Here is a 142012-nt window from a genome sequence, read left to right as displayed (position 1 = left end):
TGTGCTGTCTTCAGCTGCATGAGTTTCCTGGTCCTGAAGTACAGTGGCCTCAGTGATAGCTGCCAGCAAGACTTAGGGAGGAAAAAGGCTAATGGTTCATTATGCAATCTCTCTGGGAGTCTTTGTGACCTGGGAAACGGGTAAAGAAGAGATAAGGGAGTGAGCTGGCAGGCCCTGCCCCTCATCCAGTGTTTGGCACTCATGAGTTAAATGATGAGTGCTTTGTCCATGTAATAAAGATATTTTCAGAAGTTGCTGAAATGTATTGAACATCAACAAATTTTTCGTGGAAATGCTTCACAACTTCATTACTGTAGATTCACTTTAGTGATAGAGGATTGTTGGGGTTTCATCATTAAACTCTGGATCCTCTATGCAAATTCTGCCTCTGTTCATGAGACATGAGACTCTGGGTGAAGTTGTGGAGCTCCCTTAGCCTCACGTCACTGACTATGATATGGAGGTGCTTAGTGATAGAGTTTACCTCAGAGGCTGTGGGAGGATTGATAAAAAATTCCAAAGCGTATCAAGCACCGAATATTTTCTCTTTAAATCTCACAAGTGTTATTGGTGACGTAGGAATTACTGGATGGATCTGGAAATTCAGACTCAGATGAAATGAGGTCCCTAAGGTCATACAACTGGCAAGTTTCAGTTTCAGGAATTTGTATTCAAATCTAGAAGTTTGACTTCAGAGCTAGAGACTTGTCACTTTAACAGGCTGTGAAGCTCTGCATGGCATGGCTGAGGGCCTGCTCCTGTTACCATTGTTGCTATTATTATTGTTCTGATTGTTTCCTCATTCCCTGACATCCCAGAGCCCTTACTGTCATCCCATGTGGCCAGGTCTTTGGCATTGTCTTCTTTTGTTCTATGATGGCTTCTGCATAAGAGCTTTCTCTCCCTTGCATCATTGCATCATGTCCAGGCAAAGTTTGTCATGCTTCTTCAGCCTGTTCAATTAGACCTTCAGGAGCTTTTAAGTGATTCGGGCCTTGATCTCTTTGCACAAAGCACATATGACAGCCCTGGGGCTAACTCTGCTTTGTGATTTTCCAGGTGTCTGTGACCTTTGATGATGTAGCTGTGACTTTCACCCAGGAGGAGTGGGGGCAGCTGGACCCCGCTCAGCGAACTCTGTACCAGGAGGTGATGCTGGAAAACTGTGGACTCTTGATGTCTCTGGGTAAGGCCTTCACCCTCCACCATGCAGGGGACCTGCCAGCTCCTTATTTCTACTCTCTGCCTCCAGGCCTGGATGGTCAGGAATCTGCTTTGCCTCCTAACCACAAAATCTCGTTTTTTAGACTCATTGCTTCCTATCTGGTCTCCATGTGTCTCTTTGGGGAAGAAATAGTATTCTTTGGGTTCCAGCCAAAGGAGAAGAAAGTGATAGAGGAAGTGGGTGATGTTTTTTTTTTTTTTTTTTTTTGTAGAGACAGAGTCTCACTGTACCGCCCTCGGGTAGAGTGCTGTGGCATCACAGGGCTCACAGCAACCTCTTAACTCTTGGGCTTATGCGATTCTCTTGCCTCAGCCTCCCAAGCAGCTGGGACTACAGGCGCCCGCCACAATGCCCAGCTATTTTTTTTGTTGTTGCAGTTTGGCCGGGGCTGGGTTTAGAACCCGCCACCCTCGGCATATGGGGCCGGCGCCCTACTCACTGAGCCACAGGTGCCGCCCGGAAGTGGGTGATGTTTTGCAGAAGCCAAAGTTAGGATTTCCAGCTGTACCTGTTAACAAGGGACTGATTTGGTAACTAAGAACCCCACAACTGTGTTCTGGCTTCTCTCCCTGGGTCTGTTCATGTCACTGTTCTTTGTGGCTTTTTTGCCTTAGTGAGTTTGGAGCAAGAGTGACTACCCCAGGCCTTGCTTTCTGACCCTCAAATTCCTTGTATACTTCTCTGGTCTCTGTGGGGTGTCCTGAGGGAGCAAGTGCTATCACCTGCTCCCAAGACCATACTTCCCTTGTTCTTTTACTAGGGCCAAGCAAGGCAGTCTCAATCATGAGGCTTCTTTGTTATGGGTTCCCTCATGATTTCCTCTTTCCTAAATTCAGGACCAAGGTCCTCTGCTAGTGGGAAAGAGAAAGGTTTAGAATAGAGATGATTTTACTTATTGGCTTTACTTATTGGCTCAGCCATTCACCAGTTCTGTGCTCTTCAGAGATCACTGTATCTGGCTCAGCACCTGTGGCTCAAGCAGCTAAGGTGCCAGCCACATACACCTGAGCTGGCAGGTTTAAATCCAACCTGGGCCTGCCAAACAACAATGATGGCTACAACCAAAAAATAGCCAGGTATTGTGGCAGACGCCTGTAATCCCAGCTAGTTGGGAGGCAGAGACAGGGGAATTGCTTGAGCCCAGGAGTTGGAGGTTGCTATGAGCTATGATGCCACGGCACTCTACCCAGGGTGACACCTTGAGTCTCTGTCTCAAAAAAAAAAAAAAAAAAAAAAAAAGAAATCACTGTATCTGCCTAAGCCTGGGTTTCTTCATCTATAAAATAGCGTTGATAGTGATGTAGATTTCCTGGGGATAGTGTGAGGAAGTCTTCAGGTAGAATTGTCATTTAGTCTGTGACCTAGAGGAAAAGCACTATAAAGCATTGCTTTGGAGGTAAAAAAGCACTGGGATCAGTGAAGACACCTTGTTTTTAGTGAAATGAGTTGATATTTAAAATATGTCAGTTTTTCTCTACAGCATTCCATAAATATTGTTCAATTTTGAAACTACATAAAGCATTCAAATTGTTTAGCACAGTTTCTTTCTCTTTCTTTTTTCTTTTTCTTTTTTTGTAGTTTTTTTTGGCTGGGACCAGGTTTGAACCTACCACCTCCAGTATGTGGGGCTGGCGCCCTACTCCTTTGAGCTACAGTGCCGCCCTACCACAGTTTCTTGGCCATAGTATGTCCTCTAAGTATTAGGGCTTTTGTTTTGTTTTGTTGAGTGTCTCCCTGGGTAGAGTGCCATGGCATCATAACTTAACAGTAACCTCAAACTCTTGGGTTTGAGCAATCCTCTCGACTCAGCCTCCCAATTAGCTGGGACTACAGGCGCCTGCCACAACACCTGGCTAGTTTTTCTATTTTTAGTAGAGACAGGGCTCATTCTTGCTCAGGCTGAACTCAAGTAATCCCAGAAAGTTTTAGATTTTGACTTGCTGTTAAGAGTAGTCCTTGGGGCTGCAACTGTGTGGCTCACTGGGTAGGGTGCTGGCCCCATATACCGAGGGTGGTGGTTTTGAACTCCACTCTGGCCAAACTGCCCATCTAGCCGGGCATTGTGGTGGGCGCCTGTAGACCCAGATACTCAGGAGGCTGAGGCAAGAGAATCGCCTAAGCCCAGGAGCTGGAGGTTGATGTGAGCTGTGTGATGCCATGGCACTCTACTGAGCCAATAAAATGAGACTTTGTCTCTTAAAAAAAAAAGAGTAGTCCTTCCATGGCAGCATAGCATGATATGCTGTTGGTTTCTGTGTCATGCAGCAGCTTTTTGTGGGATGGAAATAGCTTCATTCTAAGGTCTGATCCCTGTCCTGAAGTCCCAGAATGGATGGAGGGTCTTTATTTTCACCAAAATCATATGTCTACTTTCTTTCTCCATGTACAGGGTGTCCTATTCCCAGACCTGACCTGATCTACCAGCTAGAGCACGGGCAGGCACCATGGACAGTGAGGAAAGACTTCTTCCAAAGACCCTGTCCAGGTAGGAGCCTGTGTCTGGGCACCTGGGCCCAGGCTTGAGCCTGAGCAGAGACCACTAGCACTTCTCAAGGAAGCTTCTTGTTGAGGCCACTCTAAGAATTTGGGAGCCTTGGAGGCCTTTTGCCTGTGTCACCCATGTCTTTGCCACGGGGAAGGAGTGACATTGATGAACTGAGATCTGTCTTGGGGCTGCAACTGTGTGGGCCTGAAACCTGGCTTGGTGATCACCAGCGCTGGCTTAGCAGAGTTGCATGAGCTCCTGTCTTTGAAAGTAAGTTCAGCGAAGTTAATGGAGCTGCTGTTTCAGACAAACTCCAAAATCTCAGTGGTTTGGCATAGAAAAAGGACCTTTCCTACTCTCCCAGATTTTCTCTTTAACTCTATCCTACCTGCCACCCTTTCTCTCCTTCTCAGTCCTTGTCCATATCTTCCTGCATCTCCTGTGTTACAGAACCTTAAGGTGACATTTGACCTTTTCTGTCCCACACCTGGCTTCTAGGGGTACTGGGTCCATCATGTGTGTGCATTGGTGCCCCTGCAGAGTCTTGATCTCTCTTCTGTGTTGGTCTATCAGGCTGCTTAGCAGCCTATGTCTTTGTGCCATCTCTGTCTCTTCAGAATCTGTTCTAAACTTCTCCCTTCTTTTTTTTTTTTTTTTTTTGTTCTTTTTAGAGACAGAGTTTTACTTTATTGCCTTCGGTAGGGTGCCATGGTGTCACAGCTCACAGCAACCTCCAGCCCTTGGGCTTAAGGCGATTCTCTTGCCTCAGCCTCCTGAGTATCTGGGACTACAGGCGCCCGCCACGACACCCGGCTATTTTTTTTGTTGTAGTTTGGCTGAGGCCGGGTTTGAACCTGCCACCCTCAGTATAAGGGGCTGGCGCCCTACTCACTGAGCCACAGGCACTGCCCACCTTCTCCCTTCTTTAGTTCCACATCTCTACCTTACTATCTCAAAGGCACTTAAACTCTCAGGCTGAAGAAACTCATGATCTTGTTCACTGCTTCCACCTCACAAGTTAATGAATGGTCTTGCCATGCAAGTACAGTAGGACACTGGATTCCATCTGAGACAACTTACTAACACCTACATCTCAGTTTCTACATTCAGCCGTCCTAAAATCCTGTTCATTTTACATCATACATGTCTCCTGAATTCATGTCTCCTTCCACAACCTTCTTCAAGTCTGCACCCATACTTTAAAATTCCAGGATATCATCATCTCTTTCCTAGGGAATTTTTTTTTTTTTTTTGTGGTTTTTGGCCGGGGCTAGGTTTGAACCCGCCATCTCTGGCATATGGGACCGGCGCCCTACTCCTTGAGCCACAGGCGCCACCCAATTTCCTAGGGAATTTTTAATAGACTCCCAGCTGCTCTCTGGGCATCTGCTTTGTGCCTCTGGTGTGCTCTGGGTCCTGCATGGAGTCTGGCACTCAGACCTTGTTCCAGACATTTAGCACTTCCCGTCCACCAGTGTCTCAGGGTATGTATGTCAGCAAGTTTTCATGTTGGAAACAAAATCCTTCTATTATGTGATCATCAGCCCTTACATAGTCATCTCAACATTTTATATGTGTCACTTCATATGTGGGACATGTGTCACTTCTCTTGTCCCAAGAGATCTTGCCCCTGGCCATGGCAAGCCAATTTCTTCCTCAGAGTCTATATCACACCTTTTCATGGGCATTCTTTCTTCATTTATATTCTGCTTTTTATTGTTTGTTTGTTTTGTTTTATTTTTTGAGACAGTTTCACTTTGTTGCCCTAGGTAGAGTGCCATGGCGTCACAGCTCAAACTCCTGGGCCCAAACAGTTCTCTTGCCTCAGCCTCCCGTGTAGCTGGGACTACCGGGCCTGCTACAACGCCTGGCTATTTTTATTTTTTGGTTGTAGTTGTCGTTGTTTGGCAGGGCCTGGCTGGATTCAAACCCACCAGCTCCAGTGCATGTGGCTGATGCCCTAGCTGCTGAGCTACAGGCGCTGAGCCTATTTTCTGCTTGTTTTGTAAATTCTTTCCCAATATAAAAATATGCTTAAATTCTTTACACTTGGCTAGGCACCTGTAGCACAGTGGTTACGGTGCCAGCCACATACACTGAGGTTGGTGGGTTCGAACCCAGCCCAGGCCAGCTAAACAACAACAATTGCAACAAAAAATAGCCGGGCCTTGTGGCAGGTGCCTATAGTCCCAGCTACCTGGGAGGCTGAGGCAAGAGAATCACTTAAGCCCAAGAGTTTGAGGTTGCTGTGAGCTGTGATGCAAGGGCACTCTACCGAGGGCGACATAGTGAGACTCTGTCTCAAAAAAAAAAAAAAAAATTCTTTACACTTGTAGAAAATAAAATATCCATAGCTCACTGTATACTCGTATATTCATTCACATTTTGCGCACTTAATTGTTTACATGTTTTCATTTTCATATAAATAGTGATGGTATCAACATTCATGTATATTCATCTTTCACGTGTATATGGGCATTTTTTCATAGTTACTAAAAATTACTAAATTATAAGCTATGCACATGTTCAAGAATGTAGTAGTATTGCCATTGTTTTCTAAATGGGCCTATATCAATTTCTATTCTTCCAGGAATGTATGACCCATATTTCATCCAGTATTTAATATTGTAAGGCTCCTCAATGTCTGCTGATCAAATCCACACAAAATAGAATGTCTTATGTTCTTATTTGCATTTTCCTCATTGCTGAAGTGGTTTAGCATCTTACATGATTTTCAGTCAGTCTGTATTTTCTTCTGTGAAATGTCATTTCATGATAATTGCCTGGGGTTTTTGTTGTTGTTGTTGTTGCTTTTCTGTTTCAGTTTAACTTTTGTGCATTCCAGATACCTACCTTTTACCAGTATATTTGCTGTAAGTATATTCTTTTAGTTTTTAAAAATTAAAAACAGGCTCAGAGCCTGTAGCTCAGCGGCTAGGATACCAGCCACATACACCAGAGCTGGCGGTTTCGAATTCAGCCTGGGCCTGCCAAACAGTAATGGCAACTACAACCAAAAAATAGCCAGGCATTGTGGCCGGCACCTGTAGTCCCAGTTACTTGGGACGCTGAGGCAAGAGAATTGCTTAAGCCCAAGAGTTTGAGGTTGCTGTAGGCTGTGATGCCATGGAACTCTACCCAGGGTGATAGCTTGAGACTCTGTCTCAAAAAAAAAATTAAAAACAAAATGTCTTTTTATTTTCCGAAGTATCTTTTATTGAATAAAGGTTTTTAGTTTAGTACAGTTTGATTTATGATTTTTCTTGTAAGATTAATATCTTGTATAAAAATGTTGCTGTACCCCAATATTAAAAAGATATCCTTGCTTATTTTATTCTAAATGTTAAAACTTGGCATTTGAGGCTTGGCACCAGTGGCTCAAGGGCTAAGGCGCCAGCCACATACACCTGAGCTGGCGGGTTCGAATCCAGCCCAGGCCCACCAAACAACAATGATGTTTGCAACCAAAAAAAAAAAAAATAGCCGGGTGTTGTGGCAGGTGCCTGTAGTCATAGCTACTTGAGAGGCAGAGGCAGGAGAATTGCTTGAGCCCAGAAGTTGAAGGTTGCTGTGAGCTGTGATGCCACAGCACTCTACCCAGGGCGACAGCTTTAGGCTCTGTCTCAAAAAAAAAAAACCGGGCATTTGACATTTAAGACATTATCAACCCAAACTTGATTGTTGAATACAGAATGTGATTGAGTGCAGTTATTTTTCCTCCCCATGTGGGTAGTTAATTTCTCTTGCTCCTTTTCCTTAGTAGTCTCCTTTTTACCGTTAAGCTTCTATGGCTCTCCTGCCATCTGCCAAACCTTCATCTATGTGAGTGGATTTCTAAGCTTGCTGTTCATTTTTCATTGCCATTTTTCTTTTTTTTGTAGAGACAGAGTCTCACTTTATGGCCCTCGGTAGAGTGCCGTGGCCTCACGCAGCTCACAGCAACCTCCAACTCCTGGGCTTAAGCGATTCTCTTGCCTCAGCCTCCCGAGTAGCTGGGACTACAGGCGCCCGCCGCAACGCCCGGCTATTTTTTGGTTGCAGTTCAGCCGGGGCCGGGTTTGAACCCGCCACCCTCGGTATATGGGGCCGGCGCCTTACCGACTGAGCCATAGGCGCCGCCCGCCATTTTCCATTATCTCTGTGCCAGGACCACTCTGCCTTGTGAGCTCTGTCCCAGGAGTGGCACTGCTTATCCCCTGTTACCTAGTTCAGAATCTTGAGCATCAGCTCCCTTCCACCCCCGTCTTTCTCTACATTCTCATCAAGACCATCCTCAATTCCTTGGGCAGAATGTACAAGTGCTCTTCCCACTTTGTCTTTGTGGCAGCTCCTTTGTGGCTAGTAAGTCTCTCTTCATTGGGTACATCCTATTAGGAAAGTCCCCTGATCTCTTTCCACCCATGGTTGGCCAAACTGAAAGTTAAGGACACAATTTTTAAGTCTAAAAAAAAAGACTGCGAAGTCTATCCAGATCCACCAACTCTAAATACAAGTTCAGGGATTTCCAGAAAGCACTCTCAGTTTTCATAATTTGTTAAGAAGATACACAAAAATCTTATGGTCACAGTTATATTATTACAGACAAAGGACATAAATTTCTAGAGACTTGGAATATGGGCTGAAGGGATTCCAAAAACAAAGCTTCCATGTCCTTAGAGACTCGTAATCCATCCAGTATCAATATGTGAACCAACTCAAGAAGCTCCTTAGAGCGGTGGTATTCAGAGTTTTATTGAGTTCATTACATAAACAGTGTTGATTGGAATCATTGCCCATGTGACTCAGTCTTCAGCCCCCATCCCTTTTCCAAGTACTTTTTCTTTTTTTCTTTTTTTCTTTTTTTTTGCAGTTTTTGGCCAGGACTAGGTTTGAACCCCCCTCCCCTGCATATGGGGCCAGCGCCCTACTCTTTGAGCTACAGGCGCCACCCATCAAGTGCTTTTTCAGTGACTATCTTATGGCTCCAAACCCTAACATTCTACTCACTGGTTTGTCTTCTTGGTGTGGCTGGCCTTTAATTGGACTCATCTCTTTAGAACAAATTATGTAGGGGCCCATTATGAGTTACTTTTGTGTGAATAGTGCATCAGGAATTGAGGGAGTATGTCCACTCTGGACCTTGTCTCCACCCAGCCTCTCCACCTGATCTTGCTTTTAAGGAGTCAAGAGTCAAAGGACCAGAAAAGAAAGAAATTACAAGTCTGAGGTCTAGAGATAGCAAGGTATAATAGACATAAGGGCACTATTTACAACTTCATTTTTTTCTATGAAGTTGTGATTTTATTCCTTCTATTTTGACATTACTAACAGACCCTTCTGTTTGTTGGATTTCTTTCAGATAACAAAGGAAAACCCAAGACTCCAGAACCCACCTCTTGTGACCTAGTCTTGTCTGAGGAAGTCTCACTCTGGGAACAACTAACAGAAGGAGCCTCAGAGGATGTCCAGTTGGGGCAAGCCAAGGATCAGAATGGGTCATGTGAAATGCAAGAAAGACACTCAAGACCAGGGATAGACTCCCAGGAGAAGGTTTCTGGGAAAATGAACTCTGAACATGGTAGTTTAGGGAAAGCTGATGGTGTGTGTTCAGGGATGGTACAGGAACAAGTCTTTTTAGGAGATGCTGTTTTTGACTGTGATTCACATGGATCAGGTAAAGATCCTATGTTTCAGGAAGAGGAAAGTGTCTTTAAATGCAATGAATGTGGAAAAGTGTTTAACAAGAAACGCCTTCTTGCTCGACATGAGAGAATTCACTCTGGAGTGAAGCCCTATGAATGCACAGAGTGCGGAAAAACCTTTAGCAAGAGCACATACCTCCTTCAACACCACATGGTCCACACTGGGGAGAAGCCCTACAAGTGCATGGAGTGTGGAAAGGCCTTCAACCGCAAGTCACACCTTACACAGCACCAACGGATTCATAGTGGAGAGAAGCCTTATAAGTGCAATGAATGTGGAAAGGCCTTCACCCACCGATCCACTTTCGTCTTGCATAACAGAAGCCACACTGGAGAAAAACCCTTTGTGTGCAAAGAGTGTGGCAAAGCCTTTCGAGATAGACCAGGTTTCATTCGACACTACATCATCCACAGTGGTGAGAATCCCTATGAATGCTTTGAGTGTGGCAAGGTCTTCAAACATAGATCATACCTCATGTGGCACCAGCAGACTCACACTGGAGAGAAGCCCTATGAGTGCAGTGAATGTGGGAAAGCCTTTTGTGAGAGTGCAGCCCTGATTCACCACTATGTCATCCACACTGGGGAGAAGCCCTTCGAGTGCCTGGAGTGTGGGAAGGCCTTCAACCACAGGTCATACCTCAAGAGGCATCAACGTATTCATACTGGGGAGAAACCTTATGTGTGTGGTGAATGTGGAAAGGCCTTCACCCACTGCTCTACTTTTATCCTTCATAAAAGGGCCCACACTGGAGAAAAACCTTTTGAGTGCAAAGAATGTGGGAAAGCCTTTAGCAATAGAGCAGATCTCATTCGCCACTTCAGCATCCACACTGGAGAGAAGCCCTATGAGTGCATGGAGTGTGGAAAGGCCTTCAACCGCAGGTCAGGGCTCACAAGGCATCAGCGGATTCATAGTGGAGAGAAGCCTTATGAATGCATTGAGTGTGGGAAAACCTTTTGCTGGAGCACAAACCTCATTCGACACTCCATCATCCACACTGGAGAGAAGCCGTATGAATGCAGTGAATGTGGAAAGGCCTTCAGTCGCAGCTCATCCCTCACTCAGCATCAAAGGATGCATACTGGCAGAAACCCTATCAGTGTAACAGATGTGGCAAGACCTTTTACAAATGGGCAGACTTCAGTCAACATTCAAGAACTTTTATTGGGGAAAAACTTTTTGAATGTAACCACTGAGAAAAATCTTCTGCAGGAAGAAACATCTTACATAGAGTCTGATCTTGCATACCAAAGAGAAACCCCACGAGTGTCTTCACTGTGAGAAAACCTGTTGCAGAATATCACTTGTCACCTAAGGAGTCATGTTAGAAATTCACTCAGTACAGAGCCTTATTCTCCATCTGAGAGTTTGCCCAGGCACAGATCTAGAGATTATTTATGCACTTAGGAAAATCTTTACCTATATCTTTCTCCTAAATTTACAGTGCAATGTTATCTCAGGAATTTTTATAAAAAGGAGGTGGCAGAAAAGAAAAAGAAATACAAGCACTGCTTCTTTCATATTACTCTTGTCTTGTATATACATTCATTGTGATCCAGTGTCAGTAAAGTTAGGTAAGGACAAGTCTGGAATTTTTTTTTTTTTTCAGTTTTTGGCTGGGGCCAGGTTTGAACCTGCTGCCTCTGGTATAAGGGGCCAGCGCCCTACTCTGTGAGCCACAGGTGCTGCCTGCAAATCTGGTATCTTACTGAATGTCTTCTTTAATTCTACAACATTGTCTCTTTCCTTGAGGACCTTACATTTTTTTTTTAAAGTATAAAGGCTTGAGTTATGAAATACTTTTATATTTAGAGAGAGAGGGAAACACATACAACTGAGCACATTTTATTGCACCACTTAAGACTGTTTAGCCTTTGCTTAAAAACAAAACTAAAAAATGTGGTTCTTTTTTTTTTTTTTTTGTGGAGACAGAGTCTCACTGTACCGCCCTCAGGTAGAGTGCCGTGGCGTCACATGGCTCACAGCAACCTCTAACTCTTGGGCTTACGCGATTCTCTTGCCTCAGCCTCCTGAGTAGCTGGGACTTCAGGCGCCCGCCACAACGCCCGGCTGTTTTTTTTTGTTGTTGCAGTTTGGCCGGGGCTGGGTTTGAACCCGCCACCTTCGGCATATGGGGCCGGCGCCCTACTCACTGAGCCACAGGCGCCGCCCCAAAAATGTGGTTCTTAATACCTATCACTCAGAGTTTGTCTATTTTTTTTTTTTTTTTGAGACAGAGTCTCAAGCTGTTGCCCTGGATAGAGTGCTATGGCGTCACAACTCATAGCAACCTCAAACTCGTGGGCTTAAGCGATTCTCTTGCTTCAGCCTCTCAAGTAGGCGGGACTACAGGTGCCCACAACACCCAGCTATTTGGAGGTTGTAGTTGTCATTGTTTGGCAGGCCTGGGCTGGATTTGAACCCACTAGTTCCAGTGTATGTGGCTGGCGCCCTAGCTGCTGAGCTACAGGCACCAAGCCTCAGAGTTTTTTTTGATTCTTACCTTTGGTTTACTTGATTGCTGTAGCTATATAGTAAGTCTCAAAATTGGGCAATGTGATTACTTTAGTATTCCTAGTTCTTTTGACTATTCATACATCAGGATTAGTTTTTCTGTTTTTAAAAACAATTCTTTCTAAGATTTTGATGGAAATTAAGTTGAATCTATAGATCAGTGTGTTGAGAATCAGCATCTTTACTATTTTGAGTCTTCCAATTCATGAACATGGGATGTCTTTATTTAAGAATTCCTTGATATATTTCATTACTGTTTTATAATTTACACCATAAGATTTATATATTTGTATATTTTTTAGTGATTGGAAATGGCTTTAATAGTTAAACATTCAGTTTTCACATGGTGTTTGGTATTATACAGAAATATATATATATATTTTTGAGACAGGGTCTCACCCTGTTGCCCTCAGGGTGAGGCTATTTTTTGTTGCAGTTTGGTTGGGCTGGGTTCGAACCCACCACCCTGGGTATATGGGGCTAGGACCCTACTCATTGAGCCACAGGTGCCACCCGATTTCTAGTATTTCTTTTGGGAGAATTTTTAAGATTTTAAAAAGAGATGTCAGCTGCAAATACAGAAGCTTTATTTCTTGTTTGCCACTTAATGTACCTTTTCTTTCCTTTTTTTTTTTTTTTTTTTTTTTTTGTAGAGACAGAGTCTCACTTTATGGCCCTCGGTAGAGTGCCGTGGCCTCACACAGCTCACAGCAACCTCCAACTCCTGGGCTTAAGCGATTCTCTTGCCTCAGCCTCCCGAGTAGCTGGGACTACAGGCCTTTTCTTTCCTTTTTTTGTGTTATTGCAGTAGATGGGATTTCTAGTGTGATATTGAATAGGAATGGTGAAAAGTCATCCATGCCTTGTTCTTGATATTAGGGAGGGGAATATTTAGTTTCTCATTAGTATGATGATGTAAATTTTTTACGTAGAGTTTCTTTTATCAAGTTTAGAAAGTTACTCTCTATTCCTAATTTGCTGATATTTGTTATTGAGTGTGGATTTTGTCAAGTGCTTTTTCTCCATCAATTGATGTGATTATATGATGTTACTTCTATAATCCATTGATATGATATATTACACTGATTAGTTTTGAGTCTAGAACCAGCTCTACATCCTTGGAAGAATTGCACTTAGTCATAGAGTATAATTTTGTTTATATATTTTGTTATAGTATTCCATTTGTTTGTATTTTGTTGAGGAAGTTTTCGTCTAATTTCATGAGTGATCATGATCTGTAGTTTTCTTTCCTTTTCTTGAATTGTTCTTACCTGATTTTTCTGTCTGTGTGGTGTTAATCTCCTGTTGGAGTCTTTTTTTTTTTTTTTTTGTAGTTTTTGGCCTGGGCTGAGTTTGAACCCGACACCTCTAGTATATGGGGCCGGCACCCTACTCATTGAGCCACACGCACTGCCCAGCCACACGCATCACCGTAGTCTCCTATTGGAAGGAGTTCTTTTCTCTTCTTTTTTTTGGAAGACTGTAGAATTGGTGTTATTTGTTCTTTTAATGTTTGACAGCATTCTCCAGTGAACCATTTGGGCCTGGAGATTTTTCTTTTGGGTAGTTTTTAATTATGTATTTATTTTATTCAATAGGTATAGAACTATTAAGAGTATTTCATATTGGATGAATTTTTACAGTTCTTTTCAAAGAATTATTCCTTTTTATGGAAATTTTCTTTTTTTTTTTTTTTTTGTGGTTTTTTTTTTTTTTTTTTTTTTTGGCCGGGCTGGGTTTGAACCTGCCACCTCCGGCATATGGGACCGGTGCCCTACTCCTTGAGCCACAGGCGCCGCCCTTTTATGGAAATTTTCTAATTTGTTTGTAGTATTTTTTGAAATATCCCTTCTTATCTTCTTGATGGCAGCAGGATGTGTAGTTATGTCTCTGTTGTTTTGGTGGGTTTTTTTGTGTGTGTTTTTTGTTTTTTAGACAGAGTCTTAACTCTGTTGCCCAGGTTAGAGTGCTGAGGTGTCGTCATAGCTCATAGCAACCTCAACCTCCTGGGCTCAAGCAGTCCTCCTGCCTTAGCTTTCTGAGTAGCTGAGACTACAGACACCTGCCACAACACCCAACTAATTTTTCTTTCTATAGTCGGGGTTTCACTCTTGCTCAGATTAGTTTTGAACTCCTGAGCTCAAGTGATCCTCCTGTGTTAGCCTCCCAGAGTGCTAGAATTACAGGTGTAAGCCATGACACCCAGCCTTTTTTAGTTTTGATAATTGGAAATATATCTACTTTCTTTTATCTTTAGTCTTATTACACATTTCATCAAAAATTTAAATAAAATTTATATAAAGAACCAGCACCTTATATCACTGATTTTTCTCCAGTTTTTTTTTTTTTTTTTTCTGAGAAAGTCTCACTATGTTGCCCTTGGTAGAATGCTGTAGCATCACAGTTCACAGCATCCTCTAACACTTGGGCTCAAGCCATCCTCTTGCCTCAGTTTTTTGTATTTTTAGTAGAGATGAGGTCTCACTCTGGTTCAAGCTGGTCTCAAACTGGTGACCTCAAGCAATCCACCCTCCTCGGCCTCTCAGAGTGCTAGGATTACAGGAGTGAGACACACCGTGCCCGGCTGCATTTTGCATTTTTAATGTAAGCATCTACAAGTTTACCTCACAGTACTGTTAGCTTCATCCTACAAGTTTTTTTTTTTTGGCCAGGGCTGGGTTTGAACCTGCCACCTCTGGCATATGGGGCTGGCGCCCTACTCCATTGAGCCACAGGTGCCACCCCTGCAAGTTTTAATATTTTAAATTTTATTAAATTGGAAATTTGTTTCCTTTTGAGACCACCTCTCTAACCTATGAATTATTTACAAGTATATTGTTTAATTTTTTAGTGTTTGGAGTATTTCCTATTATTTGTTACTGATTTTAATTTGTTTCACATTTGATCTTATTGTTTAAGCTTGATTTTTTTTTTTAAATGACCCTGGATATGGTCTGTGTTGTATAGCTGCTTGGAAAGAATGATGTGTTATTTTGCTGTCATTGGATGGAGTTTCCATACATGTTTATACAATCGTGTTTTTTTTTTTTTGTAGAGACAGAGTCTCACTCTGTTGCCCTCAGTAGAGTGCCGTAGTATCATAGCTCACGGCAACCTCCAGCTCTTGGGCTTGGGCGATTCTCTTGCCTCAGCTTCCCAGGTAGCTGGGACTACAGGCGCCTGCCACAACGCCCAGCTATTTTTTTCTTTTTTTTACAGTTTTTGGCCGGGGCTGGGTTTGAACCCGCCACCTCTGGCATATGGGGCCGGCGCCCTTACCCCTTTGAGCCACAGGCGCTGCCGGCTGGCTATTTTTTGTTGTAGTTTGGCCGGGGAAGGGTTGGAACTCGCTACCCTTGGTATATGGGGCTGGTGCCCCACTCACTGAGCCACAGGCACCGCCCCGTACAATCGTGTTGGTGGTGTTATTTGGTTTTGCTATCTGCTGATCTGCTGTTTAGTATTTCTATCAATTGTGTTGAAGAGATGTTGAAGTCTTGAACTTTGTGGAATTATCTGTTCTTCAAGTTAGATCAGTTTTTGCTTCACATAATTCAAAGCTCTATTGTTTGGTATATACACATACAGGTTTACTAAGTCCTCTTAGTATATTGACACTTTTATTATTATCATTTTGGGGGGTGGGGAGGACAGAGTCTTACCTTGTCGCCCTCAATAGAGTGCTATAGCATCACAGCTTACAGCAACCTCCAGCTCTTGGGCTAGGGCGATTCTCTTGCCTCAGCCTCCCGAGTACCTGGGACTACAGGCACCTGCCACAATGCCCAGCTATTTTTGTTGCATTTGCCACTGCTCTTTTAGCTGGCCAGGGTCAGGTTCGAACCCGCCACCCTTGGTATATGGAGCCGGCGCCCTACCCACTGAGCCACAGGCACCGCCCAACACTTTTATTATTATACAATGTCCTTTTGTTTTCTTATTAAGTCTCCTAGCTCTGAAGCATATTTCATTTGATATTAATGTAGTCACTTTTGCATTTTTTGGCTAATGTTTGCATGGTTTATATTTTTCAACCTTTTATTTTAAACCTTATTTGTCCACATTCAAAGCAAGCTGCTTATGAACAGAATGTACTTAGGTCATGATTTCATACCTATTTTTCATATTTCTGTTTCTCATTTGGTAAGTTGATATGTATAGACTAAACTTATTAATAAGTTAATGCTATGTCTGCTGTTTCTTTTTCTTTTTTCTTTTTTTTTGAGACATAGTTTCACTTTGTTGCCCCTGGGAGAGTGCTGTGGCTTCATAGCTTACAGCAACCTCAAACTCTTGTGCTCCCAGAGTGCTAGGAATATAGGTGTGAGCCACCTCGCCTGGCCTATGTCTGCTGTTTCATGATTTGATTGTTTCTTTAATTTCCTGTTCATTTCTTGTTTTTTTTTTGTTTTTTGTTTGTTTGTTTTGAGACTGAGCCTCAAGCTGTTGCCCTGGGTAGAGTGCCATAGCATCACAGCTGACAGCAACCTCCAACTCCTGGGCGCACGAGATTCTCCTGCCTCTGCCTCCCAAGTAGCTGGGACTATAGGCGCCTGCCACAACGCCCGGCTATTTTTTGGTTGCAGCCGTAATTGTTGTTTGGCGGGCCTGGGCTGGATTCAAACGTGCCAGTTCAGGTGAATGTGGCTGGCACTTAAGCTGCTTGAGCCACAGGTGCGAAGCCAAGATTTTGGTTTTTTTTTTTTTTTTTTTTTTTGTCCTTTAAGTTCAGTATTTTTTAGAATTCCACTACACTACATGTATCTGTAGTGTTTTTTTGGTATATCTCTTTGTATTATTATTTTTTAGTGGTTGCTCATATTGTAATGTGCATATATAACTTATCACAGTTAATAGTATTAAAATTTTAGTACTTTGATGTATAGAAACTTTACTTCCATTAGGTCCCTTTACCTTACCTACTTATATAATTAATTGTCTTAAGTAATTCCTTTTCAAAAAATAAGTACCAGGTTGGAAGATGTAAATTTTGTCAAACATTTTACAAAAGCATTTTCTGTTTACTTATTTACTCTTCCATTGGGTTTTCTTCTGACTTGAATTCCCAAGCTTTCTGTTAACATTTCCTTTCTGTTTGGTGAACTTCCTGTAGCCTTTCTCCTAGGGTAGTTCTGCTGGTGGCAGATACTCTTTGTTTTTCTTACTCTTAAAAACTGTTTTCACGTTCTCTTTATTCCTGAAGGTTGTTTTTGTGGGATATAAATTTTGAAGTTAGCAGTTTTTTGTGTTTTTTTTTTTAGTACTTAAGAAACATGCCTGTTTATTCTGTCTGCCATGGTTTTAGATGAGAAATCTGTTACCAGTTTCCCCAATTTGTTGTTTCCCAGTTCAGTTCATAATGCATTATTTGATTCAAGCTGTGTTCAAAGTATTTTTTTTTTTTTTTTTTTTTTAGAGACAGAGCTCACTTTATCATCCTTGGTAGAGTGCTATGACATCACAGGTCACAGCAACCTCCAACTTCTGGGTTTAGGCGATTGTCTTGCCTCAGCCTCCCCAGTAGTTGGGACTACAAGCGTCTGCCACAACGCCCGGCTATTTTTTTTGTTACCATTTGGCCGGGGCTGGGTTTGAACCCACCACCACTGGTATATGGGGCCGGCGTCCTGCTCTCTGAGCCACAGGCGCCGCCCTCAAAGTATTTTTTGTTGTCTGTAGTGTTGAGAAATTTGATCATGATGGGTAAGGCATGGAAGTTTTTGAGTTTATCCTGTTGGGTATTTGCTCAGCTTTTTCATCTGAGGTTTTTACCTTTTGCCGTATTTGGTCAATGTTCAACCATTTCAAATGTTTTTCATCCCCACTCTTTCTTCTCTCTTTCTAGAACTCCAATAACATAAATGGTAAATCTTTTATTTTTCTGCAGGTCCTTTCTAATCTCGTTTCTTTTTCCTTCCAGTCTATTTTCTTTTTTTCATATTGATAAATTTCTTTTCGAGACAGAGTCTCACTTTATTGCCCTCAGTAGAATACCATGGCATCACAGCTCACAGCAACCTCCAACTCCTGGGCTTAGGTGATTCTCTTGCCTCAGCCTCCTGAGTAGCGGGGACTATAGGTGCCCGCCGCAATACCTGGCTATTTTTTGTTGCAGTTTGGCCGGGCCGGGTTTGAACCTGCCACCCTCAGTATATGGGGCCAGCGCCCTACCCACTGAGCCACAGGTGCCACCCCATATTGATAAATTTCTACTGGCCTTTCTTTAACCTTGTTCATTCTCTCCTTTGTCATATGGAATTGACTATTCAGTTTGTCCCGTGCATTTTCATTTTGGTTTTTGGTTTTCAATTCTTTAATTCCCTTTTGGTTCTTGTATTGTACAACTTCTATTTTCTTTGCTTAGTTTATAATCCCCCAAACAGACAAAACTGTGTATTCCAAAGTCAGGGTTTTCTGTGGTTTGTCTTGTATTAGGGTGGAAATCCTAAATTATCTGGAGGAATGGAAGGCCCTGTAAGTCTTTTCCATTGGGTTTCTCAGAAAAAAAAAAAAAAATTTTTTTTTTTGCTGTTTTTGGCCAGAGCTGAGTTTGAACCCACCACCTCCAGTATATGGGGCTGGCAGCCTACTTCTTGAGCCACAGGCACCACCCAAAGATTTCAAATTTTTTTATGAACAGATTTTAGGGCGATATGGGATTATTCAGAATTGCGTTCTCTGGGGCAAGTTTGTGCTTAAAATTCTCCAACTCTGTAAACTTCGTTGTATTCTCAGAGGAGAAAAGGCCACTCCTCTTGTAAAATCATCCCCCTCTGTTTTTGGATACACACACCTTCCTGATGTAATTTGTCTAGGCTACCTTTTGTACTTTGTTGTTTAATGTCTCCTTATTAACCAGCTTCTTTCCCATAATGTATAGCTGTGTGTATGTCTCAAGCTTCATTTCCAGCCTATTTCTCCCCTGCTTACACTTCAATCTCATTCTTTCTTTCTTTTTTTTTTTTTTTTTTTTATTTTTTTGTAGAGACAGAGTCTCACTGTACCGCCCTTGGTAGAGTGCCGTGGCGTCACACGGCTCACAGCAACCTCTAAGTCTTGGGCTTACGCGATTCTCTTGCCTCAGCTTCCCGAGCAGCTGGGACTACAGGCGCCCGCCACAACGCCCGGCTATTTTTTGGTTGCAGTTTGGCCGGGGCTGGGTTTGAACCCGCCACCCTCGGCATATGGGGCCGGCGCCCTACTCACTGAGCCACAGGTGCCGCCCCTCATTCTTTCTTTCTGTCACAGCCCTGTGTAACAGTTCTGTTAACTTCCTGTCCCCAGCCCCTCACATCCCTTTCACTGGACAGGCTGCTAAATGGCTTCCACCACTCACCACTGTCACTTCACTTAAGTAGGTCTCCCAAAGGTACCTTTTGACCCCCTTCATCTTCGTTTTGGGACCTATATATTGCCTATATTCTACCCCCCATACTGCACCCCCTACCCTCCCGTTCTCTGTCTTGAAGATCTTTTCATGGCTTCTGTGAATTCCTTTCTCCTTTATAGGGTTGGTGTCCTTACGTCTGTTAAGTAATTTTACTTCTCAGGATTCTTTATTATTTTTTTTTTATTTTAGTTTAGTTTTTTATTTTTTTTTTTGAGACAGAGCCTCAAGCTGTCACCCTGGGTAGAGTGCCATAGCATAGAGTGCTATGGCATCACAGCTTACAGCAACCTCCAACTCCTGGGCTCAAGCAATTCTCCTGCCTCCACCTCCCAAGTAGCTAGGACTACAGGCACCTGCCACATGCCTGGTTATTTTTTGGTTGCAGCCGTCATTGTTGTTTGTAGAGCCTAGGCTGGATTTGAACCCACCAGCTCAGGTGTATGTGGCTGACGCCTTAGCTGCTTGAGCCACAGGTGCTGAGCCTCATGATTCTTTATTACTGTTGCTTCTTCCTTCCTTCTTTCCTTCTTTCCTTCCTTCCTTCCTCCCTCCCTCCCTTCCTTTTGAGACAGAGTCTCACTTTGTCACCCTTGGTAGAGTGCTGCGGCATCATAGCTCACAGCAACCTCAGACTTTTGGGTTTAAGCAATTCTCTTGCCTCAGCCTCCCAAGTAGCTGGGACTACAGGCACCTGCCACACTGCCCAGCCATTTTTAGAGATGAGGTCTTCCTCTGACTTAGGCTGGTCTCGAACCTGTGAGCTCCAACAGTCCACCTGCCTCACCCTCCAAGACTGCTAGGATTACAGGTGTGAGCCCCATTACTGTTGCTTTTCTAATTTGGGTATGTCATGAGTAAGTTAATTTCTCTCTGAAAGCATTTTACTCTCAGTGATCCGGGTAGTTTCCCTAAACCCCCGTCTCCAGGTTGAACGTTTCTTATGTTTGTTATCCATTAGTTATCCTTCTACACCTTCTCTGTATTCATACACACTGAGCCTGTGTGCATGTATCATGTGTTTATGGCATTGCCATGGGGATATACCCCTAATAGTCATAAGGGCAAATATACTATGTATCAGACTTTTAATTTTTTTATAAGAGACTGGGTCTCATTCTGTCACTCAGGCTGGAGTCTAGTGGTGCAATACTAGCTCACTGCAACCTGGAATTCTGGGACTACAGATGCACACCTCTTTGTTTGGCTAATTTTAAAATATTTTTAGAGATGAGTTCTTGCCATGTTGCCCAGGCTGATCTAAAACTTTTGGCCTCAAGTGATCCTCCCATCTTGACCTGCATACACCTTTTAGCTCTTTTAACCTTTACAACCTTATGTGGTAGGTAATGTTATTTCCTCCCCTGTTAAAACTGAGACACACAAAAATTAAGGAATTTGTCAAAGATTTATGATGTTTATATTTAGGGATTGGAAGCCAGATAGGTTGGCTTTAGAATCCCATGTCCTTAGCCACTTTATTCCTTTCACAGAGTGGACCTTTATTTCTTTGTCACCTTCATTTTTACTAAAGTGGATCAAACAATGCTCATTTTCTTTTTGTTTTTTGAAATGTAGTCGCAAGCTGTTGCCCTGGTAGAGTGCTCTGGTGTCAGCTCACAGCAGCCTCCAACTCTCGGGCTCAAGTGATCCACTTGCCTCAGTTTTTCTATTTTTAGTAGAGATGGGATCTTGCTTTTGCTCAGGCTGGTCTCAAGAACTCGTGAGCTCAAGCAATCCACCTGTCTTGGCCACCTACAGTGCTAGGATTACAGACGTGAGCCACCGCGCCTGGCCGGACAATGCTCATGCTCATTCTCATTTGATTGTATATCTTGGCCGTCTCTTCAATCAAGTGAGATGAACCAGGCTTATTCTTTACTTACTCTTACTCTTTACTCAAGCTTTCACTCTGGGTAGAGTGCCCTGGCATCACAGCTCACAGCAACCTCTGCCTCCTGGGCTCAAGAGATTCTCCTGCCTCAGCCTCCCAAGTAGCTGGGACTACAGGCCCCCGGCACAATGCCTGGCTATTTTTTGGTTGCAGCTGTCATTGTTGTTTGGCCGGCCCAGGCTGGAGTTGAACCCGCCAGCTCAGGTGTATGTGCTGGAGCCTTAGCTGCTTGAACCACAGGCCCCGAGCCTGAGTTACTCTTTTTTTTTTTGAGACAGAGCCTCAAGCTGTCACCCTGGGTAGAGTGCTATGGCATCACAGCTCACAGCAACCTCCAACTCCTGGGCTTAAGCGATTCTCTTACTTCAGCCTCCCAAGTAGCTGGGGCTACAGGCGCCCGCCACAATGCCTGGCTATTTTTTGGTTGTAGTTGTCATTGTTGTTTGGCAGGACTGGGCTGGATTCGAACCTGCCAGCTTTGGTGTATGTGGCTGGTGACTTAGCTGCTTGAGCTACAGGCCGGAGCCCAGACTTACTTTTTAATGCCTGCATAATCTGTTGTAATTGTGTAGAAAATGCACATTGTCTAGGTTTGAGGAAATGAGGGTTGGAGAGCGGGGAGGAGAAATATAGGACTCAGACTTGTATATGGTTTCAGGTTTTGTGTTTGAGGTACAAGAACATCTCAGTGAATCCCTCTAACTTGTACCTTGTTACCCAAGCTAGACACATTGCAACCATCTTTCCTTTTTCTTTCATCATCACATTCAGCCTCTTTTCTGTTCATTCTACCTTTTTGTTCCTTGGTAGATCCTTAATATGTGTGTATGTGTGTGTGTATTGGTGAATGGCAGCATACAACAGGATATTTCTGTTGTAATTTTCAGTTCTCTCACAGAGTATTTATCACAAAGCTGTGCATATAAGTGGCATGATATGAAGTCTGACAATTAAGTTCGTGAATTTGTTCTAGAAAAAGTGCTACATGCCCCATTGCTGAATATCACTAAAGTCATCTTCAAAGTACTCCCCCTTGGGAAGTTATGCATCAGTGCTAGAACCTAGTCTACCTATTAAAGCAGTTTTGGAACTCTGTTTCTGGAATGGGCATCAAAGCTATTATCATATTACCCTTGATGTCCTGAATGTCATCAAAATGTCTTCCTTTCAATATTTATCTTCAGATAAAGAAAAAGTCATTGGAGAGCAGATCGGGTGAGTAGGGAGTGTTACCAATACAATTATTTGTTTACTGGCTAAAAACTCCATCACAGTGCTGTGTGAGCTGGTGTATTGTCATGATGCAAGTTGTTGGCCAAGATTTTCAGTTAAGATTTTCCTGTTTTGGCTCGGCACCTGTGAGTCAAGTGGCTTAGGCGCCAGCCACATACACCTGAGCTGGTGGGTTTGCATCCAGCCCGGGCCCGCCAAACAACAAGGGCTGCAACCAAAAAATAGCCAGGCATTGTGGTGGTGCCTATAGTCCTAGCTACTTGGGAGGCAGAGAAAGGAGAATCGCTTGAGCTCAGGAATTGGAGGTTGCTGTGAGCTGTGATGCCATGGCATTCTACCCAGGGCAACAGCTTGAGGCTGTGTCTCAAATGTTTCTCTATCAATGTTAACTTGGTCTGCTATGCTTCTCGCTGTCAGCCAACAATTTTGAAGCGCAATTGAATGAATTTTTTTTTTTTTGAGACGTCTTATTGTGCCACCCTTGGTAAGAGTGCTGTGGCATCACAGCTCACAGCAACCTCAAACTCTTAGGCTTAAGCGATCTTCTTGCCTTAGTCTTCCAAGTAGCTAGGGTGTCCTGGTCCCACCAGGACACCCAGCTATTTTTTTGTGTTGTTGTAGTTGTCACTGTTTTAGCAGGCCAGGGCTGGCTCGAACCTGCCAGCTTTGGTGCATGTGGCTGGCACCATAAGCAGTGTGCTACGGGCGCTGAGCCAATTGGATGAATTTTTGCAATGTTTTTGTCAGTGCTGCTCATTTCTGGCCACCCTGACCTCTCTTTATCGATGACACTTTCTTCTAAGAAAAAAATGTTTAATTTGTTTGTACACTGCCATTTTCTTCATAGCGTTATTCTGGTAAACTTGGGACCAACATGTCCCTGATTTTAGTTCTACTCTTGCCAAGTTTAGTAAGAAATTAATGAGTGTTTGTTCATTGCTGTAATTCAAGCTCCAACATTTTTGCAACAGAACATAGCAACCCCCAACAATAATGAAGGCCACTCAGCAAGACACTGCCACATGGCAACAGGAACACAACTGTGGGGCACTGATATACCAAGGTTATGAAACCTCACTGAATTGTTTGTGCAGTGTTGCCAACATAAGCACATGGTGGTAAGTTCTCGAACTTAATTGTCAAACCTCGTATATGATATACCTTGACCTCAAAGAGAATCTACATGGGCTTTTTGTGGACAGATGTACAAGATTTTAGAAATTGTGGTGAATGTTGGAACCCTCAAGACCTACGCCCAGGTTCAATGATTTTTCTAGGAAGACTCACAGGAGTCAGCATTTTGTCATACCCAACAGCTATCGTGTATCACAGCAAAAGGATTAAAAGCAAACTCAGTAAAGCCTTATAGGCAGAACAGAGCAAACCTGTCTCAATGAAGTCACACAGCATGTACTTAATTCAAGCTCCATCTGGGACTTATAACAAGGTATTTGAAAGTCTGCTAGGGATCTCATTGAGTACTCATTGTCCCGAGTTTATATTAGACACATTTCTAGCACATACCACAATTCTATACCTCCAGAAAAATAGTAGGTGTTCAGCAGAGGGCACATTGTTAGCATGACAGTTTAGGTACCCGGAGCTACATTTCATTTCTATGAACAACAGGAAACCTGAAATAAAGTCTGGGTGAACCTTGCAAGATCAAAGGATAGCAATCTCACGCCTCCTCAATTGTCTTGTTTTTCACAACTTAAATGGATTCAAATACTGTAACCTTAAGGAAATGCTGTTTTTTTGCAACAACAAATCTTAACTTTGAGATGAAGTCTTATATACCTGAAAACCATTGTAACCAAGAGACAAATTAATAGTGGAAAAAAAAAATTTTTTTTTGAGTCAGTTTCTCTCTGTCACCCCAGCTAGAGTACAGTGGTGCCATGGTAGCACACTGCTGGACTCAAGTAGTTCTGCCTCAGCCTCCCCAGTACATGCTGGCTACTTTTTCTATTCTTTGTAGAGATAGGAGGTCTTGCTCTCGTTCAGGCTGATCTCAAATTTCTGAGCTCAAGCAATCCTCCTGTCCCCACCTCCTTTCTTTTTTTTTTTTTTTTTGTAGAGACAGAGTCTCACTTTATGGCCCTCGGTAGAGTGCCATGGCATCACACAGCTCACAGCAACTTCCAACTCCTGGGCTTAAGCGATTCTCTTGCCTCAGCCTCTCGAGTAGCTGGGACTACAGGCGCCCGCCACAACGCCCAGCTATTTTTTGGTTGCAGTTCAGCGGGGGCCGGGTTTGAACCTGCCATCCTCGGTATATGGGGCCGGGTTTGAACCTGCCACTCTCGGTATATGGGGCCCGTGCCCTACTGACTAAGCCACGGGCGCCGGCGCCCCCCCACCTCCTTTCATAGTGGAAATTCTTAAACTATCCACGACTTAACTGAGTGATGACAAGGTACTCAAAGTAGTATAGTAAAAATGGACCTTGCCTGTGCCTAATATCTTAAAAAGATAATGGCTTCCCTTTGTAAATGTTATGTATTTCCATGGTATATATGTGAATTTCTTATCTCTTTGTTCATGCTATTGAAAGTTCTAGACTCTGGCTGCAACAAAAAAATATGGGATTCATAATTCGTACATTTTAAAATATGGATAACTTGAGAATAAAGAATATGTCGTTACAGGTTTAGTCACTTTTTTTTTTTTTTTGTAGAGACAGAGTCTCACTTTATGGCCCTTGGTAGAGTGCCGTGGCCTCACACAGCTCACAGCTCACAGCAACCTCCAACTCCTGGGGCTTAAGCGATTCTCTTGCCTCAGCCTCCCGAGTAGCTGGGACTACAGGCACCCGCCACAACGCCCAGCTATTTTTTGGTTACATTTTGGCTGGGGCCGGGCTTGAACCCGCCACCCTCGGTATATGGGGCCGGCGCCTTACCAACTGAGCCACAGGCGCCGCCCCAGGTTTAGTCACTTTCTTGGATGTTTCTGAGTCACTTGGAGAAGGGGGAGCCCCTGTCTACATAGATTTAATGCTAGAGAAATATGGGAATCTGATCTCTTGGTATATGTGCAGTTTAAAGATGTCCTTTCCTTGCTCCTCTGTGGGAAGCTGCAGTACTTCTGCAATGTTCAATATTTCTGTTTTGAGAATTGAAGATATTTAATGTTTGTAACGCTGAGATTATTTTTGCTCATAGACAGTCTGTGTTACATACCTCACCAATTGAATGGTCTTAGCTAAATAGTAAGTGAGCTAATAGTAAGTTTATTTTGCCTCTCGGAGCAGTGTCAAGAATGTGGACCCAGCAGACACACTTTCTCCTTATACTTCCCCTTGCACAGTGGAAACTCCACTTAACCTGCCTGCCCATCTTTAGCAACATTTGTGTAAAGATGTGATGACTAGAGCTTTTCCTTCCATCTTGGGACCACAGAATAAAAGCCAGTACAGTTTACCCTTAAGCACCACAGGGGTTAGGGGTGCCAAACTTCCACACAGTAGAAAATTTGTGTATAACGTTCAACTCCCAAAAAACAGAACTGCTGAATCTGGCATAGCGGTAGTAAAGGCTTTACCTAGTTCCTTTTCTTTTTCTTTCTTTTTTAACCTATTTCCTTTTCTTACAAAGGTCCTTATGCTGGATTCACATATCTTTTTTATTTATTTATTTTTGAGACAGAGTCTCAAGCTGTCGCCCTGGGTAGAGTGCTATGGTGTCGCAGCTCACAGCAACCCCAAACTCTTAAGCTTCAGTGATTCTTTTGCCTCAGCCTCCCAAGTAGCTGGGACTACGGGCATCCGCCATAACACCTATTTTTTTTATTGTTGTGGTTGCCTTTGTTTTAGCTGGCCCGGGCTGGTTTGACCCCACCAGCCTTGGTATATATGGCCAGCGCCCTACCCACTGAGCTATGGACGCCGCCTAGATTCATAGATCTTGAAAATATCAAGTAACTGCAGCTGCAGATCTCCTATTTTTGCCCATGTCCTTTTACAATTCCAAGAAAAGGATATAGGTAAAAATAGGAGATAGGAAATTCAGACTTTTAATGTCATGATTTTTCCTGTTTGGGGGGGCACTTCCAACATCAGTAGTGAGTGACATTTCATATGGCTCTCATGGTGTTATTCAGAGTTTACTGTATTGCACTATGGTGAAAAATACACAAGAATGCTAGAGATCACTTTTTTTTTTTTTTTTTGCAGTTTTTGGCCAGGGCTGGGTTTGAATCCGCCACCTCCAGCATATAGGGCCGACGCCCTATCCCTTTGAGCCACAGGTGCCACCCTAGAGATCACTTTTTTTTTTCTTTTTTTGAGACAGAGTTTCACAATGTTGCCCTCGGTAGAGTGCTTTGGCGTCACAGCTCACAGCAACCTCAAACTCTTGGGCTTAAGCAATTCTCTTGCCTCAGCCTCCCAAGTAGCTGGGACTACAGGTGCCCACAACAATGCCCAGCTGTTGTTGCAGTTGTCATTGCTGTTTTGGCAGGCCCAGGCTGGGTTCAAACCTGCTATCCTGGGTGTATGTGGCTGGCGCCTTAACCACTGTGCCACGGGCACTGAGCTGAGATCACTTTTTACTGTAATGGACCCTGGAAAGACAAATTGCTCACTCAGAGATGGTTAGCATCACATAGCTTTTTTTTTTTTTTTGCAGTTTTTTGGCCGGGGCTGAGTTTGAACCCGCCACCTTCAGCATATGGGGTGCCCTACCCCTTTGAGCCACAGGCACCGCCCCACATAGCTTTTTTTTTTTTTAAAGACATAGTCTCACTTTGTCGCCGTCGGTAGAGTGCTGTGGCGTCACAGCTCACAGCAACCTCCAGCTCCTGAGCTTAAGCGATTCTCTTGCCTCAGCCTCCCAAGAAGCTGGGACTACAGGCACCCACCACAATGCCTGGCTATTTTTTTGTTGTTGCAGTTTGGCTGAGGCTCGGTTTGAACCCGCCACCCTTGGTATATGGGGCTGGCGCCCTACTCACTGAGCCACAGGCGCTGCCCAGCATCACATACCATTTTAAGTGGATATAACACTTGTGCTCACCACAATAAGCAACAGAAAGTGGATCCAAAGATAATTACAGTAATATACTATGATGTATAATTTTATGCAGTTATGATTTGGTTACTGTTGGGGTCCCTTTGTGGATGCCACTTATCAGGGCCGAGACCAGTCCCTCTGGTTGGCTGCAGCCTATCTAGCTGTGTTCCGAAAGGAGACTGCTGTGCTTGCTCAGGAACAATTGCTCTTAGATGCCTGAGGGCTATTTACTTTAGCTGAAGGGAGAGTGAAAGAATCTTTGAGAGAGTAAAGTAGTCTTCTTAGTAAGACAGAACTTGGCTCAGCACCTGTCGCTCAAGTGGCTAAGGCACCAGCCACATACACCAGAGCTGGAGGGTTCGAATCCAGCCCCCGCCTGCCAAACAACAATGACAACTACAACCAAAAAATAGCCAGGCTTTGTGGCGGGCGCCTGTAGTCCCAGCTACTTGGGAGGCTGAGGCAAGAGAATCGCTTAAGCCCAGGAGTTGGGTTTGCTGTGAGCTGTGACATCATAGTACTCTACGGAGGGCGACAGCTTGAGGCTCTGTCTCAAAAAAAAAAAGAAAGAAAGAAAGAAAAGAAAGATAGATCTTAGTCTTTAGCAGAGCTTAGTGATCTTCAGCAAAAAAACATGCTGGCATTTTGCAGGCAGGAGAGGAGACAGAGTCAGAGTGAGCAGTCATGATAGAAAGCTCACTCTCGACTGCCTTCTCTTCCAGCCTAATATAAGGCTGATTTCATGTAGAGATCACAGGTGTAGAGACTGCCAATTCACCAATGTTCTCTCCCTTTTTTTCTTTTTGTTCTTTTTTCCCTTTTTTTCACCCATGCTCTCATCACTTGAGCTCTCTCATGCTCGTTAGGAGAGCTAAATCCCTCCCCATGCCCTTTTCACCAAGGTGTTCCATTATTGAGCAATACAGCTGTTTCTTATAACTCTCACTCCTCCTAGCCATAGGCTATACGCGGGCTGCTACAGGTTACATTTCTCTCAAGTATGAATGACAGCAGGTATGATTTGTGATTTTTTTTTTTTCTTTTTTAGACAGAGCCTCAAGCTGTCACCCTGGGTAGAGTGCTGTGGCATCACAGCTCACAGCAACCTCCAACTCCTGGGCTCAAGCCATTCTCCTGCCTCCATCTCCCAAGTAGCTGGGACTATAGGCACCCGCCACAACGCCCAGCTATTTTTTGGTTGTAGCCATCGTTGTTTGGTGGGCCCAGGCTGGATTCGAACCCACCAGCTCAGGTATATGTGGCTGGCGCCTTAGCCACTTGAGCCACAGGTGCTGAGCCACGATTTGTGATTTTTGATAAATTTTAATTTTTTATAATAGACTCGTGGACAATTTGTGGAAGTAAATTCTAAAATAGATTAGTATCTACATATATTTTCCCATATATTTATTGAAAAACATCTGGATATATGTGCATCCAGAGTTTAAACCTTTTTTTTTTTGAGACAATCTCGCTATGTCGCCCTCTGTGCACTATGGTGTCACAGCTCACAGCAACCTCAAACTCTTGGACTCGAGATTCTCTTGCCTCAGTCTCCCTTGTAGCTGGGACTACAGGTGCCCGCCACAATGCCCAGTTATTTTTTTGTTTGTTTGTTTAGCAGGCTCAGGCTGGGTTCGAACCCACTGGCCCCAGTGCATGTGGGCCAGCACCCTAACCACTGAGCTATGGTGCCAAGCCTTTAAACCTGTTTTGTTCAAAGGTCAACTGTACTCTGAAAATAATGAAAGGGAAGCTTAGGATATGCCTGGATTCTTCCTGACATTCTAACATTTTATTTATTTATTTATTTATTTATTTATTTATTTTTTGAGACATGGTCACTATGTCGCCCTCAGTAGAGTGTCATGGCGTCACACCTCACAGCAACCTCAAATTCTTGGGCTTAAGTGATTCTCTTACGGCAGCCTCCCCGGTAGCTGGGACTACAGGTGCCTGCCACAACGCCTGGCTATTTTTTTGGTTGCAGCAGTCATTGTTTAGCAGGCCTGGGTTGGGCTCAAACCCGTCAGTCTTGGTGTATGTGGCTGGTACCCTACTCACTGAGCTACAGGTGCCTAACCCCATTTTAAAATTTTAAACTTGTGAGATAATTATGCAGAAAAATCCTTAGTGTTACTTACAATGGTGACCCTCTGATATACTTTACAGTAAGGGTTTTGAAGTCATTACAGTATGTGAAGTCTGATAACTTACAATGGTGACCCTCTGACATACTTTACAATAAGGGTTTTGAAATCACTACAGTATGTGCATAGCTTCCTTTACCCTCACTGACTCCGGCTTCCATGATACAGAACATTTAAAAATCTTTATATTTGGGCGGCATGTGTGGCTCAGTGGGTAGGGTGCAGGCCCCATATACCAAGGGTTGTGGGTTCAAACCCGGCCCCTGCCAAACTGCAACAAAAAAATAGCTGGGCGTTGTGGCGAGCGTCTGTGGTCCCAGGTACTAGGGAGGCTGAGGCAAGAGAATTGCCTAAGCCCAGGAGTTGGAGGTTGCTGTAAGCTGTGACACCATGGCACTCTACTGAGGGCAAGAAAGTGAGACTCTGTCACCACAAAAAAATAAAAAAACTTTATATTTGTTCTACAATTGAACCCCAAACCATTTAATTTCATCATAAGGGTCACCCACATGTGAAAAGAAGTGTCTCCCCATGGGCGGCGCCTGTGGCTCAGTGAGTAGGGCGCCGGCCCCATATGCCGAGGGTGGCGGGTTCAAACCCAGCCCCGGCCAAACTGCAACAAAAAAAAAAAATAGCCAGGCGTTGTGGCGGGCGCCTGTAGTCCCAGCTGCTCAGGAGGCTGAGGCAAGAGAATCGCGTAAGCCCAAGAGTTAGAGGTTGCTGTGAGCCGTGTGACGCCACAGCACTCTATCCGAGGGCAGTACAGTGAGACTCTGTCTCTACAAAAAAAAAAAAAAAGAAGTGTCTCCCCAATTTCAAAAATCACTACTGCCGGGCGGTGCCTGTGGCTCAGTGAGCAGGGCGCTGACCCCATATGCCAAGGGTGGCGGGTTCAAACCCAGCCCTGGCCAAACTGCAACAAAAAAATAGCCGGGCGTTGTGGCGGGCGCCTGTAGTCCCAGCTACTCAGGAGGCTGAGGCAGGAGAATCGCCTAAGCCCAGGAGTTGGAGGTTGCTGTGAGCTGTGTGATGCCACGACACTCTACCGAGGGCAATAAAGTGAAACTCTGTCTCTACAAAAAAAAAAAAAAATCACTACTGCCAATAGTAATAGTGCTCTCTGCATGCCACTTTAGTCACATTTCTCCATATGTCGTTCATAAACAGCATCTTCTAGGACATTACCTTCATGTCCATTCCTTTAGGTCTTGTCACAAAACTCCACTTCAAAATTAAATCCCCAAGGCTGGGTGCTGTGGCTCACGCCTGTAAGCCTCGCACTCTGGGAGGCTGAATTGGGTGGATAGCTTGAGCTCACTGGTTCGAGACCAGCCTGAGCAAAACTGAGACCTCATCTCCACTAAAAAAAAATAGAAAAACTGAGGCAAAAGGATCGCTTGAGCCCAAGAGTTGGAGTTTGCTGTGAGCTATGACTCCACCGCACTCTACCCAGGGCCACAGCTTGAGACTCTCTCGCAAAAAAAAAAAAAAGAATTAAATCCCCAAAGGACAGGTTCTGTACATTGTTTCCATTTTCATAACCGTATGTATCCTCACCTCATTAAAAGCTGGACTTAATTCACTCACCTTTATAGTCATGGAAAGAAGAGGAAAAAGAAAGAAGTCACTGATAAGGACAAGGAAGACTTTGCATGATACAATTCTCCATAGGATGTTAGTTTATTTATTTATTTTTGGCAACAGAGTCTCTGTTGCCCATGCTAGAGTGCCATAGCTCACTCGCAGCAACCTCAAACTCCTGGGCTGAACCGATTTTGTTGCCTCAGCCTTCTCACTAGCTGGGTCTGCAGGCACCTGCCACAACAACAACAGCTGATTTTTCTATTTTTAGTAGAGATGGGGGTCTCACTTTTGCCTAGGCTGGTCTCAAACTCCTGACCGCAAGCAATTCACCTGCCATGACTTCCCAGAGTACTAGTAATACAGGTGTGCACCCTGCCTGGGTGGTTGGTTGGTAGAATTCTCAATATGACTTTGTTGGTTTCTTGTCTGCATCCAATTAATGTTGGATTGGTTCCTTTCATTTATCTATCTATGCTCATTCTTTTAGTGGTCTCTTCCAGTATCATGAATTGAACTATGTAAGTTAACTCCCAAATTTACACATCCAGCCTGTAATCTTCTGCCAATGTTCAATCATAGTTGAGTTGCTTGACATTTACGGTTTCTCACAGACATTTTAAAATGATCATGTTGAAAATTGTACTCCACCTTTCCTCTTAAGCCACCACTACCTGCTGTCTCCCCTCTTCTAGGCACGACAAATCCACCCAACGCGTAGTTTCTCAAAAGTCCGTAAATCCTGTGGGGAAGGCGTTAGGCAAAAGAAGGCCCAGGAGAGGCCAGTGAATCTGGCGACCTCCTTTTTGTTGGATATCTTAACTGCTCATGTATCTGTTTTCCTTATGAGAGAATCCGTCAATTAGGCAACGTGAGCGGGAAGTCACGTGCCAAGTGAATTGACCCACTAAGAGCCTTTGCACTCATTTCGCCTGACCTCGGTGAATGTTTCTGCCTCCTGGGCCTCAATCTCCCCGAGCATAGAAAGCGTCGTTCGGAGGCCTGCCGTGTGTACAAAGGCGGCCCGAAAGCTACACTCGGTCTTTAAGCTCATTAACGTGTAGGAACAAGCACCTCAAAAGATAGCCACGCCAGGCCACGTATGAAGAAAAACTGCATTACCCGGAAAGCATTGCCCGGTGCGTCTCCTGCGGGCTCTGAGCCAATGACGGCCCAGGACAGGGGCGACACTCGGGAAGGCGGAACTGCCGTTTTTCTCCGGTGACGTCATCTCTCCGCGCCGCGTCGGTCCTTTGCCTGTTTGGCATGGAGAGGAGGCCGGTTTTTACCAGGCCGCACCAGGGAGGGCATTGAGGGGGTTGTCTCACTCACCGCGTGTCCACGAGCCTGATACGCCCGTTCTTCCCTAACGGGAGTTCCTTGGGCGTCCGTCGGGGCCCAGACCTCTGCGCCGGCTCTCCGTCTTCACAACTCGGACGCGCGATCTTGGTCTTTGTGTGGATTTTTCTTGGGTAAAACTGAGGCTCGGAGTGCGGAAGTCAGCCGACGTCACCCCGTCCGAGACGGAGAAGGGCCGGGGTTCGGCCGAGCCCACAGGATCCCGGGCCCCGCTCGGTCCACAAAGTCCCAGGATGGCAGCGTCGTGGACAGAGCCGGCGCAGGTGAGTGGACGAGGGTTCTGGCCTTGGTGCTGCTCTGCTGGTTTGGGGAGGCCTCCTGGGCGGGGTGGGAGCGGAGAAGGCCACTGGGTGTCTCGTTGTTTGTTTATGGGTAGTGGTCGTGGCTTGTTACTTATTTTATCCGCAGTGTTTCAGCAGCGTCGGGCCTCTAACAGGGGCTCAGTCGGTGGTTCAAGGGTGAATGATGCTTCTAAGGGCTCTCGTCACATGTGGCATCGATCCGACCTCGTGTTGCCTGCAAATCCTACCCTATCCTCCCTGGCCAACCTCTCCTGACCTTGTCCTTCCGTTTCTCCCTGGTCTTCAGACACTATCCTCATCATGCAGAGTTCTCTTGCATTTCCCAGCCTTTGTCCTTGCACTTTCGTTTGCATGAGACACTGTCCCTGTAACTGCATCCTCCGTCTTACATCCTTCTAGCCCTTGCTCAGATGTCACCTCTTAGGAGAGGTTTTTGTTTTTGTTTTTAAGTTTTTGGCCAGGGCTGGGTTTGAACCCGCCACCTCTGGCTTATGGGGCCCGCGCCCTACTCCTTTGAGCCACAGGCGCCGCCCAGGAAAGGTCTTTTTTAGCATCAGGTGAAAGTGGTCCCTTGTACACTTGCCCACCGTCTGGCATTTTTCTGTAGGGAATCTGGCAATATTAAAAACACTTGCTGGGTTGTTGCAGGTTGTTCTAGTAGCAAAGACAAAACAAATAATTAGAAAGAAATGGAGTAGCTGACCTCCATTGAATCCTTGTAGTGGCCTGATAGACAAGCATTATGCATCACCTCATTTAATCTTCAACTCCTTTTAGTTAGGTTGTTTTGTCATTATTGTCTTACCGAAGAGAAACTTGAGGCTCCTTTCCAAGGTTCAATTACCTACCCTAGATCATTCACTGCAGCTCTTACGTATCAGAAACTAGCAACTTGTATGTTCACCAGCACAATTGATACGGAGTCCTGTGGCTGAGGACCAAAGAAACCTTTGCAAAATGAGCTGGCCTCCTCCCAGCAGGTGGGCTTGGGCAAGTGAGGACATTGTATTTCTGGCACATGGAACTGTGTGGTCAAAAAATTGGTATATTGGTTATCTAAGAATTTCCAGGGGTCTTGTGTGATCCTATTGGTTCCTCCCACCCCCTTACCTGCTGACACGTGTCTTGGGAAGACAAGATTGTGTGGTCTTTTGCTGAATGCTCCTTCCAACTCAGCCAGGATGGACATCCTGACCAGACAGGGTCCATTTTCTCATGACTGTGGCCTTATATATATCCTCTATGACTTTTTCCCCCTGTTCCTGAAGTATCTTGGCCTCATGGATACTTGCTGGGAGGACTCAGGTAGAAAAAGAAGTGATGGCTCATTGTGGACTCTCTGTAGGTATTTTCTTTTTTTAATTTTTTTGTAGAGACAGAGTCTCACTTTATGGCCCTCGGTAGAGTGCCGTGGCCTCGCACAGCTCACAGCAACCTCCAACTCCTGGGGCTTAAGCCATTCTCTTGCCTCAGCCTCCCGAGTAGCTAGGACTACAGGCACCTGCCACAACGCCCGGCTATTTTTTGATTGCAGTTTGGCCGGGGCCGGGTCTGAACCCGCCACCCTCGGTATATGGGGCCGGTGCCCTACCGACTGAGCCACAGGCGCTGCCCTCTCTGTAGGTATTTTCAAGGCCCAGAATGAGTATTGAAGGCAATGGGAACTGGTATAAGCCCTGCCACTTCTGTGGTAGATGCCTTCACCTCAAGTGACTTTTCAGTGAGGTGGGTGATGTTGATTGAGCTCCTCTGTGCATATCCCTGTTTTAGGTTGGCTGAAATGGATGTACGGATTTGAAGTGCTTCACCTCCTCATTAACTGTGAATGAACTTTACTGCTGGAAGAGTGTGAGGGTTATCTGAGTAGAACACAGACCAGAGGGACTTGAGTTCAACTCCTGCCTGTACTCATAAGACATGTAAATTGAGGTGAACTTGTAGAGCTCTTGGGGCTCAGGTCTCTAAGGGTAGCATGGAGGTGATGATACTGTTGACCTTAGGGGCTGTGGCCTTTCACCCCAGTGTTCCTTTACAAACTTTTTTTTGTAAGTCTTTTGACTATTCTTTAGTGAAGTGAATAACACTGTTGTATTGACCTGTAAATTGAAGTTGAGGTTCCCAAGGTCACACCAGCAGGCATATGTTGATTTCAGGATTTTAGTTTTATCCTGCAGATTTTAGTTTAGTCTGGTTTATAAGCTGGGAACTTTTTGTCACTTTGCTACACCCTGGAAAGCCTCAGCATGAGGTAGATACAGTGAGGATTTGGCAGGTGCTGTTTTTGTTGTTACTGGTATTGTTATTATTTTTTTCCCATTCGTCTGATTTCTGAGAGCACATATCTTTGCCTCACAGTCCACTCTTAATGGTCCTAACTTTGTTTTAGTCTCCAGTGACTTCCTGCATGGGAGGCGTCTCTCTCTTTTACACTGTGATAATCCATCTAAGGATCTACTTTCCCCTTCAGCCTGGCATAGATCTGAGCCCTCTGGGGCTACTTGGTGATTTGGCCCTTGGTTCACTATGAGTCTTTTGCATTACTAGAGTGACAGGTTATAATCCCATTCCACAGTCCCAAGGCAAACATTGCTACCTCTGTTTGACTTTGTAGGTATCTGTGACCTTTGAGGATGTGGCTGTGACATTTACCCAGGAGGAGTGGGGGCAGCTGGACTTGACCCAGAGGACCTTGTACCAGGAAGTGATGCTAGAGACTTGTGGGCATCTAGTCTCTCTGGGTAAGTCCCATCCTCTCCACTATGTGGGGTACCTTAAGCCTCCTTCATTCTACCCTCTGGCTTCAGGCCTTGCTGGTTGAAAAGGCATCAGGATATCAGGATCCCACTCTGTTTTTCTTTTTTTTTTGAGACAGCCTCAAGCTGTCACCTTGGGTAGAGTGCCGTGACATCACAGCTCACAGCAACTTTCAGCTCCTAGACTTAAGTGATTCTCCTGTCTCCACCTCCCAAGTAGATGGGACTACAGGCACCCGCTACAATGCCCGGCTGTTTTTTGGTTGCAGCTGTCGTTGTTTGGTGGGCCGGGCTGGATTTGAAACCGCCATCTCCGGTGTATGTGGCTGGCACCTTAGCTGCTTGAGCCACAGGTGCCGAGCCATGGAACCCACTCTTCTGCTAACTCATGTTCTAGACTTTTCTTTCTGTTTTTTTTTTTTTTTTTTAAGACAAGAGTCTCACCATGTCACCCTCAGTAGAGTGCTGTGCTGTCACAGCTCACAGCAACCTCAAACTCTTGGGCTCAAGCAATTCTCTTGCCTCAGCCTCCCGAGTAGCTGGGACTACAAGTGCCTACCACAGTACCCGGCTATTTTTTCGTTACAGTTGTCATTGTTGGTTAGCTGGCCCGGGCCAGGTTTGAACCCACCAACTTCGGTGTATGTGGCTGACACCATAACCACTGTGCTACAGGTGCCAAGCCTAGACCTTTCTTTCTGATCTCCTTGTATTTTAGTCAGGGAAGTATAAGGAAGAAACATAGTTTGCCTTTGATAACAGGCAAAGGTGAATAATGTGTTTGGAAGTATATGGAGGGTGTTTTGTGGAAACCAAAGCAGATTTTTCAGTGGGATCCTTTGAGGGACTGAGATAGATGTAGCTAGGAGGAAGCACAGTTGTGCCCTGACCATTCTATATGCCATTAAAAACATTTGTGATTTAGGCTGGGTGCGGTGGTTCATGCCTGTAATCCTAGCACTCTGGGAGGCTGAGGTGGGTGGATTGCCTGAGCTCATGAGTTTGAGACCAGCCTGAGCCAGAGCGAGACCTCATCTCTAAAAATAGCCAGGCATGTGGTGGGTGCCTGTAGTCCCAGCTACTTGGGAGGCTGAGGCAAGAGAATCACTTGAGTCCAAGAATTTGAGTAGATGCCTTCACCTCTTGCTGTGAGGTGCGACAAAGTGAGACTCTGTCTCAAAAAAAAATTTTTGTCATTCATAAGAGAAGGTAAAAATATAAATATTAAGAGGAGTGTGGAAGAAGTCAATTCTGATCTTCGTGGATGCCTTTGAGGAGTTCAAGGTTCAGTGGAGGAAGTAACTGTAGATGTGCTGGAAACAGCAAGAGAACTAGACTTAAAAGTAGAACATAAAGATGTGAAACTTGAATGGATAAGAAAGTGCTTCTGCTGCTTGAGCAAAGAAAGCAGTTTGGTCAGTTGGAATCTATCCCTGGTGAAGATACATGAATATTTTTGAAATGACAACAAAGAATTTAGACTGCTGCATAAACTTAGTTGATAAAGCTGCAGCAAAGTTTGAGAGGGTAACTACCATTTTGAAGTTTTACTGCAGGCCAGATGCTGTCAAACAGCACCACATGCTACAGAAAAATCTTTTGTGAAAGGGAGAGTGAATTGATTCCACAAACTTCGCTGTTTTCTTATTGTAAGAAACTGCCAGAGGCACCCCAATTTTCAACAGCATCACCCTGATCAGTCAGCAGCCATCAACATCAAAGCAGGAAAAAGACTATAACTCACTTAAGGCTCAGATGAGCATTGTAATTTCTTAGCAATAAAGTATTTTTTTCTTTATTGGAGACAGGGTCTCACTGGTGTGCAGTGGTGTAGTCCTAGCTTACTGCAGCCTAAAACTCCTGGGTTCAAGCAATTCTCCCCCCTCAGACTTTTCTAGTAGTTTGCACTACAGATGTAAGCCACTGTGCCCACAATAAATTTTTTTTTTCTTTCTTTTTTTTTTTTTATTGTTGGGGATTCATTGCGGGTACAATAAGCCAGGTTACACTGATTGCAATTGTTAGGTAAAGTCCCTCTTGCAATCATGTAATAAATTTTATTTAATTAATGTGTGTACATTGTTTTTTATAAGACACAATGCTATTGTGCACTTAATAGACTACAGTATAGCATAAATATAACTTTTACTTGGAAGACAGTAGCTTCATTTTAAGATCTTTTCCATACTGAACTCTCAGACAAGACTGAGAGTTTCTGTCTTCCAACCAACCAAACTCCATGTGTCTTCTTTTGTTCTTCGTGCACAGGTTGTCCTCTGTCCCAGCCAGAGTCAATCTGCAAGGTGGAGCACAGCGAGGACTTACCAGCAGTGGAGGAAGATCTGTCCCAAACCTTCTGTGCAGGTAGGAGCCAGCAGCTGGGAAGGTTGGAGTGATAATAGGTTGTAAACAGAGAGATGAACACTGCCTCTGAATTTTGTAGTAATCTTCCTGTTGTGGCCTGTCTAGGGGCTCATCCACAGAACCATTTAACCTGTGTTCTCTCTGCCCTCCACCCTGCTCAGCCCCATCACACTCTTCACAGCTTCTGCATAAGTTCAGGATCTTGGCCCTAACTGCTTGGGTTTTAAAAGCAGCTTTAACATAAAACATCTTGTGACCCTGGGGAAGCTGCATGATCTTGGCCTTTGTATGTAAGTTAAGCCATGTTAAATCTAACTGTTCTAACACGCATACTCCAGAATTTTGGTGTTTTGGAATATGGAAACTGTTTTGGTAGCAGTGACTTCTATGCTACATTGTTATTCACAGACCTGGGTGCCTTCTGTCATCAGCATGAGGTGCTAAGGCTTCCCTGGTATCCCTGGCTGGTAGCAGGGAAGCGAGAGAAGGGAATATAGTGCACCCACTTCCACACACATTACTTCCCTTCACATTCCAGTGATAAGACTTTTGTCACACTTGGGTGCATGGGGCTGGAAATGTGGATGCCCAAGGAGAAGAGGAAATGGTTTGATGAACATCTGCTCAGTCCACTGTGCTCAGTCTGTTTCTAAAGAATTGTAGTAATAATATTTTATTTGTCATCTTGTTTGAAGATGCATAGATTATACATGAATCTGTTCTGATCCAGTTTGAGTAGCCAGTAAAAGTAAGCTATAACATGGCTAAGCCGTGATATTAGCCATAATGATGATATAGCTCATGTTTCCTCTGCACTCTGAGGAACAAGGCCTTTCTAAGGACAGCTGACCTTTGATCAGTGTGGGTTTGTATTGTACAGGTTCACTATAAGTGGGTTTTCAATAAATATATTGGAAAATGTTTTGGAGATTTGCAATAATTTGAAAAACTTGCAGATGACCTATATAGTCTAGAAATATTGAAAAAATTAAGGGAAAGGTATGTCATGAATGCACAGGTTGTATGTAGACACTAGTCTATATGTTATCATTTACTACCACAAAATATATAAAAATTTATTATAAAAAGGTAAAATGTATCAAAACTTTAGATACACTTTAGATAAAGTGTATGATGCACTTTAGAGAGAAATTTACGTAATCATAGATGTAGTGTTAAGTCGTAGCTGTGTAAATTAACTGTAGTACATATTGTTCTACTGTAATAATTAGCATTGAACTGAAGGTGCAGCACAAACTTTTCAGATTTTCTTTTTTTTTGGAGACAGTCTCACTTTGTTGCCCTCTGTAGAGTGCTGTGGCATCATAGCTCATAGCAACCTCAAACTATTGGGCTCAAGCCATTCTCTTGCCTCCCAAGTAGCTGGACTACAGGTGCCTGTCACAGTGCCCCGCTATTTTTAGAGACGCTCTTGCTCAGGCTGGTCTGGAACCTGTGAGCTCAAGCAGTCCACCTGCCTCGGCCTCCCAGAGTGCTGGGATTACAGATGTTAGCCACCATGCCTGGCCTTTTTCAGATTTTCTTGAGCTTGAGTAACTGGCCTTTTTGGATTCTCTTTCCTATTTCTAGATTTACCATTCCTTTCTTACCTTGACATTTACTTGAATGTTGACTTGATTAGGTATCTCTCAGCCCATTCTTACTTATTACTCTTAAATACTCTCTAAGGTTAATCCACACCTTCTTACATGCACTTTCAAGTAGGTTCCCAGGTGTCTATTCTTTGAGTAGCCAATAATAAAAAACGGTAGCTAATATGCGTTGGCTTCTTACTCAGTGCCTGGCTCTGTGCTGAGCACAGATATACAGTGTTTCACTTCATCTTCACTATAGTTTTATCAGGCAGGCACTATGTTTAGCTTTGTTTTCTTAGAAGATTGCATGGGGTTTTATAATATCTTTTTTTTTTTTGCAGTTTTTGGCTGGGGCTGGTCTGAACCCGCCACCTCTGGTATATGGGGCCAGTGCCCTTACTACTTGAGCCACAGGTGCTGCCCAGAGTTTTATGACATCTGAGTGGCTTACTAAGTGCTACAAAAACAGCTAATATTGAATTCTGCTGGAACTATGATTTTTGTTGTCTTAAACCATTGTACTCATGCAGCCTCTAACTTTTAAGTATAAATCTTAGCTCATGATACATTCTCATCATGAATTAATACATTTATTAAATTATTTGCTCATGTCTTAATGCCCTCACCTAACTCAAGAATGAGAACTTTACTCAAACTCTACTGTCTTAGTCAGTTTTGGTCATTGTAGCAACTGTACTATACCCTGGGTGACTTAAGGACAAATACTTATTTCTTACAGTTCTCAAGGCTGGGAAGTCTAAGATCATGGTACTGGCAGATACAGTGCCTGTTGAGAGCTGCTTCTTGGTTTGCAGATGGCCATCTTTCCACTGTATTCTCACACGGACATTACTGATAAAACCTGTTGGGGTTGTATATGAATGTATATATTGATTTCAGTATAATTGATAATTTTACATTATTAAGTCTAAAGTTTTATAATTTTCTCCATCGAATGGTATCTCTTTCTAGTCTTTTTTCATGCTGTTGTTTCTAAGGGTCATACTGAAATTATAGATCAGTTTTGGGAGAATTGATGACTATATTCTTCATTCAATGTAGATCTTTATTGTCTTTAAGTTTTATACTTGTCCTTTTTTTTTTTTTTAAAGACAGAATCTCTTTTTTTCACCCTCGGTAGAGTACTGTGGCGTCACAGCTCACAGCAACCTTCAGCTCCTGGGATTAGGCGATTCTCCTGACTCAGCCTCCGGAGTAGCTGGGACTTACAGGCACCTGCCACAATACCTGGCCATTTTTTGGTTGCAGTTTGGCCAGGGCCGGGCTCGAACCTGCCATCCTTTGTACATGGGGCCAGTGTCCTAGTCACTGAGCCACAGGTGCTACCCTTTTTTTTTTTCTTTAGAGACAGAGTTTCACTTTGTCACCCTCGGTAGAGGCTGTGGCATCACAGCTCACAGCAACCTCCAAATCCTGGGCTTAGTCAATTCTCTTGCCTCAGCCTCCCGAGTAGCTGGGACTACAGGTGCCTGCCACAACGCCCGGCTATTTTTTTGTTGCAGTTTGGCTGGGGCTGGGTTTGAACCCACCACCCTTGGTATATGGGGCTGGTGCCCTACTCACTGAGCCACAGGCGCTGCCCAAAAAAATCTTTCTTTTTTTTTTTTGCAGTTTTTGGCCAGGGCTGGGTTTTAACCCATCACCTCTGGCATATGGGGTCGGCACCCTACTCCTTTGAGCCACAGGAACCACCCCCCCCACTTTTTTTTCTTAAGACAGTCTCGGGCAGCATCTGTGGCTCAGTGAGTAGGGCACCGGCCCCATATACTGAGGGTGGCGGGTTCAAACCTGGCCCTGGCCAAATTGCAACAAAAAAATAACGGGGGGGCAGTTGTGGTGAGTGCCTGTAGTTCCAGCTACTCCGGAGGCTGAGGCAAGAGAATCATCTAACCTAGTAGTTGGACGTTACTGTGAGCAGTGTGATGCCCTGGCACTCTACGGAGGGTGATAAAGTAAAACTCTGTCTCTAGAAAAAAAAAACAATAGAATAAAAAGAAAGGAAAAAAAAGTCAGAGTCTCAGTATGTTGCCCTCAGTAGAGTGCTATGGCGTCACAGCTCACAGCAACCTTTTGCGCTTAAGTGATTCTCTTGCCTCAGCCTCCCAGGTAGCTGGGACTACAGGCACTGGCCCCAACGCCTGGCTATTTTTTTTTTTTTTTTTTTAGACAGAGTGTCATTATGTTGCCCTCGGTAGAGTGCTATGGCGTCACAGCTTACTGCAACCTCAAAGTCTTGGGCTTAAGGGATTCTCTTGCCGCAGCCTCCCGAGTAGCTGGGATTACTGGTGCCCCCCACAAAGCCTGCCTATTTTTTGTTGTAGTTGTCATTGTTTAGCTGGCCCAGGCTGGGTTCAAATCCACCAACTTTGGTGTATGTGGCTGGCGCCGTAACCACTGTGCTACAGGCAGGTAACCCACTGTGGTGCAGGCACTGGCTATTTTTGTTGTTGTCGGTATACTTGTCATTGTTGTTTGGCAGGCCTGGGCTGGATTTGAACCCACTACCTCCTGTGTATGTGCCTGCTGCCCTGGCTTCTGAGCTGAATCAGTTTTCTTCTTTATTGTTAGTCATTCACTTATCTATGCCTCTGGTACAGTGGGCTTAACAAGTCTATTCAGATCCTGTTCACCTTGTGTCTTGGGAGTGACTGTGTTTGTTGTCAGCTGTCCCCAAAGCAGAATCTTGGGCATGAGCTTCCTTTCTGCCCTCACCTGTCTTGTATCCTCACCAACCATCTCTCATGGGCTACATCCTCTCACTGTATTCTCTGAAGACTTTGCCTTTGTACATTTATTTCCTAAGGCTGAAGCTTCCCTTCCAACTTCTCTAGATGGCAGCTGCACTTCTCCTTTAGGATTCAGCTCATGAGGCACAGCCTCTGGGAACTGTGGCTAACCTTTTCATTTTTCCCATCTTGGCTGCATTAGGTGCTCATTCCCTAGTCTCCCTAGTACCTTGATATGTTCTTGCTTTGAGTAAATTCGTCACACACAGTGGCATTCTTATTCTGTTCACCTAGCCCAGTCTTGACTGTGAGCATGGCTCTGTATTCCAGACAGTCTGTCCTCTGTCCCAGCCTCTTCCTCTGGGTTTCCCTTTAAATGTATCAAGAGTTCAAGCACCAAAGATAAATTGCAAACCTGGATTTTTGGGATTGCAAAACATAGCAATTTTCAAGTAATCACTATTTTAATCTTTTCTTTTTTAGCAAATAATGGAGGTTTTATTGAGAAAGAGAGATTTACAGAGTAAGAGCTAGCTATAGGCTTATAGAGCAAGATATATTCACCATAGACAGCAAACTGGCCTCCATTGTCATAACAAGGAAAAGGCAAAGAGGCCCATCTTATTCTCACTGAAATGGGGATTTCATTTCTTCCATGTGCCCATCCCTAATAAGCCCTTTTGTTGTATTTCCTTCAGGTGATAGCTCCAAACCCATGACCTCAGAGCATGCTCTTCTTTACCTGGACGTGCCTGAGGATTTCTCACTCCAAGAACAACTGACACAGGGAACCTCATGGGACCCCCAGCTGGGAGAAGCCCAGGATGGGTCACCTGAAATGCAGGAAGTCCACTGGAGACCAGAAATGGACCCAGAGAGAGAGAAGCTGCCTTGGAAAATGAGCCCCGAGCATGATGTTTTACAAACAGATAATGGTTTATGTTCAATGATTATACAGGAACAAGTCTCTCCAGAAGGTGGTCTCTGGGTATGTGACTCCTGTGGAGCAGTTTCATATCCCCTGATTCATGAAGGGGAAAATTCCTATAAATGTGAGGAATGTGGGAATGAGTTTAACAAAAATTGGCTCCTTTTTCAACATGAGCAGATTCACATTCGTGTGAAGCCCTATGATTGCACAGAATGTGGGAAAGCCTTTAGTAAGAGCAAACACCTCCTTCAGCACCACATCATCCATACAGGGGAGAAGCCCTACCGGTGCCTGGAGTGTGGGAAGAACTTCAATCGCAGGTCTCACCTTACACGACACCAGCAAATTCACTCTGGAGAGAAGCCTTTTGAATGTAGTGAGTGTGCAAAGGCCTTCAACCGCAGGTCACACCTTACACGGCATCTGCGGATTCATAGTGGAGAGAAGCCTTATGTGTGCAATGATTGTGGAAGGGCCTTTACCTACCGCTCCAATTTTGTCTTGCATAGCAGGATCCACACTGGAAAAAAACCCTTTGAGTGCAGTGAATGTGGGAAAGGTTTTTGTGAGAGCACAGATCTCATTCAACACTATGTCATCCACACTGGAGAGAAGCCCTATAAGTGCATGGAGTGTGGGAAGTCCTTCAACTGCAGGTCACACCTCAGGCAGCACCAGAGGATTCACACTGGGGAGAAGCCTTATGTGTGCAATGAATGTGGAAGGGCCTTCACCCACTACTCCACTTTTATCCTGCATATAAGGGCCCATACTGGAGAAAAACCTTTTGATTGCAAAGTATGTGGAAAAGCCTTTAGCATTGGGAAAGATCTTATTCGCCACTTCAGCATCCACACTGGAGAGAAGCCTTATGAGTGCCTAGAGTGTGGAAAGGCCTTCACCCGCATGTCAGGCCTTAGGAGGCACCAGCGGGTTCATACTGGAGAGAAGCCTTATCAATGCATCGAGTGTGGGAAAGCCTTTTGTCGGAGCACAAACCTTATTCGACACTTTAGCATCCACACTGGAGAGAAACCATATGAGTGTGTGGATTGTGGGAAAGCCTTCAACCGCAGGTCACCCCTTGCAAGGCATCAGCGCATTCACAATGGAGAAAAGCCCTATCAACGCATCAAGAGTCAGAAAGTTTCTTGCCAGAGTGAAAACCTCATTCAACACTCCATCATTCATACTGAAAGTAGCCCTATGAGTGCAGTGAAAGTGGAACAGCCTTCAGAGGAAGCTCATTCCTCACTCTGCATTGAAGGGTGCATGCTGGATGAAACCCTACCAGTGTAACAGACATGGGAAGACCTTCTACAAGTGTGCAAACTTCAATCAACATCCAAAAACTCTGTTAGGGAAATATTTTTTAGTATAACTATTGAAGAAAATCTGTGGTGAAAGGAAACTACTTACTCAACATCTGGCCATTCATACTGAAGAGAAACTTCTGAAGTGCTATTTTTATGGAAAACCTGTTGGAAATCCTCATTTGCCATCTAAAGAATCATATTAGAAATTGACTCAGCCTAGAGTCTTATGTGTCTGAGAATTCACCTTTGAGAGAGATCTAGACCTTTGGCAGCCATAGTTGGAACTGTCCATAATGCTAACTCCAAAATTGCCACAGCACAGCCAGATGCAGTGTGTCATACCTGTAATACTAGCATCTTGGGAGGCTGTGCCAAGAGGATAGCTTGAGGCCAGGAGTTCAAGACAAGCCTGGGCAACATAGTGAGACTCTCTCTCTACAATAAATAAGGAATATTAGCCAAGTACAGTGGCATGTGCCTATAGTCCCAGCTACTTGAGATGCTGAAGCAGGAGGAGTTCTAGGCTGCCCTGAGCTGGGATCATACCACTGCACTATATCCTGTGTGAGAGAATAAGACCCTGTCTCAAAAGAAAATTGTCACAGCACAAAAACAGGCTTTTTCTAAACTTACACATAGGAAAACATTCAGCCACATCTTCTTAAGTTACAGTGAAATGTTATCTCAGGTATACTTTTTAAAAAAAGAGGAGGAGACACAGAAAAGAAAGAAATGGGAACACAGCTTCTTTCAGACTTTCCTGACAAGCCTGTGGCAATTTGTCATTTTTTATTTTATTTGAGGAGAGAGAAATGTTTTTTGGAAACAAAAGGGCCTTGTCCTCTATTTTTCCCTGTATACATTCACTGCTGTCCAGTTTTGGTACAGTTTGACAAATGAGGTTACTTTTGAAAACGCTTTGTGAAAACCTGCTTTGTTCCACAGCATTGTGTCTATCCTTGAGAAGCAGGAGCATAAGTCTGTATGAGAAATAGGGAGGCTTGTGTTATAAAATATCTTTAAGGAGATAGGATGTACATATGAATGGACATAATTTAAGTGTAACTACCAATCACACTTAGGACTGATTTTTAAAAAACAAATTGTTTCTCCCTGTGTCTTTAACCACTCAGTACGTAATAGTTTTTCTTGTTCTTGATTTACTTGTTTATTTCCTTTTCTTTATTCTTCTTTGTGATTGGGTAGTATAACTGTACATAGTATAACTCAGGGGAGCCCTAATTCTTCCCTCTGATTGTGGTTCTCAACTTCTTTATTCCTCTCCTGAGTGACTTTTCCAAGTCTATCTGAACAATTTTCTAGAGGTCACATTATAGCCAAAACAAAACATACAGCTAAATTAAGTTAAATATTATGATAAACTCAAGCAAAACAGAGAAGGAATCTCTTGTAAAAGATTGTGTGATGACTGACTATAAAGGGACTGGAATTTTAACAGATGACCTTGCCTGTGTATGTGCAGGGAGGCGTGAGTATAATAATTACCACCAGGGACTTAGTCCCCATTACATGTATAATCACTAATACCTTTAGTCAGGATAATTTAAAACTCCTTTGGTATTCCACTTTTTTGTTTTTTTTTTTTTTTGCTTTCATTTTATTTTTAATTGGCACATCATAATTGTGTACATTTATGGGGATATAGTGGGATATTTTGATACACGTATATAGTGAATAATGATTAAATAAGGGCAATTAGCATTTGATCACCTCAAACATTTCTTTGTGTTGGTACATTCAAAATTTGCTATTGTAGCTCTTTAAGAAAAGTTAATAAGTTATTGTTAATTATATTCAACCTACAATACTAGAGAACACTAGAACTTTTCCCTCCTATCTAGCTGCATTTTTTTCTTTATTCTATCTGCTGCACAGTTGTAGTTTTGTATTCATTAACCAACTTCTCCTTATCCCCTCTTCTTGCTGTCCTTTTCAGCTTGTGGTAACCATTGTTCTAGTTTCTACTTCTTTTCGCTTCTACATATGAGCAGGAGCATGTGCTATTTATCTTTTCATGCCTGGCTTATTTCGCTTAACATAATGGCCTCCGAGGTTCTCCATGTTGCTATGAATGATGTGATTTCATTCTTTTGCATGACTGTTTATATATGTTACATTTTCTTTATCAATCTGTTGATAGACACTTAGGTTGATACCATATCTAGGCTATCGTGAAGAGTGCTACAATAAAATGGTATTGTAGATATCTCTTCAATATACTGATTTCCTTTCTTTTGGCTGTATACCCAGTAGTGGGATTGCTGGGTCATGTGATTCTATTTTTAGTAGTTTTTTGTTTGTTTGTTTTTTGAAATGGGGTCTCATTGTGCTGCCCAGGCTAGTCTCAAACTCCTAGGTTCAAGTGATTCTCCTACCTGATCCTTCTGAGTAGCTAGGACTATAAGCACATGCTGTGCTCAGCTCAGTTTTTAGGTTTTTGAGGAATATCCATACTGTTTCCATAATGGTTATACTAATTTACATTACCACCAACAATGTATAAAAAGTTTCCTTTTTTACATTCTCACCAGCATTTGTTATTTTTTGTCTTTTTTTTTTTACAGTTTTTGGCCAGAACTAGGTTTGAACCCACCACCTCTGGCATATGGGGCCAGCGCCCTACTCCTTTGAGCCACAAGCGCTGCCCTATTTTTTGTCTTTTTGATAATAGCCCTTATAACTGGGTGAGATATTTCTTTTCTGATTTGCATTTCTCTAATGATTATGATGTTGAATTTTTTTTTTTTTTTTTTTTTTACATATCTTTGGCCATTTGTATGTCTCATTTGGTTTTTTGTTTTGTTTTTTTGAGACAGGGTCTCATTTTGTCACCTGGGCTGGAGTGTGTTGGCATGATCATGGCTCACTACAGCCTCTGCTTGGGTGAGGTGATCCTCCTTCCTCAGCCTCCTGTGTGGCTAGAATTATAGATGTGCTCCATGCTCCATTGCATCTGGCTATGTTTTTTTGTTTGTTTGTTTTGTTTTTTAGTGACAGGGTCTTGCTTTGTTGCCCAGCCTTCTTTCCAACTCCTGGGCTCAAGTGGTCTTCCTGCCTTGGCCTCACAAAGTGCTGGATTACTGGCATGAACTACCATGCTTGGCCTGTATATCTCCTTTTTAGTGATGTCTTGTTCAGCTCATTTGTCCATTTAAAAACCAGATTAGTGGGTGTTTGGAATTTTTTTCTGTTGTTTGAGTTCTTGAGTTCTCGAGATTAATTCCTTTGTCAGATGAATGGTTTGCAAGTATTTTCTCCCATTCTGCTGCCTTTCTCTTCACTCTGTTGTTTTCCTTTGCCATGCAGAAGTTTTTTAGTTTGATATAATTTTGCTTATTTTTACTTTGATTGCTTGTGCTTTTGAGGTCTTCATAAAATCTTTGCCCAGACTAATGTCCTGAAGCATTTCCCTTTTGTTTTCTTTTTAGATATAAGTCTTTAATCCTTTTTGATATGATTTTTGTATCAAAAAAAAAGAGAGATGGTGAGAGATAGAGGCCTAATTTCATTCTTCTGCACATGGATATTCTAGCACCATTTATTGAAGAGACTGTCCTTTCCTCAATGAGTATTATTTGTGCCTTTGTCATTACTCATTTGGCTATAAATAATGTGGGTTTATTTCTTGGTTCTCTGTTTTGTTGCATTGGTCTCTATGTTCATTTTTATGCCATTACCATGCTATTTTGTTTACTCTAGCTTTGTAGTATTGTGGTACCTCTCATTTTGAGGTCTGGTAGTGTGGTACCTCTCATTTTGTTCATTTTGCTCTGAATTACTTTGGATATTCACAGTTTCTTGTGATACCATGTGAATTTTAGGATCACTTTTTCTGTGAAGAATTCCATTGGTATTTTAACATTGAACCTGTAGATCACTTGGGCGGTATGTTAATTTTTACAATATTCTTGTAATTTATGAACATGAGGTTTCTTTGCTTTTTTTTTGTGCACCTTTCAATTTATCAGTGTTTTGTGATTTTCCTTGCAGAGGTCTTTCATTTGGTGAAATTTATCCTTAGCTATTTTATTTCCATTGTAGCTATTATAATTTGGATTGCTTTCTTTGGACTGATATCTTTTTCATCTACATTGTTCTTAGTGTCTAGAAATGATACTGATTTGGGGGCTGGGTGTGTTGGTGCACATCTGTAATCCCATTAGTCTGGGAGGCCAAAGTGGGTGGATTGCTTGAGCTCAGGAATTCAAGACCAGCCTAATCAAGAGTGAGACCCTGTCTCTCTTAAAAACAGAAAAACTAGCCGGGCATAGTGGCGCACGTCTGTAGTCCCAGCTACTTGGGAGGCTGAGGCAAGAGGATTGCTCAAGCCCAGGAGTTTGAGGTTGCTGTGAACTATGATGCCATGGCACTTTACTCAGGGCGACAGAGTGAGACTCTGTCTCAAAAAAATAGAAATGATACTGATTTTTGTATATCGATTTTGTATCCTACATCTTCACTGAATGATTATCAGTTCTCAGAGTTTTTTGGTATAGATTTTAGAGTTTTCACGTATATATGATGTTGTCTACATAACAGGGATGATTAGACAGCCTCCTTTTCAATTTGGATGCCCTTTATTTCTTTCCCTTACCTGTTTCCCCTGGCTGGGACTTCCAATACGATGTTTAGTAAAAAGGGTGAAAGTGGGCATCATTGTCTTGTTCCACATGTTAGAGAGAAAGCTTTTAGCTCTTACTTGTTCAATATGATGTTAGCTGTGGGCTTGTTATTTCCGGCCTTTATTAATATTGAAATACATTCCTTCTATTTGCAGTTTGTTGAGCATTTTTATCATGAAGTGATGTTAAATATTATCAAATGTTTTTTATGCATCTATGGCAGTGTTTTTCTACCTTTTTTATCTCATGGCACACTTGAACCTATGGTTAAATTTCTGCAGCCCACTTAAATTATGTTGATCAAAAAAAAAGTTTAAAAAAGAATATATATACTGTGCTTTGAACTTCTTTCAAAAATAATTTAATTAATGATCTTAAGAATTTTTCACAGCACACCTAAGATCCTCTCCTGGCACACTAGTTGAAAATCACTGATCTATGGAGATTATCATGGTTTTCACCTTTCATTCTATTCATGTGATGTATCATTTTGTTTTGTATATTTTGAATCATCCTTGTATCCCTGGGATGAGTCACTCTTGGTCACAATGAACATTCTTCTTGATGTATTACTGAATTCAGCTTATCAGTATTTTGTTGAGGAATTTTATATCTCCGTTCAGCAGTTTTGCTTTTATAGCCTGTGCCTTTGAGCAGTTTTTATATTGTATCCTTGTTTGGTGTTGGTGTCAGGGAAATGCTGGCGTGTAAAATGAGTTTGGAAGAATTCCCTGCTCTTAAATTTTCTTAGAGTTTGGGAAGAATTGGTATTTAGTTTTTAAATGTTTGGTAGAATTCCAGCAGCACAACTGACTTTTCACTAATAAGAGACTGCTTATTACTGATTCAGTCTTGTTACTCACAATGGGTCTGTTTGGGTTTTCTTATTATTTTTTTTTTTTTTAGGTTTTCTATTTCTTCTTTTTTAATCCCAGTGGATTGACACTAAAATTGTCACAAATTTATTCATTTCCTCTAAATTTTCCAACTTTTTAGTGTGGTGGTGTTCATAATAGTCTCCAATAACTTTGTATATTTGTTGGTGTCATTTGTAATGTCTCATTTTCCATTTCTGATTTTATTTGGATCTTTTTTCTTATTGTTTTTGTATAATGACTTTTCAAGTTTATCTTTTCAAGAACTTTTTTTTTGTTGTTGCAGTTCAGCTGGGGGCGGGTTTGAACCCGCCACCCTCGGTATATGGGGCCAGCGCCCTACTCACTGAGCCACAGCCACCGCCCTCAAAAACAACTTTTAACTGATCTTTTGGGTTTTTTGGACTCGGTTTTATTTGTTTTTGCTCTCCCGTATTATTTCTTTTCTTCCAATCTTAGATTTAATTTGCTCTTTCTTATTCCTTGAGAAGCATTGTTATGCTGTTTATGTGAAATCTTTCTGAGTTTTTTTTGTTTATTTTTTCTACTTTGTTGCCCTTGGTAGAGTGCAGTTGGCATCATAGCTCACAGCAACCTTACACTCTTAGGCTCAAGTGATTCTCTTGCCTTAGCCTCCCAAGTAGCTGGGACTTCAGGTGCCTGCCACAATGCCCAGCTATTTTTTAGAGTTGGGGTCTTGCTCTTGATCAGGCTGGTCTCAAACTCCTGAACTCAGGCAGTCTACCTGCCTTGGCCTCCTAAAGTGGTAAGATTACAGGTGTGAGCCATTGTGCCAGGCCCTGTTTTTTGATGTAGGCCTTATTGCTATAAACTTCCCTCATAGAACTGCTTTTCCTGAATTCCATAGGTTGATATGTTGTGTTTCTATTTTCATTTGTTTCAAAAAGCTTTTGATGGCCAGGTGCCTATAATCCTAGCACTCTGGGAGGCTGAAGTGGGTGGATTGCCTGCGCTTGCAGGTTTGAGACCATCCTGAGCCAGAGTGAGACCTCATGTCTAAAAATAGCTGAGTGTTGTGGCCTGGCTTCCCAGCTACTTGGGAGGCTGAGGCAAGAGAATTGCTTGAGCCCAAGAGTTTGAGGTTGCTGTGAGCTGTGACAGTACAGCTTTCTATCAAGGATGACTAAGTGAGACTCTGTCTCCAAAAACAAAGCTTTTGAGTTTCCTTCTTAATTTCTTCATTGACCCATTGGGCATTTAAAAGTATGTTGTTTAATTTCCATATCTGTACAGTTTCAAAAGTTCCTCTTACTAATGATTTCTAGTTTTATTACAATGTGGTCAGAAAAGGTACTCCCCCCCACCCCCCACGGAGACAGAGTCTCAAGTTGTCGCCCTGGTTAGAGTGCCTTGGCATCATAGCTCATAGCAACCTCAAACTCTTGAGCTCAAGCGATCCTCTTGCCTCAGATTTTCTATTTTTGGTAGAGACAGGGTCTTGCTTTTGCTCAGACTGGTCTTGAACTCGTGAGCTCAAGTGATCTACCCACCTCAGCCTCCCAGAATGCTAGGATTATAGGCGTTAGCTACTGTGCCCGGTCAGAAAAGGTACTTTATATGTATTTTTTTCTTATAAATTTGTGGAGATTTATTTTGTTGTTTAACATGTGGCCTATGCTGGAGAATGTTTAATGTGTTTACGAAAAGAATGTGATTCTGCAGCTTGTAGATGAAAAGATCTATAAATGTCTTCTAAGTCCCTTTCATCTGAAGTGTCATTTAAATTCACTGTTTCTGTGTTGATTGTTTTGTCTATATGATCTGTCCGATGCTGAAAGTGGAGTGTTGTCCTCAACTATGATTGTATCGACGTCTGTCTCTCCCATTAGATCTAATAATATTTGCCTTGTATAGCTGAGTACTCTGGTGTTGGGTGCATATATATTTGCAATTGTCATATCCTCTTGCTGATTTCATCTCCTATTAGTTTGTCTTAAACTCTCTTTTATCTGATATAAATCTAACTACATCTACTTTTGGTTTCTAGCTGTCTGGAAAATCTTCCATTCCCAGTTTCTTGTATGCAGCATAAAGTTGGGTCATTTTTACAATCTATTCAAATAGTTATATCTTTTAAGAAGGAGGTTTAATTTGTTTGCCTCTAGATTATTATTGATAGATGAGGACTTACTCCTGTCATTTTGTTAATTGTGTTCCGGATGTTTTGTATTTCCTTTGTTCCTTTCTTCCTCTTACTGTTTATCATTGTGTTTTGGTGGTTTTCTGTAGTGATAAGATTTGATTCTTTTACATAAAAGAATGTAAAGAATTTTATTCTTTTACATAAAAGAATGCCTATCCTACTAGTGAATTTTATAATTTTTCATGTTTTCATAATGGTGATTATCTTCTTTTCATTTCCAGGTATAAGACTCCGTTTAGCATTTCTTATAAGGCGGTCTAGTTATGATTAATTCCCTTAGTGTTTGCTTGTGTGGGAAAGACTTTTTCCATCATTTTCAAAGGATAACTTTTCTGGGTGTAGTATCCTTGACTGATTTTTTTTTTTTCTTTTAGCTCTTTGGATATATTGTCTCATTCTCTGCTGGCCTGTATAGTTTCTGCTGAGATATCTGCTATTTGTACCATGTATAACGGGGTTCCCTTATTTGTGATTTCATATTTTTTCTTACTGTTTTTAGAGTTCTCTCTTTGACTTTATCAGTTTGACTGTGTGTCCTGGAGATGACCTTTGGGGTTGAATTTATTTGGGGGCTTTGAATCTTCCTGTGCCCAAATATCCATATCTCTCCCAAGACTTGGGAAGTTTTCAGCTTCTTTGCCTTTTCCCATCTCTTCACCTTCTGGAACTCTGGTAGTAAAAAAAGAAAAAAAAAATTCTTTAATGGTATCTCATAAATCTTATAGGCTTACTTTACCTTTACCATTCAGATTTGTTCTTCTGCTTGAGCAAGTCTGCAGTGAAGCTCTCTATTGTATTTTTTATTTCATCATTGAATTCTTCAGCTGCAGAATTTATTTGGTTGTTGTAATGATACCTCTTTGTTAAATTTCTCATTCATATTGTGAATGATACTCCTAATTTTGTTGACTTATCTATCAGTACTTTCTTGTTATCTAACTGAATTTCCTTAAGATTATTATTTTGAATTCATTTTCTGGCAATTTATAGACATCCCTTTCATTGTGTTCTGTTAATAGGGAGTTATTGTTCCTTTGATCATGTCACATTTACTTTTTCATATGCCTTGTGTCCCTGCATTGATGTCTGCGAATCTTATAGAAAAATAGCTTCTTCCATCCTTTCCAGATCACTTTATTTTTTATTTTTATTTTTTTGAGACAGAGCCTCCAGCTGTTGCCCCGGGTAGACTGCCATGGCATTACAGCTCACAGCAACCTCAAACTCCTGGGCTCAAGAGATTCTCCTGCCTCTGCCTCCCAAGTAGCTGGGACTACAGGTGCCCATCACAATGCCCAGCTGTCTTTTTTTTTTTTTTTTTTGGTTGCAGCCATCATTGTTGCTTGGCGGGCTTGGGCTAGATTTGAACCCACCAGCTCAGGTGTATGTGGCTGGCGCCTTAGCCACTTGAGCCACAGGCACTGAACCCAGAATCCCTTTCATAGGGAAATTTTCAGCAGGTTGGGTCTTACTGTGTCAGTTGAGAAGGGACTGTTTCTGGATTGGTATAGTGGTAAGATCTATGTTCTATAGTGACGGTTTCTGGATTGGTACAATGGTAAGATCTATGTTCAGCTTCATCAGCTGCATTCAACATTGGCAATAACTGCAGATTCCTCAGTAGCCTAGGATGTAGAAGTTTGTTGCAAAAGTGGCATAGGTTTTTAGGGTCTTTGGTGGCCAGGGCTTTCTGGAGCCCTTTTCTTCTTATTTTCCTCACAATGGTGATACTTAGCCAAGAAGGTACTTCTTGATGTCACGTTTGATATGGCCTACAAGCAGCTGCAGTTGCTCTGGGTTCCAGGTACAGGTACTCAGGGCAGCTGTCAGGCCAGGCTTCTAGGCTTAGTGTCTCATGAACCTACGTGGCATCTGGGTCTTAGGGTGTAGGTTTGCTCTCAATGGCAGAATTACATGTAGGTTGCCTACAGAGCCAGCATCTGTGACTGTGATGTACCCCCTAGCAGCGTGGGCCCAAGCAGCTGGGTTGTAGCTTTGATTCTACCTGTGGGAGGCAGGACACAGCACTGGCCCATGTCTGGGGAACAAGGGTACATTGGAGTTTTGGTCCCAGGGGCAGGGTACACTTTGGGAACCTTAGCTAATGGGACTTATTGGAGACTTGGATCCCAGGGGGTGAGGCACTGCATTGAGGTGAGTCTGTAGACCTTGGGATGTTGAGGATCTGTTGTATCCCAAACTCTATGAGGCCTGGTGCATCAGGAGAAAGTACCCCAGAATGGTAGAGCACAGCTATGTGGACTTTAGTGGGTAGGGAGCAGCACAGTGATAACTCCCTAGGGTGAAGAGTGTCTTTTGGGTTTTTTTTTTTTGAGACAGAGCCTTAAGCTGTCGCCGTGGGTAGAGTGCCGAGGCATCACAGCTCACAGCAACCTCTAACTCCTGGGCTTAAGTGATTCTCTTGCCTCAGCCTCCCAAGTAGCTGGGACTACAGGCACCCACCACAATACCCAGCTATTTTTTGGTTGTAGTTGTCATTGTTGTTTGGCATGCCTGGGCTGGATTTGAACCCGCCAGGTGTATGTGGCTGGTGCCTTAACCACTTGGGCTACAGGCGCTGAGTCAAGGGTGAAGAGTGATCCCAGCTCAGACTCTAGGGATCCAGGGAAGAGGGTACTAAGGTTGTTTGGCTGTCTCAGCTCAGCTCCTGCTCTGTTTCCCTGTGATGATGAGTACTGTGTCAGTTCATCTCTGGAATGCACTGCAGGTCAGCTTAGCCAAGGCTTCCCCACAGGTAATGTGCCTCTTGAGCACAGGCCTGGGGTGTGTGACTTCTTTGGTTGGCCCAGGCACCATTTCTCTGGGATGCAGGGTGCTGCTTCAGATAGGTATGGGGGTGCATGACTGCTCTGGATGGCCAAGACACTCTTACCTGGGAGACAGGGTACTGCTTCAGCTTAAGCAAGTGATGTTACCTGGGGAAACATCACTGCTCTGTGTGCCAAGTACTTTTTTCCCAGGAGGTAGGGTACCATTTTTATTCAGGTACAGAGGGGTTTGACTGTTCTGTGTGGTCAGTGCACCAATTCCCTGGGATGCCAGAATTGCTTTAGTTCTGACTGAGGGGACAGAACGCAGCACTAACTGGGAGAGGTTTTCAAAGCAGCTCTGCCAAAGCACTAATTCCTCAAGAGTCAGTATGTAACTTCAGCTGAGGCCACTGGGGTCAGGACACAACAGTGACTGAATTTGGCGGAGGAGCTCTGTCAATGCAGTATTTCCCCAAAAGTTAGTGTGCAGCATTGGTACAGACCACTAGAGGAAGGCACAGCCAGGACTGAGAGAAATGGTACAATTCTGCTAAAGCAGTTTCCCAGGAGGAAGTGGGCAGCTTCAGCTATAGTGTAAGGTGGCAGGGCACAATGTAGGATGGGCTGTTGAGGGGTAGGTGGTGTGGGAATGTTAGAACATCAGGTTAGGGTGGCTCTGTGATGGTGTAGCCTTGGGGATGAAGGAGTGCCATGGGCATCTGCCCCTGGAGCAAGACACACCCCAGCAGTAGTCCCAGTGCCAAGATAGCATAGCATAGTAGATTTGTGGGCTGCAGGGGGCAGACCATAGTGTCAGCTCCTTCTCTATGGGGAGTACAACTGTGGGGGCTTCCCTCAGCTGAGCTTACTACCTTTGAGAATTGCAGAAGACCCCTGTGGTGAAGGCTGTTGAGGAGGGCTGTGAGGATCCTGTTAATTACCTTTTCCTGTAGGGAGAAGTTCCTCCTGGTTTCTAGCTGATCCTGACTGGGGGATGGATTTGTGGGAGCCAGGTATTTTCTCCTATTCTCTATGTGGCTCTCGTGAGTTTCTGTGCTCACTAAGGTTTCAGTTACTCCTTTGATGTACACCAGTGTTTTCCTTCAGTTATTTTCATTAAAATGTAAGTGTTTATTTGTTGTTTGGTCTGTCTTTATGTATGGGCATATCTAGGGGCTACTAATTGGCTTTTTTGCTGACTTCTTGCTACAAATATATGGTTGCAAACATTTTAACTTGTCAGCTGTAAATAACGAGGAGTACAATTGTCATCATATGGTATGTATTATTCTTACCTGACATAACTATATAGGAAATTCCCAAATTATTTTCCAAAATGGCTATACCATTTTGTTTTCTCACCAACATTGCATGGGAGCTCCAGTTTCTTCACTTTTTCATTTTTCCAATTTAACAGGTATATAGAGGTATCTCATTGTGGGTTTAAATCGCATTGCTGAAATGAATAATATTGTTCGTCTTTTCATATGTTCATTTTCATTTGTCCAATTTTAAATTGTTTTTCTTAACATTGAATTGTAAGAATTCATTTTATTTTACTTTTTAAATATTCATAATACTAGTCCTTTGTCAGATACATGTTTTGGAAATTGTCTGTCTTTGGTTTATGTTCTTAGCAGTGTTTTCCAAAGAGTGGATATTTTAATTTTTATTTAATCCAAAATATTTTGTCTTTTATGTGTTTTTATTTTTTTTGTCCTAATTAGACTTTGCTTAACTCAGTGTTGCAAAGCTTTGAGTTGTTTTCTTATAGGTGTTTTATATTTCTAGTTCTTTCATGTGGTCTAAGACCCATTTTTGAATTCATGTTTTTATATGGTCTGAGGTAAAGGTTTCATATTAAAATTAAGTAGATACTTATTTTTCATTTCCAAGTAAGTCACACTGACGGCACAACCATTAGTATTGAGTGCTTTGTTATACTAAAATGCATGTACACAAAGGTTTAAAGCAATGTCATAATAACTAGAACTTTACATAATTCAAATGATAGCTATTTCTAAGATGTTTAAGCAAATTGTGAGAGTCATTAAATGGAAGAAAACTTAGCAATTAAAACTGCTGCTTTCATGCATTAAGATGGATGACATACTTGTACTGAGTCTACCTGCCCTGAGGGTGAGACAGGGAGGGCAGGAGGGGTAGAGGCAGATTCTGGTTAATGTTAATTAGAGATGAATAAAGACATGTCATCTAAAGTCACAAACTTGAAATCATGTCTATTCCATTCTCCACTTAGGGCTGAGGGCAGTTAGTCCCTCAGGTAATTAGTCCTAATGTTTCTAAGATTTGAATCTTTTGAACCATATTAATGCATCTTTTTTTTTTTTTTCTTTTGAGACAGAGTCTCAAGCTGTCGCTGTGGGTAGAGTGCTGTGGCATCGCAGCTCACAGCAACCTCAAACTCCTGGCCTTAAGCAATTCTCTTGCCTTAGCCTCCCAAGTAGCTGGGACTACAGGCACCTGCCACAACGCCCGGCTATTTTGTTGTTGTTGTTGCAGTTGTCATTGTTGTTTTAGCTGGCCCTGGCTGGGTTCAAACCTACAAGCCTCTGTGTATGTGGCTGGTGCCCTACCCACTGAGCTACTGTAGCTTTTTTTTTTTTTAAACAGAGTCTCTCTCTGTTGTCCAGGCTAGAGTACAGTAGGATCATCATAGCTTATTGCAACCTCAAACTCCTGGGTTCAAGCCATCCTATTGTCTCAGCCTTCTGAGTAGCTGAGACTACAGGCACTAGCTACAATGCCCAGATATTTTTTTTCTATTTTTAGTAAAGACAGGGTCTTGCTCTCGCAGGCTGGTCTCAAATTCATGAGCTCAAAAGATTGTCCCACCTCAGCCTCCCATAGTGCTGTGAGCTATCACACTCAGCCAATTAACGTATCTCTTAAGCAACATGCCAACCTACAGTTTAAGAAATTGTACCCCAGGCTCTGCACTAGCCACATACACCTGAGCTTGTGGGTTCAAATCCAGCCCGGGCCTGCCAAACAACAATGACAGCTGCAACCAAAAAATAGCCAGATGTGTGGCGGGCGCCTATAGTCCCAGCTACTTGGGAGGTGGAGGCAGGAGAATCACTTGAGCTCAGGAGTTGGAGGTTGCTGTGAGCTGTGATGCTACAGCACTCTACCCAGGGTGACAGCTTGAGGCTCTGTCTCAAAAAAAAAAAAGAAATTGTACGCTTGCACTGTGTATGGGTAGATAGACTAGTGGCGCGGGCATCTCACTGGAGAGATGCTGGCATATTGGAGACAGCATGACTACAATCTCTAACATAGAAAAGTTGTGTGATCTTTGAGTATGTATTTGTGTACTTCCCCTGAGAGGAGTGAGAACTCCTTAAGCAAGCCCAGAGACTCCTGTACATGTACCAATGATAAAATACTGGGGAGAGAACTTGTGACTACACTGGACAAGTCCCTGTTTTACTTACCTACTGATACATGGGACATTACCCCTAAAGTTTAGTCCCTCTGCACAGTAAAAATCCCTCTTAGCGTTCCTTAGTGTCTTTAGACATATTAAAGACAGAGTAAAGACATGATGTCTAGAGCGTTTCCTGCCATTTTGTGACCAGATAGTTAAAGCCAATACTCTGAACATAGTGTAGGAGATTGCAAAAAGCCTGGATCCTTCATGACATCTTTTCTTTTTTTTTTTTTGCAATTTGGCTGGGGACAGGTTTCAACCCACCACCCTCGGAATGTGGGACCGGTGCCCTACCCCCTGAGCCACAGGCGCCGGCCCCTTCATGACATCTTAAGGTATTAAATAAACTGAAAATTTTAGATTCCTATCTGAAGAATAATTAAAAACAAAATCTTGGTGTTTAATTTGTAATGAAGTCACTCTGACATGGTTTCCAATCAGGATTTTTTTTTTTTTTTTTGAGACAGAATCTCACTATGTCACTCTTGATAGAGTACTGTGGCATCACAGCTCACAGCAATCTGAAACTCTTGGACTTAAGTGATTCTTTTGCCTCAGCCTCCCAAGTAGCTGGGACTACAGGCACCTGCCCAAGGCCTGGCCATTTTTTTGTTGCAGTTGTTGTTTAGCTGGCTTGGGCCGGGTTCAAACTCACCAGCCTAGGGGCATGTGGCCAGCACCGTAACCACTGTGCTATGGATGCCGAGCCTACAGTAGGGATTTCAACGGTTCTAAAATATCTATACAGCTTTCGTCACCTGCACTGACACCGGACACTCTGGTCCTCTATGACACAATATAAAAACCTTAACTATAATGTCTGTTCTGTATCCTAAATCAAAACCATTTCATTTTATCCTAAGGATTCTCCACATGTGAAAAGGAGAATTATCTTTCTCTCTAAGCTGGGTAATTTTTTTTTTTGAGACAGAGTCTATGTTGCCCTTGGTAGAGTCCTATGGCATCATAGCTCACAGCAACCTCAAACTCCTGGCTCAAGTGGTCCGAGTCTCCCAAATAGCTGAGACTAAAGGCCCTTGCCACAACGCCCAGCTATTTTAAAAGACTGGGACTCACTGGGTGGTGCCTGTGGCTCAGTGAGTAGGGTGCCAGCCCCATATACCGAGGTGGTGGATTCAAACCCGGCCATGGCCAAAGTGCAACCACAAAAAAATAGCCAGGCGTTGTGGTGGGCGCCTGTAGTCCCAGCTACTCGGGAGGCTGAGGAAAGAGAATCATCTAAGCGCAAGAGCAGGAGGTTGCTGTGAGCTGTGATGCCATGACACTCTACTGAGGGTGACAAAGTGACACTCTGTCTCTAAAAACAAACAAAAAAAGGCTGGGACTCACTCTTCCTCAGGCTGGTCTCGAAATCCTGAGTTCAAGCAATCAGCCCATCTGGGCCTCCCAAAGTACTGGGATTACAGGCAGGAGCCACTGAGCTCAGCCTTGAGCTGGGCAAATTAATAATGCAAATTATCAATAACCGTGTTCTTCTAGTGCTAATTAAGCCACAGTTCTGACATAATTCTTTTATAGTACCATCTTCTAGGAAATTAACTCCAACTCCATTCCTTGACTCAAGGACTTGTTACCATGCTTTTCTCCACTTGAAAATTAAATATCTGGAGGGCATGTTCTGCATACCCTACTTACATTTTCATTCCTACATGTATCCTCACCTCACTGGAAGCTGGACTTTATTCTCTCACCTTCATAGTCATGGGACAAAGAAGAAAGAAATTACTGAAAAATACTATTAAGACTTTGCAGCTGGTGGCCCAGCGCCTGTAGCTCAAGTGGCTAAGGCACCAGCCACATATACCAGAGCTGGTGGGTTTGAAACCAGCCCAGGTCTGCCAAACAACACTGACAACTACAACCCCAAAATAGCCAGGCATTGTGGCAGTGCCTGTAATCCCAGTTACTTGGGAGGGTGAGGCAAGAGAAGTCGGCTTAAACCCAGGAGTTGGAGGTTGCTGTGAGCTGTGATGCGACGGCACTCTACCCAGAGTGACAGCTTGAGGCTCTGTCTCAAAAAAAAAAAATTTGCAGCTGAGCAAGTTGGCTCACACCTGTAATCCTACACTTTGGAGGATGGAGGAGGATGGATTGCTTGAGCTCAGGAGTTGGAAACCAGCCTCAGCAAAAGCCAGACCCCCAGACCCCTGTATCTTCTAAAAATAGAAAAACTAGTGGGGCACTGTGGTGGGTGCCTGTAGTCCCAGCTACTTGGGAGGCTGAGGTAAGAGGATGGCTTCAGCCCAAGAGTTTGAGGTTGCTGTGAGCTATGACACTACAGCACTCAACCCAGGGCAACTCTGTCTAAAAACAAAAAAAAAAAAAAGACCTCGCAAAATTGTCTATGGCATCACTTCTTGGCCTTATGCTTAAGATCAAGTATAGTATATTATATGTTATAGTGCGATTCCAACCATAAGACTTTGCTGGTTTCTTGTCTGCAGACACTTAATGTTGGATTGGTCCACGGTTCATCTTTTCCCCTTCACTTATTCATCTACTCTTACTTTTTTCATGGTGTCATCGAATATCTCGACTTTAAGTACCCGTGTAAGCTAACAACTCCCAAATTTACACATCCATCAGCTAAGTTCTTTGCCAGTTAAATAAATAAAAACAAATTTACACATCCAGGTGGTAACATTCTGCCAAACATTCTGTTTGGCCGGGGCTGGGTTTGAACCCGCCACCCTCGGCATATGGGGCTGGCGCCCTACTCACTGAGCCACAGGCGCCGCCCAGATTAAACGCCTTTTCACAAGTCCTGACCCTGAGCGAATGTTTCCCCCTCCTGGGCCTCGATTTGCCTGAGCCTAGAAACCATCACTTGGGCGCTGCGTACAAAGGCGGCCCGGAAGCTACACTCGGTCTTTAAACTCATTAACGTGCGGGAAAACGCGCTTCGAAAGCTCACTGCGCCAGGCCACAGGTGAGGATAAACTGCATTACCCAGAAGGCATTAAGAGCCTAAACCAATGACGGCCCAGGACAGAGAGCGACTCCCCGACCCTCAGCTGGAGGCGGGACTACCTTTTCTCTCCGGTAACGTCATCATCCCGCGTCGTTCCAGAGCCTGTCTGGCTTGGGGAGAAGGCCTCAGCAGGGAGGGCAGTGAGGGCAGTGAGGGGGTTGCCTCCCCCTCCGCGCGTCCACCAGCCTGACACGTCCTTCTTCCCTAACGGCCTAACGGTGTCCCTTGGGCGCCCTTCAGGACCCTGACCTTTGCATCCGCTCTCCGTCTTCACAACTCGGACGCGGGGTCCTGGGCTTTATGTGGATTTTTCTCGGGGGAAACTGAGGCTCGGTGTGCGAAAGTCAGCTGACGTCAACCCGTCCGAGACGGAGAAGGACCTGGATTTGGCCCAGCCCGCAGGATCCCGGGCCCCGCCCGGTCCACAAAGTCCCAATATGGCAGCGTCGTGGACGGAGCCGGCACAGGTGAGTGGACGAGGGTTCTGGCCTTGGTGCTGCTCTGCTGGTTTGGGGAGGCCTCCTGGGCGGGGTGGGAGTGGACAAGGCCACTGGGTGTCCCGTTGTTGTTTATTTATGGGTAGTGGTCGTGGCTTGTTACTTTATCCGCAGTGCTTCAGCAGTGTCGGGCCTCTAACAGGGGCTCAGTCGGTGGTTCAAAGGTGAATGATGCTTCTAAGGGCTCTTCACATGTGGCATCGATCCGACCTGGTATTGCCTGCAAGTCATACCCCGTCCTCCCTGGCCAACCTCTCCTGACCTTGTCCTTCCGTTTCTCCCTGGTCTTCAGACTCTATCCTCATCATGCAGAGTTCTCTTGCATTTCCCAACCTTTGTCCGCAATTCCGTTTGCCTGAGACATTGTCCCTGTAACTGCATCGTCTGTCTTACATCCTAATGGCCTCTGCTCAGATGTCACCTCTTAGGAGAGGTCTTTTTTAACATCAGGTGAAAGTGGTCCCTTCTACACTGGCCCACAGGCTGACACTTTTGTGTAGGGATTTTGGCAGTATTAAAGGATGTTGAGTTTTTCTAGGATGTCATGGGATTAAGGATAAAACAGATTAATTAGAATTATAGTAGCCAACCTTAATTGAGTCATTACTGTGGACTGATGGGTGGGCAGTATGTATCACCTCATTTAATCCTCAATTTCTTTGAATTAGATTCTCTTGTTATTATTGTTCTGCACAAGAGAAATTTGAGGCTCACAGGGGTTTGATTACCTGCCTCATATATCTGCAGCCTTTAAATATTAAAATTATCACATCTGTCCTTTTACCTCCCACAGTGGATAGGGAGGCCTGGTAATGACAACTAAGAAATCCTGTGCAAGGTAAGCAGGCCTTCTTCTGGCAAGTGGGCTTGGGCATGTGGGATGTGGCATTTCAGGTAGGTAGAACTGTGTGGGCAAAATATTGTATATTGGTTGTTTAAGGAGTCCTCAAGGGACCTGTGTTGTTTCTCTGGTGATTTTCTATATGGTACTACCCCTCCCATACTACCTGACATGTTCTCAGAGGGTGAGATTGTATGGTCTTTTGCTGGATGTTTTTTCCTACTATGTTAGGACAATCATCATGTCCATTCAAGGGCTTGTATTCTCATTGTTGCAGCCTTGTACATCCTCTCTGACTCTTCTTCCCTGCTCTTGAAGTGTCTTGGCTTCGGGAGTGCATGCTGGTAGGATTCAAGTAGGAAAAAGAAGCAGTGGGTCATTGTGGATTCTTCCTGGGCATGTATAAAGCCCAGAAGGCGTGTCCATGGCAATGGAAGTAGGCCCAGGTCCTGCCACTTCTGAGACAGGTGCCACCACCTCAGGTAACTCTTCCATGACATGGGTGATGATAACTACTGTTCTCTGCCTGTGTCCGTGAAAATATTTTCAAGGTGATGAGGCTGGGCATTATGTCATGTGCCTTTAGTCCAGCTACTTGGGGGATGGGGTGGGAGCATCATGAGTTAAAACCCAGCCTGTGCAAAATAGCAAGACCCTATCTCTGCTCTCACCTAAAAACAAATGCTAAGAATATTTCCATGGTGGGTGGTTGAAATGGATTTATGGATTTAAAGTGTTTCACATCCTTATTAAATGTGGATTATCTTTGCTGATGGAGGAAAGTCCATGGTTAGAACATAAATCAGGCTCAGTGCCTGTAGCTCAAGCAGCTAAGGTGCCAGCCACATACACTGGAGCTGGTGTGTTCCAGTCCAGCCCAGGCCTGCCAAACAATGACAACTACAACCAAAAAATATCTGGGCATTGTGGCGGGCACCTGTAATCCCAGCTACTTGGGAGGCTGAGGCAAGAGAATTGCTTAAGCCCAAGACTTGGATGTTGCTGTGAGCTGTGACACCATGGCACTCTACTCAGGGCGATAGCTTGAGACTCTGTCTCAAAAAAAAAAACAACAAACATAGATCAAAGGGATTTGGGTTCAAATTGTGCTTCTGCTGATGAGACCTGTGACTTTCAGTGAGCTGTCTCAACTCCTGGGGCTTAGGTCTCTTGAGTGTAACATGAAGATGATCATGGTGTTGACCTGAGAGTCTGTAGCCCTTTGTCTCACTGTTCTTTTACAAACATTTCTTCTTTAAGACTTTTGAGGGCGGCGCCTGTGGCTCAAGCAGTAGGGCGCCGGTCCCATACGCCGGAGGTGGCGGGTTCAAACCCTGCCCCGGCCAAAAAAAAAAAAAAAGACTTTTGATTATTCCTGATGATGCAAATAACAGTTTTGTATTGATCTGGAAATTGAGGCTGAAGAAATAAAGTGAGTCCCCAAGATCATACTGCAGGCATGTGTTGATTTCAGGATTTTGCTTTTAAACCTCCGGAGTCTGGCTCTAGAGCTGGAGACTTATATTCACTCTCCTGTGACCTGTGAATCCCTCAGCACAAGGCAGGCACACAGCAAGGACTGCCAATTACTCTAGTGCTGCTCTTAATATCATTTTTGGTATTATTGTAATTATTTTTTCCTATCCTCTAATATATCAGAGTACTTATTGTCTGTGTCTCAGAGTCCACTCAGAATGGTACTAACCTTGTTTCAGTCTCCAGTGGCTTCCTGCGTGGAAGACTTCTCTCTCTTCTACACTGTGGTAATCCATCCATGGCAGTATCTACCTTCCTCTTGAGCCTTGCCCTCTGGAGGAGCTTGATGATTTGGCCCTTGGATCTTTGTGCATCTTTTGCATTGTTCCAGTGACATGTTTTAATCCTATTCCATAATCCCAAAGCAAACACTGCTACCTCTGTTTAACTTTGCAGGTATCTGTGACCTTTGAGGATGTGTCTGTGATGTTTACGCAGGAGGAGTGGGGGCAGCTGGATTTGATCCAGAGGATCTTGTACCAGGACGTGATGCTGGAGACCTGGGAGCTTCTGGTCTCTTTGGGTAAGACCTGTCCTGTCTCCTTTATGAAGCTTTTTCATTCCAGTCTCTGGCTGTAGGCCTGGCTGGTCAGAAAGGCCTTGGGAGCCAGCCTTCCTTCTCCTCACAGCTTTGCTCATTTTCTGGACTCAGCTCTTCCTACCTCATCTTGTGTCTCAGTCAGGCAGGATTGTGCAAGAAATAGTTCTCATTTGATCATGGCCAAAGGACAGGGATGTGTTGAAGGAAAATGGGGATGCTTTGTAAAACCCCAAAGCAGGATTTTCTTTTTTTTTTTTTTAAGACAGAGTCTCACTGTGTCACCCTTTGGCATCACAGCTCACAGCAACCTCAAACTCTTGGGCTTAAGCGATTCTCTTGCCTCAGCCTCCCAAGTAGCTGGGACTACAGATACCTGCCACAATGCCCAGCTATTTGTTGTTGTTGTTGCAGTTGTCATTGTTCTTTAGCTGGCCCAGGCCAGGTTGGAACCCACCAGCCTGGGTGTATGTGGCTGGCACCATAACCACTGTGCTATAGGCGCCAAGCCTGGTTTTTGTATTTTTAGTAGAAATGGGGTCTCTCTCTCTTGCTCAAGTGATCCTCCCATCTTGTCCTCCCAGAGTGCTAGGATTACAGGTATAAGCCACCACACCTGGCCAATTCATTAAGTTTAAAAATACATGTGTGGGCGGCACCTGTGGTTCAGCGAGTAGGGCGCCAGCCCCATATACCAAGGGTGGCAGGTTCGAACCCAACCCTGGCCAAACTACAACAAAAAAAAATAGCCTGGCATTGTGGCTGGCACCTGTAGCCCCTGCTACTTGGGAAGCTGAGACAGGGGAATCACCTAAGCCCAGGAGTTGGAGGTTACTATGAACTAAGACACCATGGCACTCTACTGAGGGTGATAAAGTGAGACTCTGTCTCTATAAAAAAAAAAAAAATACACGTTTGTTGTAAGATGTTATCCTTTTCATTTTTGATAGTAGAAGTTCTTTCTTTTGTGAAATGTAGATTTCTTTTCTTTTTCTTTTTTTTTTTTTTTGAGACAGAGCCTTAAGCTATAGCCCTGGGTAGAGTGCCGTGGTGTCACAGCTCACAGCAACCTCAAACTCCTGGGCTTAAGCGATTCTCTTGCCTCAGCCTCCCAAGTAGCTGGGACTACAGGTGCCCACCACAACACCCGGCTATTTTTTGGTTATAGTTGTCATTGTTTGGCAGGCCCAGGCCAGATTCCAACCTGCCAGGTCTGGTATATGTGGTTGGCGCCTTAGCCGCTTGAGCTACAGGCGCCACCGTGAAATGTAGATTTTGAAGTTTGTACAAATGTCCGTACGTGACCAAATGACATTGGGATTCCTTCCCAAATTTTTATTTTTTAGTAGTTCATGAACTGCTAATGTCTGCAATCGCCAATTCTGCCCTCACTCTGGCCCCTGTTCACTGTTCCCCTATCCCTTCCACGGCCTTCTTGATCCAAGGCTGTGGGAGGTTCGATTCACCTTTTTTCACTGCCCTCTAATTGAGCCCACTACCAGGCACACAGCAGAAATGAGTGAACATTTAGTAAGAGATAGCTAACGAGTCCTGGGCTGTGGTTCAGGATTGGCCAGACAGGTCTATAGGTCCTAGGGCCTGTGCCATTAACCTCTCTATAGAATGTTTTATGCCTTATACATACTCTTATGTTAATAAGCTTTTGGCAGCATGTGACAGATAGGCTGAAACAGTCTTCATGCTGAAGGAAACATATTATCTCGCCTAATAAAAAGCTCATCTGTGGCTTGGCGCCTGTAGGTCAGCTGCTAGGGTACCAGCAACGTACACTGGAGCTGGCAGATTTGAACCCAGCCAGGGCCCACCAAACAACAACGACAATTACAACCAAAAAATAGCCGAGCGTTATGGCAGGCATCTGTAGTCCAGCTACTTGGGAGGCTGAAGCAAGAGAATTGCTTATGCTCAAGAGTTTGAAGTTGCTGTGAGTTGTGATGCTATAGCACTCTACTGAGGGTGACGTAGTGAGAATCTGTATCAAAAAATAAAAATAAAAAAGTTCATCTGTGAGACTGTCTTCTGGGCTGGTATGTGTCAACCTAGTCATCTGTTCCTTTGTTCCATATCCTTGGTTCAGGTCTCCAGGCATTTTTCCCTCAGTCGCAAGATGCTGAGTGACAACAGAAGTGGCAGAAACCCTTGTTCAGCTATTCCCTGAATAAATGCTTTGTCTTTCCTTGGAACAGCTGGTTTAAGTCATTCTCAGCCTCATTCTCCTGGTCATCAGGGATGCCATTTGCAAGATGACAGAGACCAATGGTTTTCCACCTGCCATGAAAGTTGCAGTCACCTGTGGAGTGCTTAAAATCTACTGATGAGCCAGGTGTGGTGGCTCACACCTGTAATCCCAGCACTTGGGAGGCCGAGGCGGGTGGATCACCTGAGCTCAGGAGTTCGAGACCAGCCTGAGCCAGAGTGAGACCCCCGTCTCTAAAAAATAGCTGGGTGTTGTGGTGTGTTCCTGTAGTCCCAGCTACTTGGGTGGCTAAGGCAAAAGAATCACCTAAGCCCATGAGTTTGAGGTTGCTGTGAGCTATGACACCACTGCACTCTACCCAGGGTGACAAAGTGAGATTCTGTCTCAAAAAATAAATAAATAAATAAATGAAAATTAAAAAATTAAAAATAAATAAAATCTACTGATGTCCAGGCCTGACACTCAGAGATTTTGTTTTGGTTGGTCTGCAGTGGCAATGAGGCATTTTCAAGTATTTCTTATTCACAGGGAGTCTAAGGCTCTGTAACTTGAATGAATTACAAAATCCCTTTAGGAAAGATGTCCGAACAGTGTTGAGATACTGTAGGAAGGAGTTCAAAGGGAATTGATGCTGTCTACATAGGAAGCACTACTATATGCTATCTTTGGGGCCCAGTGATGGCTTTTTCACAGTTGCTCCAAGTCATAGATCAGCCTTTTGTTTACTTAGATGAGAGTAGCTTCATTTCAAGGTCTTTTCCATCCTGAAGTGCCAGATGAGACTGAGGTTTGTGTCTTCCAGCCAAACTCTATGTGTCTTCTTTTGTTCTCCATGCACAGGTTGTCCTTTGTCCAAACCAGACCTGATCTACCAGTTGGAGCACAGCCAGGATTTATGGGCAGTGGAGGAAAATCTCTCCCAAAGCTCCTATATAGGTAAGAGCCAGCAGCTGGGAAGGTTAGAGCAATGACAGCTTGAAAACAGAAAGATGAGCATTGCCTCTGAATTTTGTGGGAATCTTCCTGTTCTGGCCTCTCTAGGAGCACATCCATAGAACCATTTAACCTGTGCTCTCTCTGCCCTCCACCCTGCTCAGCCCCTTCACAGCTTCTGCATAGGTCAGGATCTTGGCCCTAACTGCTTGGGTTTTAAAACCAGCTTTAACATAAAACAGCTTGTGACCCTGGGGAAGCTGCATGATCTTGGCCTTTGCATGTAAGTTAAGCCATGTTAAATCTAACTGTTCTAACACGCATACTCCAGAATTTTGGTGTTTTGGAATATGGAAACTGTTTTGGTAGCAGTGACTTCTATGCTACATTGTTATTCACAGACCTGGGTGCCTTCTGTCATCAGCATGAGGTGCTAAGGCTTCCCTGGTATCCCTGGCTGGTAGCAGGGAAGCGAGAGAAGGGAATATAGTGCACCCACTTCCACACACATTACTTCCCTTCACATTCCAGTGATAAGACTTTTGTCACACTTGGGTGCATGGGGCTGGAAATGTGGATGCCCAAGGAGAAGAGGAAATGGTTTGATGAACATCTGCTCAGTCCACTGTGCTCAGTCTGTTTCTAAAGAATTGTAGTAATAATATTTTATTTGTCATCTTGTTTGAAGATGCATAGATTATACATGAATCTGTTCTGATCCAGTTTGAGTAGCCAGTAAAAGTAAGCTATAACATGGCTAAGCCGTGATATTAGCCATAATGATGATATAGCTCATATTTCCTCTGCACTCTGAGGAACAAGGCCTTTCTAAGGACAGCTGACCTTTGATCAATGTGGGTTGTATTGTACAAGTTCACTTATAAATGGGTTTTTTTCTTTTTTTTTTTTTGGTTCTTGGCCAGGGCTAGGTTTGAACCTGCCACCTCCGGCATATGGGACTGGCTCCCTACTCCTTGAGCCACAGGCACCACCCATAAGTGGGTTTTTTTCAATAAATATATTGGAAAATGTTTTGGAGATTTGCAATAATTTGAAAAACTCACAGATGACCTGTATAGTCTAGAAATACTGAAAAAATTAAGGGAAAGGTATGTCATGAATGCACAGATTGTATGTAGACACTAGTCTATATGTTATTTACTACCACAAAATATACAAAAATTTATTATAAATAGGTAAAATGTATCAAAACTTGGGTATATAATCTGTACATGATGCAATTTAGAGAGAAATATACATAATTATAGATGCAGTGTTAGATCACAGCTGCGTAAAATTAACTGTAGTACATATTATTCTACTGTAATAATTAGCATTGAACTAAAGGTGCAGCAGAAACCTTTCAGATTGTCTTTGGCTTGAGAACCTGGCCCTTTTAGATTCTCTTTCCTATTTCTAGATTTACCATTTTTCCCCCCCAGTGGTAGCATAGGACTTTTATTAGAAGTTAGAAAGGAATACAGAAGAAGTAAAAAGCGCTAGAGCTTCAGGAAGGGGGAAAGAACTGAAGAACTCCCTTGGGAGTCTCCACGTGGGATCTTTTATCTAGGGGTCTTACGTCTAGAGGATTACACATAGATTTGCCATTCTTTTCTTACTCTGATCTTCACTTGAACATTGGCTTGATTAGGTATCTCGCAGTCCATTCGTACTTATTACTCTTAAATACTTGCTAAGGTTTTTTTTTTTTTTTGAGACAGCCTCAAGCTGTCACCCTGGGTAGAGTGCCATGGCATCACAGCTCACAGCAACCTCCAACTCCTGGGCTCAAGCGATTCTCTTGCCTCTGCCTCCCAAGTAGTTGGGACTACAGGTGCCCGCCACAACTCCTGGCTGTTTTTTGGTTGCAGCCATCATTGTTGTTTGGCGGCCTGGGCTGGATTTGAATCCACCAGCTCAGGTGTATGTGGCTGGTGCCTTAGCCGCTTGAGCCACAGGCGCCGAGTCAGTTTTTTTTTTTTGTAGAGACAGAGTCTCACTTTATTGCCCTCAGTAGAGTGCCATGGAGTCAGACAGCTGACAGCAACCCCCAACTCTTGAGCTTAAGCGATTCTCTTGCCTCAGCCTCCCAGCAGCTGGGACTACAGGTGCCCGCCACAACGCCCAGCTATTTGTTTTGTTGTTGCAGTTTGGCCAGGACCGGGTTTGAACCTGCCACCTTCGGCATATAGGACTGGCGCCCTACCCACTGAGCCACAGGTGCCACCCAATACTTTCTAAGGTTAATCCACACATTCTTACATCTTTAATTTTTACTTTCAAGTAGGTTCCCAGGTGTCCATTCTTTGAGTAACCAATACTAAAAAATGTTAGCTAATGCCTGTTGGCTTCCTACTCAGTGCCTGGCTCTGCACTGAGCATGGATATACAGTGTTTCACTTCATCTTCACTATAGTTTTATCAAGCAGGCACTATGTTTAGCCTCATTTTCTTAGAACATTACATGGAGTCTTATGACATCTGAGTGGCTTGCTAAGTGCCACAAAAACAGCTAATATTGAATTCTGCTGGAACTATGATTTTTGTGTCTTAAACCATTGTACTCACATGGCCTCTAACTTTTTTTTTTTTTTTTTGAGACAGAGTCTCACTACGTTGCTCTCAGTAGAGTGCTATGGCGTCACAGCTCACAGCAACCTCAAACTCTTGGTCTTAAGCAATTCTCTTGTCTTAGCCTTCCAAGTAGCTGGGACTATAGGCACCTGCCACAACGCCCAGCTATTTTTCTGTTGCAGTTGTCATTGTTGTTTAGCAGTTCCAGGTTGTGTTCAAACCCTCCAGCCTTGGTGTACGTGGCCGGCGCCCTACCCAACTGAGCTACTTGCACCCCTGGCCTCTAACTTTTTATTAGACCTCAGGTGTACAGATATTGATTAAGAATTTTTATCTGGACCTCAGGTGTACCGATTGAGTATAAATCTTGGCTCATGATATAGTATCATCATGGCTTAATACACTCATTAAATTATTTGCTCATGTCTTAATACCCTCACCGAACTGAAGAATGAGAACTTTACTCAAATTCTCCTGTGTTAGTCAGTTTTGGTTGGTGTAGCAACTGTACTATACCCTGGGTGACTTAAGAACAAATACTTATTTCTTTTCTTTTTTTTTTTTTTTGTAGAGACAAAGTCTCACTTTATCACCCTCGGTAGAGTGCCGTGGCATCACACAGCTCACAGCAACCTCCAACTCCTGGGCTTAAGCGATTCTCTTGCCTCAGCCTCCCGAGTAGCTGGGACTACAGGCGCCCGCCACAATACCCAGCTATTTTTTGGTTTGCAGTTCAGCCGGGGCCGGGTTTGAACCCGCCACCCCCGGTATATGGGGCCGGCGCCCTACCGACTGAGCCACAGGCGCCGCCCTATTTCTTAAAGTTCTCATGGCTGGGAAGTCTAAGATCAAAGTACTGATAGATATGGTGCCTGTTCAGAGCTGCTTCTTGGTTTGCAGATGGCCATCTTTCCGTTGTATTGTCACACAGACATTACTGATAAAACCTGTTGGGATTGTATATAAATTTATATATTGATTTCAGGAGAATTGATAATTGTATATAATTAAGTCTATACAGATCTTATAAAGTTTTATAATTTTCTCTGTCAAATGGTATCTTTTTCTAGTTTTTTCAGGCTGCTGTTTCTAAGGATCATAATGAAATTATAGATCAGTTTTGGGAGTATTGATAACTATATTCTTCATTCATGTAGATCTTTATTGTCTTTAAGCTTCATAGTTTTCTTCTTCAAGATCTGGTCTGTATTGTTAGTCATTCACTTATCTGTTCCTCTGACATAGTGGGCTCAACATGTCTATTCAGAGCCTGTTCACCTTGTGCCTTGGGAGTGACCATAGTCATTGTCAGCTGTCCCCAAAGCAGAATCTTGGGCATGAGCTTCCTTTCTGCCCTCACCTGTCTTGTATCTTCACCAACCCATCTCTCATGGGCTACATCTTCTCACTGCAGTTCCCTGTATTTTCTGAAGACTCTACCTTTGTACATTTATTTCCTAAGGCTGAAGCTTCCTTTCCAAATTCTCTAGATGGCAGCTGAACCTCTCCTTTAGGCTTTAGGACTCAGCTCATGAGGCACAGCCTCTGGGAAGCATGGCCGACCTTTTCATTTCTCCCATCTTGGCTGCATTCGGTGCCCGTTCCTTAGCCTCCCTAGTACCTTGACATGTTCTTGCTTTGAGTAAATTCTTCACACACGGTGTCATTCTTATTCTGTTCACCCAGCCCAGCATGGCTCTGTATTCTAGACAATCTGTCCCAGCCTCTTCCTCTTGGTTTCCCTTTAAAAGTATCAAGAGTTCAAGCACCAAAGATAAAGAAATTGCCAATCTGAATTTCAGAGATTTCAAGTCATAGCGATTTTCAAATAATCACTATTTTTATCTTCTTTTTGTCACTGAAATAGGGATTTTGTTTTATCCATGAGCCCATCCCTAGTAAGCTCTTTTGTTGTATTCCTGTCAGGTGACTGCACCAAACCCATGACCCCAGAGCCTGCCTGTCTTCACCTGGACTTGCCTGAGGAAGTCTCTCTCCAGGAACAAATGACACAGGGAACCTCAGAGGACCCTCAGTTGGGAGAAGCCCAGGATCAGGATGGGCCAGCTGAAATGCAGGAAGGCCACTGGAGACCTGAAATGGACCCAGAGAGGGAGAAGCTGCCTTGGAAAATGAGCCCTGAACATGATGTTTTGGGTACAGATGATGGTTTATGTTCAATGATTATACAGGAACAAGTCTCTCCAGAAGGTGGCGTCTATGACTATGACTCACATGGACCAATTACAGATCACTTGATTTGTAAAGGGAAAAAGTCCTATAAATGTGAGGAATGTGGAAAAGTGTTCAAAAATAGTTATCTCCTTGTTCAACATGGACAGATTCACACTCGAGTGAAGCCCTATGAATGCACAGAGTGTGGGAAAACCTTTAGCAAAAGCACACATCTCCTTCAGCACCACATCATCCATACAGGGGAGAAGCCCTACAAGTGCATCGAATGTGGGAAGGCCTTCAACCGTAGGTCACACCTCACACGGCATCAGCGGATTCACACTGGAGAGAAGCCTTATAAGTGCAGTGAGTGTGGAAAGGCTTTCACCCACCGCTCTACTTTTGTCTTGCATAACAGAAGCCACACTGGGGAAAAGCCCTTTGTGTGCAAAGAGTGTGGCAAAGCCTTTCGAGATAGGCCAGGTTTCATACGGCACTATATTATCCACACAGGAGAGAAGCCCTATGAATGTACTGAATGTGGGAAGGCCTTCAATCGTCGGTCATACCTCACGTGGCATCAACAGGTTCACACTGGAGTAAAACCCTTTGAATGCAATGAATGTGGGAAAGCATTTTGTGAGAGTGCAGACCTCATTCAACATTACATCATCCATACTGGGGAGAAGCCATATAAATGCCTGGAGTGTGGGAAGGCTTTCAACCGCAGATCACACCTCAAGCAACACCAACGGATTCACACTGGAGAGAAGCCTTATGAGTGCAGTGAATGTGGAAAGGCCTTCACCCACTACTCTACTTTTGCCTTGCATAAAAGGACCCACACTGGAGAAAAACCTTATGAATGCAAAGAATGTGGAAAAGCCTTCAGCGATAGGGCAGACCTCATTCGACACTATAGCATCCACACTGGTGAGAAGCCCTATGAATGCCTTGAGTGTGGGAAGGCCTTCAGCCGCAGTTCACACCTCACAAGGCACCAGTTGATTCACACTGGAGAGAAGCCTTATGAATGCATCCAATGTGGGAAAGCCTTTTGCCGGAGTGCAAACCTTATTCGACACTCTATCATTCATACTGGAGAAAAGCCCTATGAATGCAGTAAATGTGGAAAGGCCTTTAATCGCAGCTCATCCCTAACTCAGCATCAACGAATTCATACAGGGAAAAAACCTACCAATGTACCAGATGTGAAAAAACCTTTTATAACTCCTCAGACTTCCCTTAAAATCAGAGAACTCATATTAGGAAGAATTTTTGAATAGGACCACTGAAGAAAATTTGTGGTGAAAGGAAGTATTTTACTCAGCATCTGGCCATTTATACTAAAGAGCAACTCCACAAACACTGTTTCTGTGAAAAAATTTGTTGTAGGTCCTCGTGTTATCTAAAGAATCTTTTTAGAAAATGACCCAGTCTTGAGACTCTGTCTCAAAAAGTAAATAAATAAATAAATAGAAAATGACCCAGCCTAGAGTCTTATTCTTCATCTGATAATTCACCCATGAGACAGATCTACTGGTTATTGTGCACATAGGAAAACATTCAACCATATCTTTCTACTTAGTTTACAGTGAAATGTTATTTCAGGTATATTTAAAGAATGAAGGAAAAGACATGAAAAATATAAAGAAATGGGAACACAGCTCTTTTTAGACTTCCCTGAGATGCTCCTTTTTTTTTTAGAGACAGAGTCTCACTATTGCCCTTGGTAGAATGTCGTGGTGTCACAGTTCACAGCAACCTCCATCTACTGGGCTTAGGCAATTCTCTTGCCTTAGCTTCCTGAGTAGCTGGGACTATAAGCACCCACCAGAATGCCCGGCTGTTTTTTTGTTGCAGTTTGACAGGGGCCAGGTTCAAATCTGCCATCCTTGGTATATGAGGCTGGCACCCTAACCAGCGGCGCCTGTGGCTCAGTCGGTAGGGCGCCGGCCCCATATACCGAGGGTGGCAGGTTCAAGCCCGGCCCCAGCCAAACTGCAACCAAAAAATAGCCAGGCGTTGTGGCAGGCGCCTGTAGTCCCAGCTACTCGGGAGGCTGAGGCAAGAGAATCACTTAAGCCCAGGAGTTGGAGGTTGCTGTGAGCTGTGTGAGGCCACGGCACTCTACCGAGGGCCATAAAGTAAGACTCTGTCTCTACAAAAAAAAAAAAAAAACAAGGCTCGGCGCCTATGGCTCAAGTGGCTAATGCACCAGCCACATACCCCAGAGCTGGTGGGTTGGAATCCAGCGTGGGCCTGCCAAACAGGTAGCAACCAAAAAATAGCTAGGCGCTGTGGCCGGCACCTATAGTCCTAGCTACTTGGGAGGCGGAGGCAGGAGAATTGCTTGAGCCCAGGAGTTGGAGGTTGCTGTGAGCTGTGATGGCACAGTACTCTACCCAGAGTGACAGCTTGAGGTTCTGTCTCAAAAAAAAAAAAAAAAAGTTATGTGTTAACTTTGAACTCTGTAGAGCCTTTTAAATGACTATGTAATTTTGCATTGTCATTGTAGGCAAAGCCATTTTGTATTGTATTAATACATGTCTTTTGAGCGGCGCCTGTGGCTCAGTGAGTAGGGTGCCAGCCCCATATACCAAGGGTGGTGGGTTCAAACCCAGCCCTGGCCAAACTGCAACAAAAAAATTGCTGGGCGTTGTGGCAGGTGCCTGTAGTCCCAGCTACTCAGGAGGCTGAGGCAAGAGAATCGCGTAAGCCCAAGAGCTGGAGGTTGCTGTGAGCCGTGTGACACCACGGCACTCTACTGAGGGCAGTAAAGTGAGACTCTGTCTCTACCAGAAGAAAAAAAAAATGTCTTTACTTCAAAGGCACTTTGTCCTTTTCAGACGATGGGTAAGAACCTCCCGCCAAGTTTATGCTCTTGATGTTTCTAATTTATGTTTTCTCCTAAAAGTTTTATTATTTTACCTTGTTCATTTGAATTTTTTGAAATATTTTTTCCTAAAAGTTTTGTTATTTTACCTTATACATTTAAATTATTGATCCTTGTTTTTTTAATTTAGGATATGAGGGTTAGGTTGTTTTGTATATTCATTGTTTTAGCATCATTTGCCAAAGAGTCTATCCTACAGTGTCTTGAGGAGGAGGAAGAACAGACATGGTAACCCTAACATGGGAATTCAGGCTGGGGCATCTCATCATCACACATTCGTACCTCAGTGTGCCTGTGCTAAAAGGAGGAGGGGAGGGCAAGAGGAGTATGAGTCTTTATTTTTATAATTGGACATGAGTTATTACTTTATCATCTCATGAAATAAACCATGATATAAAACTATGTTAACTCCACTGTCCACATAAGCCTGAATGCAATTAGTCTTGATAGTTCTACGTTTTGTATCATATGGCCTGTTACCATTTGCCTTTTGGACAGTAGGCAAACCCTGTCCTGAATAGTTTCTGAAACCCTCCTGAATTTGACAATTAAAAAAAATGAGCCTAAATACATGCAGGTGTCCTTTTATACATGATGTTTGACCATAACCTATGATGCTACTTGTCCAGTCAGAGAGTGGTTGTTATTTAGTTTTTAAAAAATATATCACCAGGCTGGGCCTGGTGGCTCACACCTGAAATCCTAGCACTCTGGGAGGCCAACGTGGGTAGATTGCCTGAGCTCACAAATATGAGACCAGCCTGAGCAAAACCAAGACACTGTCTCTACTAAAAATAGAAAAACTGGCCGGCACCTGCGGCTCAGTCGGTAGGGCGCCGGCCCCATATGCCGAGGGTAGCGGTTCAAACCCGGCCCCGGCTGAACTGCAACAAAAAAAATAGCCGGGCATTGTGGCGGGCGCCTGTAGTCCCAGCTACTCAGGAGGCTGAGGCAAGAGAATCGCTTAAGCCCAGGAGTTGGAGGTTGCTGTGAGCTGTGTGATGCCACAGCACTCTACCCAGGGCCATAAAGTGAGACTCTGTCTCTACTAAAAAAAAAAAAGAAAGAAAGAAAGAAAGAAATAGAAAAACTGAGGGAAGAGGGTCACTTGAGACCAAGAGTTGGAGGTTGCTGTGAGCTATGAGCCCCTGGCACTCTACCCAGGGCAACAACTTCAGACTCTGTCTCAAGAAAAAAAAAAAAAAAAAAAATATATATATATATATACACACACACGCATCTACACACTTGTGTATGTATCACCAGAGACTCTGGAAGGAGGAGGTCTCTGATTTATCCTTCTCTAGCAGCATACGTGAGAACTCTGTGGTAAGAAAGACTAATCATAACCTGTACACTACTGTGTGCCAGACCCTGGGCTTAGCACTTGTCACATCACTTCCCATGAGGTACCATGTAGTATTTTCCATTTTAGTTACTACCACTTTTTTTCCTCATGACTTTTTTTTTTTTTTTTTGATACAGAGTCTCACTTTATGAGCCCTCAGTAAAGTGCGGTGGCATCATAGCTCACAGCAACTCTAAACTCTTGGGCTCAAGTGATCCTCTTACCTCAGCCTCTCAAGTAGTGGGGACTACAGGCTTTTGCCACCATGCCTGGATAGTTTTTATATTTGCTAGTTTTTCTATTTTTAGTAGAGACAGAGTCTAGCTCTTACTCAGGCTGGTATCCAACTCCTCAGCTCAAACAATCCATCTGCCTCTGCCTCCCCACAGCACTGGGATTACAGGCTTGCGCCACTGCGCCCAGCCTCTCATGACTTTTAAAGACAAGGTTTGTATGTCCGAGGTGGAGGTTGGGTGCGAGAACATGCTTTATTTTTATTTTATCACATTTGACGTGATGCTGGTGCTGACATTATTTTTCTTTTCTTTTTTCTTTTTTTAAATACAAAGAAAATTTTATTTGTGTTATCAAAGACTCTACGAAATGATGACATAATATGGTTAACAGAGTTGATGGCAAGACACAAATAGGTTCTTTTAAAAGTTATAGATAATTAATCACTTTGTTTCATTCAACCATCCCTGGATTTATTTTTATTTTCAGTTTGACGTTTGACGTGATGCTGGTGCTGTCAAACCAATGACCCAAATCTGGGGATCAATGAATTAGATAACATTTAATGTTAATTACCCACGAAATCTTAGTCCCCAAAGCTGAGAGGCGAAGCTCTCCTCCCTCCCAGGCCTTCAGAACCAGGTTAAAAAGTGGGCCATCTGCTGGAGCTTTGCAAGCTATATAGCCCTGAGTAGAGTGCAATGGCGTCACAGCTCACAGAAACTCAAACTCCTGGACTGAAGCGATTCTCTTGCCTCAGCCTCCCGAGTAGCTGGGGCTATAGGCGCCCTCCACAGCGCCTGGCTATTTTTTTTTTTTTTTTTTTGGTTGTAGTTGTCATTGTTTGGCAGGGCCAGGCCGGATTCGAACACACCAACTTTGGTGTATGTGGCTGGCGCCTTAGCCGCCTGAGCTGCAGGCGCCACCCAAGCTGGAGCTTTCTGAGACAGACCTTGTATACTCCAAGCCAGCGTACCCCGCAGTTTGCTTATGTTCCGTGCCCAGCACTTCCGGCAATGCAAACTACAGTACCGCGAAGCCTGGGCCGCCGCACTAGCGGCCGCAAGAAACCGGGTGCTTCCGGGTAACGGTAGTGTCAGGGGCGGGACTTTCGGCGGTTTTACTTGACGTATTTTTCCTGCGCGCGGTGTGTCTGCCCTGGCTGAAAAGGCTAGGAACCCCGGACCGGGTCGGGTTTTCACCCGGCTCTCGGGAAGCGAGCGAGGACAGGCAGGTAAAAAGGAAGGGTCCTTCCCCCACGCCTTTGGGAGGACGCGCGGCCCCTGTGTTGGGCCGGGTGTCCTCGCGCGGAGGTGTTGCTGGTGCTGCGCTCTCGCCGAAGCCTCACCCCTGCCCTGCGTCCTAGTCGTCCCGGACGGAGGCTGTGTCTTAGACTTGCACGAATTTCCCCCCGGGAGCCAGGCTTGGAGAGCTACAGGCAGCACGAGGTCATCCGGCTCGTTGGGGCTGTGCGGTTTCGGCTGAGCCCGCAGGGCACGCCTGGTTCTCTGGCTTCTGGACCAGGTACTGCTCATGGCGGCGGCGGCGCTAGTGGACCGAGTTCAGGTGAGTGCAGAGTCCCTCCCCTCAAGCCCACACCTACTTGTTTGGTGCGTCCCGGAACGCTGCGCCTTCTTCGGTCTATTTTCTTGCTTGTGAAGGGCGGCCACTGTGGCGGGTATGTCAAGAGGTTTCATTCCCAGGGGCAGTGGAATGAGGTGTGGAAGAGTTACCGAGGCTCAGGAGCCAGCTCGTAGAAACGCGTAGGGATAATAATCAGAGTGTCGGCAACCGCAAGTCTCTGTTATGTCTGGTGAGAACGGAGTGTGTGGGGGAGTTGTCGGGGTCAAACCTGTTGCAACAGCGTGCTGAGCTGGACCTCTCTTCTGAACGGGGTGGAAGCAAGGAAGGGTTTGGTACAGAAAAGGATGGTGCTGTGGCACAGTTCTTAAAAGACTCCCTCTGGCTGAAAAGTGGAGGGATTGGTGAGGCTCAGGGGTAAACAGGGAGATGAGAATGGAGTTTACTGTTTAAGTGAATTTTGATGGTGGATGGGCCAGCATGTGTTGGCAGTGGAGGTTAAAGAATGGGTTTTGGCTCAGCGCCTGTAGCTCAGCGGCTAGGGCGCCAGCCTCACACACCGGAGCTGGCGGGTTCGAATCCAGCCCAGGCCTGCCAAAAAACGACAGCTACAACCAAAAAATAGCCGGACATTGTGGTGGGCGCCTGTAGTCCCAGCTACTTGGGAGGCTGAGGCAAGAGAATCACATAAGCCCAGAAGTTAGAAGTTGCTATGAGCTGTGATGCCATGGCACTCTACCCAGGGCGACATACTGAGGGAGTTAAATAAAAATAAAAAAAAGAATGTGTGGGTTTTGTGTATACTTTAAAAGTAAACCTGAGTAGATTTTCTAACGAGACATAGTGATATACTGGGACTCTTCACCTGTCTCTTTCTCTACCCTTGAGTTTTGGAGGCCTGAAAGGGTATTATTACTAGCTAAGCATCCTGAAACCAGGCTAGGCGTTACATGGAGAAGTTCTAACTTACAGAAACCAATGGGATGAAGATTGGAAGGGTATATATTAGGAGGTCTGGGAGTAGATGTGGGCAAATAGGTGAGATTAAGTTAAGAGTGCTCAAGGAACCTCAGGTTCTTGTGTGTTTGGAACAGAGAGCAGTGGCAGGAATCAGGCAGTAATGGCTGGCTGAGAAGTAGGGCCTCTATCCTGAGTGGTGAAACCCATGGGATATGTGAAGCAGAGAAGAGAGATGATCCTAACTCAGATCTAAACAAGCTCTTTCTGGCTCTCTGGCTGAGAACAGACTGTGAGCTTGAAGGAGGAGCCAACAATAGCGGTGTTGATGGTGTAGCTGTGGAAGCAAGAGAAATTGGTGAATTTTCTGTTATTTGTTTTTTTAACAGGGTGATTATATTTTTTGATGTGAAGGGTGAATGAGAAAAAGAAGAGTGTGGATGACCACCCTACCGAAAATTTTTATTTTTTAGTTTTTTGCTTTCTCTGGCACAATGATGGAAGTGCCATCAACTGGGATGGAGAAGTTGGTGGCAGGAGTAATTTTTAGGGGTTATATCAGGAGTTAAACTTTGGTTATGCTTAAGTTTAAAAAGTCCCAGTGCCCCTTAGTTGAGGCATCAAGGGGACACATAGGTTTTTTAGTCTAGGGAAGGGTTCTGTTGAAGTTCAAAAGGTGGCAACAATGTGTGGAGTGGGATGGAGTATGTTCAAGGCATGGTGGCAATAGTGTTAGTAAGAAGGGTGAAATTGAGGGACTGAGAACTGGGTCTGGTTAGCTACCTACCTGAATGGCAGTGGTGCATGTTATAAACACAGATGAACACTTCCTGGACATGGTGTATAGAGTAGCATGCTGTCTGCGTGATGCCATGGAGGTGCATATGGCATGGCTGGAGCTTGTCCCAGATGTGAGGAAGGTATGGTCCAAAGAGTGATGCCTGCCCTAGTATTTGCAGCTTATGGAATAAGGCTGAGCTGAAGTTTGGTTGTGTCTGGGAGGCATGGTTTGAAGGAGAGTACTTGGGGGTCCTTCATGATAGACCCAGAGTTTGACAGCATCTGTCTGTCTGCACACTTGCTTGTTTCTGCTCTGGGCTGGACACAGTTGTCAGAGGAAAGAGAGAGCAGGCACTAGTGGTTCCAAGGACTGGTCTCTCCTGAGTTGGGAAGCTGGGGAGGGAAGGAGCCAGACAGGAGTGGGAAACCTGCAGTCTTGGGACTACATGAGGCCCTCTGGATCCTCGTGTGTAGCCTTTTGACTAAACCCAAATTCTATAGCACAAATCCTTTTTTTTTTTTTTTAATTATTTTCTTTTATTTTTGTTTAGCAGGCCCAGGCTGGGTTTGAACCTACCACCCCTGCTATATGGGGCCAGTGCTCTAACCACTGAACTACAGGCACCCCTGAGCTTTTTTTTAGCACAAATCCTTTTAATAAAGGGATTTGTTCTGTGAGATTTAGATTTGGCCAAGGGGCCATGCTTAGGGATCTGGAGAGCCACAGATGGCCTGAGGCTGCAGGTTCTCCATCCCTGAAGAGGGTAAGTGTATGAGTGGATAGACTGGAGGGGAGAGAGCTGTGGGGTGAGAGGCTGCCTGTGGGCTTAACTGTCCCCATCATGGCAGGGTTGTGTGACCTTCGAGGATGTGTTCGTGTATTTCTCCCAGGAGGAGTGGGAACTCCTTGAGGAGGCTCAGAGATTCCTGTACCGTGATGTGATGCTGGAGAACTTTGCACTTGTGGCCACTCTAGGTAAGTCCTTTTTTCAGTTAGCTATTGCTACATAGCAAATTATCCTAAACATTAGTGGCTTAAAACACTACAAATTCATTCTGTCTCAGTTTTAGTGCATTGAGAGTCTGGTCACAGATTACGTGTGTGCTTCTGTCTCTCATGAGGTTTCAGTTAAGCTCTCAGCCAGAATTACTGTCTCATCTGAAGGCCAGTTTCAGGAGAGTCCAAGTACAGGCTCACTCATGCTTGTTTCTAGATTCAGTGCCCTGTGGCTTGTTGGACTGTGAGTATTAGTTCCTTGCTGGCTATTTCCCAGAGGCTTCCCCTCCCTCACTTCCTTCCTTAGTTGGCCTTTTTATCTCTTGCTTCATAACATGGAAGCTGACTTCTCTTTGAGCAGGTGAGTGAATGAGAGTGTTTAGGATGGAAGCCCAGCATTGTAACCTACTCTTGAAAGTGATGTTTTATCATTTTTGTCATATTCTATTCCTTAGAAGTGAGTTGGTCAATCCAGCCTATACTCAAGGGAAGAGGCTTACAAAAGAGCAAGAATTCATTGGGGGCCTTCTTAGGGACTGCTCTCCACAGCCCTCTACCCTATCTCTAGTGCCCTTGGTGGGCTTTGGTTCTTTTCCTGTTCCCAAAGGGCAGCTCTTTCTGTCCAGCCAGATCAGCGACTCTTCTCCCTCCCGTTTTAGTTTCCCAAAGTAAATGCTATGGTGCCAGGGCTGGTCTGTGTGCTGTGTCTCCGCCCTTACTAAGTATTCCCAATATCTTTTGCCCAAAGCCTTGCAGGAAAGTGTTAGGGGTTCAAGCATTTTTCAGTCTGCTAATCAGATCCACATAGCTTGGCCACTCACTGGGCTGGGTGACTATTCTGATTTCTGGCACCTCTGTGTCACAGGTTCTATCCTCATCTTCTAGCTGATGTTTTCTGGTGCTCAGCTATCCCAGGAATTGCAGGTATTGGCATGGTCACTTCTTGAGGCAGTCATAGGACTGTCCTGCCAAACCCTTCTTGGAGGTTGTTCCTTTTTAACATTTTGCTTTCTTTTCTGTGGGATGGGTCTACCTGTACCACTCACTTTTTTTGTTGTTTTGTTTTGCTTTTTTGCAATTTTCATTTTCCAGATCCCATGCAGTTATCCAGCTGGAGAAGGGCAGAAAGCCTTGAGTGTCAGCACAGATATTACTCCATCTACAGTTAGGGAGGTCTGGAGAGGGTCTACTGAACAGGAACTTGAGTAGGGTGCCATATTAGGGCTGGGTTCAGATCAAACCTTCAGCCTTTTTTGTGTTCACAAGTGTTTTGTTGCCAAAGCTCATAGCGATACCTTCTTTCTACTTTTCATTTCCCAGTCCTGGTACTTTGCCCATTATCCTTTTTCTCCTGTCTTACATTCATTGGATATTTCCCCGCTTCTCTGATCTCTGTTTTCCTTGCTTTCCTCTGCTCTCTGCAATGCTTTTACAAGGCTGGCTTACTTTAACATGCCTTGACTTGTGTACCTTAAGTAATCCTTTAGAACTAGCTACTTATTTGGAGTCAGATTTTTCTGGGCATGGACACACCCTTCTGCACAGAGCTCACCTGACACCAGCAGCCAAGGTCCCGCAAACATACTTTTTTTTTTTTTTTTCGTAGAGACAGAGTGTCACTTTATGGCCCTCGGTAGAGTGTCATGGCATCACACAGCTCATAGCAACCTCCAACTCCTGGGCTTAAGCGATTCTCTTGCTTCAGCCTCCCAAGTAGCTGGGACTACAGGCGCCTGCCACAACGCCCAGCTATTTTTTGGTTGCAGTTCAGCCAGGGCCGGGTTTGAACCCGCCACCCTTGGTATATGGGGCCGGCACCTTACCAGCTGAGCCACAGGCGCCACCCACAAACATACTTTTGTAGAGGAGTGAGTTAGAGACCTCATCTCTATGCCCTGTCCCTTGTTCCATCACTATCATTAGGTTTTTACCCATCATTAGGGTTCTTCCATCTTTGATCTTTAGAGGCCCTGTACTTTCCTGAACTGATCTTGGCTCCCTTGTTCTGCTAACAAGCCAATAGGCTCTTTTATTAACATGTCACATGCACATTTGTGATAGCACTGCTTCTTCTCACCATAGTCAACATGCACTTCCTCAGGATTTCTTTGCTTTCTTTTCAGGTTGTTGGTGTGATGCATACAGTGAGGAGGCGCCTTCTGAGCAGAGTATTTCTATAGAAGTATCACAGGTCAGGACTCCTGAATCAAGTCCGTTCATGCAGAAAGCCCCATGTGAGATGTGTGACCCACTCTTGAAAGACACTTTGCACCTGGCTGAACACCAGGGATCACACCTTACCCAGAAACTTTGCACATGTGAGAGAGGATTCTCATTTGGTACAAAATTTTACCAGCATGACAAGCAATGTAGTAGAGAAAGTAGCCTCCAAGAGGATAATGGAGAGTCATCATTTGTGAAGAACTATACAGTCCACATGTTTGGGAGATCCTTTACAAGCAGGGAGGAAGGGGTAGATTTGCCAGGCAGCTCTGGCCTCTTGCAGCACCAGACCACTGACAATAGGGTGAGTCCTTGTGAAAGGACGGAGTGCCTAGAGTCTTTCCCACAGGATTCCAGTCTCGGGCAATACCAGAAAGGCTGTGATGGACAGATGCTTTTTAATTGTAGTGATAATGAGAAAGCCTTCTTGAACACCTTTACTCTCCTTGACAACCAGATAACTCATACTGTGGTAAAACCCTTCCCATGCCTACCACGTGGAAATATGTTCAAGGAAAAACCAACTCTTAATAATCACAGAAAAATTCATAGTGGAGAAGTATCTCAGGTGTGTAAGGAGTGTGGAAAGGTCTTTGTTCATCTGTCCCACCTAAAAATGCACCAGAAATTTCACACTGGAAAAAGATATTATACATGCAGTGAATGCGGGAAGACCTTCAGCCGCAAAGACACACTTGTTCAGCATCAGAGAGTTCACACTGGAGAAAGGTCTTACGACTGCAGTGAATGCGGAAAAGCCTATAGCAGAAGCTCCCACCTTATTCAGCACCAGAGAATTCACACTGGAGAAAGGCCTTATAAGTGCAGTGAATGTGGGAAAGCCTTCAGCCGTAAAGACACACTTGTTCAACACCAGAGATTTCATACTGGAGAAAGGCCTTATGAGTGCAGTGAATGTGGGAAATTCTTTAGCCAAAGCTCTCATCTTATTGAGCACTGGAGAATTCACACTGGGGCAAGACCTTATGAGTGCATTGAATGTGGGAAATTCTTTAGCCATAATTCCAGCCTCATTAAACACAGGAGAGTCCACACAGGAGCAAGATCTTACGTGTGCAGTAAATGTGGGAAAGCCTTCAGCTGCAAAGACACACTTGTTCAGCACCAGATAATTCACACTGGGGTAAGGCCTTATGAGTGCAGTGAATGTGGAAAGGCATTTAGCCGTAAAGACACACTTGTGCAGCACCAGAAAATCCACACTGGAGAAAGGCCTTATGAGTGTGGTGAATGTGGAAAATTCTTTAGCCATAGCTCTAATCTTATTGTACACCAGAGAATTCATACTGGAGCAAAGCCTTATGAGTGCAGTGAGTGTGGAAAATGCTTTAGCCATAACTCCAGTCTCATTCTACATCAGAGAGTTCACACTGGAGCGAGGCCTTATGTGTGCAGTGAATGTGGGAAATCTTATATTAGTAGCTCCCATCTTGTTCAACACAAGAAAGTTCACACTGGAGCAAGACCTTATGAGTGCAGTGAGTGCGGGAAATTCTTTAGCCGCAATTCGAGCCTCATTCTACACCAGAGGGTTCACACTGGAGAAAAGCCTTATGTGTGCAGTGATTGTGGGAAAGCTTATAGCAGAAGCTCTCACCTTGTTCGGCACCAGAAAGTTCACATTGTAGAAAGGCCTTGTGAGCACAACAGTTTTGGAGACTCCTTAGTTTCATCTCTTAAACTCATTTAGTACCAGAAATTCACACTAGAGAGAGGCCTTATGAGCACAGAAAATATGCTGTTTCCTTATAGGACTCACACCAGAGAAAAGCTCTGTGAGTACCTTTTGTGAGAGAACCAGAAAGTGAACCTGGTATATTCATAATCCACCCTGGGGAGAGTCTCAGTAGCTACCATCTTCGTGGGGAGCTTCATGAGCTGTTTTGCACTTTCTAAACTACCCAGGGCTCTGGACAGAGTTGTATCACTGCAATTGCCTGTGGTGGAAGCCATCTTACTGCTACCAGCTGTGTGTGAATCGCTCACATTTTGTTCAGGAAAAATGGTCCTCTGTGCACTCTCTCCTGTTCCGTGCAGGGAATCATGAGTATTCTGAGCCTATTAAGGGGCCTCATTTTTTCCCTCATGATTAGGTTCTGAGTGGACGTAATCTAGTTCTGTCTGTCCAGAGCTAGATTAAAGGATCTGAGGTAAGGTCCACTGGGGATTTTCTGACAAGGTTCCCTTTTTTCATAGAGTGTGTTCACTGTAAAAATGATAGTTATGACTTATTTGTCCTACTGCCAAAGCACCCAACTTTGGACCTTGCCTGTCCAATGTGTCTCTGACTACCACAATATCTATTGTGGCAGCCTTTTCTCTTGGGGGTTTTATTTACTATGTAGAGTGAATTGAGAAAAATAATAGTTTTATCAACATGAAGTGAGGAACAACTTTTGTGGTTATCATCTTTATGTGCCTCAGAGGGGACCACAGGATAACAGAGAATAGTTTTTGGTCTAGTTCAACCTAATTTGCACTGTTGTCCTAGACCTAATAAGAAAGACTAAAGAACTTTGTGTGCCTAACTCTGGGCTGGATGTCATGATTTCCTGTGATTCCAGTGTTCATCCTGAGGAAGACAGGGTTGGTGTAAAAATCTCTGGTGCTTAAGGAAACAACATGAGTTTAGTCCCTTGACTGTCATATATTCCTCAGCATTGGTGAGGAATTGATGTCTTCTGGTCCTGTACAGGAGCTAGTCCCTGATATCCAGAATCCCATATGCAAGTCCCATTGACTGTAAGAGCTATAGGGCAAGGTGAAAATCATGATTGGTAGAGAAACATTGAGATTCTGGAGTAGGGATGACTATTGCAGATGAGGAGATTTGTACAATCTAAAGAGGCATCCACAAATGTCCATGCAATTATGACTGTGTGGGGTGAGGGTGTACAGAGATATCCAGGACATTCAGACATCTGTACTTCCTGTGGCCAAGGCCATTGTCAAAATAAATAATCTAAAGATGTCTGGATTCCTGTCCTTCACTGGGCAGTTGATCTTGTGGCCATCACTGAACAGGCAGGAGCCCCGGCATCTGGGGATAGGACTTCTCTGACCCAGCTAGCATGCTAATGACTGAGTGGAAATAGACTTCATTGCTCACTAGGTTTTGCTGACATTGAAGAAAGGCTCATTCTCCTAAATTGGAGGGAGAAGGATGTGGTAGAGCCAAAATAGTTGGCAGATGTAATTTTCTAAGAGGAATGGTAGATACGAATTTTTATGGGGAATATTTAATTCTTTTTTTATTTTTTAGAGACAGAGTCTCATTTTGTCACCCTCAGTAGAGTGCTTCAGCATCACAGCTCACAGCAACTTCTAGCTCTTGGGCTTAGGTGATTCTCTTGCCTCACTCAGCCTCCTGAGTAGCTGGGACCACAGGCACCCACAGCCCAGCCATTTTTTGTTGCAGTTTGGCCTGGGCGGATTGGAACCTGCCACCCTCGGTATATGGGGCCCGTACCCTATTCACTGAGCCACAGGCGCCACCCGGAACATTTAATTCCTAACAGCTTTATTAAGGTACTGCAGTGAACTGCAAATAATGTAATAGAATGTACTGTGTTTCAGTGTGTCTATAATCTTGCAAAACTACCACAATCAAGATAATGAACATAACCTATACAACAAAAGATTCCTTGTGTCCCTTTATAATCCTTGCCTCCTAATATTTCCTCTTTTTTGCTCAATTTGCAAACAACAGCAGTCATTTTCTAGAATTTTGTAAATGAAATCATACAGTATGTACATTTTGGAGGATGAGGGCTCTGGCTTTTTTTTTTTTTTTTGACTAAACTATTGAAATTAATTCTTTATCTGGTTGCATGAATCTAGTTTGTTCATTTGTATTACTGAATAGTATTCTATTGTAGACCACAATTTTTTTTTTATCTATTTAATTGTTAATGGATGTTTTGGGTTGTTTCTAGTTTGGAGCTATTACAAATAAAGCTCCTGTGAATATATGTATGCAAGTTATAGCTAAAGACTATTCCATTGTATAGATATACAAGTTTATCCATTTACCTACTGAAGGACATATTAATTGCTTTTAAGTTTGGGCAATTATAAATAAATAAGCAACATTTGTGTACAGTTTTTTGTGTGGAGGTATGTTTTCAACTCATGTAGGTATCAGCCAATGAGCACAATTTGCTGGATCCTTTATTAAGTGTTCCTTTAGTCTTGTAAGAAACTGCCAAACTGTCTTCCAAAGTGCTGTTCCAGTTTTTGCATTCCAACTAATAATGAGTGAGAATTTCTGTTCCTTTGTGTCCTCATGAGCATTTAGCATTGTCAGTGCTTTGGATTCTAAAAGGTCATTCAAATAAGTGGGTAGTGGTATGCCATGGTTGCTTTAGCTTGTAGTTCTCTAATGACACATGATGGATATCTTTTCATGTTCTCTTAACTGTGTCTTTTGTTGAGCAGAAGTTTTCAATTTTAATCAAGTTCAGCTTACTCAGTTTTTCTTTTGTGGATTGTGTTCTTTATGTTGCAGCTACAAAAAATCATTGCCAAACTAAGGTCACCTACATTATCTCCAATGTAATCTTCTTAAAGTTTTTTGGCTTTGTGTTTCATATGTAGGTCCATAATCTTGTTTTGTGCAAATACTTGTGAAAGATGTAGGGTCTAGATTTCATACTTTTAAATATGAAGCTGTCCAGTTTTTCAGAACCATTTGTTGGAAAGACTATCCCTTTTCCATTGAATTGCTTTTGCTCCTTTGTCAGAGATGGATTGGGTATATTTGTGTGGATCTCTTTTCTGGGTTCTCTGTTTCTATTTTTTTTTCTTTTTTCTTTGTTGAAATAATAGTGTAGGTGCTTGGAGGTTGTTTTTTATTTTTATTTTTTGTCTTTGTATGATGTATTAATTTTCAGATATTAAACCACCTATGCATTCCTGAGAGAAATCCTGCTTTGTTTTCCCTTGTATAATCCATTGCATATACTGCTGAATCAGTTTTTCTGATACCATGTTGATGCTTTTTGCCTCTATATTGATGAGGCATAATTGGTTTGTAGTTTTCTTGTGATGTCTCTGGCTTTAGTATCAGAGTAATTATGATCTCATAGAATAAGTTAAGAAGTGTTCTCTTATTTTCTGGAAGAGTTTGTGAAGGATTAGTAATAGTTCTTTAAATGTTTGATAGAATTCTCTAATGAAGTCATTAGAGCCTGAGATTTTCTTATGTAGATTTTTAACAAAAGTTACCTCGGTATATTTCCATATAGATTTTCTACTACTACTTTTTTTTTTTTTTGTAGAGACAGAGTCTCACTTTATGGCCCTCTGTAGAGTGCTGTGGCCTCACACAGCTCACAGCAACCTCCAACTCCTGGGCTTAAGCAATTCTCCTGCCTCAGCCTCCTGAGCAGCTGGGACTACAGGCGCCTGCCACAACGCCCGGCTATTTTTTGGTTGCAGTTTGGCTGGGGCCGGGTTTGAACCCGCCACCCTCGGTATATGGGGCGGTGCCTTACCGACTGAGCCACAGGCGCCGCCCCCCCCCCTTTTTTTTTTTTTTTTTTTTGTAGAGACAGAGTCTCACTTTATGGCCCTGGGTAGAGTGCCGTGAAATCACACAGCTCACAGCAACCTCCAACTCCTGGGCTGAAGCGATTCTCTTGCCTCAGCCTCCCGAGTAGCTGGGACTACAGGCGCCCGCCACAACGCCCAGCTATTTTTTGGTTTGCAGTTCAGTCGGGGCCAGGTTTGAACCCACCACCCTCAGTATATGGGGCTGGCGCCTTACCGACTGAGCCACAGGCACCGCCCCTTTTTTTTTTTTTTTATAGAGACAGAGTCTCACTTTATCACCCTCGGTAGAGTGCTGTGGTGTCACACTGTTCACAGCAACCTCTAACTCCCGGGCTTAGGTGATTCTCTTGCTTCAGCCTCCCGAGTAGCTGGGACCACAGGTGCCTGCCACAACGCCCGGCTATTTCTTTGTTGCAGTTGGGCTGAGGCCAGGTTTGAACCTGCTACCCTTGGTATGTAGGGCTGACATGTCACACTGCTCACAGCATCCTCCAACTCCTGGGCTTAGGCGATTCTCTTGCTTCAGCCTCCCAAGTAGCTGGGACCACAGGTGCCTGCCACAATGCCCTGCTATTTCTTTGTTGCAGTTGGGTTGAGGCCGGGTTTGAACCTGCCACTCTTAGTATATAGGGCTGACGCCCCACCTACTGAGCCACAGGCACCGCCCTAAATTTTCTATCTCTTAAGTCAGTTTTCATCATTTGTGTTTCAGTGAAGGATGGAGCCACAACACAATGGACTGAGAGTTCCCCAAGTGGGGACTTTCCCCCCCCTCCTGGGATCAGGCAGAGGGAGGAACAGTGAGATAAATTCACACACACAGTTTCTGTCTAGAGACTAGGAGAGATGGACACTGTATCACCCTGTAGTGAGACAGATAGGTGCCACTTCAAATCAAATTCTCAGAGCTTTTTATTGGGGTTTTGGGGTGCGCATGTACAAAGTAAAAAAGTGAGAAGTTAACAGTCTTATATTTCATTTAAACAGGCATTCTTTTGTTCAAGGAAGAGGGCTATCAGGGTGAAGGACAGTGAAGCACTAAATCACTTATCAAACGACCCTATGGTAGGGACTTAATGAGAAAGTTACAGCCCACAGATTAAATAACTAGGGTTTGAGGGTAATTGTCAGCTGCTTTCTAACTCTACTGACACCTTGTCTCTGCTAAGCTGCTGATTTCTGTCTAGACCCCTGGTTCTCAACCTTCCTAATGCCACAGCCCTTTAATACAGTTCCTGAGGGTCGCGACCCACAGGTTGAGAATTGCTGATCTAGACATTTCCCAGACTCTAGTTTGGTGAACATTCTGGTGAACATTCTGACCCCTTCTTCCACCGTAGGGGTACAGAGTGTGAAGGGGCTGAGGCTTGGAGCCGTTCCCTCAGGAGTCCTCTGGAATTCTTCTGCCCATACATTTGTGTCTACTGTGGTCTAAATGTGTTCCTCCAAAATTCATATGTTCAAACTTAACCACCATTGTGATTAAGTATAGGAGGTGATTGTCATGAGGACAGAAGCCTTATAAATGGGATTAATGTTTTTAAAGGAGAGAGGGAGCTGTTTGCCCCTAGACTAGGTAAGGACACAGAGAGGGTCTGTCTTTGAAACAGAAGAAAGCCCTTATTTGACACTGAATATGCTAGTGCCTTGATCATGGATTTGCTAGATGTCAGTAGAGTTAGAAAGCAGTACTTGAGAAATAAATTTCTGTTGTTTATAAATTACACACTCAAAGGTATTTTTGTTGTAGTAGCCCAAACGGACTAAGATGGTGTCTTTCTAGGAATTTGTCCACTTCAACTAAAATGCCTAACTTAAGGGAAATATGATTATAATATTCCCTTAGTACACTTTCAATTTCTGTGGGGTCAGTAGCAGTGCCTTCTCTGCATTCCTAATTTGGTATTTCTTATTTTCTTTGTCAGCCTCCCTGAAGTTTTGTCAATTTTGTTGATGTTATGTAAGAACCAACATTTTGTTTCATTATTTCTTTTTCTTCTTTTAGTGTTTTTCTGTGTACTATTTCATTGGGTTTTGTTCTAATCTTTTTTACTTCATCCTTGCTTTAGGGTTAGTTTGGTCTTAGTTTTCTTGTTTCTTAACATGGTGGTTTATGTTGACATCTTTTCTAATAGCTGTTTAAAATTATGCATTTTTTTTTCTTTTTTAGAGACAGAGTCTCACTTTATTGCCCTTGGTTGAGTGCTGTGGTGTCACAGCTCACAGCAACCTCCAACTCCTGGGCTTGGGCGATTCTCTTGCCTCAGACTCCCGAGCAGCTGGGACTACAGGCGCCCGCCACAACGCCCAGCTATTTTTTTGTTGCAGTTTAGCCGGAGCTGGCTAAACCACCCTTGGCATATGGGGCCGGCACCCTACCCACTGAGCCACAGGCTTCACCCAAAATTATGCATTTCTTTCTAAGCATTTAATTTAGCTCTATCACATTGATTTTGTATATGATGTAGCATTTTTATTTTTATAGTTAAAATGTTTCTCTTTTTGTAATTTCTTCTTTTACCCATAAAAATATCTTATAGTGCATTAATAAGTCTTTCCCTATTAAATCTGCAGGGCTGGTATCACAGACTGGGAAGAATGTTTTTCAGCCTAAGTGTAGTTTGGTTCTAGGAGATGGAGAAAACTGGTTTATGGGAAATACCTTCTACTCAGGAAAAGGTTGAGCAAAGCTGTCAGTTTTTGTTTGTTGCAGTTTTCGGCTGGGGCTGGGTTTAAACACGCCACCTCCAGTGGTATAGGGTCGGCACCCTACTCTTTGAACCATAGGCACCGCCAAAGCTGTCAGTTTTTAATGTAAATACCAGGAATTAATAAGGATGACCATCTTAATTCATCTTGAGGGCTTAAGAGTATGGCAAGCTGGCTTGGCACCTGTGGCTCAAGCAGCTAGAGCGCCAGCCACATACACCTGAGCTGGCGGATTCGAATCCAGCCTGGGCCACCGAACAATGATGGCTGCAACCAAAAAAAAAAAAAAAAAGAAATAGCCAGGTGTTGTGGCAGGCACCTATAGTCCAACTACTTGGGAGGCAGAGGCAGGAGAATCACTTGAGCCCAGGAGTTGGAGGTTGCTGTGAGCTGTGATACCACGGCATTCTACCCAGGGTGACAGCTTGAGGCTCTGTCTCAAAAAAAAAAAAAAAAAAAGAGTATGACAAGCTATTGGTCAATCTGCTTCCTCAGAGCACCCGTGTTAATATGAATTAAAGTCTTTAATCCCTAATTAAGGGATTTTTTTATCTTGGTTTTTCTTTAGTAGATAAGATATCCTTTTATTCCAGCGACCCTTCTATGACCCTTGTATTTACATTATCTGTAAGTGTTCTTGTCCATAGGGATTAGTTGGGAAGTGAGTCCCTAGCTGTTTGATCTACAGGGATGCAAGTTTATTATGGGTCCTGTCTTGTTTTTATTTTAAATCCCTTACAAAATGTACTGCTAACTGATGTAGTTCAGCTAAGGGAGTGCTTTCTCATTCTTCTATTTTCAAATTAGTTCTCTAGTTTCCAGTTTAACTCCATTGAAAAAAAAAAATAAGAGACCTGTTGTTACATTAGCACCTTCTTTAAAATCTTCTGTAGTTTCATCTTTTTTTTTTTCTTTTGTTTCAATGTTTGAATTATGGTACATTCAATTTTTTTTTTTTTGAGACAGAGTCTCATTCAATTGCTGTGGCTAGAGTACCGTGGCATCATAGCTCACAGCAGTCTCAAACTCTTGGGTTCAAGCAATCCTCTTGCTTCAGTCTCCCCAGTAGCTGAGACTACAGGCACCTGCCACAATGCATGGCTAGTTTTCTTATTTTTAGTAGCGACAGGGTCTTGCTTTTGCAGACCTCAGGCTGGTCTCAAACTCATGAGCTCAGACAATCCACCCACCTTGGCCCCCCAAAGTGCTAGGATTACAGGCATGAGCCACTGCACTCGGGCTGTACAGTCAGTTTTTATTGGACATGTTTCAGGTATGGCTTTTAGGAGACCTGGATGTACTTTTCTGACTTTTTTTTCCTTTTTGACTCTGTGGTTTATTTTGGAAAGATGGTTCCTGTAAGTCCTCTTCTGGATCTTTTTTGGCATTGAGGATTTATGCCAAAAGGTACCAACAAATATGCACACATGCTGTATAAATTAGGTGACCCTGGGACGTAGTCATATGCATCCTTAATAATTCTAACTTCTGAAGGTTTGTTGGTCTTATTTGGGGAAATCATTAGGTATGATTTACCTTTACCTCTTAGTCAAGTCAGGCTGCTGTAACAAAATATTAATTTGTAAACAGTATAAATTTATTTCTCAATTCTGGAGGCTGGCAGATCCAAGATCAAAGTGGCAGCAGATTTGGTGTCTGATAAGAACCTGTTTCTCATAGATGGGGCCTTCTCTGTGTTTTCACATGGTGGAAGGGACAAAAAAGGGTAAATATACTTCAATAGTCTCTTTTATAAGAGCACTAATCCCAGACCTCATGACCTAATCATATGCCATCTCTTAATACCATCACAGGGAGGGGATTGGGTTTCAACATAGAAATTTCTTTTGGGTGGGGGGGAGACCAACATTCAAACCGTAGCAACCTCTTAATTTAGTTTAGGTTCAAGGTTTAAATTCTAAAGTTACATGCATATCTGTCTCATGGAAAGGATTGATCTTTGAAGGTTTCAGGTTTAAGGGGTTGGGAAAGGGTATTTGAACAAAGGGAAGAGGATGGAGGAGGTACAGAAGGAGAAAGATGGGAAGAGATAAGTGGGAAGAGAGCTGAATATAGGAAGACAATTGGAGGACAAGGGTGAGGAAGATTTACTAGGGGCAATGGGTCTTGTTTTTCCTTAAGTTTATTGGATTTTTTATTCTGTTTGGCCAAAGAATCTTTTAGCAATGCAATTTTTGATAACAGATTTAACGTGCAGACCTTTACATATCAATAAAAAATGCTGCCTTTGGGGCTGAGAATTTTTTTTTTTTGAGACAGAGCCTCAAGCTGACGCCCTGAGTAGAGTGCCATGGCATCACAGCTCACAGCAACCTCCAACTCCTGGGCTCAAGCCATTCTCCTGCCTTCGCCTCCCAAGTAGCTGGGACTACAGGCGCCTGCCACAACACACTGCTGTTTTTTTGTTGCAGCCATCATTGTTGATTTGGCAGGCTGGGGCTGGATTTGAACCCGCCAGCTCAGATGTATGTGACTCGCGCCTTAGTGGCTTGAGCCACAGGCACCGAGCCAGGGCTGAGAATTCTTATTCTCTTTGTTTTCAAATGCATTTTAAAATAGACGGTTTTGTTCAAATGTACCTCAGTGGCCACTTAAGGCCCAAATTATCATTGGTGCAGTTAGATATTTAGAAAGACACAAGAACTGAGATTATAACAAGAATATATGTAAGATCTGGGAGTTTTTCATGAGAAGAGGAGAGTGTTAAGTCTTAGATAAGCTCATGAGAGTACAACAATTTATAGGAATATAATGTTTATGTACCTCAGGCCCCCAATCTGATTGCTATATCTCTGAACACAGACCTCACAATCTGTGCACTCCTCCACCTACCCCGACAGCACATATGCATATAACCAAAGAGAATGCCTTCTCGGGTTATAGCCCAGCTTTAGAACAAAAACAACTCATTTCCACATTTTCTACACTATTATTTCTACTCTTGACATATGTTTATGTACCTCAGGTCCCCAATCTGCTGTATCTCTGAACACAGACCTCACAATCTGTGCACTCCCCCACCTACCCCAATAACACATATGCATATAACCAAAGAGAATGCCTTCTCGGGTTATAGCCCAGCTTTAGAACAAAAACAACTCATTTCCACATTTTCTACACTATTATTTCTACTCTTGACTTACCATCCCTCACTCCCCGGTCACAATTTCTGTGGCCTTCACCTCTCACCTATTCCTTTCCACTGCTATCTTTACAGTGCCCTCCAGTGTCTGACCTGTACTTCAGTTGAAGTCTGCTTGTATCCCTCAATAATCCTTGAACTCCAGCTTCTCTGTTACATATCTCCAAGAACAAAGGAAAACACACATTAGGATTTGTGGTTGTGAGCTTTTCATACAGAACTAAGTGACTTGACAAATACAGAATCTAAGAAAACAGAACAATCCCATATACACAGAGCAGCTGGCAAACCTCTGCCCAGTGTGTCCCATGTACCTAAAACTCAGGACATATGTGCTGAGTATGTGGTAGAGCAGTAAATACCCATCACCACAAAGCTTCCCCACCAATTTTTACTTTTGTGAAAAGTCTTTCAATTTATCCTCTCTACTTATCCCTCCAAGCAGTTAATGAACAATGTTTTCAAATGTGAAAAAATAATTACATTTTGGAGTCAGAAGAATTGTGTCCAAACTTCCAGCACAGTCACAGGCTCAGCTTCACTGTTTGACTTCTGACTTCACTGTCTTTCCCTTTAACTTTACTGAGATAGTACCTTCCCCCCGGCACATGCGACAGATAGTTTTCTCTAGATATACTTCTTCCACTTTTTAAAAATAACTACATAATCATTATTAATGGATTTCAGTAATTTCCATTTCAAAAGATTTCTTTTTTTCTTTTTTCTTTTTTTTGAGACAGAGTCTCAAGCTGTCGCCCTGGGTAGGGTGCTGTGGTATCACAGCTCACAACAACCTTGGGCTTAAGCAATTCTCTTGCCTTAGCCTCCCAAGTAGCTGGGACTACAGGTGCCCGCCCTAACACCCAGTTTTGGTCGTAGTCGTCTTGTTTGGTAGGCCCAGGCTGGGTTCAAACCCGCCAGCTCCAGCTGGCACCCTAGCCGCTGAGCTATAGGTGCTGGCCAACAGGTTTCTTTTTTAAATCAATAATGTCTTAGTATTATTGGCTTGGTGCCTATGGCTCAAGTGGCAAAGGCACCAGCCACATACACCTGAGCTGGTGGGTTCGAATCCAGCCTGGCCACCAACAATGACGGCTGAAACCAAAAAAATAGCCAAGCATTGTGGTGGGCGCCTGTAGCCTCAGCTTCTTGGGAGGCGGAGGCAGGAGAATCACTTGAGCCCAAGAGTTGGAGGTTGCTGTGAGCTGTGATGTCACAGCACTCTACCCAGGGCAACTGCTTGAGGCTCTGTCTCAAAAAAAAGAAGTCTTAGTATTATTCACAGATAATTTCAGCTCCTTGTGTAGACACTTGTAAATGGAGGTGAAATGTTAAATCACTTCTCAGCAAGGAGATGAAATCATTTGGTGCCTTTTTGCAGGTGTCCTTGGTAGCTGTCCTTCAGCTGCGAAGATGGCAGGGGATATTTTGTCAGGAAATGGCAATGTATCAGTCATTCTGATTTTCAGCTAGGATTGATTCCTAAAATAAATGTAAAATATATATGGAGTAATAAAATAATACTTTAATAAAAGTGTCACTGACCATACATCCAGGAAAAATGTTTTCCCTTGGGACCAGAGGCACAGCTTCATTCTTTGAACCTATTTCAGTGCCTTCTGTGATCCTTATGGCAAGTTCACACCATAGCCTGTCTGTGGCCCGTCTGTCTTCTCCTAAACCAAAAATTTGAAGCTTATTAAATAGACTCTAAAGCTTAACGCTATGTGTATGTGAAAAGCAACAAGACAGCTGACAGGTATGAACAGACATGTAGTGCTTCTATATGTGTGTCCCTTTGAATGTGCAACCTCTTCAAACTTGCTCTGCTTCACAGTGTCTTAAATAGGTCCCTAACATTTCTGCGAGTATGCTAGACTGCACCCCAAGAAAATCTGGGTACACCGTCTTGAAAAGCATGTCATGCCCACCCTGTCTTTTGTGTCCCAGAACTGCATTTCGTAACACCTTTGACAGTGCCACCTGACCTTATGTAGGAGAGACGCCCTACATAAAGCTCTAAGACGCCCGGAAGTAGTGTGGAAATTTCATAACCCAGGAAGCCCCGCCGCGCACAACGTCTTCACTGAGTCTAGGAGGGTTTATGAAGGCGCGAATTTGCGCGTGCGCATCAAACGAGGGCGGGACTTCCGTAGTGTGACTGATCTTGGTGATTTTTGTGGCTCTGTGGCTGTTTACCGGTTCAGGCCTATGGTTCAGTGGGACGTCACCGAGGGGACAAAGCGGAAAACTGCAAGAAACTTCTTGGTCCCCACTGCGCTGAGGCAGGCGTGAGGCTCAACTGTCCGGAGCTCGGGATGGCTGAGTTCTTGTACCCCAGTCACCGCCGCTCCCAGCCCCGCTCTTCCCGGGCTGGGTTGGCCGGGACTGCGGCAATGAGCTCACCTCAGGTGGGTGCAGGTCCCCAGCCGGACTCCCGCCTCCGAGCTCTGGAGCCGGGACGGAGGGGGACGTCTGCTCCGCTCGCTGCGGAGCTTGTCCCTGTGTATGGCGGAGAACGGGGAACTTTTATGAGGCTCCTGTTCAGGTCGGTGTGATGAGGTCGGGGAGAGAGTTCTGATCCGGGGCGTGCAAAGGCTTGTAGGTGGTACCGAGAGAACCGCATTGGGAACCTGGGTAGCTGATAATGCAAGAACGAGGGGGGTTTGCAAGGTCTCCGCTGGAATAGCAACCTGAGCACATGGTGAAAGGGATTCTGCGGTGTACCCAGAGACGATACCAGGAGAGGTTTAGATCAAGTTAAATGAAAGAGGACTAAAATTCTCCTCAAAGATGGCGGTTGCACGGTGAGTGGTTGGGGGATTGTTTTCATACTTGGCATAGGAGGGGGAAGGTACCACAGGTTGCTGGAAGGTTTCGATGGACTAGGGTCTTTACAGCAGAACTCTTGGGGGCGGGGGTCCGGTGGACCTTTTGTTCTGGGAGGGGAGGAGGGGAAAGGGTTTTGACACTCCTAACACATGGAAGGTTTAAAGGGAGGGCACATTTTTGGAGTTAGAAGTTTAAATTTGGGGAAAGAGGTTGGGGTAATGGAGGGAGAGAGACCGGTGAGGAGGTCACTGCAGTGGATCTCGTATGTTATGGTAGGGTCTGGGTCAGAGCCATAGCAGTAGAGGAAGATGTGATGAGATTCTGCATAGACCTGAAAGCCGACAGAATTTCCTGCTGCATAAAATGCATTTGTGGGGCGGTGCCAGCCACGTACCCCTGAGCTGGTGGGTTCGAATCCAGCCCGGGCCCGCCAAACAGGTGGATGGTGCTATTGGCTGGATAAGAGTGGTGGTTGTAGAGGTGAGAGGAGTTTCTTCAGGATGTATTTTGAACTAGAGGTGCCCACATTTTTTTTTTAATTTCGAACTTCTGAAGTCCATTTGTCAAATTCTGTTATTCTCCATTATAATCAAAATGTAAAACATAAGGAGGTGCCCACATTTTATGATGCAGAAAATGAAGGAGCTGGGGAGGTGGTATGGAAGTAGAAGTAAGAGTGGCCATGTAGTTTTTGGTCTTGAACAGCATAGATGCTCCATCAGCTAAGATGTGGAAAGTCAGCAGTATAAGGAATATTCAGAGAATGTCAGGAGTCAGCTTTTGTCTATGTTGCTAATGTTCTAGGGACTCCTAGTGCAGGAGCTCAGTTTGAAGGCCACCACTACGTGGTGGGTGTTGTATGGACTGGAACCAAGCTATGGATTGAATTGAGGAGATGGCATTTCTAGTGCTATTAGGGGATAAAGGATAAGAATAAAGGGCCAGAGAACTGAGTCTGTGTTCAGCCCTGGATGGTTGGGGGAAAGTCACTAGACTTTGGGCAGAGTGTCAGAATGAATGTGTGAGAGGGTGGAGTATAGGGGTAAGAAAGCTGAGGAGAGAATAGACATGATAGGGATGGTGAAGGGGGAAATGAGATCAGTTAGGAGAGTTGCTCAGTTTTGGTTGAGGGGAAAGGATGGAGGTTCAGGTTGGACAGTGCGCTGGGCTTTGAGTGAGGTTTTGGCAAAGAGCAGTTGTCTTCACTGCTTATCAGACAAAACATGAATTCCAGAAGCAGAATATGGCCCAAAGTACAGGAAGCCCTCAAATGGTTTAGATGGCTGATTATGAAGTGAGAAAGGGACAAGGTTGGAGACCTTCCCATTAAGGCTTTGGGCCACCCTGGCATGAAGGTACTTTGTTGTTCTGGGGCAGGATACGGGCTGAATTGGATCCTGGATATATTTTCCATGGACCTGGTTTCCATGGCCAGAGTGGCTTGTTTGGAGGTGAAGGAAATGCCTGTGGGCCAGGAGGTGTCTGTGGAATTGCATTAGTGGAGAGTCTAGAGATGTGATGAAAGTGCCATCCGAAGGGTGATGTGTAGGCAGAACAAGTGAGTGGATGCCCTAGTCCCTGCCAGTGGATGCTTAGGGAGAAGGATGAGTCTGTGTGCTGGAAGTATGGAGAGAAAGGGTACCTATGCCACCAGAACCCAGAACCTCCTTGGAAGTGTGGAGAGAAACGGTACCTGTGCCACCAGGACCCAGTATCTCCTCCATGTGGGGAAATTGAGGGGTGAGTGACTGGGATCCTGCAGAGATATAGAGCACTGATTGTGCCTAGGGGGGTTTAATTTATGGATGTGAGAATGACGACAGGGACAGACCAGTAACATAGAAAGAAGATACTTATTCCTGGGAAGTACAGACATTTTAACAATGTTGATTTTTCCCAGCCATGAACATGGTATGTTCTTCCATTTCTTAAAGTCCTCTGCTATTTCCTTTCTTAGAGTTTCGTAATTTTCTTTTTTTTTTTTGTAGAGACAGAGTTTCACATTATGGCCCTCGGTAGAGTGCCATGGCATCATACAGCTCACAGCAACCGCCAACTCCTGGGCTTAAGTGATTCTCTTGCCTCAGCCTCCCCAGTAGCTGGGACTACAGGCGCCTGCCACAACGCCCGGCTATTTTTTTTTTTTTTTTGGTTGCAGTTCAGCTGGGGCCGGCGCCTTACCGACTGAGCCACAGGCGCCATCCCGAGTTTCGTAATTTTCTTTATAAAGGTCCTTCATCTCTTTTGTTAGGTATATTTCTAGGTATTTCATTTTCTTTGGGACTATGGTGAAGGGAGTTGTGTCCTTAATTAGCCTCTCACCTTGGCTGTTATTGGCGTACACAAAGGCAACTGACTTGTGAACATTGATTTTATATCCTGAGACATTACTGTATTTTTGGATGACTTCCAGGAATCTTGTGGGTTGAGTCTTTTGAGGTTCTCTAAGTATAAGATCATATCTTCAGCAAAGAGGAAGAGTTTGACCTCCTCTGCTCCCATTTGTATGCTCTTTATTTTCTTGTCTTGCCTAATTGTGTTGGCTAGAACTTGTTGAATAGTGATGGCGACAGAGGACAACTTTGGTTCCAGTTCTAAGTGGGAAAGCTTTCCGTTTTACTCCATTCCATAAAATATTAGCTGTGGGTTTGTCATAGATAGCTTCAATAGGTTTTAAAAATGTGCCACTGGGGCGGCACCTGTGGCTCAGTTGGTAAGGTGCCGGCCCCATATACCGAGGGTGGCGGGTTCAAACACAGCCCTGGCTGAACTGCAACAAAAAAATAGCCGGGCGTTGTGGCGGGTGCCTGTAGTCCCAGCTGCTTGGGAGGCTGAGGCAAGAGAATTGCTTAAGCCCAGGAGTTGGAGGTTGCTGTGAGCTGTGTGATGCCACGGCACTCTACCCAGGACCATAATGAAACTCTGTCTCTACAAAAAAAAAAAAAAAAAAGTGTGCCACCAATGCCTAAACTCTTCAGTGTTCTAATTAGAAAAGTATGCTCGATTTTATCAAATGCTTTTTCTGCATCTATTGAGAGGATCACATGGGCTTTGCTTTTGCTTCTGTTGATGTGGTGAATGATGTTTATGAATTTATTATTTATTTATATATTAAACCAGCCTTGCATCCCTGGGATAAAACCTACTTGATGTATGACTTTTGATGATAAGCTGTAATCTGTTGGCTAGTATTTTGTTGAGAATTTTTGCATCTGTATTCATTAGTGAAATTGGTCTGGAAGTTCTCCTTTTTAGATGGATCTTTTCCTAGTTTTGGTATCAGGGTGATGTTTGCTGCCTAGAACGTATTGGGGAAGATTCCTTCCTCCTCAGTTTTTTGGAATAATTTCTGCAATATAGGAATAAACTTTTCTTTGAAAGTTTGATAGAATTCTGGTGTGAAGCCATCTGGACCAGGGCATTTTTTGTTGGGAGATTTTTTTATTGTTTCTTTGATCTGAGTGCTTGAAATTGGTCTGTTCAGGAGATCTATTTCATCCGGATTAAGTCTAGGGAGAGGGTGTGATACCAAATATATATATATATATATATGTTTTTTTTTTTTTTTTCCCAAATATTGATCCATTTCCTTCACATTGTCAAATTTCTGGGCATAGAGTTTCTGGTAGTATTCAGAGATAATCTCTTGTATCTCTGTGGCATCAGTTGTTATTTCCCCTTTATCATTTCTTTTTTTTTGTTTGTGTGTGTGGTTTTTGGCCGAATCTGGGTTTGAACCCGCCACCTCTGGCATATGGGATTAGTGCCCTATCCCTTTGAGCCACAGGCGCCGCCCCACCCCCACCCCCCTTTATCATTTCTGATGAGGTTACTAGAGATTTTACTTTTTTATTTCTACTAAGTCTGGCAAAAGGTTTATCTGTTTTATTTATTTTTTCAAAAAGCCAACTCCTGTTTCATTTTCTGAATGATTTTTTTGTTTACAATTTCATTAATCTCTGATTTAATTTTGGATATTTCTTTTCTTCTGCTGGGTTTAGACTTGGATTCTTATTTTTTTTTTCCAATTCCATAAGATGGCTTGTGAGTTAGTTGATCCACTCTCTTTCTGTTTTTCTTTTTTTTTTTAAACTTTTTTTATTTTTATTTTTAATTTCAGTTTGCTTGTTCATTCTTCTTTGTTTGAAGTACTCCTTTTTTGTTGATTTTCTTCTTCCTCTGGTGGTGCTGGATGTTTTTGATGTTGTTAGTAGAGACAGGGTCTTACTCTGGCTCACTGCTGCTCATACTGGTGTTTTTTGGATTTTGGCCGGGGCTAGGTTTGAACCCGCCATCTCTGGCATATGGGACCGGCGCCCCACTCCTTGAGCCACAGGCACCGCCCCTCTCTTTCTGTTTTTTGAATGTAGGCTTTTAAAGCAATAAATTCTCCTCTCCAGACTGCTTTTGCTGTATCCCAGAGGTTTTGGTAGCATGTGTCTTCATTGTTGTTATACTCAAGGAAGTTAATGATTTCCTTTTTTATTTCTTCCTGCACCCAACTGTCATTCAGCATAAGGTTGTTTAACTTCCATGCCTTCGTGTGAGGTTGAATGTTTTTGTTGGAGTTGAGTTCTAGTTTTAGTGCCTTGTGGTCTGAGAAGATGCAAGGTAAAATTTCAATTCTTTTGATTCTGTTGAGGTTTGTTTTGTGTCCTAGGATGTGATCGATTTTGGAGAATGTTCCATGGGAAGATGAGAAGAATGTATATTCTTTATCTTTGGGATGGAGTGTTTTATATACATCTATTAAGCACAGTTGTTCCAGGGTCTCATTTAAATCTATCTTTGTTTCTGTTTAGAGGATCTGTCCAGCCCTGAGAGAGGGGTGTTAAAGTCCCCTGTTATCATGGTGTCATAGGATATCATGTTTATCAGACTAAGTAAGGTCTGTTTCAAGAATCTGGGAGCATTTAAATTGGGTGTGTAAATATTTAGAATTAAAACGTCTTCTTGTTGTATTTTTCCCTTGACCAGTATGAAGTGACCATCATTGTCCTTTTTGACTTTAGTTGCTTTAAATCCACATGTATCTGAAATAAGATTTCAACCCCTCTTCTCTTCTGAATTCTGTTTGCCTGAAAAATTGACTTCCAACCCTTAACTCAGAGCAATCTACCAATTCAACGCCATCCCCATTAAAATACCAACATCCTATTTCAAGACTTGGAAAGAATAATTTTGCATTTTGTATGGAACCAGAAAAAACCCTGTATAGCTAAGGCAGTTCTTTAGTAATAAAAACAAAGCCGGGCACATCACCATACCAGATTTTAAGCTGTACTACAAGGCCATAGTGGTCGAGACAACATGGTACTGGCACAAAAATAGAGACATAGATATTTGGAATCAGATAGAAAACCAGGAAATGAAACCAACAACTTACAACTACCTAATCTTTGATAAACCGAACAAGAACATACACTGGGGAAAAGACTCCCTATTCAATAAATGGTGCTGGTAGAACGGGATATCCACATGTAAAAGACTGAAAACTGGACTTGCACCTTTCTCCACTCACAAAAATTGATTCCAGATGGATAAAGGACTTAAATTTAAGGCATGAAATGATAAAAGTCCTCAAAGCATAGGAAAAACACTGGAAGATATCGGCCTGGGGAAAGACTTTATGAAGAAGATTGCCATGGCAATTGCAACAACAACAAAAATAAACAAATGAGATTTAATTAAACTGAAAAGCTTCTGTACAGCTAAGGAGACAACAACCAAAGCAAATAGACAACCTACCCAATGGAAAAGTATATTTGCATATTTTGAATCAGACAAAAGCTTAATAACTAGGATCTATAGAGAACTCAAATTAGTCCACATGAAAAAAAACCAACAATCCCATACCTTGATGGGCAAGAGAGATGAACAGAATCTTTTCTAAAGAAGATGGATGAATGGCTAGCAAACATACGAAAAAATGCTCATCATCCCTAGTTATTAGAGAAATGCAATTAAAACCACCCTGAGATATCTAACCCCAGCGAGAATGGTCCATATCACAAAATCTCAAAACAGATGTTGCAGATGCTGGCGTGGATGTGGAGAGAAAGGAACACTTTTACACTGCTGGTGAGACTGCAAACCAGTGCAACCTTTTGGAAGGAAGTATGGAGAAACCTCAAAGAACTCAACCTAGACCTCCTGTTTGATCCTGCAATCCCATTACTGGGCATCTATCCAGAAGGAAAAAAAAAAAACTTTTTATGATAACGACACTTGTACTAGACTGTTATTACAGCTCAATTTACAATCGTTAAAATGTGGAAACAGGGCAGCGCCTGTGACTCAGTGAGTAGGGCGCCGGCCCCATATGCTGAGGGTGGCGGGTTCAAACCCAGCCCCGGCCAAACTGCAACAGAAAAATAGCCGGGCGTTGTGGCGGGCGCCTGTAGTCCCAGCTACTCGGGAGGCTGAGGCAAGAGAATCGCTTAAGCCCAAGAGTTAGAGGTTGCTGTGAGCTGTGTGAGGCCACGGCACTCTACCCGAGGGTGGTACAGTGAGACTCTGTCTCCAAAAAAATAAAAAAAAATGTGGAAACGGCCTAAAGGCCCCTCAACCCAGGAATGGATTGGCAAGCTGTGATATATGTATACCATTGAATACTATTCAGTCATCTAAAAAAAAAAAATGGAGATTTTGCAGCATTTGTATTAACCTGGATGGGGGTGGAACACATTATTCTTAGTGAAGCATCACAGGAATGGAGAAGCATGAATCCTATGTATTCAACTTTGATATGAGGACAATTAATGACACAGTGGGGGGTGGGGGAAGGGGAGAGCAGACAGAGAAGGAGGGAGGAGGTGGAAGAAAGGAAAAGAAAAGAAAGTAGTGACTAATTCTCACATAAATTGGATTTAATTTTGATCAAAGTACATTATTTGAAAATTATTAATATTTTTTTTTTTTGTAGAGACAGAGTCTCACTTTATGGCCCTCGGTAGAGTGCCGTGGCCTCACACAGCTCACAGCAACCTCCAACTCCTGGGCTTAAACGATTCTCTTGCCTCAGCCTACAGGCGCCTGCCACAACGCCCGGCTATTTTTTGGTTGCAGTTCAGCCGGGGCCGGGTTTGAACCCGCCACCCGCGGTATATGGGGCCGGTGTCTTACCGACTGAGCCACAGGCACCGCCTGAAAATTATTAATAATTTTTAATTCAACTTGTTAATGTGTTCTTTAGAAAATTGCATCCTCATTTATAAGTGAAATATGTTTGTAATTTCCCTTTATAATAATATACTTTTTCCAATTTTAATATCAGGTATATCCAAAAGAAAAAGTAGAATGAATTTGAAGTATTTCTTCTTTTTCTATTGTCTATAAGATTTGGCATGATCTGTTTTTTTAAATTATCTTTAATTTTATTTATAAATATTTTGTCTATTTTTTGAGATTTTGGGGAAATAAAATTGTGTGGTGCTTAATGACTTTTTATAAAATGACTACACTATAAAACCAGCATCCAGGTTAAGAAATAGAACATGAACAGTGAACAATTTTTAGTATAAATCATGTTATTATTTTTGATATATTATCACCAAAATATGTTATAATACTCGTTTTAGGCTAATAATAGGAGGTGATCCTTATTGGGGTGGTGGGTAGGGAGGAAATTTTGAGATGACAATTTTATTCTCAGGTGTAACCCTTACAATTTCATAATATGGTGTTTAAAGCATGTCTTTGTTTTTGTGTAATGCAGTACAGGTCTGAAAAAAATAAAGAAGAAGATATTTATTCCTTACATTTCCCCTAGGAGAAGCCACATGGCTGAAGCATCCGAGTTGGTCAAGGGGTAGAAGACAGGAGCAAGGGGACAGCTTGGGCCATGGCTTTTGTTAAGGTTCCTGAGGGAAAGACAAGGTTGTGCATGGTGACCAGCTGAAACCCAGCTGTTTGAATAATTCCAGCACACCCTGGGGGAGGCAGGGGTTATCACTAGGTAGATTTGTGGTCCCTATCCTTGGGTCAATATAAAACAAAGGCGATATTGGCTTGTTCTGAGAAAGTTAGATAAGGAGGTGGTTCAGAATATGGGTTCTAGATGACAAGGGGAGGAAAACAAATTTAACTATTAGGTACCATCTTGAACTGTCCCACTTTTGGCAGGGCCGTGTAGTCTTTGAGGATGTGGCCATATATTTCTCCCAGGAGGAGTGGGGGCATCTTGATGAGGCTCAGAGGTCACTGTACCGAGATGTGATGCTGGAGAACATGGCACTTCTGTCCTCACTAGGTAAGGCTCTCACACCCACCCAGTGTCCCAGGTCGGGCTGTGTCTCCCTCCTTTTATATACCTAAGTGCAGCTGTGCCTGTCCCACAGTCAGACCGTGGGTTTTGCTTCCTTTCCTGGCTTCCTGGTCCATGTGCTGTGAGAGCCAGGGGTGGGCTGTGTGTTCTATACTCGCTTTTCCTTCCAGCTCCCTTGTTTGCTGCTCTGAGGCTCACAAATGTGAGTCAGAATTCTTGGAGGTGGCATGGAGTTCACACCAGCCTTATATATCCTGGTCTAGTTTCTCTGCTCAAATACATGCAGTCTTCATGTTCTAGGTTCTCCCCTTGTTCTCAAGGTACCTTCCAGTGGCAGGAATTTTAGACACTGACTAGATCATTAATGTTATGGAACACTGGATTAATTCTGCAAGAGTGTTCTATTCTTGTGACTATAAAATGTGGAGTTTCATGGATTTCTCTGGGTCTGTGCTTTGTACTCCCTTTCTCTGTCTTTACCCTCAGACTGGCCTCTCCCAGGCCCTAGACATTGTTACCTTGGGCGATAGTGAGGTTTCAGGGTAACCAAGAGGATAGATATTTCTCTAGTATTTGCAATAACGGTTCAAAGTCATGGCCCTGGTGCATGGGAGTTGGGAAAAGACATGATGTCAGAGCTGGGTTCAAACCACACCCCTCCTGTGCTCACCATTGTTTGATGGCAGTGTCCCTGTTTGCAGCTTATTTCTGTTTTTTCTTCCTTATTGTCATTTCTAGTATAATTTTCTGCCGCTGGATTCTCCCACTCCTGTCCTACATCCCCACTTGTGTGGCTGCCACTCTCACCTATTGTCTTTTACTGCTCCCATTACAATGCCCTCAAACATCGACTTATACTCAGGTGTGATGGGGTCTAAATGTATCCTTTAGTATACCTTGAACTTTGTCACTATCACTTCTCTCTGGGTGTGGACACAGCCTTCTACCCACTACTCACCAGTTACCAGCAGCCATGGCCGTTTGCAGAGGAGTGAGTTGGAGACTGGCCTCTCATTCCTGCACTGCACCCCTCCCTTGTGTCCTCAGCTATCATCAGGTCTCTTGATCATGGACACTTGCCAGGCCCAGCTCTGCACCGCTGATCTTCCCCTCACTGGTCCCTGTGTCTGTGCCTGTCAGCAATCCCATGGCCTCATTTATAGGTGTGTCTGACAGGTATTTGTCATGGGGCTGCCTCCTCCCACCACAGTTAACAAGCACTTCATCACGTTTCTCTGCTTTCAGGTTGTTGCCATAGAGCTGGGGATGAGGAGGTGCTTTTTGAGCAAGGTATTTCTGTAGGAGCATCACATGTCATGACTCCGAAGCCTTTTCTGTCCACCCAGAAGACCCAAACCTGTGAGACATGCAACTCAGTTCTGAAAGACATACTGCACCTGGTTGGTCATGATGGAACACATCCTGAGCAGCGGCTAGAAGCATGTATGGCAACTCTTTACCAGCACCAAAAGCAGACTCTTAGAGAAACACCCTCCAGAGACAGTAGGAGCCTTTCGTTTATGAAGAACTGCAGAGTTCACAAGGCAGAGAGGACCTTCCCATGCAGTGAATGTGGAAAAGCCTTCACCCACAAACAGAAACTTGCTGACCATGAGAAAATTCACACTGAAGAAAGACCTTATAAATGCAGCAAATGTGGGATATTGTTTATGGAAAAGTTCACACTCAATAGACATCAGAGAATTCACACTGGAGAAAGGCCTTATGAGTGTATTGAATGTGGGAAGGCCTTCCTTTGTAAGTCCCACCTTGTTCGTCACCAGACAATCCATTCAGGAAAAAGGCCTTATGAATGCAATGAATGTGGAAAATTGTTTATGTGGAGTTCCACACTAATTACACATCAGAGAGTTCACACTGGAAAAAGGCCTTATGGTTGTAACAAATGTGGGAAATTCTTTAAGTGTAACTCCAACCTCTTTAGGCATTATAGAATTCATACAGGGAAAAGGTCTTATGGTTGCAGTGAATGTGGGAAATTCTTTATGGAAAGGTCTACACTCAATAGACATCAGAGAGTTCATACTGGAGAAAAACCTTACAAGTGCAGTGAATGTGGTAAATTCTTTAGTCTGAAATCTGTCCTCATTCAACACCAAAGAATTCACACTGGAGAAAGGCCTTATGAATGTAGTAAATGTGGGAAGGCCTTTCTTACAAAGTCCCACCTCATTTGTCATCAGACAATTCACACTGCAGCAAAGCAATGCAGCAAATGTGGGAAATTGTTTAGGTATAACTCCACACTCAGCAGACATCAGAAAGTTCACACTGGATAAAGCCCTTAAAATGCAGCAAATGTGGAAAAAAGCCTTTAACTGCTAAGATGTTCTGGTTGGTTGTTAGGTAGCCCACACTGGAGAAGATTGTATGAGTGTTCTGACCATACAATTATTTAGGCACAGTTCCCCATTCACTATACATGAGAGAATTAACATTGCAGAAATATCTTACGTGTTCAACACGTTTAGGAAGTAATTTTGATTCAACTCTGGTTTTATTAAATATTGGAGAATTTATACTGAAGAAAAGTCTTTTCAGTGAAGTGAATGTGGTAAAGCCTCAACTTGCAAAATTATACTCAGTGGAGTGTAGAATATGTACTCTAATGAAAGTCTTACTAGTGAAGAAAATGTGAGACAGTCTTTTGACACAACTCCCACACTCATGAGAGACCATGTAGTTCATACTGGAGAGAGGTCTTATGAATGCCTTGGATGTGGGAGAGTTGTTTTTTGTTTTTGTTTTTTTTTCAATACAGGATCTCTATTGCTCAGGGTGGAATGCAGAAGCATCATCATAATTCACTGTAACCCACTCAAACTGTGAGCTCAAGTAATCCTCCTGTCTCAGCTCCTGAGTAGCTGGGACTACAGGGATAGGCCACAAAACCTAGGTAATTTTTAAAATGGTGAGATAGTATCTCACTCTGTTGTCTGGCTGATCTCAAACTCCTGGCCTCAAATGATCCTCCCACCTTGGCGCCCAAAAGTGCTGGGGTTGGGTGGTGCCTGTGGCTCAGTGAGTAGGGCGCCGGCCCCATATACCGAGGGTGGTGGGTTCAAACCCAGCCCTGGCTGAACTGCAACCAAAAAATAGCCAGGCATTGTGGCGGGCGCCTGTAGTCCCAGCTGCTTGGGAGGCTGAGGCAAAAGAATGGCGAAAGCCCAAGAGCTAGAGGTTGCTGTGAGTCCTGTGACATCATGGCAGTCTAATGAGGGCGGTAAAGTGAGACTGTCTCTACAAAAAAAATAAATAAAGTGCTGGGGTTACAGATGTGAGCCACCGCAATTGCCCAGGAGGATGTGGGAGCTTTTCTAGCCAAAATTCCCATCTCTTTTGGTACCATCAAGTTCACACTAGACAAAGTACTTAGAGCAGCAAATGGAGAAAGAAGGAAGCCTAAAATCTCTGATTAAGCACTGATAACTACTATTATATAATTTGGAGGGGGGGTTAGTAGTGGTAAAGTACATGTCATATAAGATTTACTGTCATAACCATTTTAATGTTGTGTTTAGTACTTGATGTACATTCACGCTGTTGTGCAGGGAATATCCTGAACTCTTTTAAAGTGACCTATAACTATTAAGTAATAAGTCATTCCTATATTCCTTCCACCCCTGGTGCCCTATTCTTTTAATCTACGAATCTGACTCCTTGGTACTTCATGTAAGAAGAACCTTAGAGTATTTTTCCCCCTTTTGTCATTTGTTTTCATGTAGGATAATATCCTTGAGATTCATTATTATTTTTTCTTTTTTCCTTTTTTCTGTCTCACTTATGTATAATCATTGATTTTATAGCATGTGTTAGAACTTCCTTTTTAAGGCTGAGTAATATTTCATTGTATTTACAATTCCTTTATTCCTTCATCCATCCATGGACACTTGGATTGCTTCCATCTTTTGGCTATCATGGATATTGCTGCTACAAACATCAGTGTACAATTAGATCTTTGAGACCCTACTTTCTATTTGTAATTCTTTGAGAAACTGTTTTCCATAGCGCCTACACCGTTTCACATTCCACACAGTGCACAGGAGTCATGATTTCTCCTTCATCCTAGCCCATAGGAAGTTCCTAGGTGATTTTGTCAGTGCAGATGCAGGGGCTACATATTGAGAACTACCTGTCTTACTCTATTTTTATGGCAGTGTACAAACTCTGTAAATACTCCTCATTTTAGTTTTTGTGTTATATCTCGTGAACCTTTGCAAATTATTGATTAATTTCTCTCAGTGTTTACAAGAAATGATTTGTCATCTTGGATATAAAACAAATAGAAATCTTTGCTAAATACCAATAATTGCATACTATAACCTCTGGGTCATTTTCTCAGCCAGTCTATCTAGATCAGCGGTTCTCAACCTGTGGGTTGCAACCCACAGGAACTGTATTAAAGGGCCGCAGCATTAGGAAGGTTGAGAACCACTGATCTAGATATTCATGAGACTATCATTTTTATGACACAATATCTTGCAAAGAATAAATTTTAAAGGATTTAATTGAAGAGCCGGGTGCAGTGGCTCATGCCTGTAATCCTAGCACTCTGGGAGACTGAGGAGGGTGGATTGCTTGAGCTCAGAAGTTTGAGACCAGCCTGAGCAAGAGCGAAACCCCATGTCTAAACATAGCTGGGCATTGTGGGCACCTGTAGTCCCAGTTACTTGGGTGGCTGAGGCAACAGGATCGCTTGAGCCCCAGAGTTTGAGGTTGCTATGAGCTATAACACCATGGCACTCTACTGAGGGTGACAAAGTTAAGACTTGGTCTCAAAAAAAAAAAAAAAAAAAGAATTTTAATAAAGTTAAAAAAAGAAAAAAGCAATTTATTTACCTGTTTGACCTGCCTTCTCTCAAGACCATTGGATCCCAATGACTGCTCTAACCATGACTTTCCAGGTATGTCCCTATGGTGGGGTGTGCTTGCCCTGACCATGTTTGTTAATGGGTTCTAGGAAACAAATGAATTAATTTAGAGATGCTAAAACTGTAGAACCTATCAGGTAGGGTTTGAGTCACTTTGAAAATTATGCAAAATTAATAAATGACCTTACATGAGATTTGAGGGATTTGACTGGGAGTCTCCCTTTAGCACAGTCTTTTTTTTTTTTTTTTTTTTTTTTTTTTACCAGTTATAGCATCTGATTTTCCTAGAGTAAGCCAGGTTTTGTGTCCATGTAATAGACTGCATGAACAACAAAGGTTTTTTTAAATTCTGACAATCACACTGAGCAAAATAATCTAGTTTAAAGTAGGAAAGTGCCATTTGTAACTTACATTACTTAGTTCTTATGAAGTGATTATTAATAAGTTTGTGAACCACGTACTTCTTTCACAAGTCTCCATTGAAGCAAATAGATTTTTCTCTCCTTATTTGAATACTTAATACTGTCTTCGGTGTATTATCTGTGTCATAAGCATTTTAGGGCAATTTATTAGTTTTTTGAAACTGGAAAATACAATTTTTTTAATGACAATACTCCAGGATAATCATTTTAATCATTCTTAAGCATATAGTTCTATTGCATTATATGCATTTACATTGTTGTGCGACCCTTGCCACCATCCATCTCCAGAATTTTTGGATCTTCCCCAAGTGAAACTCTGTAGACATAAACACTGATATCCTCCCAGCATTTCTTCTCGGCAACTAAGAATTTGACTACTCAGGTGGAAGAGTAGTGGAATCACTACTACAGTGGAAGAGGAATCACTCCTACAATAATTGTCCTTTTGTGATTGGCTTGTTTCAGTTGGCATAATGTATTCAATAAGGGCACTTTTGGCTGTGAATATTAATCTTATTTAAATAATGTTTTGGTAGAAAAACATCTTGATTTAAGGCTTATTCTTTCTTTTAAAGGTATTTTTTCCAGACTTGCTGTCTTTTTTTTTAACAGAACTTGAATGTACTGCTGCTACCTTCCTAAATGATTTCTTTTTTCTATTTCCAGGTTATCAGTTTCTTTTGGTCTTTCATGATTGTACTTTAATTTAATGTGACTAGTTGTGGTTTTTTAAAATCCATTTCTCTATGATTTTCTTCTAATTTGTAGATTTTATGTTCATGACTTATTTTTTGATAGCTTTTCTTACAACCTCTGCTTCTGCACCTGAATTTTCAGCTTTTTTTTTGTAGAGACAGAGTCTCACTTTATGGCCCTCGGTAGAGTGCCGTGGCCTCACACAGCTCACAGCAACCTCCAACTCCTGGGCTTAAGCGATTCTCTTGCCTCTTTGGTTGCAGTTTGGCCGGAGCCGGGTTTGAACCCTCCACTCTCGGTATATGGGGCCGGCGCCTTACTGACTGAGCCACAGGCACCGCCCTTCAGCTTTTTATTTTTATTAATTTTATTTATTTATTTATTTTTGAGACAGAATCTCACTAAGTTGCCCTTGGTAGAGTGCTATCGTTGTCACAGTTCACAGCAACCTCAAACTCTTGGGCTTAAGTGATTCTCTTGTCTCAGCCTCCCAAGTAGCTGGGACTACAGGCGCCCACCACAACACCCAGCTATTTTTTTGTTGTAGTTGTCGTTTGGCAGGCCCAGGCCAGGTTTGAACCTGCCAGCCCTGGTGTACCTGGCTGGCTCTAGCCACTGAGCTACTGGAGCTGAGCTAGTTTCCAGCTTTATACTTCATAGTCATTTGGGTTTATTTTGTTTTGCGTCCTATCTTATTATATTCTTTACCTTACCTTTATATTTTGTATTTAAAATTTTGAGTCGGGTGGCACCTGTGGCTCAAGGAGTAGGGTGCCGGCCCCATATACCAGAGGTGGTGGGTTCAAACCCGGCCCCAGCCAAAAACTGCAAAATAAATAAATAAATAAAAATTTGAGTTTTATGTTCTTATTTGTATGTTTCACCATTTTCTTTTGTTTGTGAATAAAATGTATGTGCATATTTTATATCTAATCTCTTACAGAAGATATTTTTCAGGTTATTTATACAGTACAACCTTATGATGATTGTATTTTTCAGATAGTTAAAGGTGTTGCTTCGTTTGAGTTACTTTGAGATGATCCTCTGGGTTGGAGGATGGGATATAGTCCATGCTTTAGTTTATGCTTCTTGAGTTGGGTTAAAGCTGGTAAGAATGAGCCACGTATTCCAGTATTGTTGGTGAGAATCCCCACTTATTGAATCCAGAACTCTCTTTTATCTTGAAATGTTTGCTGAGGAGGAAGAGGATCAATTCATTGCCCCAGAATAAATAAAATTACAGGCTTCGTGCCTGTATCTCAGTGGCTAGGGTGCCAGCCACATACACCGGACTTGGTGGGTTCCAACCCAGCCTGGGCCTGCCAAACAACGACAACTACAACCAAAAATAGCTAGGCACTGTGGCAGGTGCCTGTAGTCCCAGCTATTTGGGAGGTTTGAGGCAAGAGAATCGCTCAAGCCCAAGAGTTTGAGGTTGCACTCTACTGAGGTGACATAGACTATCTCAAAAAAAAAAGAATACAATTATAAGTTACAATTGGTAAAATTCAACATTGGAAAAATCTGTAGGAATAATATATCTGAGTGTTAATATACAAATGGAAATATTTTAAAATATGATACAGCAGGCCAAGTGTGGTGGCTCTCATCCGTAATCCTAGCATTCCAGGAGGCCAAGGCAGCCTTGCACTCTGGATAGCCTGAACTCAGGAGTTCAAGACTAGCCTGAGCAAGAGGGAGACCCTGTCTCTAGTACAAAAAAAGAAAAACCCACCAGGTGTTGTGGTGGACACCTATAGTCACAGTTACGCAGGAGGCTAAGGCAAGCTGATGGCTTGAGCCTAAGAGGTTGAGGTTGCTGTCAGCTATGAGGTATGGCACTCTACCCAAGGAGACAGACTGTCAAAAAAAAAAAGAAAGAAAAGTAAAAATGGGCTTGGCATCTGTAGCTCAAGTGGCTAAGGCTCCAGCCACATACACCAGAGCTCACAGGTTCAAATCCAGCCCGGGCCTGCCAAACAACAATGACAACTACAACCAAAAAATAGCCAGGCGTTGTGGTGGGTGCCTGTAGTCCCAGCTACTTGGGAGGTTGAGGGAAGAGTATCTCTTAAGCCCAAGACTTGGAGGTTGCTGTGAGCTGTGATGCCACAGCACTCTACCCAGGGTGATAGCTTGAGGCTCTGTCTCAAAAAAAAATGCAAAAATGAATATAATCATACTTCAATAGCAGCCTAAAATTGAAATTTGAGTCAGTTTTCTCACATTTTATCTAATTCAAATCAACTTTCAGTATCCCAGCTAGCACTTGAGGACTCTTAAATGTATGTGAAAATTAATACAAAAGCAAATTTCCATGAGAGCTAAGATAACTTCAAAACAGAAGTTCAAGAAATAGTGACACTACAAAATGTTAGGAAATTCTAGAAAGTTGTGTTATAGGAAGATTGTTGTCAAAAAGATTGGCGCAGTCAACAGTGGAATTGAAGGGGGGTCTGCATGTGTAAGGGAGAAGTATGTGATAGGTATGGTTAAAGACTTCTCAATTTCTTTCTTTCTTTTTTTTTTTTTTTTGAGACTGAGTCTCACTTTGTTGCCCTCAGTAGGCTGCGGGGTCACAGCTCACAGCAACCTCAAACTCTTGGGCATAAGTGATTCTCTTGCCTCTGCCTCCCAAGTAGCTGGGACTACAGGTGCCTGCCACAACGCCCAGCTATTTTTTTGTTTTTAGCAGGCTAGGCCTGGATTGGAACCCACCAGCCCCATTGCATGTTGCTGGCACCCTACCTAGTGAGCTACAAACACAGCTGATTTTTCAGTTTCTTTTCTTTTCTTTCTTTCTTTTTTTTAGAGACAGTCTCACTTTGTCACCGTCAGTAGAGTGCTGTGGCGTCACAGTTCACAGCAACCTCCAATTCCTGGGCATAGGCAATTCTCTTGCCTCAGCCTCCAGAGTAGCTGGGACCACAGGCGCCTGCCAAAACGCCTGGCTAATTCTCAGTTTCTTATGGCTCTGTGTGATCCGCCTTTTCATTTCTCTGATGACCTCAGTCCTTGCTGGCAGTTCTTTTCATGATCCTAAACTCCAGCCCTGCTACCTCATTGATGCTTCTCAGATGATCCAACCTTTTCCCCATTTTCTGGCATGTTCCAGGAGTGTCCAGTCTGCAGCACATGGGCCACATGCAAACTGAGGACCATTTTGCTTATCTGTGGTGTCAGATGTCATGAAAAGTATGCACTGACCTTTCTTTTTGCTCATCAGTTTTTCATAGTTTTTCTATTTAATGTATGACCCAAATCTTACTCTTACTCTTCCAGTGTGGGGCAGAAAAGAAAAAAGGTGGACACCCTTGGTTCCAAATAGATTTCTGATTTTGCCTCTCACCCTCTTTGGGTTTTTGCCCAAATGTCTTGCTTAAAGTTGTGCTTTCTTTGGGCACAGGATGTATGACTTAAGTGGATCACTTTTTCTTATCCTGTTTTTTGCTTTATTAATTTGTTAGTACAGCATAGAATAATAGTATTACTTTCATCTCCTTTATTTTCTATATTATTTGCAGGAGTTTAACCTCCATAAGGGGAAGTGTTGATGATGTTAGGTTGCAGTGTTCATCTTGCACAAGTAACCATGCTGCCTAACTCAGTATAAGTCCCTAGTACATTTTTGTTGAATTAACTGAAAAGTTAATTGAGCTTGGCACCTGTAACACAGTGGTTACAGCACTAGCCACATACACCGAGGGTGGCAGGTTCGAACCCGGCCCTGGTCAGCTAAGCAACAATGTCAACTGCAACAACAACAAAAAAATAGCCAGTGTTGTGGGGTGCTTGTGGTCCCAGCTACTTGGGAGGCTGAGGTAAGAGAATTGCTTAAGCCCAAGAGTTTGAGGTTGCTGTAAGCTGTGACAGCACAGCTCTCTACCGAGGGCAACATACTGGGACTCTGTTTGAAAAAAAAAAAAAAAAAAAAGAATGGCGGCGCCTGTGGCTCAGTGAGTAGGGCGCCGGCCCCATATACTGAGGGTGGTGGGTTCAAACCCAGCCCCGGCTGAACTGCAACAACAACAACAAAAAAAATAGCCAGGCGTTGTGGCGGGCGCCTGTAGTCCCAGCTGCTCGGTAGGCTGAGGCAAGAGAATCACATAAGCCCAAGAGCTGGAGGTTGCTGTGAGCCCTGTGACGCCACGGCACTCTACCGAGGGCAGTAAAGTGAGATTCTGTCTCTACAAAAAAGAAAAAAAAAAGAAGATAGAGAAAAGCAAGTGAAATTTACGTAGTAGTTAAAATTATAGGTTTGATATGGACTGATAAATATGAAAAAATAAATAAACTTAGACCTGTTTTATTTTAGCATGTGGAAGTAATATTTTCTCCATTTGGTTCCATTTGCTATGTTTTCATTCTAAATCAATGACAAATGTTTAATGTTTAAAACTTGGTATATTATGATAAACAAAAATTAAGGTCCTCTGTAATTTCATTTTGCTTGTTCTTCTGCAGTCCTCAGAATTATTATTGAAACTGCATTGAATTTATGTTTTATTTTGAAATTTTTCTATCTTTAAAATATTCAGTCTTTCAATAAGAAATATGTTTAGTTATCCATTCTTGTACATATCCAATAATATTTTAAATTTTCCTCCAATAGACCTTGCATAAAGTTTGTTGGTTTACCTTTGGGTATTTCAAATGTTTATTTTCCACAGGGAAGGCCAGGCATAGCTCACACCTGTAATACTAACACCCTGGGTGGTCATGGAGGTGGATCGCCTGAGCTCAGGAGTTTGAGACCAGCCTGAGCAAAAGTGAGACCCCCCATCTCTACTAAAAACAGAAAAACCCATTGTGGTGGGCACCTGTAGTCTGAGCTACTTAGAAGAGAGGCTAAGGCAGAAGGATTGCTTGAGTCCTGGAGTTTGAGGTTTTTGTGAGCTAGAATGCCATGGCACCCTACCCAGGGTGACAGAGTGAGACTGTGTCTCAATAATAATAATAATAATCATGTTTCCACAGTAAGTGGCATATAGTTTTTTTTTAATTTTTTATTTTTTATTTATTTATTTTTTGTAGAGACAGAGTCTCACTGTACCGCCCTCGGGTAGAGTGCCGATACTGGGAAATTATTATTATTATTATTTTTTTTTTGTAGAGACAGAGTTTCACTTTATCGCCCTTGGTAGAGTACCGTGGCGTCACAGAGCTCACAGCAACCTCCAACTCCTGGGCTTAGGCGATTCTCCTGCCTCAGCCTCCTGAGCAGCTGGGACTACAGGCGCCCGCCACAACGCCCGGCTATTTTTTTGTTGCAGTTTGGCTGGGGCCGGGTTTGAACCCGCCACACTCGGTATATGGGGCCGGCGCCCTGCTCACTGAGCCACAGGCGCCGCCCAACTGGGAAATTATTTTTAAAGGAAGATTTGGAGGAGAGGAAAGGGAAGGAAAAGAGGACAATTCAAATGCAAAGATTATATGATATGCAAAGAAGATAGTAGACAATTAGAGTTTATTGAGTAACTATCATGTGATATGCCATGTGTTGAGGGGATTTACAAGCCTCGTTTCTTATAATCCTTAAGCCAGCTGGTTTGTATGAGTGAACTGGAACTTGGAAAGGTCGCCAAACGTGTATGGAATAAGATTAAAAAGGGAACAGGTTTGGAGTGAAAGCTGGGAACCAAGGCCCTGAGCGGTGGCTCATGCCTGTAATCCTAGCACTCTGGGAGGCTGAGGTGGGTGGATTGCCTGAGCTCACAAGTTTGAGACGAGCCTGAGCAAGAGGGAGACCCCATCTTTAAAAATGGGCCGGTGGCAGGTGCCTGTAGTCCCAGCTACTCGGGAGGCTGAGGCAAGAGAATCACTTGAACCCAAGAGTTTGGGGTTGCTGTGAGCTGTGACACTATGGCACTCTACCGAGGACGACATAATAAGACTCTGTCTCAAAAATAATGATAATAATAAATTTCCACAGATTCGTATTTATTGGCACTTGAAGGTAGTACCCGGGAATATGTGTGTACAGGCTTGAAGTGTATAATGCAATATGATTAGAGTACAGGAATTCATGCAAATGAAATACACATGCATCAAACGTTACAACAGTGGCTGATGGATGGTAGAATTCCAGAGATGTGAGAAAAGGGATGCCCTCACACTGTACACAATGTCCTGGCTTGGTGTTACTTTACAACTGCCTACTAAATTAAGCCCCTTTCGCCCACAGTCATTTCAGAAAGTGGATTTTTTTTTTTTTTTTTTGCAGTGTTTGGCCGGGGCTGGGCTTGAACCCACCATCTCCAGCATATGGGGCTGGCGCCCTACTCCTTTGAGCCACAGATGCTGCCCCGAAAGCGGATTTTAAAAGGCTGTGAACCACCCAAGGAAACATGGCCTATAACTAACCTGCTAGTGGTGTGTTCATTTCTCTGAGCAAAAACCTAGGAATGCTGTAGATCTCTTGATCTACAGAAAGAAGATGAGATAATGGAATTGCACACCTCTTCTTGGGAATAAGAACACATGCTCCAGTTGTGAAAATGGCAGACAATGTCCTGTCAGGAAATAGCATGTGATCAGTCACTCTCATTTTCAGGTAGGATTGACATTCTTGAAATAAATAGAAAATATCTTAGATATAGAATAATAAATGTTATTTGAATAAGTGGTGTTCTCTTGGTAGGAACACAATCATCGACTATACAGCATGACAAGATGTTTTCTCTTGCTATGAGAGGCGATTTCACTGGCTACTTCAGTAAGCCGTCCTTCCTGCAAATTCCCGGCTATGGCCCTGTTTTTCTTCTTCCGGACCAAACACATTGAAGCTTATCAAACAGGCTCCGAAACTTAACTCTTCCTGTGTTTGAAAAGCGGCAAGATAGCTGACGAGCATGAGTAGACACTGAGTGCCTTAATGGTATTGTGTGTCCCTTTCGATGTAAGTTTGTGGTAATTCGGTCTGCTTCATGGTGTCTGAAATGACAGGTGCCCTAATATTTCTCTCCAGTATCCTAGACTGCACTCCAAGAAAATCTGCGTGCGTCGCCTTTACGATCTAGCCAAGCCCCGTCCTGACTTTGGAGCCGGGCCATTTGTTTCCCACTATCACTCCAGTACAAAGGGGACAATAATCAACAGCATAAGTTGTGATCAATTCTCCAAGACCTGTCTGAAAGCAGAATGGAAACTTCACAACCCAGAATGCCCCGCGCTTCGCGGAGGTGAAAGTGAGCCAATGAAAGCTTATGAAAGGACGTATACGTGAACCCGCAGATGTGAGGGCGGGACTTCCGGCGTGTTACAGGTGCCATTTTGGTTGCGCTCTCTGGCCTATGGAGCGTTTGAACGTCACGGAGGTGACGGAGCGGAAAAAAACCCAGAATCAGGCTTGGTTCCCACTGCGCGGAGGCGGGCGTGAGGTAGCTAACAGGGACTGGGAACGGCAGTGACAGGTAAAGACACTTTACCTGTCACTGCCGTTCCCGGCTCTGCTCTTCCGGGTGAGCTGGACTCAGGTGGGTGCGGCGCCCCAGTCAGATCCCACCTCCGAGGGCGGGCGGCCGCTGTCTGCCGGGGAGGGGCGTTCTTTTGTTGGGGTTGGGGGAGCCGTTATGGCCAGTGTGAGGTGTGAGAGAGAGTCCCTGTACGCGTCGGCACGTGCGAAGGTTTGTAGGTGCCAGGGCGTCCATACTCGGATCTTTGTTTCTGTGGCAGAGGGTTTGTGGGTCTCGGCTGGATGTTCAGCCCGGGCAGCTTTGGGAGCCATGGAAGGTTGTGAAAGGAGGGCGTAGGAGAGCGGCATGCCCTGGAGTTAGAAATTTACGGTTCAGAAAAGAGGACCGGCGTAGACACCGGGAGACTGGGACCGACATAGAGAGACTAGTGGGGGAGACCACAGCGATAGACCCCGGAGGACTGTGGTAGGGGCTGAGCCAGAGCGTTCACAGTAGAGAGAAGATGCTGCGTATATCTGAAAGAGGCCTTCCTGTGAGCAAAAACAGGAAGTGTCAAGAGCCTTCCTAAGGATTTTTCCCCAAAAACGTTTAAAAAGAATGGAGTTGTAAAAGTCAGTGTAATGAGAAGGGTTCACGAGAAGATAGTGGAGATTTTCAAATGTGTCAACATGTGTATGTCTTCGGGCACGTGTACTTAAAATGTCAGGAGTCTGAGGAAGAGGATTGGGATGGAGATAGGAAAAGTTAAGAAGGTGTGGACTGGAACACACACCGACTGAGGATCAGATTGAGTAGGGGAGTGTGAAGGTTGTTATTGCAAATATGAGTTCTGTGGTGAGGGAGGGAAGGGCAGAGACTTGCAGGGCAGATTATAGATGGGTCCATAAGCCTGATAATTCCTTTAGGAAGGTACAGACCTGTCATAGGAATGATTCTGGCCTGTTTCTGCAAAACAGGAGACCAAAATGGAGTAAAGAGCTAGTCAAGGATGGAGATCGAGGTGTAAGTTCTTTTAAATTCTGCACCCGAGAAAATTGCACAGGGGGCACAGTGAGATGCAGTCGTTCACCCAGGCATTGGCCCAGCTACTAGAGATATGATGTGCTCACTAGTGCCCTCTGGTCAGTCTTCTGGTGCCACTTTCTTACCTAAAAACAATGCCCCATTTTCTTGGGGTTCTTTGGATGAGGATGTATTGAATGACTCTTTGCTGAAGCTGCCTGATGGAAAAGAAGATGATGGCCATTACAGTTGCACAGAGGAGGAGATCTAAGATTTTTTGAAGATTGATGAGCCGTCAGAAGATCGTTCTTCTTGTGAAGAAGGTTTGTGTAAAGATGAGAGCAGGCATGAGGAAAAGGGAGAAAGAGGAAGTCAAATTCTACTTGATACTCTCCAAGAGAGAAATTTATTGTACAGCTCGGGACCAGTAGCTGAGACCTCTGACTTTAAACCGCCTCAACTAAGTACATCAGTTGGCCGTGGACCAACTCCCATTAAATCATTAAATAGACGCTCTGCTGTAGGAAAGAATCTTATAAAAGTAACTATTGCACCATTTAATCCAACAGTTTGTGACACTGTGCTTGATAAGGACCAAACTGATTCGTCCAAAGATACTGAAAAATCCTCCTCCTTTGGGGAAAAGTTGAGAGAAGATGATCTTAGCTCAAATGAGAGCAAACTTTGCACTGACTCTGAAGGGATCAGCCCCAGTAACTCTGCTTGGGAAAGACCCTCGCTCTCCTCTATTTCAAACAATACTTTTCAACAAACTGTCTCTGATAAAGCTATGCCTAACAGCAAGAAACCTGCACCTGCATTCTCTCAGATCTCAGACCATTCAGAAATGCCTAGTGTTGGATCATCCTGTAGAAATGGTGGATCACATGAATCAAGTGGTGAAATGAAGTTTCCGGTTTCCAGTTCAGTAGACAAAGATGTTCTTGACAAGGATTATGGGAAGATGAAAGGCAATGACAGAAGACTAGGCAAAGTCATTCCTGTTCTACAGACCAAAACCAGGACTAATGTTCTGACGTTTTCTTTCTTTTTTTTTTTGTAGAGACAGAGTCTCACTGTACCGCCCTCGGTAGAGTGCCGTGGCATCACACGGTTCACAGCAACCTCTAACTCTTGGGCTTACGCGATTCTCTTGCCTCAGCCTCCCGAGTAGCTGGGACTACAGGCGCCCGCCACAAGGCCCGGCTATTTTTTTGTTGCAGTTTGGCCGCGGCTGGGTTTGAACCCGCCACCCTTGTCATATGGGGCCAGTGCCCTACTTAGCCACAGGCGCCGCCCTGTTCTGACATTTTCACAATCAAATCTAGAACAGCGGAAGCAAATTTATCTCAGGAGTGTCATTGCTCATATAGAAGACCCAGAGGACTCCAACCAAGGTCCCTGAAAGGAGCTATATACCTTGATGGAAGTTCATCATATGCAAAACCCAAAATGGCAGCATCCTTCAGACCTCACCATGCGAAACTACGCTCGCCGACAGAAACCTCTGCAAAGATAACAGTCTCACTCAGTGGGTTGACAGGAACATGCAAAGCCACCATCGGTTCCAGCGTCTCCCAAACTTCTAGTACAACCCATATGTCTCATCCCATCAGCAGTGAAGGTCCCTATCCAGGGTCATGTCCAGAGCAGCATTTCATTTTCTTCTGCTGTTTTGTGCTTCATATATTTTGAATTTTATTTTTTACAAGTTTTTTATTTAAAAACTTGACACCTTTTGGAAATGCCCATTGCTGACTTGAATTTTTGGGTATGAGGTTTCTCCTGATTTTATGTGTGTCTGTGTGTCTATGTTAAAGCAATGTTAAGTTGATAATATTTTTTTGTTATTTAAAGGTGGCTGCTTCTTGAAATCCAGCATTAAGCCAAAATACTGAAGCTCAAACATAACACCCACCTCTGCAAAGGTGAAGTGTACTTGCAGTGCCCAAAAGAAGTCTTCTTTTAATCTCCTATAAAGAGGAGGTTCTTTAGCAGGCTGTGAGCCAGTGTTATTACTGATCACTTGTGAATGGATATGTCACTTTTAACAACACAGCTTACTTTTTTATTTGAATTTCTGAATATCCTTCCGTATTTTAAAAATCCAGGACATTTGGAGTAGGAGAAAAATTCTGCTGGAAGAACTAATTAAAAGTGTAATTCCTCTCCTTTCCTTTCTGTACTTCTTAGCTGCCTTAATTTATTTTTGGCTTTTTTTATTCCTCATTAAACTTATTTTGCACATTAGTGTTTACAAATCTTAGCCATCTTAACTCTGACAGAAGACTTACGACTAACCTTTGTTGAGTACCTTGTGGTCTTATGTTGTCTCCTTTGCCCTTCAAGGATTCTCACCCCACCCCTCCAGCATTCCTGTATACTGTTAGACATGGATATACCTGTTTATTGAGCTGCTTAGAGTCTTGGCTCTAGGACAGGCCATTGCCATTGTGTTGTCAATTGATCTTCAGTTTCATCTATTGAAGCTTTAGGCATGGGTTTGATATTTGAAGTAATAAACGTAGGTGTTAGAAAGCCTCCATCCTGTGAGAGAAACTTTGGAGGGGCACTCTTTTGTCTCCATTATTAGTTAACAAAAGGTGCCTTTAGACCCCGTATGTTACCATGTCATTTGGTCAAGCCCCTGATACATAATTTCATGTAATTGTTAAAGTGGGTCTAATACAGTTGTGACTAAGCCCATGTATAAAAGCATTATCTGATCTAAGGGTTTTTTTTTTTTTTTTTAATCATAGCTGTGGCTCTCTCCCCTCCTCTCTTTCCTCTCTCTCCCCCATCCTTTCCTGTCTTCTTTCTCTCTGCTTTTCTCTCCTCCTTGATGCTGCTCTTCAGCATCCCTTTCTCGCCAATAAAAACCTTTCGTACAAAAAAAATAAATAAATCATAGCTGTGTGCATTAATGCAATCAATGGGGTAAGGGTTGTTAGATAACAACCCCAAAGTTGACAGACTTTGTGCATCTGTCTTAATGGCCATCTTAGGAGCTTGTTACTCTCTTTATGGGTAGCTCTAGACATCATTTTGGAAAGTTGCAGTCTGGCATTTGTGCTACTGCTCATTCTCTGAAGTTGTTCATAACTGCTGTAGCCTCTGGTTTTATAGTTTCATCAACCTCATTTTTGTATGTGGTAATGCATCTTCAACATCCTATTCCATGTTAGAAACTGACTTGGGAATAGCTTGGTCATTCAGACCACCTGTAAATTTGGATGGATGTCCCGAAGTATTTACTGTTTATCTAGCCAAGGATTCTCTTTTCTTTAGATAACTGTTTTAGATTCTAGGACCAAAGTGCAAAGGAGAAGTTCTATTCAAAGGCAGTAGTCAAAATACTATTATTTTAGTTGACATAATTGGTATTTACTATGTTGGTCACTTTTCCAGGCTGCTCTAAATTAGCTTAGAATGAGACCTGTCAAACATCCACCTTTGGGACTATAATAAAATTAAATCAAGCTGGAATAGCTAACATTGCAGCTGTCAAGTTCCCCACAGATATCCCAAGGAATAAAGGGATAGCATTTTGCTTAGGCAAAATTCTAAGACTCAAGTTCCTGCCCTTCTGGTACAGGGGCGTTTAATACTGAATGTGTAACAGGAGCACTGCCTTTACCAAATCAAATGAGTGAGAGGTTAACTAGAAAATGTGACAATCACATTTCCTCTTAGCTCAAATAATTCTGTTTTTCCAAAGCTTTAGCAGCTTAATTAAATCTATTGGACTGAGGGAGGAGAGAAATGTTCTCTAGTGGTTAACATGGTATTCTTTAAGAAGAAAAAACAAAGCCAAAGAAAATGCATTATCTGGCTTATTCGCCTTAAAGGTGGTAGTAGGTAGAATCTGGGGTTTTAATTACTTTTCAAAGCTGCCTATCTAAATATTTGATATTGCCCTCTTAGTATTTCAGGTAGAATTCCTGCTGTATTTTTTATTTGAGTAAGGGTTATATGCATTTAACTAGCTTTCTTCATCCATGCAGACATTCTCTCACCATAGGGGTCTTGACAAAGCAGAGTAAAAATGTTCTGTTTACGTAGTTTACTTGTAAGTAAGGAACCTGAAATAACTTGTAGTTTTGCATTTAATGTAGGCCCTGATTTAATTGCATTGTTGTCAGGATCACTTATGAAACTGATGTTTGGTGCCTCCTCTTTATTATGTTTTTTCCCTTGTAGCAGTTGTATTTAATGTCATTAAAAAGAAATAAAGTTCGGGCAGCGCCTGTGGCTCAGTGGGTAGGGCACTGGCCCCATATACCGAGAGTGGTAGGTTCGAACCGGGCTCTGGCCAAACTGCAACAAAAAATAGCCCGGCGTTGTGGCGTGTGCCTGTAGTCCCAGTTACTCGGGAGGCTGAGGCAAGAGAATCGCCTAAGCCCAGGAGTTGGAGGTTGCTGTGAGCTGTAATGCCACGGCACTCTACCGGGGGTGACAAAGTGAAACTCTATCTCAAAAAAAAAATCTGCACCCAAAGGCTTGCCCGACTGTTAGGGACACTCTCTGTGGAACAAGAGAAAGGACATGCAGGTTAGTGAAGGAGCTGGGTTCCAGACCAGGGCATGTTTTCTTCCCCTTTTCCAAGTATCGGAACAAAAGGAGATGATATACTGCTCTAATCAGGGTCCCCTACCAAGTCCATTCAGAGAATTGTGTAACAGGTAAGCCTGGTAGCAGAAAGAACCAGTAGTTGACCTGCCTGTCGGCCCTTCTGTACAACTCGTTAACTTAATGTATGAAACACTTAAAGATTTAAATCCTAATTAACCAATGTCTTTCTAAACACAGTAGAACCTCCATAGTTGGTTACCTCCCTCCACTGACCACTTCCTTAAGATGACCTAATTTTCATAGATCAGGCATGCACCATAGGTATGTATTAGTATCATAAGCCTTATGTTGACTACCTCTATATGTTGACCAATTTATTACAGTCTGTTGGGTGGTTAACTTACAGACTTTCTACTGTATGTACATACTGATAGCAATTAGTAGCAAAATTATTCAGTAAGTTATAATTGTTTTTAGAGACAGAGTTTCACTTTGTCACCCTTGGTAGAGTGCTGTGACGTCACAACTCACGGCAACCTCCAACTCCTGGGCTTAGGCAATTCTCTTGCCTCAGCCTCCTGAGTAGCTGGGACTACAGGCACCAGCCACAACACCTGGCTATTTTTTTGTTGCGGATTACAGGGCTGAGTTCGAATCTGCCAGCCTCGGTATAGTAAGTTATAATTTCTAAAAGTATTTTATAATTGGTTTGATGTTAATTTACCTCTAAGTGTTTGCTTTCCATGGAAAATTTTGAACATCACATTTCCCAAAATCTTTCTTTTTTTTTTTTTGAGACAGAGCCTCAAGCTGTTGCCCTGGGTACAGTGCATGACATCACAGCTTACAGCAACCTCAAACTCCTGGGCTCAAGCGATTCTCCTGCCTCTGCCTCCCAAGTAGCTGGAACTACAGGCGCCCACCACAATGCCCAGATATTTTTTGGTTGCAGCAATCATTGTTTGGTGGGCCCGAGTTGGATTCAAACCCGTCAGCTCAGGTGTATGTGGCTGGTACCTTAGCCGCTTGAGCCACAGGTGCTGAGCCTCCCAAAATCTTTAGACAAAAATATACCCTGAAATTTCAAAACTGTGCTATTTCATTTACATCAAAAACATACACCTAACTATTAATTCTTGGACAGTAATAGCTTATATTTATTATGTATTACTAATGTTTTTATACAAAAGAACTCTATGAGAGGGGAGCCATTTTCTTATTCTCTATTTACAGATGGGGACACTGAGGCTCAGGAAGGGTCAGTTCTTTTCCAGAGTTACAGAGCACCTATGAGGCAGCACTGAGGTCTGAAGAGATGAATTTGTACAATCAGTTTCAGATCAGCTTGCTGCAGAGCAAGGCAGAAGAGAATGGTAATCCATCTCACCTACAGGATCCTACCATGGTTGCCCATTTCTCATGGCTTCTCTATTTCCTCAGGATACCCTGGTGATGGCAGAAATGGAACCTGCACAGGTGAGTAGAGGGATTCTTACTTCTCACCTACCCTGATTATGCTTCTCACCTACCCTGATGGATTTGGCCCTCACTATAAGAAAAGTCATGTCCCAAGACCCTTTCCTGTTCGTCCTCTCTTGTGTCTGAGACTGAAATTCCACCAGGCTCATTATCCTGAATTTGATACTGGTTTATATAGAGGGGTTCCCATTTTTGACAATCAGTATAGTAAGATGTGTCAGGATATCCTAGGCATAGGTATCAAATCATTTCAATGCTTGGATATAAGACTGAACTGTGATTTTCAGGGACCTGCAAGTCTCATGTCTGTTAGCAATGGGGAACAGAGAAGGATTTGGCTAGACGCACACAGACACCAGGCATGGGATGACAGCCTGAGGTTCTAGTCCTGTAATCAGAGGGTGGTGTGATGTAAGGAAGATGTGAGACAGAAGAAGGCAGTGATTGGTCCGGATTTAAGAGACTCCCCTTGACTTCACAGTGGAGGTAAAGGTAAAGGCAGGGTGACCCACAGGGGGATGTTCTTGAATCAGATAAGTTGAATGTTGATAGTGGCTGAACAAGAGTAGTATCTGTGGAGGTGAGAGTAGTTATTGGCTTTGAGTTGAATTTTTAATAGAGCTGTCTACATTGTATGACATGGAGAGTGTGTAGCTGGGAGGGGGATGGAAGAGCAATTAGGGATGGCCCGTTTTTTTTTTTCTTGTTTACAAGGACAGATGCCCCATCAGTTAAGATGTGGGAAGTCCTCACGACGAGGAATCTTTAGAGAGAATGAGGAGTCAGTTTATGTCCATGTCATGAATGTTCCAGAGACCCCTCTGGAGGAGTTCAGTTTGGAGACATCGACACCATAGCAGCTCTTGTATGGACTTCACTGAAGCCATGGATCAAAATTGAAGGTGGCATTTCTAGGTTATGGTGGAACCAGATTCTCTACTGAAGCACCCAGATGGTGGTGGAGGAGTCACAAGACAGATGAGGGACCAAGGTGTTTACAGGAATGAGTATGTTTCAGATGGTGGGATGTAGAATTGAGAAAGTCTTCTGATGAGAGAGTAGACATGATAAGGATGGTGAGGAGAAATATGTGATGAATTGGGAGAGTTGCCAAGGGTGCGGTAAACATGGATGTGTAAGTGACTCCCAAAGCAGCTGGGCTTTGAAGTTTCTGTGGAGAGTAATTGTCCTCACTGCTTATGAGACAGAATGCATAATATAGAAGCAGTAGATGGCCAAGAGTACCTCATGAAGTCCTCACATGGTTTGGATGGCTTAGTGTGAAGTGAGAAAGGGACAGGGGTGGAGACCTTCTCATTAGGCCTCTGGGCTAACCCTGGCACGAGGGTACTTTGTTGTTCTGGAGCAGGACAGGGGCTGAATTGGATGCTGGATATATTTTCCATGGACCACCTGGTTTCCATGGGCAGAGTGGCTTGTTTGGAGGTGAAGGAAATGCCTGTGATATGGGCCAGGAGGTGTCTGTGGAATTGAATTAGTGGAGAGTCTAGAGATGTGATGGAAGCGCCCTCTGAAGGGTGATGTGCAGGCAGAATAAATGATTGGATGCCCCAGTCCCTGCCAGTGGGTGCTTAGGGAGAATGATGAATTCGTGTTTGGTTTTCTGGGAGGCCAAGGTCTGGAGACTCAGGGAACCCGGTTGGTCTGTGTGCTAGAAGTATGGAGAGAAAAGGTACCTACGCCACCAGGACCTGGTACCTCCTTGGAAGTGTGGAGAGAAGAGGTACCTATGCCACCAGCACCTAGTATCTCCTCCATGTGGGGAAGTTTGGGGGAGAGTGACTGAGATCTCCAGAGAGATATAGAGCACTGATTGTGCCTAGGGGGGTTTAATTTATGGATGTGAGAATGACAACAGGGACATATCAGTAACATAGAAAGAAGATATTTATTCCTTACATTTCCCCTAGAAGAAGCCACATGGCTGTTGAAGCGTCTGAATTGGTCAAGGGGCAGAAGACAGGAGCAAGGGGACAGCTTGGGCCATGGCTTTTGTTAAGGTTCCTTAGGGAAAGACAAGGTCGTGCAGAGTGACCAGCTGAAACTCAGCAGTTTGAATAATTCCAGCACACCCTGGGGGAGGCAGGGGTTATCACTAGGTAGATGTGTGGTCCCTATCCTTGGGTCAATGTAGGACAAAGGAGATACTGGCTTGTTCTGAGAAAGATAAGGAGGTGGTTCAGAATATGGGTTCTAGATGACAAGGGGAGGAAAACAAATTTAACTATTAGGTACCATCTTGAACTGTCCCATTTTTGGCAGGGCCGTGTAGTCTTTGAGGATGTGGCCATATATTTCTCCCAGGAGGAGTGGGGGCATCTTGATGAGGCTCAGAGGTCATTGTACCGAGATGTGATGCTGGAGAACATGGCGCTTCTGTCCTCACTAGGTAAGGCTCTCACACCACCCAGTGTCCCAAGGTGGGCTTTGTCTCCCTCCTTTTATATACCTAAGTGCAGCTGTGCCTGTCCCACAGGCCTGTCCCACAGTCAGACCGTGGGTTTTGCTTCCTTTCCTGGCTTCCTGGTCCATGTGCTGTGAGAGTCAGGGGTGGGCCATGTGCTCTGTACTCCTCTTTCCTTCCAGCTCCCTTCTTTGCTGCTCTGAGGCTCACAAGAAATGGCTCAGGAGTCAGAAGTCTTGGAGGTGGCATGGAGTTCCACCAGCCTTATATATCCTGGTCTAGTTGCTTTGCTCAAATGCATGCAGTCTTCATGTTCTAGGTTCTCCCCTTGTTCTCACAGGTACCTTCCAGTGGCAGGAATTTCAGACACTGACCAGGTCATTAATTTTATGGAACACTGGATTAATTCTGCAAGACTGTTCTGTGAAATTCTTGTGACTATAAAATGTGGGGTGTTACGGGGTAGATTTCTCTAGGTCTTGTGTCCCTGGTCTGGTTACTCGTGTGAAACCTCTGTGTTGTAGGTTGTCCCTTGTTCTTACTGATACTGCTTTGTGTGCCAGGAATTTCAAGAACTGACCTTTGTCACTATTTGGAGACCTCCGGCTGGATTTTTTTCTGAGACAGTGTCTCACTATGTCACCTTCAGTAGAGTACTCTGGCATCACAGCTCACAGCAACCTCAAACTCTTGGGCTTAAGCAGTTCTCTTGCCTCAGCCTTCCAAGTAGCTGGGATTACAGGTGCCCGCTACAACGCCCAGCTATTTATTTTTTGTTGTGGTTATCGTTGTTTAGCAGGCCCAGGCTGGGTTCGAACCTGCCAGCCATGGTGCATGTATCCAGCACCATAACCACTGTGCTACAGGCGCCAAACCCTCTGCTTGATTTTATAGGACTTTTCTGTGAAGTTCTTATGATTACAGGATGTGGGGTGTCACAGAGTGGATTTCTCTGGGATGTGCTGTCTACTCCCTTTCCCTATACTTCCCCTATGATTAGCCTCTTCTATGTCCCAGATATTTTTACCTTGGGCAATGGGACAGACTCTGAGTATCTGAAAGGATGGATATTACTTCAATATTGGCAGTAAAGGCTCAAAGGGACATGGCCCTGGTGCCTGGGAATTAGGAAAGGATGTGATGTCAGAGCTGGGTTTGGATCACACTGGGTACCTGTCCTGTGCTCACCATTGTTTGATGGCAGGGCCCCTGTCTGCCCCTCATTTCTATTTTGTCTTCCCCATTGTCATTTCTAGTTTGATTTCCAGCCCCTGGTTGCTCCCACACAGCCTATAGTCTCACTACTATGCCCCACTCGTCTCACCTGTTCTCTTCCACTGGTTCCTTTGCAGTGCTCTCCAGTGTATGACCTGTAATTTAAGTGTCATGAGGTCTGCTTGTGTCCCTCAGTAGTCCTTTAAGACCACCTTCTCTGTCATCAGATTTCTTTGGGTCTGGACACAGCCTTCTTTCGACACTGCTCACTAGTCATAGCAGCCACAGCCATTTGCAGAGGAGTGAATTGGAGACTCACGTCTCTTCTCCACACTGCACCCCTTTCTTGTGTTCTCATCTATCATCAGGGCTGTCCTATCATGGGTGCTTGCCAGGCCCAGCTCTGCACAGCTGATCTTCCTCTCACTGGCCCAGTGTCCATGCTTATCAGCAATCCCATGGCCTTATTTATGGGTGTGTCTGACAGGCATTTTTGTTAGGGCTGCCGCCTCCCACCAGAGTTAACAAGCTCTTCCCTAGTATTTCTCTGCTTTCAGGTTGTTGGCAAGGAGCCTCAGGTGCAGAGGCACCTTCGGAACAAGGTGTTTCTGTGGTAATGTCAGAGATCATGACTCCAGTACCCTGTGTATCTTCCCAGAAGATTCAGCCCAGGAAGACATGTGACCCACTCTTGAAAGACATTTTTTATGTGGCTGCCCACAGTAGTATACTTCCTGAGCAAGAGATGTATATTTCTGCATCAGAGCTTTTTCAGCACCAGAAGCAGGAGATTGGAGAGAATCTTTCCACAAAGGGAGACTATTGGAGACCTTCATTTGGAAAGAACCCCAGAGTTCACATGGCAGAGAAGATTTTCTCATGCAGCGAGGGTGGGAAGGATTTGCCGGCTCCCTCTAGCTTTCTGCAGCACCAGGCCCCTCAAAATGGGTGGAAACCCTTCAGGGACACAGAGAACAGAGAATTCTTTCTAACTGAACAAAATGATCACAAGTGCAGTGCATGTGGGAAAAGCTTTGCCTTCAAACATGCACTTATTGAGCACCAAAAAATCCACAGAAGAGAAAGGCCTTATGAGTGCAACAAATGTGGGAAATTCTTTAGATATGGTGCCAACTTCATGAAACATCAGACAGTTCACAGTGGTGAAAGGACTTACGAATGCAGAGAATGTGGAAAATCATTTATGTATAATTATAGACTTTTGAGACATAAGAGAGTTCACACTGGGGAAAGGCCTTATGAATGTGACATATGTGGGAAATTCTTCAGGTACAGCTCTACATTTGTTAGACATCAGAGAGTTCACACTGGAGAAAGGCCTTACGAGTGCAGGGAATGTGGGAAATTCTTTATGGACAGCTCCACACTCATTAAACATCAGAGAGTTCACACTGGAGAAAGGCCTTACAAGTGCAGTGAATGTGGGAAATTCTTTAGGTATATCTCAACACTCATTAGACATCAGAGAATTCACAATGGAGAGAGGCCTTATGAATGCAACATATGTGGTGAATTCTTTAGATATAATTCCAGCCTCATTAAACATTGGAGAATTCACACTGGAGAAAGACCTTATAAATGTAGCGAATGTGGGAAGTCCTTTAGGTACCACTGCAGGCTCATTAGACATCAGAGAGTTCACACTGGAGAAAGGCCTTATGAGTGCAGTGAATGTGGGAAATTCTTTCGGTACAACTCCAACCTCATTAAGCATTGGAGAAATCACACTGGAGAAAGGCCGTATGAGTGTAGAGAATGTGGGAAAGCCTTTAGCCATAAACATATACTTGTTGAGCACCAGAAAATTCACAGTGGAGAAAGACCTTATGAGTGCAGTGAGTGTCAGAAAGCCTTCATTCGAAAGTCTCACCTGGTTCATCACCAGAAAATCCACAGTGAAGAGAGGCTTATGTGCTCCCTGAATGTGGAGAGTTCTTTAGGCACAACACCAGCCCCATTAAATATCAGAGATTTCACAATGGAGAAACATTGCCACTGACAATTTAAATTGGATATTTCACTGATGTTAGATAAATTCACATATTTATGCAACTTATTTTTAAAACTCAACTTGCAAAAGTGAAACTCCAGCCAGTAAATGACACCTCGTTCATTCCCCTTCCTTACTGTTCCTGGCAACTACAGTTCTACACTCTGTATTATGTTCTCTATCTTTTTTTTTGCAGTTTTTGGCAGGGGCTGGGTTTGAACCTGCCACCTTTGGCATATGGGGTTGGCGCCCTACACTCTGTATTATGAATTCTACACTGATTAGTACCTCATATAAGTGGATTCATGCAGTGTTTGTGTTTTTAAGATTGGCTTATTTTACTTAGGATAATATCCTCAAGGGTTGTTCATGTCATAGCGTGTATCAGAATTTTCTTTCTTTTTAGGTGAAATAATTTTCTGTTGTACATAAATACCACTTTTCTTTATCCATTCATCTGTCCATGGACACTTGCATTACTTCCATCTTTTAGCTGTTGGAAATAATGCTGCTATGAAGGTGAGCATAAAAGTATCTATTCAAGACCCAGCTTTCAGTTCTTTTCCCTGCTAGAAAAGGAGATTGTTGATTATATAGCATTTACATTTTTGATCTTTTGAGGAACTGTTTTCCATTCATACTGGCACCATTTTTAACAGTGCACAAAAGTTCCAATCTATGCATTTCATCACAAATGTTCATTTTCTCATGTTGATTTTTGTTTTTCTGGGTTTTTTTGGACAATAGCTATCTTACTGTGTATGAGATAGTTTCATTGTTTTTATTTTGCTAATGATGTCGAGCATCTTTTCATATGCTTGTTAAGCATTTGTATATGTGGAGAAATATCTGAGTCTTCTAAAAAGATTTTTTAAATGGGATTATTTGCTTTTATTTATTTATTTTTGAGTTGTAAGAATTCTTTATGCTGGATATTAACCCTTTACAAATACATAATTTAAAAAAATCTCCAGTCCATAGGTTGTTTTTTTCTTTTTTTCTTTTTTTTTGGTGGTGATTATTTTTTGCTTTGTTGATTGTACAGATGACCCTCTATATTTTTAGGTTCTATATCTATGGATTGAACTAACCATGGATAAAAAATATTGGGAAATGTAGGTATATGCCTAATAGAAGAACAAAATAACTCAGGGTCCTAGCACTCTGGGAGGCTAAGGTGGGTGGATTGCCTGAGCTCACAGGTTTGAGACTAGCCTGAGCCAGTGTGAGACCCCCGTCTCTAAAACTAGCCAGGCATTGTGGCCAATGCTGGTCATCCCAGCTTCTTGGGACACTAAGACAAGAGAATTGCTTGAGGCTAGGAGTTTGAGCTTGCTGTGAGATATGAGGCCACAGCACTCTACTGGGGGCAAAAAAGTGAGACTGTCTCAATACAAATAAAAAATAACTCAGAGAAAAAAGCATATTTGTATCTATACAGAACACATATAGGCTTTTCTTGTCATTCCCTCAACAAAGTCTAACAATTGTTTACATAATAGTTATATTAAGTGTTATAATCTAGAGATGATTTAGCATATAAGATGATGTGGGTGGCATATATGCAAATATTACATCTTTTTATATAATCAGACTTTTGTATCCACAGGGTATCCTAGAAGCAGTACCCCACAGATACCAAAAAGACAATTGTCATCCAGTTTATTGCTTTTTATTGCTGTTACCTGTTTTGTTTTGGGAGGAGTTTTGTTTGTTTTTTGAGAGGGAGTCTCACTCTTGTTCTAGGTAGAGTGCTGTGTGGTGTCATAGCTCACAGCAACCTCAAACTCTTGGGCTCAAGAGATCCTCTTGCCTCAGCCTCCCTCTAGAATAGGTGGGACTACAGCTGCCTGCAACAATGCCTGGCTAGTTTTTCTATTTTTAGTAAAGATGGGGTCTTACTCTTGCTCAGCCTGGTCCCCAATTCCTCAGCTTAAGGGTTCCTCCCACCTCAGCCTCCCAAGGTGCTAGGATTACTACCTGTGTTTTTGATCCTTCTCCTAGAAATCATTATTAAAGCCAAAGTCATGAATTGTTTTCCCTGTTTTAATTCTAATAAGAGATGGGTGGTGCCTGTGGCTCAAAGGAGTGGGGCACCGGACCCATATGCCGGAGGTGGTGGGTTGAAACCCAGCCCCGGCCAAAAACTGCAAAAAGAAAAAAAAGACTTTAATTCTAATAAGAGTTTAAAAATTTCGATCTTACATTTAGGTCATTGAGCCACCTGAGTTCATTTTTGATACAGCATAAGGCAAGGGTCTAAATTTTATATTTTTGCATGTGGCTATCCAGTTTTCCCTGATATCAAAACCAAAGACCACAACAACAAAAGAAAACTACAGGCCAATATCCCTAATGAATATAGGTACAAAAATCCTAAATAAAATACCAGAAAACTAACTCCAATAGTGCATCAAAATGATAATACACCCTAATCCAGAGGTCCTCAAACTTTTTTAAACGGGGCCAGTTCACTGTCCCTCAGACTGTTGGAGGGCCAGACTATAGTTAAAAAAAAAAACAAAAAAAAACTATGAACAAATTCCTATGCACACTGCACATATCTTATTTTGAAGTAAAGGAACAAAACAGAAAGGAAATCACACCACCTCATGTGGCCCACAGGCAATTTGAGGACCCCTGTCAGGGATTCAAGGATGGTTCAATATATGCAAATCAATAAATGTGATATACCTCACATTGATATAATGAAGGACAAAAACCATATGGTCATCTCAATACATGCAGAAAAAGCATTTGATGAAATTCAGTATTCCTTTTTTTTTTTTTTTTGAGACAGCCTCAAGCTGTCGCCCTGGGTAGAATGCTGTGGCATCACAGCTCACAGCAACCTCCAACTCCTGGGCTCAAGCGAGTCTCTTGCCTCCGCCTCCCAAGTAGCTCGGACTACAGGCGCCTGCCATAACGCCCGGCTATTTTTTGGTTACAGCCATCATTGATGTTTGGCAGGCCCTGGCTGGATACGAACCCGCTAGCTCAGGTGTATGTGGCTGGCGCCTTAGCCGCTTGAGCCACAGGCGCTGAGCCTTAGTATTCCTTCTTCTAAAAAACTTTCAACAAACTATAAAGGCCATATATGATAAACTCAAAGATAACATACGGAGTGGAGAAAAGCTGAAAGCATTTCCTCTTAAAAACTGGAGTAAGAGGCGGCGCCTGTGGCTCAAAGGAGTAAGGTGCCGGCCCCATATGCCGGAGGTGGTGGGTTCAACCCCAGTCCCAGCCAAAAACTGCAAAAAAAAAACTGGAGTAAGACAAAGATGCCTACTTTTACAACTTCTATTTATCATAGTACTAGAAATTCCAGCCAGACCAGTGACGCATGAGAAATAAAGGCATTTGAAGCAGAAAAGAAGCCAATTTTCCCTGTTTGCAGGTAACAAGGCGTTTCTTGGCTTTCATCCAGAAAAAGTCCAGGAGTGACAATACCGAGACAGGCCTTGCGGCATGAGGACTACATTACCCAGCGGAGAGTGCGGCCAGCGGAAGGCAGTGAGATGAGCCAATAAAAGCCTAGCAAAGGGACGTTTACGTGCGTGCTCATTACCGGGGCAAGACTTTTGCTAACGCTTATTGGTGCTGTTACGGCTGCTTTTGGCTCTGTTTCCCGATTTTAGGGTCCCAGGGTGCTGGGTGCGGGACTGAAGTGACAGACCGGAAAAGCATTCGGAGTGCACAGAAGCATTAGTGAGGCTCGACTGAGTCGGGCTGCAGACACCAGTGCTTTCGTCTCCGTCCAGGTCACTCGCCGCTCCCAGCTCAGCTGTTCTCGATGTGCTTTACTCAGATGGGTGCTGCGTCCCCTGCCGGATTCCGTGTCTGAGTGCAGAAGCCGGATTCGGGGAAGGTGGCGCCTGCTGCGTTCCCTGCCGGGGCGGACCTCAGTGTCCAGAAGTACTGGGCGTTCGGCCCGGGTGATGAAGTGTGGGAAAGAGTTCCGGTCCGGGACCGGCCGGTGCGGAGGTTTCTAGGTCCTACTGAGGGAAGCGCTTTGGGGAAACCTGGGTCGTCTTGTGTCTCCAGGGAACAGAGGAGTCAATGGAGTCACTCCTGGAATGGCAGGGGAGCAGCTGAAAGCCTGGAAGGTTGTGAAGAGAACGGACGGAAGGATCATGCCTAGAGTTAAAAGTTGGGAAAAACAGGATGTTGAGTGGAGGCGGTGGAACCGGCGAGGAGAGCCTATAGCCTGCTGTAGACCCTACTTGGATTACGGACTGGACCATAGGGATGGCTGGAGAGGAGATGTGATGAGATTATGGGTGGATTTCAAAGATAGAGGTGACAGGATCTCCTGCTGTGTCAAATCTGTGAGGAAAAGTAGGTAGTGAAAGTCCATCTCGTAGTTTTTTGCCTGAAAATCTGAAAGAATGGAATTGGGGAAGCCATGGTAACGAACAGGTTTCAGGGAAAAATCACAGGTTGGATTTTGGACATGGTGATTCAGAGGTATCACATGGATAGGATAGGATATGTGGTAAAGAAGGGAGGACTAAAACTTGGAGGGCACACCATGGGTGGGTCCACAAGCCTGATACTCCCTTTAGAAAGGTGTAGACCTGTCAAAGAAAGGATTCTGGCCTATGTCTGTAAAAGAGAGGCATGGATAGGACAATTACTGTAACCTGGCCGAGGGTGGAGACTGGGGTGTAGTGGTTTCGATTCTGCACCTGCAGACTCAGCAGACCCTTGTGGCCACTCTCTATGGAACAAGGGAAATGTCAGCCAGTCTTGTACAGCAACTGAGGCCAGTTCTGGACATGGCTTTCTCTACCCTCCACTGAAGTCAAGGGCCCTGTAACCTCCCTTCCGACTGTATGTAGCAGGCATGCCTGGTTGCCGAAGTGACTAGTAACTGACTTGTCTACTTAGCCCCCCTTCTTACAACTTGTTAACTTAGGAATGTATAATCACTAACTAGTATCTTTTTACACTTGATCTTAGCCAGAAGGCCAAGAAGCAGTACAATATCCTTCTAAATACGTGCACATAGGCTTGGAGCCTGTAGTTCAGGGGTTAGGGCGCTGGCCACAGGTGGGTTCGAACCTGGTCCAGGCTGCCAAATAACAATGACAACTGCAACATAAAAGTAGCTGGGCATTGTGGTGGGTGCCTGTAGTCCCAGCTACTTGGGAGGCTGAGGCAAGAGAATTGGTTAAGCCCAAGAGTTTGAGGTTGCTGTGAGCTGTGATGCCATAGCACTCTACCAAGGGTGACATAGTGAGACTCTGTCTCGAAAAGAATCAATCAATCAATAAATATGTACACATAGGTAGCCAGTTAACTTACTGATAGTAAGTTACTTATGGTAATCAGTAAGTTAAATTTATGCATATGCTTATTAGTTGTTGGAATGCTAATTTACCTCTATTCGCCTACAGTGGAAAGTTTTATATATCATAGCTCTTAAAAAAACACAAATTTTCTTTTTTTCTTTTTCTTTTTTTTTTGAGACAGAGTCTTAAGCTGTTGCCTTGGGTAGAGTGCTATGGCATCATAGATCACAGCAATCTCCAGCTCAGGCTCAAGCCATCCTCTTGCCTCAGTTTTTCTATTTTTAGTAGAGACAGGGTCTCGCTTTTGCTCAGGCTGGTTTCAAACTCATGAGCTCAAGCCATCTGCCCACCTCGGCCTCCCAGAATGCTAGGATTACAGGCATGAACCACTGTACCCAGTCACCAGAAACCCCAATTTTCAAAAGTCTTCCACTTTGTCTCGACACCGATAGCTCAAGTGGCTAAGGCACCAGCCACATACACCAGAGCTGGCAAGTTCAAATCCAGCCCAGGCCCGCCAAACAACAATGACAACTACAACCAAAAGATAGCTGGGTGCCTGTAGTCCCAGCTGCTTGGGAGATTGAAGCAAGAGAATCGCTTAAGCCTAGGAGTTGGAGGTTGCTGTGAGCTGTGATGCCGCACCACTCTATCCAGGGCGACAGCTTGAGGCTCTGTCTCAAAAAAAAAACACGAAACTTCCACTTCATATGTGCTAAAAACATAGGTAAAACTGTTAGTTCTGTAGAAAGTAAGTGCTGACACATAGCATTTACTACTTATGTTTGATGCCAATATGAGCCCTATGAGGTGGGAGCCCTTTTTAATCCTGTTTTACACATAGGTTTAAGGAGGGAGGTTCTTGTCCAGAGATAGAGCCACATAGACGAAGCACTGAAGTCTGAGGATCTTATCTTAACCTCAGATTACTTTGCTGCAGTGTGGGGCAGAACTCAGCCTGTAAAATCCTGCAATGGTGGCTCACTTTTCTTTCTCTTCATTCAGGGTTCAATGGTAGTGGCAGAAATGCTTAAGGCCTCTGCACAGGTGAGTGGAGTGTGTTTCAGGCTTTCAGCCACTTCAGTATCTGATGATACTGATCTGGTGATTCTAATCATTTCTGCATACTGGTATAGGGAATAGTGGTATGCTGAGATTCTTCACCTTTGCTTCTCCCTTCCATGAATCCAAAGATCCTATAGTTGTACAAGACCCTGGGTATCAATTTGATCCCTTTAATATGGAGTGGTTCTGACAACCAGTTGGGTGAGATATGGCAGGATCCCAGGCATAAGATCCAGAATGTTCAAATGCTTGCTTTTGAGATTTGCCTCAGATGTTTAGAGAATTACACATTCGTGTTATACCTGGTGGTGATAAGGAGCAGGGCAGCAGAGCAGGAAGTTGGGGCATGCAGGAATCAGGAGACATGAATGACAGTCTGAGATTTTGGGTCTCTAATTCGAAAGTGGTAGGAGCAAGGGAAAGCTCGAAGGGTTAGGTGATTTGACTAAGATATTAAGAGGTTCCCTTTGCCTGCTGACTGGAGTACAGAGTTGTGGTAAGGGTGGCATTAGGGACACTTGAGATAGTTCCTGTAGTGCTCCAGGTGGGCATTGGTAGTGGCTGGACCAGAGGGTGACTGTGGAAGTGGGAGGAGTGAGTGGCTTCTGAACGTGTTTGAGCTAGAGCTGCCCACGTTTTATGATTCAGTGAGACAGAGATGGGGAAGTGGCATGGAAGGGGAAGTTAGGGATGGCCACATGGTTTTGGCCTTATTGGGAAGGACAGATGTTCCAACAACCAAAATGTGGTAAGTTCTGTGATATGAAGAATTTCAATAAAGCACTTGAGGAACTGGGTTTTGGCCAACAAATGTTCCATAGACTCTGAATTGAGGTTCCATAGACTTCAGTTCCACTGGAGTTCAGTGGAAGTGTTCAAGATGGAGAAATCCACTGCAAAATACCTGGTGTGTACACTGTTGTGGAGCTGTGGGTCAGACTTTGGAAGAGGCATCTTTAGGTCTAGGGGGATTATGGTTAGAGAGGAAAGGAGAGACTGAGGACTGAATCTGTCTATTGGGCCTCTGGTTGATGGTGGTTGGGTGTCTCAAAGAGAGATGAAGAAGCAGCGAAGAGTATTACCAGACCTGCAGAGAGGTTAGGGTTAGGGAGTTCAGTGCAGATTGGCTTTGGGTTAGGGTTATGTGGAAACAATAGGTCATGACTGCTTATGGGACAGCTCATGCACTGCAGAAGGAGGAGGCAGTCAAGATGTGGAGTTCAGAGGAGGCATAGGAGAACTGTGAGTTTCCCACATGAGTTTGGGTGACTGAGGTTAAAGCTGGAACATGACCAGATGGGGAGACTTTCAGAGGCAGGCTTGGTATTGTGCCAAGTGTTGGGGAATAAAGACACTCCGTGCAGTCTCGGAAAATGGAATTCTGATTGCATTTGTCCTGCACTGCTATGATTCCATATGCAGAGTGGCACGTGGAGAGGTCATGGAAATGTACATGGTATGGGCCATAGTTTTTGGTTTTGCAAGGGTGGGAGGCCTGGACACATGACTGAGGTGGCATCCAGTGTTGTGAAAGTGAGTACGAGTGTGAATAGATGGCCCCAATCTGGTCACTGGACAGATAAAGGAGAAACATGAGTCTTGAATTTTGTTGTCTGGGAGGCAAGATCTGAGAGTCTCCAGAGAAAATGGATGATGAAAGAGGGATTGGGCTTTGCATACTAGTAGGCTTTTCTGACAGTGCTTCCCCCACCCATCTCTGTTCTGTGCTTGACTCAATGAGCAATAGCAGTGAGGTGAGAGCAGGCACCAGAGCCCTGAGGACCTGGCACCTCTTCCACTTTGGGAAGTGGTTGAGGTGTGTGTGTTTTTGTGTATGTGATGGGGGGTACCACTGATGGTCCTGGAGAGGAAAGTGCATCAATCATTGTACTCCTAGGATTTTAATTTATAGACGTGAGTGAGTGATGACAAAGAGGCCAATGACATTGGAAGTTTTTTTTTATTTACATTGGCTGAATGGAGGGGCCATTCTATGCTACAGAAGACTACACAGGAAGTAGCAGATTTGCTCAGGAGGCAGGTTCAAGATTGAGGGGACAGCACATGCCAAAGGTTTTGGGGGGGGGGTTGACAGGAAGAGAGAGGCAGGGCAGGTGAACAGTTTAAAACTGGCTACTTTCAGTAAGTATGGTGGGCCTTGTGACATAGGGACTATACCTAGTTGTGTGTTACCAGGCTTTGTGTTGATTTACAGCAGGGGAAATAGTAGTGTGTGAGTTGGAAAAGGAGATGATTCAGAGCATGGGATGTGGATTGCAAGAGAAATTTTTAAAATGTTTGGCAGTTAGTTTGGCCCTGTAATGAGATGATGCCAGGTATATAAATACAGATCTTGGGAAACACAGAATAAGAAGTTACTCATATAATGAACAGTCTAATTTTGGCAGGATCATGTGGTCTTTGATGACATGGCCATGTATTTCTCCCCAAAAAGAGTGGGGGCTCCTTGATGAGTCTCAGAGACATCTGTACACATGTGATGCTGGAGAACTTTGTGCTTCTGTCATCAGTAGGTAAGGCCCTCTCACCTACCCCAGTGTCTTGTGTTAAGTGCTGTTTTCCCTCATTTCCACAGGGCACCTCTCTGTCTTTATCACATCAGATCCCACATGCCACTTTCCTCCTGTTTTCATGGCAAATGTGTTATGGGAGCTAGGACTGGGCTGTTCACACTGTATCACGTTTCCTCAAGGAAATCCAGCTCCTGTTACTCTAAAGCCTTTCAAGATCAGACTCAGAAGTCAGAAATTTTGAGATTTTTCTCAGGTGGCACCTGTAGCTCAGTGAGTAGGGCACTGGCCCCATATACCGAGGGTGGCTGGTTCGAACCCAGCCCTGGTCAAACTGCAAACAAAAAAAATAGCCGGGCGTTGTAGCAGGTGCCTGTAGTCCCAGCTACTTGGGAGTCTGAGACAAGAGAATCGCCTAAGCCCAAGAGCTGGAGGTTGCCGTGAGCTGTAATGCCATGGCACTCTACTGAGGGCAACAAAGTGAGACTCTTTCTCTTAAAAAAAAAAGAAAAGAAAGAAAAAGAAATTTTGAGATTTCTCTAAGATGTCTCAGGGGCCTTGCCTATCTCTGGTCAGATTACTACATCCAGATCCATGAAACCTCTGTACTCAAGGCTTTCTTCCTTCCTCTTACTGACATTCTTAGACATTGCCTGTGCCAGGAATTTCAGGCATCTACCTGGTCA

General features: G+C 43.6%; 5 protein-coding genes and 1 pseudogene across 14 annotated transcripts in view; all 6 read left to right on the top strand.

Moving 5' to 3' along the window:
• The window catches only part of ZNF805 (zinc finger protein 805), a 13426-nt gene extending 1994 nt beyond the window's left edge, over positions 1–11432 (top strand). The window contains exons 2-4 of the mRNA XM_053604405.1: positions 1060–1186; positions 3615–3710; positions 9049–11432. Of these exons, the coding sequence (XP_053460380.1) occupies positions 1060–1186; positions 3615–3710; positions 9049–10676 (1851 nt within the window). The 3' untranslated portion in view covers positions 10677–11432. The remainder of the gene's footprint in view (positions 1–1059; positions 1187–3614; positions 3711–9048) is intronic.
• A 19841-nt stretch (positions 11433–31273) lies between these two features.
• ZNF460 (zinc finger protein 460) lies at positions 31274–59674 on the top strand. The gene is made up of 4 exons (XM_053604407.1): positions 31274–32791; positions 35442–35568; positions 37852–37947; positions 42988–59674. The coding sequence occupies exons 1-4, from the start codon at positions 32762–32764 to the stop codon at positions 44517–44519; spliced, it is 1785 nt and encodes a 594-aa protein (XP_053460382.1). The 5' UTR covers positions 31274–32761; the 3' UTR covers positions 44520–59674.
• Positions 59675–61336: 1662 nt separating this feature from the next.
• Positions 61337–74230, top strand: ZNF543 (zinc finger protein 543). Its single transcript, XM_053604406.1, has 4 exons — positions 61337–61902; positions 64706–64832; positions 67906–68001; positions 72499–74230. The coding sequence occupies exons 1-4, from the start codon at positions 61873–61875 to the stop codon at positions 74031–74033; spliced, it is 1788 nt and encodes a 595-aa protein (XP_053460381.1). The 5' UTR covers positions 61337–61872; the 3' UTR covers positions 74034–74230.
• Positions 74231–78366: 4136 nt separating this feature from the next.
• On the top strand, positions 78367–110620 carry LOC128596156 (zinc finger protein 547). Of its 2 annotated transcripts, XM_053605639.1 has the most exons (5): positions 78367–78791; positions 81393–81519; positions 83664–84907; positions 106166–106292; positions 107553–110620. In XM_053605639.1, the coding sequence occupies exons 1-5, from the start codon at positions 78759–78761 to the stop codon at positions 108605–108607; spliced, it is 2586 nt and encodes an 861-aa protein (XP_053461614.1). In that variant the 5' UTR covers positions 78367–78758; the 3' UTR covers positions 108608–110620. The 2 variants fall into 2 exon arrangements, with proteins under 2 accessions (XP_053461614.1, XP_053461615.1); XM_053605640.1 differs by lacking the exons at positions 78367–78791; positions 81393–81519; positions 83664–84907 and adding an exon at positions 97366–97620.
• Positions 110621–119598: 8978 nt separating this feature from the next.
• Positions 119599–134462, top strand: ZNF548 (zinc finger protein 548). Of its 9 annotated transcripts, none has more exons than XM_053605636.1 (4): positions 119599–119792; positions 126747–126782; positions 129069–129195; positions 130983–134462. In XM_053605636.1, the coding sequence occupies exons 2-4, from the start codon at positions 126759–126761 to the stop codon at positions 132443–132445; spliced, it is 1614 nt and encodes a 537-aa protein (XP_053461611.1). In that variant the 5' UTR covers positions 119599–119792; positions 126747–126758; the 3' UTR covers positions 132446–134462. The 9 variants fall into 9 exon arrangements, with proteins under 9 accessions (XP_053461611.1, XP_053461608.1, XP_053461607.1 ...); XM_053605633.1 differs by having other exon boundaries at positions 126540–126782; positions 130983–134461; XM_053605632.1 differs by having other exon boundaries at positions 126108–126782; positions 130983–134461.
• LOC128596155 (S100P-binding protein-like) lies at positions 120829–121797 on the top strand (annotated as a pseudogene).
• Positions 134463–142012: the final 7550 nt, after the last annotated feature.

Source organism: Nycticebus coucang, chromosome 10 (genome assembly GCF_027406575.1).
Source record: "Nycticebus coucang isolate mNycCou1 chromosome 10, mNycCou1.pri, whole genome shotgun sequence".
In the NCBI taxonomy this organism is placed as follows: domain Eukaryota; kingdom Metazoa; phylum Chordata; class Mammalia; order Primates; family Lorisidae; genus Nycticebus; species Nycticebus coucang.
This window is presented reverse-complemented; position numbering and strand designations above follow the sequence as displayed.

Excerpts from the sequence above, each read along its gene's own strand:
- ZNF460 (XM_053604407.1), top strand. The coding sequence starts at position 32,762 with ATGGCAGCGTCGTGGACAGAGCCGGCGCAG. Across the intron at positions 35,569-37,851 it reads TGGGCATCTAGTCTCTCTGG|GTTGTCCTCTGTCCCAGCCA; the intron begins GTAAGTCCCATC and ends CTTCGTGCACAG. Across the intron at positions 37,948-42,987 it reads GTCCCAAACCTTCTGTGCAG|GTGATAGCTCCAAACCCATG; the intron begins GTAGGAGCCAGC and ends TATTTCCTTCAG.
- ZNF543 (XM_053604406.1), top strand. The coding sequence starts at position 61,873 with ATGGCAGCGTCGTGGACGGAGCCGGCACAG. Across the intron at positions 64,833-67,905 it reads GGAGCTTCTGGTCTCTTTGG|GTTGTCCTTTGTCCAAACCA; the intron begins GTAAGACCTGTC and ends CTCCATGCACAG. Across the intron at positions 68,002-72,498 it reads CTCCCAAAGCTCCTATATAG|GTGACTGCACCAAACCCATG; the intron begins GTAAGAGCCAGC and ends TATTCCTGTCAG.
- LOC128596156 (XM_053605639.1), top strand. The coding sequence starts at position 78,759 with ATGGCGGCGGCGGCGCTAGTGGACCGAGTTCAG. Across the intron at positions 84,908-106,165 it reads ACCAGATAATTCACACTGGG|GGCCGTGTAGTCTTTGAGGA; the intron begins GTAAGGCCTTAT and ends CACTTTTGGCAG. Across the intron at positions 106,293-107,552 it reads GGCACTTCTGTCCTCACTAG|GTTGTTGCCATAGAGCTGGG; the intron begins GTAAGGCTCTCA and ends CTCTGCTTTCAG.
- ZNF548 (XM_053605629.1), top strand. The coding sequence starts at position 119,610 with ATGGAGCGTTTGAACGTCACGGAGGTGACGGAGCGGAAAAAAACCCAG. Across the intron at positions 119,697-126,746 it reads TGCGCGGAGGCGGGCGTGAG|GATACCCTGGTGATGGCAGA; the intron begins GTAGCTAACAGG and ends CTATTTCCTCAG. Across the intron at positions 129,196-130,982 it reads GGCGCTTCTGTCCTCACTAG|GTTGTTGGCAAGGAGCCTCA; the intron begins GTAAGGCTCTCA and ends CTCTGCTTTCAG.